This window comes from Monodon monoceros, unplaced genomic scaffold, assembly GCF_005190385.1.
Source record: "Monodon monoceros isolate NGI ecotype Baffin Bay Population unplaced genomic scaffold, NGI_Narwhal_1 Super_Scaffold_21, whole genome shotgun sequence".
In the NCBI taxonomy this organism is placed as follows: domain Eukaryota; kingdom Metazoa; phylum Chordata; class Mammalia; order Artiodactyla; family Monodontidae; genus Monodon; species Monodon monoceros.
The window spans coordinates 62,235,099-62,379,277 of record NW_021703778.1 but is presented as its reverse complement, the minus strand read 5'-3'; the positions used below and the strand labels follow the sequence as shown (position 1 = coordinate 62,379,277).

The window sequence follows — 144,179 nt, the reverse complement described above, 5'->3', positions numbered from 1 at the left end:
CTCTGGATGCAAGAGGATCCCTTTCAGACTCTCCTGTGTCTTTGGTGCATCAGAAGGAATCTCACTCTTCATATCCACTTTTAAGGTATAGAGCTTGTTATATTCAGGAGTCCATTGAGACATGGGAAACTTTAAGGAAGGCCTAGAAGACACAATAAGATATTAAAAAGATGGTTAATGCGTTTTATTATACTGTTTAAGCAGTTCTCAGATTCCACTGAAAATATCCCTGTAATAGGGCAGAATTGCCTTTTCCTCATCAGAATATAAAATGGCTGTAACGAGTCAATTTTCTCTGATACCTCTTACCCATAAACCCAATTTTTAGAAATAAAGATTACAGAACATAAGCCTACTTCAAAACTTCTATTAACCAGAAAACTGATCTTACTGTGTATCTTCCTAACTTCAGCAGCATAACATATTTGGTCAAAATCAAACAATTTCTCCAAAACCTATTATAGTAAAAATAGACAAAAAGATTAGAATTCAAAAGACTTTGATTAGTCAACACTGGTTTTCTCCTGGTATCACATTTTAAAGTGATAATTACATCAAATACTTTCTGTACATCTATATGGTTACTATGTTAGATATATTACTATAAACAACGAACTAATATAAATATAGCTTCTCTTTCATGGTTCTTTCCTTCATAGCACTCTAGTCTCTAACGAGAACCTGAACTCACCAATAGACAGTAGGCACAACTACTGCATTTCATAAAGTTTTAGATACATACAGAATGACCAGAGCCAAAACTGAACTGCTGAAGATCATTCAGTTAAAGCAACACAGCAGAGCGTAAAATCAAACTTTCTACAGCTAATCTAAGAATCTAAATCATTAAATCTCTGAAATTATGAGCAGCTGAACAAGGGGACTTGAAATTATAGCATCTACATCAACTCAATGTACATATAAGAATGGTGATAATTTAAGGTAGTAAATATAATGACTCAAAATGGAATATACTTATTTAAAAGGTGGTTAATATGACAAATGAAAACCTTTACTAGTGCTAAAAATGATTTAAACAATGTTAACAATTTTAACTTAAGTTTTTATTGGAGTATATAACAAAGACACATGTACTCTAAGTCCATAGCTCGGTGAATTCTCACACATCTATGTAACTAGCTCCAAGATCAAGAAACATAAGATAACTAGCACTCCAGAAATCCCCTTCCAGTCACTCCACCCACCAAGAATTGTAACCATTAACTTAACTTCTAACACCATAGTTTTGTACTTAACGTGCACTTTGTAAACCACTTCCGAAAAAGAGAGGAAAAAAAGATATTTAGTAGCAAGTTTTTTCTTCTCCACAAATGAAACTTACAGGAATAAACAACTTCACAGGTATATATTTTAGTATATAACTATTATCAAATAGATGAACAGATGACAGTAATTAAAAAATGAAACAACCTATTTCTATACGAAGCTATCAAAACCTCTATCTTCTTCAAGGGCAGGTGGTGGTGTATCCAAGATCAGTCATCAAGCCCTGTCTGGATCCACAGTAAAGGAGGAACAAAAAGATGGGTGAACACAAGGGTACAGCAATGAGAAACCGTAAGAGGTGGCCAGTCACACAAGGATCACCATAATTAAATGCAAGAAAAAACAGGCCACAACGATAAGGCACAGGTATATGTGATTCAAGACTTAAGTTGGTCCCACTAGGATAGCTATAATAAAAAATACAGATAACAGCAAGTGCTGGCAAGGAAGTAAAGAAAATGGAACCCTCATACATTGCTGGTGGGAATGTAAAATGGTGTATACACTTTGGGAAAGTAGTTTGGCAGTTCCTCAAAAGATTAAACACAGAGTTATCATATGATCCAGCACTTCCACTCCAAGGTATACACCCAAGAGAAATAAAAACATACATCCATACAAAAATTTATACACAAATATTCATAACACCATTAGAGCCACTAGTAAGAGCCAAAAAGTGTAAACAACATAAATGTCCATCAACTGATGAAAAAATAAATCCACAAAATGGATTAATACTCAGTAATCAAAAGAAATGAAGTACTGATTCATGTTACAACATGATACGAACCTCAAAAACACTATGCTAAGTTAAAAAAAGGTCAAAAAACCCACATATTTTAAGATTCCTTTGATGGTTGTTCAACTCAGTGAATATTATGAAAACCACTGAGTTCAGTACACTTAAAGAGAGACTTGTATGGTATGTGAATTATATCTCCATAAAGCTGTTGCCAAAAAGTCAAGATGTAAAGTATCATAATTATCTGGGCATCAGATAATTATGAACCCCTCTTTTGATTCACATCAAAAAAACATGTCATTTGAAAAAATCTGGGGTTCTTCTAGAAGTCATGTCTCCCAGGAGCTGTGCTGAGTTGGATCTCTGAGGAAACAGTCTTCATATGCTGAAGAAAAAAAGTGTCTTAGACTCCTCATCCTTAATTACTAAGTCACCCTCTGGGCCTTGGTAATGGAGATCCTGAGAGGCAATAAAAACTTGCCAAAAGAACAGATAAATTATGAGACCACGAATATATAAGTGAATGTACAAAGAAGTGATTCATAGCATAATTTACTAAACTCAATTTCTTTTCCATCAGTTTATGCCCCAAAGCCAAAATAATGAACTCTTTATGGTTAACTCTGCTCTGGTTTTTGGTAAATTCTGTCTGCCCCATTCAAGGCAGGGAGGGAATAAGGGAGAATGGTGGTGTATAATGTGGTGTGTGGTATGTGCATTTGTATACCAGTAACTGTTCTCTGCGTTGTCATGCAGTCCTTAGATGCAATATTAACATCCCTTATAACCTGAGATGTTCCCACCAGGGGAGTACAAATGTATGCTCTATTTTGAACTAAGAAAAAGAAGAGAAGCAAGGTCATGTAAAGAAATAAATACCAATACTATATTTTTTAAACTAAAAAAGCAACAAGATTAACACAAAGGATCAATAAAGAATGTTCTGAACTATTTGCTATTTGATAAAATCATGATATAGTCTTTTATTTCTTTTTTTAAAATTATTTTATTTTATTTATTTATTTTTTTGCAGTACGCGGGCCTCTCACTGCTGTGGCCTCTCCCGTTGCGGAGCACAGGCTCCAGACGCACAGGCTCTGCAGCCATGGCTCACGGGCCCAAGCTGCTCTGCTTCATGTGGGATCCTCCTGGACCTGGGCACGAACCCGTGTCCCCTGCGTTGGCAGGCAGACTCAACCACTGCGCCACCAGGGAAGCCCTAGTCTTTTATTTCTGTAAAAATTACTGGCTGACCTAATTTACAAAGGAGGCAAGTTTGCACTAGATATATCTATCTCCTTGGCCACATTATGAATGGTTTGATATTATACAGTGTTTCAATACTGAAACCATAACACTAGTCCCTCTTAGTACTGGTTTGATCCAATCATTTTATTGCTATAACAGCAGCATACCATTTACTCCTGACAGACAATAGTTTAGGATACACAACTAGTAAATCTTGCATGAAAAAAAGCACAACAGCAGGCTTCGCTGGTGGCGCAGTGGTTGAGAGTCCGCCTGCCGATGCAGGGGACACGGGTTCGTGCCCCGGTCCGGGAAGATCCCATATGCCGCGGAGCGGCTGGGCCCGTGAGCCATGGCCGCTGAGCCTGCGCGTCCGCAACGGGAGAGGCCACAACAGTGAGAGACCCGCATACCGCAAAAAAAAAAAAAAAAGCACGACAGCTAAAAAGGCTAACTTTCAGAACTAAAAATTAGGGTTAGGATTTGGCAATTTACATTATAAATTAAGCTTATATGAGGGTATAAGCTTAATAAGGGGGGTAAAAACCCATTAAGATTACCAATACAACTTTCAGGAACTGTACTTCTAAACTGTAATACAGTTTAGAAACAGTCACTATTATTAGTATGAACCTTCACTACCAAAGGTAAATATACTTTTTTATGATTAACACAATAGTTTAAATTTTGAATTTTTTAAATAATTAATTTTACATAACTCTAAAGGAACAAGATTTTAAAAGAAATGTATAAGATAATTTTGAATCTTCTACAAAAGTTTTAGAGGTTTTCAGAAAATGAACTAGAAATATGTTTGCTGTTTATCTTCTTTCATATAATTACATGGAAAAAATTAATACTTGTGCCACAGGCATGTTTTAAACCTTTTCTCTTTCACTGATATTTATTTTACTTTGTGCCAGTTTAAGAATATTAAATCAATTGCCTGACAGAATACTTTCCTATTATTTAAATACTTTATAAAAACCACTACTTATAGCTAGATAATATAGACAGTATACTTTACATATTCCGAATAATGAAAATTCCATTAGTAAGAAAGAACAGTACCAACAGAGTGAAAAGGCAATCTACAGAATAGGAGAAAATGTTTGTAAATCATACATCAGATAAGGGATTGGTATGAGAACTCCTGGAACTCAACAACAACAAAAAACAAACGACCCAATTAAAAATTAACTAAGGACTTGAATAGTCATTTTTCCAAAGAAGATATACAATAAGCACGTGAAATAAGCACATGTGCCGATAAGCACATGAAAATATGCTCAATGACTTCACTAACCATTATGGAAGTGTAAGTCAAAAATATGAGATACACTTCACACCCATTAGGAAGGCTATCATCAAAGAAACCCAAAATAGCAAGTGTCAGTAAGGATGCACAAAAACTGGAACCCTTACAATGGTGGGAACATAAAATGGTGCAGTAGCTCTGGAAAAGGGTATGGCAATTCCTAAAACAATTAACACAGAATTAGTATAGGATCTAGCAATTCCATTTCTGGTATATACCTAAAAGAAAGCAGGGACTTGAACAGATATTTCCGCACACACGTTCATAGCAGCATTATTCACAACAGCCAAAAGGTGGAAGCATCCTACGTGTCCAATGACAGATGAATGGATAAACAAAACGTGGTACACATACAACGGAATATTCAGCTTTAGAAATTTAGGAAGGAATCCACAGAAAAACCTGCACACATATGTTTACAGCAGCTTTATTCATAACTGGCAAAACTTGGAACCAAGATGTCCTTCAGGAGGTTAATAGATAAACTGTAGTTTATCCAGACAATTGAATATTATTCAGTGCTAAAAAGAAAGAAGTTATCAAGTGATGAAAAGACATGGAAGTACCTTAAATGCATTATTATTAAGTGAAAGAAGCCAACCTGAAAAGGCTACATTGTGTATGACTTCAACTATTTAACATTCTGGAAAAGGTAAAACTATGGAGAAAATCAGTGGTTGCAGATCAGTGGTTACAGGGCAGGGGCTGGGGGAGGGGGAACAATGAATAGGTAGACCACAGAGGATTTTTAGGGCAGTGAAAATACTCCGATATTATGATGATGACTATATGCCATTATACATTTGTCTAAACCCACAGAAGGTACAACACCAAGAGTGAACCCTAAGGTAAACCATGAACCTTTGAGTGATTACGATGGGTCAATTTAGGTTCGTCCTTGGTTAAAAAAAAAAGTATCTTTTGATGACATATTGATAATGGGGAAGGCTATGCATACGTGGGGGCAGAAAGTATAAGAGGAATCTCTAAACCTCCCTTTCAATTTTGTTGTAAACCTAAAACTGCTCTAAAAACAAAAAGTTTAAAAAAAAAGGGAATTCTGACACATGCTACAACATGAACGGACCTTGAGGACATTATGTTAAGTGAAATAAGCCAGTCACAAAAGGTCAAATAGTATGAGTCCGCTTATATAAGGTACATAGAGTAGTCAAATTCATAAAGACAGAAAGTAGAATGGTGGTTGCCAGGGACTAGGAGGAGGGGGAAGGGGAGTTAGTGTTACATGGGTACAGAGTTTCGGTTGGAGAGTACAAACAAGTTCTGGACATGGATGGTGATGATGGTTGTACAGCAATGTGAATGTATTTAATGCCAAACCATATACTTAAAAATGGTTAAAACAGTAAATTTTATATTATGTGTAATTTACCACCACAAAAAAAAAATCCCTACACATTTAATCCTGTTGTGCTATCTGTTTCTCAAAGGACCTGGACTAACACACACTTCATTTAAAGAACCAATCTCAGGCTTCCCTGGTGGCACAGTGGTTGAGAGTCCGCCTGCCGATGCAGGGGACACAGGTTCGTGCCCTGGTCCGGGAGGATCCCACATGCCGCAGAGCGGCTGGGCCCGTGAGCCATGGCCACTGGGCCTGTGCGTCCGGAGCCTGTGCTCTGCCATGGGAGAGGCCACAGCAGTGAGAGGCCCGCGTACCGAAAAAAAAAAAAAAAAAAAAAAATCCAAAAGAACCAATCTCTTTTCCCCACCACTCTATATCACATCCTGATTTCTGTAAAGTAATTGACTTGCCAATTAAATGAAATTATCTCATTATTTACTGTACATTGTACAAGTTCCTTGACTAGAATGGAAGTTCAAAGAAAGCAGAAACCTTGTCTGTCCTATTCACTGCCTGACTTGTACTAATTAAAACAGCTGACTGGGAAACAGCTGCATAACACAGGGAGATCAGCTCAGTGCTTTGTGACCACCTAGAGGGGTGGGATAGGGAGGGTGGGAGGGAGACGCAAGAGGGAAGAGATATGGGAACATATGTATACGTACAGCTGATTCACTTTGTTATATAGCAGAAACTAACACAACATTGTAAAGCAATTATACTCCAATAAAGATGTTAAAAAAAACCAAACAGGTGACTGGCACATAGTAGGCACTCAATGAATATTTTGAAATTGGATTAATCCGTAAAAGAATGCATGGATAAAAGTAAAAAATGACTGCTGTATTTTTTGCTTGGGTAACTAAGAATATGATGATACCAATCACTTAGATAGGAAAGAGGAGAATATGAAGAATAATAGTAATAACAAAATTATGTAATAATTATGTCTAAGACTTCTTGAACATTTACCATGGCCCAATTTTCAGTTACAGAAGCTCTAGAACGACAGAAGACATTTATCTTATATTTCGGAGTCCAATAAGCCCTTAAAGTAGAGAAACTGATCTCAAAAGGGAAGAGTAGGGAAATAAGAGATTTTTCTTCTCTATAAAATTGGCAAACCTGATCTACATTGCTGCTTCTCAATGTATAGTAAGTATTAGATAGTGTTAAACAGTATTAAATACTGGTTGCATCTTCCAGAAAGTCTGCAGAGACCACTTTTAATGTCTCTGAGGGCATCAAGGTCCAAGGTTAAAAAATAAATCTTCAGGGACTTCCCTGGCAGTCCAGTGGTTAAGACCCCGCACTCCCAACGCAGGGGGCCCAGGTTCAATCCCTGGTGAGGGAACTAGATCCCACATGCTGCAACTAAAAGATCTCACATGCTGCAACTAAAGACCCCGCATGCTGCAACTAAGGAGCCCACATGCTGCAACTAAGGCCCAGCACAGCCAAATAAATAAATAAATAATAAATTTTTAATAAATAAATAAATCTTCAAACCAGAGAATTGGCTGGATTCAGTCATACACATGTTTTATTTGCCCTGCACAACTCAGGGGGAAAAAAAAGAAAAAAGAAAAACAACTGATAGTTAATGGTGAAACACTATAGGCATTCTCACTAAAATCAAGAAGAAAAAATGGTTTTCATCATTATATAACACTGTTCTGGAAAGACTAGTCAAGTCATTCAAACAAGAGAATGGACATAAATTTTAAAAAGAAAGTGATTTTTTTTATCATTATTTGCAAATGACATTAACAGATGAGAACAGGAAAACCACTGGAAACAGTAAGACAGGACAGGTACATGTATGTTTACCAAAATAATACTCCAAAATCAATGACTTTCCTTTAAATAAACAGTAGCTAGTTAGAAAATATTACAGAATAACAAAAATATACCACTCACTATAGAGGTGAAAAGATTTGATACCTAGTATCAAATTTAACAAGAGACACACAGGACCTATAAGAAACAACTACTAGCATGTCAATTATGCAAAAATTAATAGGAAATTTTCTTCAACTATAAAACAAGGGAAACTAGCATTCCAATTCTCTTCACCTTCAAAAATTCTGTTATCTATAGTCCTCTAGCATACTGTAGTTCATAGTTTTATGTTAAGCAGCTCAGAATTTCTCCTTACTTTTCCAAGTAAAATATTGAAACCCTCTGAGTAGAGAAAGGGAAGGACAGGGAGTCTCACTGGAGGGCTCCGTGTTGATATAAAAGGGAGTATCCTATTATTTGCTAGAGTCACAGGTCAGTCTTAGGGTTGCATTTCAAAGTAAGTGGACTAAGAAGGATTTATATGGAGAGTGAAAGGATTGAGACCTAAATCCAGTGATGTTTACTCTACTCCTTAACCTAAACAGATATCCATAGAGACAATGACTTGAGAGGAAGTGGACATGGGATATCCAGCCTCCATTCCATGTTGCTCTGGACATTATTACTCATGGTATTAAAAGGAATGAAGGTACAGTACAATGGAGTTTAGAACTATCAGACTCTTGAAGTTGCCTTATGAGAGGTCTGCCCAGGATCACTATCTCTCCTGAAAGGGTAAAAAGGAACCAAGAAGCACAGAAAGCACCCAGTTTACATTTAGAGTTCCCATGGGTTGATTATTTCATCGAAGGCTTACTCTGTGAATGTAGAATTTTTGTGCCCCACCATCCCAGTACAAACTTGACCTCAAATGACTTAGGGTAGAGAACTAGCTGATTAACCAAACCACCAAGAGGAAGACTTCAAAAAAAGAAATCTTCTATCTCCAAAATATTCTAGGAAGCTAGAAAATAAAGACAGTACAATAATAATCAAAAAAGCTATAGTGAATCTAAGGACTTTGGGAAAATACTACGGAAAAAAAAACACTCAAAGGATACTGAGTGAAAGGCAAGGTGATTATCCACATTTAAGTGGGATCACTGACAAAAAGGAGTAAATAGTCAAGCAAAGGTAAGTGTTATTCATTTGTGTACTAAAAAAATCTGGGTTCAAGTCTCTACCCCTGACTATCTGTGTAACCTAGGGCATATTACTTAAACTAACACTGTTTCCCCTCTATAAAACTGGGACAATAACAGTATCTACCTCGTAAAAGTGCTTTAACAGTTAAATGAGAGTACCTATCAGAGTGCCTGGCACAATGGCTGTTACTAATTCCTTTTCTACAGTTACACATATAAGGCATACAATGTTTAAGGCCTTCCCTTATACCTAGAAATAAATGAAGTCCTCAGAGTCAAAGAAGGGCATAAACTCTACTGTTCCTGCAGAACCTTAAAGTACAGAAATAAAGGCCTAAGATTCTTTCGTACAAAACGTATGAAAGCAAATAATTCTAGACTCTCCTTTACTATGGAGGATTAGTTTGGGGAGCTGGATGTTTCAGCTGCCCCATTTCTAATACTAGACATTATACTTTTGGAAAAAGAGAAATTAAATATCTGTCTAATAATAGGTTTCTATTACTCAATGAACTTAATGATTTTCTTGTTCGTCTTGTTTAAAGTACTCTAAAATCCCTAAGTATTAGTCACCAAAGAAAAACACAGCTAGCATCTACTTAGGTCTCCTATGAGTACAAACTGGGTGGAGTTCAATATATTATAGAGAGTCTACTGCTCTAGTCATGATTGTGTTATTATCATGGCCAGTAGCAAAATGAAGGGTGTATCTATCCTGGCAAGCCTGAAGAGTATCTGGCAGTCAGTTTCAACTAGTTAGTAAGGCAGTATTACAAATTATAGGGTACAATGCACAAATATCTAACATTTCTGGCCTGGACTTTGGAATTTATATTACAACATGAAATATAAAGATATTGCTAATTATCTATTATATAAAATATATTCTATCATGAAAATATGAAAGAATCAACCAAAAAAGGCTTATATCCGAAAAACTACAAAACTGTACAACACAATCCTCGTAAGTGGAGAGACACTTCATTTCTGAATGAGCAAACACTCCAAATTGGCTCTGTTACAAATTAGAAGATACAAATTTTTAAAATATAAAACATAAATACCATCACCATAGACATCTTGGGCCTTTAAAAACATCTTATTGTTTTTAATAGTCTAAAGACATATATGTAAAGATTAATTCAAATTCATACTGTTTACATTGTTTCTCATCATTTTGTTCACTGAAAATTTCAAATAATTTTGAAACATTTCAACATTTAATTAAAAATAACAACTATACAGTTATATGTATAACTGAGGAGGGTAGAAGTGAAAGGGAAAATTTGAATTCAAACTTTTTTTTTCCTTTTTTAAAATCAAGCATTAATTTTTATAACAAAGATAAAATTAGGTACATCTTGTTATCACTTATATGTGGAATCTAAAAAATAAAACAAATGAATGAATATAATAAAACAGAAAGAGACTCACAGATATAGAGAACAAACTACTGGCTACCAGTGGGGAGAATGAAGGAGGGGGGGCAAGATAGGAGTAGGGGATTAAGAGGCACAAACTACTACATATAAAATAAACAAGCTACAAGGATATATTGTACAACACAGGGAAATATAGCCATTATTTTATAATTACTTTAAATGCAGTATAACCTATAAAAATATTGAACCACTATGAAACCAATACACCTGAAACCAATAAAATATGGTAAATAAACTATACTTCAATTAAAAATTCAGGGTGTATGCATAAAATAAGCTGCTATGCAGCCTTTAAAAATGAGGTAGGCGGGCTTCCCTGGTGGCGCAGTGGTTGATGCAGGGGACACGGGTTTGTGTCCCGGTCCGGGAAGATCCCACATGCCGTGGAGCGGCTAGGCCCGTGAGCCAGGGCCGCTGAGACTGCGCGTCCGGAGCCTGTGCTCCGCAACGGAGAGGCCACAACAGTGAGAGGCCCGCGTACCGCAAAAAAAATAAAAAAAAAAAAATAAAAAAAAAATGAGGTAGGCTCTGTACAAACTGATAATTTTTTTAAAGCAGGTTGCAAATAAGTGTTATAATGCATGGGGAAAATACAGAAAAATATATACTTAGTTTGGGACTGAAACTGTAAGGTGGAGACTTAGAGCACTGGGTTAGGAGCATTTATCTTTAGTGTTACAAATTTCTGCATGGTTTGAATTTTTTATAAAATGATCATTTGCCACTTCTGAAATCAAAGTACAAGAAGTTAAAGGAGTAAAAAAAAATAACTGAATATATTTTATTTTTCCTCTGGACTAGGACACAACTTTGTTAGTAGCAGATTACTATATAAATCAAATATATGATAGTATGATTTTTATGAGAATCTTGGCTAAGCATAAAATTCCTCCTTAGTGACCAGAAATGACCACCAGTCCTGGACAGCTTAATGAGAGAATAGGGCAGAAACTGATAGCATCTAATTGTTAGCAAATCTGAATGAAGTTGTCAAATTTGAGAGTTGATTATGCTTTTTAGTTACTGATACTAGCCTACCTAGGCACGTTGTTTCTGAACTTATCTGTATGAAGAAATTTTCATGCTTGGAAAGTAATAATCTATCATCAAATAATCTTTACCAATGAAAGTACAATAATTATTATAGTTAAGTGAAAAGTACCCATAAAAAGTCAAAAAAATGTTCAAGGAAAACAAACCTCCACAATCTTTCGTTCTTCATAGTTTTTCAAATGATCAATCTGCCAACTTTCAAAAAGCTTCAAATTCACAAATTTGAAGTGAATTGAGAGTTCTTTCTTTTTTAAAGTGATAGAGGCCAACATAAGGACAATATTTTTATTTTATATGTGGAAAGATATCTGCTTTAACTTGCCTAATTTCTTATCAAAATTTAATAATCTGCAAGAGCTAAATGTAGAATTAAACCATACTGCTAAATAAGATCTGACATCTTTACCAGAGTACATTTAACATTATGAACTAATTTTTGTTAATAATTTTAAGTGATTTGGTCTTTTACTTACGAATAAACAGTCACATATGTTGAATGATGCTAAAGTAGTAAGGAGAAATCAAATCAAAAATACAAAAATAAAAATTGTGTCTTATGCAAGACTCTTTGAAGTCACAAAGAGTCACAACCTCAACGAAGCAGTGAGCACATCCTTGTGAGAAGCAGGAAAGACTATTTGAAATAGGTAGGGTGGAACCAAATGATGGTGGGCTGAAAAAGTCAAGATGAAAATTTCTGACTGATACAGTATATGCCTAGTTATTCAATTAGTTCTGGAATAACTACAAGCCTATGTCAAAGGCAAATGCAATAACCAACTTAAAGTGGACAAACAAGAATCACTACCTATGAGGGCTTTGTGGATCTGTGGGCAGAGATATAAATAAGATATAGGGTCTTATCTTTCAAGAAGTTCATAATTTAGTACGACAAAAAGAACATAAAAGACCCAAAATACAGAATGCTATGAATAATGATATAAATAAAAGCACTCTCTATAGAACACAAAGGAGAAAGCATGTGGTGTCTCTGGTAAAGGATTCATATAGAAGGTGACATCTAAGTCAAACCATGAAGTATGCAGAAGGTGATGGCAGGCAGAGAAAATCCTTCATTTCAAACAATGCTGAGACACGGCAAAGAATGACAGTATCAAAGTACTCTGATGTTTGGGGTGTGGGGGTTTTTTTGGTTTTGTTTTTTAGTGGGAGAGACTAAGCTAGAGTCAAATCATCAAAAAGTGAGGGATAATGTTTCTACTTAACACAGTTTAGATTGAAGGTGGCGCTAACAGCAAGAGGCTGGAGAGAAAGCAGAGAGACCAGGCAGAAGGCTTTGCAGCGGTGGGGGCAAAAGGTGGTTTTAGGGTTGGAGGGTGGTGTGAAGGAAGGAGAACTTGTTTACCAAATCAAGGGCTGCATCCCCAGAATCGACCAAACTTGAGCCAAAACACCAAAATATGACCCTGAAGCTGTCTACATTTTTTCAGAGCACTGCTCAACAAGTGAGCTAGAACCACAAACTGCAGAACACTACAGAATTATGCCATTTTGGAATGAATGCTGTTTCTTCCTGGTACCACACTTGGCCTTAAACTTTATACCCCCTAAATGAAAAAAACAAGAAACAAAAAAAAACCTTCGTACTCCCACCCAAAAAAATACTCATGTTAAAATATGGTATCTTTCATAATTAAGTAACTTATAATTCCCTTGCATAAAATACTCTTCAGGTTTTATCATGTTGTTGAAATAACTCCCCTTTTCTCTTTCTGTAAGGCAGTAATAAATACTCCATTTATTTGGAAGTCAGGTTTCCAACAACTTCAACTCTTGGGAACAGAGCCTAAAGGAAGATGATTCTACGAAGGTTCAAAATAATTGTCAGAAAGGCCACATGCAATTCAATGCTCAGAGACTATTATTTTATATTTAATAGTAATAAGCTTAGTTGTCTGATTACAGGTATAACAGATGGAATACTGGAGGCAGCACCTAATAATTAAAAGATAGAAGAACTAAGCCACTTGTCCCAATGACTAAAAAGTCAGCAGTTTGCCTAGATTAAATAACATTATTTATGTAAACAGATTCTGAGGGCAACACTGTAATAAGCAAGGAATAAAAGCTGATGTTCAGAATCATGATTCTGAGCCATCCAGGGGACAGACTGTTCTCAGTAAAATAAACAAGCATACAGCATGTTTTAGACATATTTATAATAATATGGTTAAAAATTTTTAGTTGCTTACCATGGGTTAACATGGTAACACGTCAATTGTGACTAACAATATTATCTCAATTTTTATTGAGAATGTACAAATAAGATGTCGATGGTACAAAAAAACGCATATAAATTCACAAAAATGGTAAAAGAATAAAATATACAAAATACCTGCAAAACATGAAACTATATTCCTAATATGCAAAGTTTCTTCAAACTGACAAGAAGGAAAACATGTGGATTCTACCTATAATGTTTTACTTACTTTTATTCTTTTTTTTTTTGAGAAATTTATAAAGAGAAATAACCAAATAGGAAAAAAAAAAAAGGAGAGAGATTCAGATTTGTTATTTTAAAACGCTGGTCCCTAGCGGGTGTCAGATCTAAACTGCTGAATATAAGTAGGAGGACAAAGGCTGAAGTATAGAATTTTTTAAAAATTAGAAATTAAGTTCAGAAAACCTTCTGAATATCACTGGCTCTTTCTTCAACTGTTATGACAAAGATGAACTCTGCTATTCTTTGACTAAAACCTTTTCTTAGAGCTACAGTTGCTATTTCAAATCAGGTTTTCCAAGAGAATTCAACAACAAACTCTTTCCTTGATCCAGATCCATTCATTTTCTAAAATACTTAGTAAAGTTTCAAGGCAGTAATAGATTAAAAGCTCCAATTTCCATTACTTGCAACCAAACTCCAGCAAAAGCAATTGGAAAGAGGCTCCAACCTCCCTAATCTTTTACCTGCCCTGACAGTCTACAAATCATTTGTAAATGACTTGTATGTTTAAAAACAAAAAATTTCAGCATTATGGAAAAGAAAGGTAAGGCTGGAATAACAGCAGTTATGGCAAAATAATATTATTGATGATGACAGCAATAATGATGATGATAATAATGGAGAGGAACAGGCTCAAGGAAGCCTGAAATTCCTGTTAGCAGAAGTTCTCAAACACACTTCTTTGTCCATGGAAGGTTTCCTGATGACACCCTTCCTTTCTGCATCCAAAGAGAGTTCATCTTTTCTGAAATTCAGAATAAAACAGAAGAACCTAATGACTCTTCCCCATTTGCCTGCCTTAAACCAAGCATACATTCCTTAAAGCTTTCTGACTTTAACTTTTCTTTTTTTAAACACTTAGAAGTACTTTTAAAAATCTGCTTTTATGACTCCACAGCAGAAGACAAAGTCAACAAACACAGATACTATCAAGTACTATGATACAAATGTGTGATGCTATAACCACTCTACCATTCATCCAAATATTCAGACTTTCCACATTGTGCACAGGAATTGAGTCAAGAAAAGGGTACTAGGACCCAGCACCTAGATTCTGATTTTTAATATCATTCTTCAACAAAAGGAATCAGGGCTCCTTGGAGGAATGGCTGATACTAGAACTGTGGCAAGAAAAACAGATGAGCGTGGAGTATCTTACAGTACCAAAAAGTAAAGGACACAAAACACAAAAGAACAGAGGCATGTCAAAGGGACACTGGAGCCAACCTGCAAGAGCTCCTAATGGCCAAAGCTAGAACAGTTGTGGCAACAAAATAAATAACAGTACTGAATTCAAACTCAAAGTATGAAATAAATACCCATTTAGTCCACACTGATATAAACAAATGATTAAATAAATAAGTGGGAGTGAAAAGACAGAAGAATTCCAAATGATTATTGTAGATACATCCCTTCCAGAAGGTGGAACTTTGAACAATTTGTCCCCCTTTAATGACTTGCTTCCAAAAAAAAAAAAAAAAAGACTAACAGGAAAGGACAGGAACTTTACTGTGGCGAAAGCTGGCAAACCCTACCTTGACCAGGTGATCAAGGTTAATATCATCAATCATAAGTCATGATGCTAACAAGGGCACTTCACCTCTGTGGTATTCTTCCCGGAATCCACAACCCGAGTCAAACCAATGAGAAAAATATTAGACAAACCCAAACTGAGGGACATTCTACAAAACACCTGATAAGCACTCCTCAAAACTGTTAAAGTCATGACAAACAAGGAAAGAAAAACTGTGAGAGCACAGGAGACTACAATCAAGTAATGTACTAATGTTGGTTTCTTAGTTGTGATAGATGTACAATAGCTAAGATGTTAACAATAGGAGAAACGGTGACAGATTTATGGGAATTCTGTGTACTATCTTTGCAACTTTTCTGTAAATGAAAAACTGTAAAATAAAAACTTTTTTTTAAGGGGAAGGGGGGCACTAGGGTATTATTTGCAAATTTCCCCCATTCCTAGGAAAAGGAGGAGACAAATGAGAGACAATGGAGCTTACCCTGCTCTCCAATCTCACCATTACCTCACTACTGCCAACAATATCCCCCAAAATCTTACACTGAACTACTAAGGGAGGAGAGAGTGGGACTCTAAGGCTGGAACTACCAAGGGAAAAGAAAGGGCCTAATACTATCTGGTAGCTCCACTGGGATAGCAAGGCATGTATCTGTATACACTGGAAAATTATGTATAATTCATGGAATTTCTACAGAGAAATTATTGAATGATGTCACCTTTCCAAACTACCACTGGGAATTTGGCAAATAAAAATGTATTTCTTGGGCTCAACATCACTAATTATTGCAGAAATGCAAATCAAAATTATAATGAGGTAGCACCTCACACTGGCCATCATTAAAAAGTCTACAAATAACAAATGCTGGGGCTTCCCTGGTGGCGCAGTGGTTAAGAATCCGCGTGCCAATTCAGGGAACACGGGTTCAATCCCTGGTCTGGGAAGATCCCACATGCCGCGGAGCAACTAAGCCCGTGTGCCACAACTACTGAGCCTGCGCTCTAGAGCCCGTGAGCCACAACTACTGAAGCCCACCTGCCACAACTACTGAAGCCCGCCCACAAATATCTGGACAAAACTATAATTCAAAAGATATATGCACCCCTATGTTCATAGAAGCACTATTCACAATTGCCAAGACATGGAAACAACCTAAATATCCATCAATAGATGAATGGATAAAGATGATGTGGTACATATATGCAATGGAATACCACTCAGTCATAAAAAAAATGAAATCATGCCATTTGCAGCAACATGGATAGAACTAGAGATTATCATACTAAGTGAAGTAAGTCAGAAAGAGAAAGACAAGCACCATATGATATCACTTATATGTGGAATCTAAAATATGAAACAAATGAACGTATCTACGAAACAGAAACAGATTCACAGGCATAGAGAACTGACTTGTGGTAGCGAGGGGGGGGGGGGGGGGTCGGGATGCAGTGGGAGTTTGGGGTTAGCAGATGTAAGCTATTATATATAGAATGGATAAACGACAAGGTCCTACTGTATAGCATACGGAATTATATTCAATATCCTGTGACAAACCATAATGGAAAAGAATTAAAAAAAGAATGTATATATATGTACAACTGAATCACTTCACCATACAGCAGAAATTAACACAGCATTGTAAATGAACTGTACTTCAATTAAAAAAATTTATTTCTTGGGTTAAAATGTTCAGCAAAGATGCATTAACAGCCAATATGTACACAAAGCATTCACGTGCCCGAATGCATGTGTGAGTGTGTTTTATCACTTTTTTGTGATATAAACAGTGAAGGAAAGAAAACTTAATAGTAGTAGTACTTCCAAGCACTAAAGGCTACAGCGTCTTAATCATTAAATATGTACGACAACTACATTAAGACAAAACACTAGAATTAAGCCATTTGTTCTTATACAAACTAGGAAATCTTTGGCCCCAACCTTGACGACCTTGGTTTGGTGTTGGACCATAACAAATCCCCTTCAGCTGGAATGTATGCCAAATCAAAAAATTCATGTGCTATGGACTGAATTGCGTCCCCTCAAAATTCGTATGTTGAAACCTTAGCCCCCAGTACCTCAGAATGTGACTATAAATAGGGCCTTCAAAGCAATAATTAAGGTTAAATGAGGTCATATGAGTGGGCCCTAATCCAATCTGACTGGTGTCCTTTATAAAAAGAGGAAATCTGGACACTCAGAGAGACACAGAGAAAAGACCATGTGAGGATACAACAGGAAGGCGGCCATCTGCAAACCAAGGAGAGAGGCCTCAGGAGAAACCAAACCTGCCCACAACTTGTTCTTGGACTTCTTGTCTCCAGAACTGTGATGAAATAGATTTTTGTTGTTTAAGTCACCCAGCATGTGGTATTTTGTTATGGAAGCCCTAGCAAACAAATATACCATGCAATGAATACTTCCTAAGTGCTAGACTGTCCCAAATATTGCAAATACAAAGATGAATAAGACGCAGACCTGTCCTTAAGAAGTTACAGACCAGCAGGTAGAGAAACCTATCAGTAGATAGTTAAAATACAGTATCGTGAAAGAGGTATGCACTGAAACAAACCAGAGTAGGACTTAAATCAATTCTGAAGGGGAAGCTGTACCAAGGAAGGTTTTCCAGGGAGAATAAAAGGAAAAATAGTGAAATGGGAAGAAACGAGACTTGATTACCCTATTTCCATGGCAGAAGTTCTCTAAATGAACCACATATTTAATGATGAAGTACACCTACAAAATTTTAAAAACCAGTGATCTGAAAGACAACATATGATCTTTTGAGAGACAACATATAATCTTCAAATATGCCATTCCACTTCAAACAACTAATTGTCTAGAACTTACTGTTAAGAAGAAAAGGAGAAAGTAAGATGACTTCTTGGGATACTTTTCAGCATATGAAAGAATAGACTAAGGTCCACAGAATTACAAGATTTCCCCCAGAATTTGTTTTAATTTAGTATGAGATGGAGGAATCTACTTCACAAGAACTAAAGCCCTATGTTCTCCCTTCATTTCCACCCTTAACACTAAGCTCGCTCCCTACCACTCTAATCAGGCAGCACAGTCTCAACTTCACTACCTTTCAATAGGTAGAGAAGAATTGTAAGCTACAATACACTTAGAAGTTAAAACAAATAAAGAGCAATCCCAAAACTTGTCTGGAATATACAAATAATCAGCAACATAAAATGAGCTGTATAATTAAAAATTAGCCTACAACGTGCATTCCAAAATCTGTTTTTAGCCATGATTTCACATGAAGGCATAAATGGAATGTTCACCATAGTCTCAAGTGACACAAAGCTGAAAAAGGATTACATATAAACTGAATGACAAAATCAAGACCTGAAAATAAAAGCTTAGAATGAGATGAGCAAAGTCATTTAAAAACAAAAACTTTAATTAATATAAAGAACAACTAAGTTTACCTTATATTCAGATTAAAAACATAGGGAAGGAATTTTTAAAATGTTTTTCACTGAATAATTTGCCTAAAGTCAATAACTGCGTAATATTCAGAGATATTCAGTTACAAATGCTCCAAGTTCTAATTTTGGTCTAGTTCTACAAAAAGAATATATGATATAACCATCTTTTTTTTAGCCTCAAATATCTAAGTTTTCTGGTCTGAATTTATCAAATTTAAAAGACATTTTCATAAATCATCACCATCTGGTCACTTCTGTGAAAGTGGAATGGAAAAAAGTGAGTTCTACCAGCATCTTCCTCATAAAGACACTCACCTTCACAAGGATTGATCTCTAGCCACCACCCCAAAATTTGAACAAAGAAATCCTCCCCAAACTACTAACATGTAAAAGTAAAATGTATGACAATAATAACACAAAGCACAGAAGGGGAGCAAAGAATAGACTGTTGTTTCTTACATTATACATGAAATAGTCTATTATTCCTTGAAGGCAGACTGTGAAAAGTTAAATATGCATAGTGTAAACCCAAAGAGACCCTCAAAGATAAAAAATAAAACAAGTAGGTATAGCTAATAAGTCCATAGTGGAAGTAAAATGTAATGCAAAAAAACAAAACACAAAAACTAAAAAAAACTCAAGACTAAAGGGGACAAGAGAAGGGGGAAAAAAGGAACAGAGAATAAATGGGACAAATAGAAAACAAATAGCAAGATGACATTGAAGCCCAACTGTAACAAAACAGGGTGCTATTGACATACAGATAGACTGGAAAGTCCAGAAATAGCCTCACACATATCATCAAATGATTTTCAACAACAGTGCCAAGATAATAGGGAAGGAGTAAGTCTTTTCAACAAATGGTGGTGGAACAACTAGTGAGCTGTCTGGGAAAAATCTCAACCCCTACCTTACACCAGATACAAAACGTAACTCAAAACAGATCACAGACTTAAACCCAAAAGCTAAAACTTCAAAAAGAAATGAACAGAAAATTTATGTGATCACACCATGGGCAAAGATTTCATAGAAAACAAAAAGGACTAAACATTTTTTTTAACTGATAAACTAGACTTTATAAAAATAAAAGCCTTCTATTCTTCAGAGATACCATTAAGAAAACAAAAAGGCAAGATAGCAAGCACAGAACAGAGAAAATTATATACATATATATAATTTACATGTATATACAAATACACACCCAATCTGAATCCAGAATATATGTAAAACTCTCACATCTTAATAAGACAACCTCCCAAAAAACAGGCAAATAATTTTTAACATTTTTCTAAACATATACAAATGGTCAGTAAGTACATGAAAAAATGCTCAATATTTTCAGTTATCAGGGAAATGCAAACTAAAACCACAGTGAGATACAACTGTATACCCAATAAAAGACTAAAAAGACCAAAACCACCAAATGTTAAGGATGTGGCACAACTGGAACTCCACATACAACTCTTAGTAGCTGCTAGTACAGTCACACATTCATTTAACCTATGATCCAGTAATTCCACACCTAGGTTGGAAAATACAGGTATACAAAAGATTTGTATGTGAATGTTCAAAGCTTTACTCATAAGAACCCAAAACTGGGAAAAATAAATCTCCAACAAGTGAAAAGATAAACAAATTATGATATATAGGTACAATGGGATACCAAACAGTAACAAGAACAGCAAAGAAGGAACTACTGATACAAGTAACATTACAGATGACTCTCAAAAACATCCTGCTAAGGGAAGGAAATCAGATATGAAACATCTATCTATATTGATTCCATTTATATGAAGTTCTAGATCAGGCAAATTTAGTCTAAGATGAAAAAAAGTCAAAACAGTGGTTGTATTCTACAAAGGATAGGGGGAAATAATTGAACAGGAGGCACATGAGGGAACTTTTCCGAGGTGATGGTAATGTTCTACCTCTTCATAAGGATTTGGGTTACACAAATGTATACATTTGGCAAAACTTAAATGGTACACTTAAGATTTGTGCATTTCACTGTATGTAATTTTACTTCAAAAACAAAGAACTGTAAACAAGTATCCAACCCTAGTTAATGACATGGAAGCTGAATTTGCTTAGGGGTAAAATGCACTGATGTCTGCAATACAAAGCCAAACAAACAAAACACCACACACACCAATAAACTTGGCTGATGAATGGTTAGAGGAATGGATAGATGGAATGATATGTGATAAGGCAAAAAAGCAAATTGGTAACTGTAGAATCTAGGTGACAGGGAAACGGGTGCTTGCTGTACAATTCTTTCAACTTTTATATGTTTGCAAATTTTCACAATAAAATGCTAGACAGAAAATATTTGATGAGCAGAAGAAGCCAGACACAAAACAGTAATATTACATGATTTGTATGTATATGAGGTTCTACAACAAACAAAACTAATCCATGATGTCAAAAATCAGATCAGTGGTTGCCTGGGACAGGAGATACAGATGACTTATTGCAAAGGAGCAAGAAAGAACTTTCTAGGGTGATGGAATGTTTTATGTCCTGATTGGGGTGTTGGTTACATGGATGTATATATTTGCCAAAACTCACTCAACTGTACAGTAAAATGTGTGCCTTATACTTTTTATAAATTATACTTCAATTGATTTTTAAAATCTTCACTACAGAAAATCTAGAATACACAGAAAAAGCACAGAAAAATTAAGTCCCTCCTAATCACACCATCCAAATAAAATATCACCATCCTTCCCTCTCTTTTGACAAAGGCCATGCCCAGTGGAGATAAGAAAACAGCTTACTGTTTTCATTAAAGGTATTACAGAAATTCAGATTAAGCCCCTGAATTTTGGAATTCCTTTCTCATGTGACTCAAAACCTAATGAACTTAAAGCCCTTCAACTCCATCATTGCTGTGAGTCTTCATCAAGTTACTAACCATCCTGTGCCTAAATTTCCTCATCTGAAAAATGGAAATATTTACCTCAAAAGGTTGTTATAAATTTTAAGCAAAATAATGTATGCACATACTGCCTTTCATTACTGTTTTTAAAGCTAAATAGTCAACTAGCTTTTAGAAATCATCTTGGCAAAAAAGTCCACAATCTGCCCCCATGAATTTTTCCTTTTTTTTTTTTTTTTTGGCAGGCCTTCAGTTCTGTAGGTACACCCACCTCAAGTTAGTCATATTCGAGAAAACCTCAAATTCCTCTTGCAGATCAGACCAAAACCCTGAGTTGTTAAAGCCCCAAAGCAAAGGTTGGGGTAACAAAATAAAAATAAAACAGAAAACTAGATTAGAAAAGATGGCAGCTACTTTGAGAATGTAAGATCTAATATGCTGAGCACAAGTGTCCAAGGGAACAACTTCTCCCTGAAGTCCAAGTGTACTTAGATAAAAGTTGGTTTTGCTCTACGTACGTGATCTAGGTCAAAATATGTAACCTGGGGAATATTAATTAATAGTATGTTCTAAAGAATGAGAAAAAGAGTCATAAGAGAAAAACCAGGAAGAGTTACTGACACTTTAATGACTGAAGGTAAAGGCTGAAAACTGGATAGGGGAACACCTCTGGATAGAGAGCACACTAATATAAATTCAACTATATGAAGAAAAAAAAATAATTTAAACCATGTAGATTATGCCTGCTATTCTGCTCAATAAGTGAATGCCCAAAATGAACACAAAAAAGTAATATTTTACTACTTTCTAGTTGGTCTTACTTCCCATGTGCCTCTCATGATATGAGTATCTTGCTGTGCTGTCAGATTCTAACGTTTAGAGCCATTTATTTTTCCCATAACATGGACCACAAACATAGCCTACAACTTCATCTAGTGTTTAACAATGAAACGTGATTTGTTCCAACACTGAAGGAAAAATAGGATGTGTTGGACTTTCAGAGACTGTATATCTATATATTTTATGGGCAACTTTAGGGATTTCCAAGGTTATTTGGACCAAATGACATTTTTGTCTTCCTTGAACCTGTGTATCCAGACAGCAAGTGAAAATCTTTGTGGCAAAAAGCAAAAACAGCAAGCTATTAAACAATCCCAGGGTACTGGTTTGGGGAAACCAAGGATTTATTATCCAGTATACTAATGTCAGCTACTTTATTCAATAAACCTTTTTTAGTTTTTTGCTACCAGACACTGCTCAAGGTAATAATTTAAAAGATAGTTAAGATGCTACCCTGTTCCAAGAATTTCATATTCTAGATAAATATAGTAATCCTAACCTTAATGTGGATTCCTATACACGTCTAGCCTACAAACATTTACTCATATACGTTTTGGGCAATCTTCAGAATTTTGGTTTCAGTATACATAAACTGTGACTTCTTGTTGGGAAAGAAAGTGGCAACTGAAAAAGAGGCAACTGAGGGTTAGTGAAGATGATAGGAGAGAAAAGAAGAAAATCTTTTAAACTGAAACTTGTTCAAGATAAAGGAAGATGACTGAAAAGTAAGTCGAGGCATTAGAACTGCTACCCAGAACTGCCATCTATGAGGAAAAATATTCACTCACACTGGAATAAAATGGGTAAATGCAAGTGTAGGAAGAAGGTTTCAGAAAAGATCTATTCAGTTCTAGCAGGATAATTACAAGTCAGGTTATCCAAACTTTTTCTATCCCAAGCATCTGAAATCAGATCAGGATCTGGAAACAACACTCAGGTAACAGAAATGAATTTTACAGTAGTTTATTAACATTTTAGAAGATACAATATCACTGATAATACATTAGCTACCATTTATTTATGTATTGTGGTCATTCAATAAATATTTATTGAGAGCCCATTACAAGCTGGGCACCATTCTAGACACTGGGATCAGCAGTGAACAGAACACAGAAAATCTCTCATGGAAACTGCATGCAAATGAGGACAAACAAGACACGAGTAGACAAACAATCAAGATAATTTTAGAAATATGTGCTCTTAAGGAAATAAAACAAATGGTAAAGGTTAACCATCAACAGTCTCCTCACTAAGAAACTAAAGACACGAATCATGAGAAGGAACCAGCCACCAATCAACCAAGCCACGCAGTTCTGGAAGAAGAGCATTCGTAGCAGGGGGAAACAGTAAGGAAAGATCATGTAGCAGGAACAGGCCTAACATGTACAAAGAACAGAAAGAAGGGGAGTGGGAAGAAAAGGAGATGGCACACAATAAGTATTTTTTTGTTTTTGTTTTGTTTTGGTTTTTTTGCGGTACGCGGGCCTCTCACTGTTGTGGCCTCTCCCGTTGCGGAGCACAGGCTCCAGACGCGCAGGCTCAGCGGCCATGGCTCACGGTCCCAGCCGCTCCGCGGCATGTGGGATCTTCCCGGACCGGGGCACGAACCCGTGTCCCCTGCATCGGCAGGCGGACTCTCAACCACTGCGCCACCAGGGAAGCCCAGCATTTTTTAAAAAATATGTGCACGGGCACACACACACACACACACACAGAGGAACTAACAGCAAGTACAAAACAGCAACAAAATCCAATCATCTGACTTCACAAACAATTCCAAAAAGAGAACAGAGGAAAAAATGACTAAGTAGTTATCAAAGCTACAAAGAACATTTCGTAAAAATGAAGGACATAAACCCTTTCTACCTTTGTCCTAAGAGACACCTAAGAGACCACCATTTTCTCCTCCGCTCCACTCCAGCCGCAACAGCTTCTTGGCTGATTCCGGCCAAGCATACTATTGCTATTTAATCTGCTCGGAATGCTTGTCCCCAGGATATCCATAAGGCTCTCCTACCTGCTTCATTTGGGTCTGTGCTTAAATGTTTCCTTATCCTTGAGACCATCCCTGACCACCTTATACTTAAAAAGCTAACCCTACCCCCATCTTCTTTTCCCAGCCCAGTTATTTCCATAATCACCATCTGTAAAATTTACTTGTTTTCCCACTAAGGCCAAGACTTGATTTTCATCACTACTGTGTTGAACACATAGTTGGCATTCAGTAAATATATGCTGAATTGTTATTTAAAATATGCAACATACGAGACCATGGAGTTAAAGAAACCCAGAGACCTTTATCAATTAATTGACTGTGAATCTGTATAAAGAATAACAAAGCCTCTCTTAAAACATTTATATTCTTACAGTAAAAGGTTAAACTGATATTTATATAATAAAAGAGTAAATATGAAGTATGTTTTTGAAAAACAAAAGAAAATAATCTAAAATTGTGATACAACTATATTGGGAGAAACGGTAAAGAGAGAAGTGTGAACTCCTTTTCCATAAGCAGTCAAAAGGTAATGCTTAAAACTGCTTAACCCTCTGGATTAACCAGCTGTAGCATCAGTTTTTAAACTTTTTGACTTGTGAACCCCTTTTCACTCTTAAAAAATAATTGAGGAACCCAAAGGGCTTTTATTATGTGGGTTGTATGTACTGGTAATAATATTATAGAGGAAAGCTGGTAAATGCTTTAAAATTTTTTATTTAAAATCAGCAAAGGTAAATCCACTCCATGCTAATAAGTAACATTTATGAATGTATTTTTCCAAAAAAATTAGTAAGAGTGGCACTGCTGTACATTTTTGCAAATCTCTTTAATAGAGAAACCCGATTTCTTATATCTGCTCCTGTAGTCAATTTAAAATGAAAATCCAGCTTCACACCAATATTTAGTTGATAAAAGAAGGAATATTTTTAATAATCTTTTCAGATAAGTGTGAATATTATTCTTCTTTGATATTAAGCCAAAACTTAACAAGCGTAATTCTGTAAAGGTTAGTTGCAAGGTGGACTCTGAAACCGTATCAATGAAACTTTCCAGACCATTTCATTTAAAATCTATTGATCAAAAAAAAAAAATCTATTGATCTATCTCGCACTTAAGTAGGCCCTTATACCCACAGCATGATTCTGTTAATATCATGCATTGATCTTTTGAAAAAAGTTGGTCCACCGAGTTATGCACATCTTCCAAACAATGACACATTTCATTATAACACAGCAAATTAAAAAAAAAATCACATTTGTTAATATCACCAACAATTTCATCAGCAAGGTCCTGAGATGTTGCCAAGATCACAGTGGCAGATATGTTTTCCAAAATTCTAATTTCTGCTTGAAAGCCTTAATTTTATCCTGGCAATAAATTCTGTTGGTTGTTTTCCCTGAAGTGACAGGCTCACTTCATTTATTTTTGAGAAAGTATGTACAAATACCCAAGTTTAAATAACTACAATTTGTCATTCTTTCAAGTAAAATAGTGTTCCATGAAAAAAGCAACTAGTTTGCTAGTTGGGCTCGCAACTCAATCACACAAATATTTTTCTTCAAGACAAGCATCATACTTTGGTATGCAGCAGAAGTGTCGTATAACATTCTTCTCATTTTGTCACATGAAATATTAAAAAAACATGTACTCAAGGATCAAGATTAATAAAATTAACAAGCTTTACTGCTTCATGGAGGATATTCTTAAATGAAGCCAGGTTTTTTCCCCGTTAATGTATAGTGATGAAGAATATGACTATTAGTACAATTTTTGCCACTGTCTTGATATGCACTGCAGGGCCAGTAGTTTTACCCATCACTGTGTTTGCACCATCAGTGCAAATGTCAACATAGTTAAGTAACAAAGAAGAAGTTAGTATTATTATGAAATAGTTTCAAACCAACAGATAACTTGAAACATTTGAAGACCCCCCTCAAGACTCCACAGACCACAGAGAACCACTGCTCTGGAGATACATATAAACTAAGAAGAGGGAATATGTCTCCGGGGAAAAGAACTGGGTGGTAGGAAGACAGGGATGGCAAGAAGACTTATCTTTCCCTGTATGCCCTTTGTACCCTGTGAATTTAGTATCCTTTGTATTGATATGTATTTTATCTTAAAAAATTAAATAATTATTTAAAAAACAAAAAATGTAAACTGACATCTAAAGTGGCTAAGTAGATATATAAGCATATTATTTAGAAATATGAAGGTAAATACCAAAAGAAAAAAAAATTTTAAGAGCTGAAAGTGTTCCCACTTAGGAAGTGGAACTAGGAGATTAGGAGGGGTTGCAGAGGGGACTGCTGTTTTTTTCACTATAAGCCATTTGGAACTAATTTTTAAACCATGTACAGATGTTAATTGGTTCAAAAATAAAAGTCATTCAAAATACTGCCAGGAAAAATACTTAAAAGTTAAGTTTAAAAGACAAATAAAGCAAATACCGATGCAAAGGTGAGACAATGGCTGTGAAATATACCAAGATGTAACAGTAACTGCCTGGAATAATGTGCCTTTGAGTTCCCACTCTTATATGAAATATCATTCTGTATTACAATAAAAACATTTTCATTTAAAAAGCTAGTTAAAAAGCAACAATTTCCTCAAACCAAAATGTCTAATGACTCAGTTAAAAACAGTTAAGTAGGGACTTCCCTGGTGGCGCAGTGGTTAAGAATCGCCTGCCAATGCAGGGGACACGGGTTTGAGCCCTGGTCCGGGAGGACTTAGTTGCGGAGCAACTAGGCCCGTGCACCACAACTACTGAGCCTGCGCTCTAGAGCCCACAAGCCACAACTACTGAGCCTGCACTCTAGAACCTGCAAGCCACAACTACAGAGCCCAAGTGCCACAAGTACTGAAGCCCGCGCACCTAGAGCCTGTGCGCCTTGAGCCCGTGCTCTACAACAAAGAGAAGCCACCGCAAAGAGAAGCCCGCGCACCGCAACGAACAGTAGCCCCCCGTTCGCCGCAACTAGAGAAAGCCCGCGGGCAACAATGAAGACCCAATGCAGCCAAAAATAAAAAAATAAATTTAAAAAAAACAACAGTTAAGTATATAAGCCTTAAGTCATTTTTTAACAGTTAAGTGGTTAAACCCTTCCCACACACATATACATACACACACACACACACACACACACACACAAGGTAACATAAAATAAAATAACCCTTTTTCTTCTTCTATTTCATTTGATCACGATTAAGATCAAATTAGAACTTATGTATTTGAAAAAGAAAAGAATAAAATAATTGCTTTATGGTAAATATAACTGCTAAATCTTATGTAATTACTTCATAAACAAAATCTTCAGAGAAATACAAACCCACTATCAAAGTCTAATTTAAATTTAGTTTCTCAAAAGATGTCCTGATCCAGAAAAGAAGAGATTATTTCTATATATAAATAGATAACTCAAAAGCAAATTGGATTCCCCACTGTAAGGACCCAGGGCTCCTTGGAGAATGGCTGATTCCAGGACTGAGATGTGCAAAAAGAGAGGAAATACTCCAAAAAAATTATGAGAGTATGTCAAAAAGACACAGAATCCAGGGTAGAAAGGCTCCCACTGGACAAACCTGGGACAATCTGAGCATCAAAATAAATAAAGGCAGTAATGGAGTATAACCCATTGAGTAAGATAGGAAGTATGTAAGTCCATATTGATAACAGATAGATAAAAGGATGCTTCTGCCTTAAAACAGAACGCCTATTGACATAAAGAAACGAGTCAGAAAATAACCATTTTGCAACCATCAATATAAACATCAGCACAGGCAAGAATCATCAATGGATGTTAAATCCAGGAGGGAAATTTGATGAAAATACAGATCTGATTAGAAGCAGGATATATGCTCTATCTCAAAGTTATCCCCACAGACTGCTTATTAGGTGAGAGGGGAAAAATAATTATACGTTCCTGTGAAGAAACCAGACAACACCGTGACCAGGTAACTAAAAATTAACATCACCAATGAGGGGCAGACCGATAACAGGTACTTCAATATCATACCCTGAGAAAGATACAAAATCCCCCGCTGGGGATGCATAACCTGAATCTAATTACGAGGAAACATCAGACAAATCCAAATTGAGAATACTCTATGAAATATATAGCCTGTATTCTTCAAAAATGTCAATACAATGAAAGAGAAAGGCTAAGATACTGTTCCAGATGAAAGGAGACTGAAGAGATATGATAACTAAATGCAATTTGCAATCCTGGCATGGATCCTATGGGGAAAATGCTACAAAGGAACAAATGCTATTACTGGGACAAACTGACAAACCTGGAATAGGGGCTATAGATTAGATAGATTAGATAATATAGTATTATCAATGTTAGATTTCCTGAATCTGGTAACTGTATTGTGATAATGCAAAAGAATACAATACACAGTGAATATTTAGAGACTTGGGCATAATACATTCAATTTACTTTGAAGTGACTCAGAAGAGAGCATTAAAGCAAATGCAACAAAATTTTAAAAACTGGCAAATCTGACTAGAGGATATTGAAGAGTTCTCAGTACCATTTTTTAAACTTTAGGTTTGAAATTATTTCAAAATAAAAAATTTAAATAAAGGCAAACTGGGATGTCAAAAAGTGGTAAAGTAAAAAGGTGATTTATTCCGATGCCCTATAGAACATATGAATAAGGGAAATGAATACAACAGTGACTCTGACTGGCACACAGCTGCATACAGAACTTCCTAAACTCTCAATTCTCTAGAAAAAGAAAAAAACAATTTTTTTTTGGCCACACCATGCAGCATGCAGGATCTCAGGTCCCCAACCAGGGATTGAACCTGTGCCCCCTGCATTGGGAGCACAGAGTCTTAACCACTGGACCGCCAGGGATGTCCCAAGAAAAATATTTGTTTAGAAACCACATAAACACTAAGATGCTGATCCTGTGTACCCTCAGGAAAACACAGAAATCTATGATTTCATGTTAACACAGTCCACACTGAGGGTCTCTCTCTTCATCCAGCAAACCATAAGCTCCTCAAAGGCAGGCCTTAAGGTCCTGCTCTTTGTTTTAACTCAAGCACCGACAGAGTGCCTGAAATACAGTACTCATATTTGTTGAATAAATGATGAATGTTTAGAAAGAGGAACAAAAGTCTACATTTTATCAAAACTGGGAGGAAGAGAAAAAAAAGGAGAAGACATCTAAATAGGGTATAAATTATTTTAAATGCATTTTAAAGTAAGAACATTTTCAAACCTCACAAAAGGAGAACAATATTATTACTACACATATACCTATCACTCCAACACAACAATTATCAGGATTATTCCACACTTGCTTCATCTAACTCATCTCTCCCATCCTTTCTTTTCTTGGAAGTATTTTTAAACGAATACCAAACAAATTTCTCTTCCTCATTCTTCAGTCTCCATCTCTAAAAATGGGCATTTTCTTACATAAACATAATGCCATTAGCATCCCTCACAAAACTAACAATAATTCCTCTAAATCATCTAATACCTATCCACATTCAAATTTCCTCCAAAGTGCTTCAAAAATTACTTTCTACAGTTGGTTTGAGTCAGGATTTAAACAATGTCAACACATTACATTTGGTTACTACACATAAATATTTTTAACCTTCCTTTTACAATTGTCTATCAGTAATTATGAAAAAGACTAACAGACAAACCAAACAATTAATTCACAATTGTAGATTCTCCAGAATCAAACCCAATCTAATGTATTTACCGTTTGCTTTGTCTGCAGCACTCTTCCTCCAGATTGCCACTATGGCTGACTTTTTAATCACTGATCGCAAATCAAGTACTACCTCTGAAAAGAGGCCCTTTCTAACCTCTCAATGCACAGTAGAGCCCCACTTTCATTCATTCTCCATTACATGCCCCTATTTTCTTCATGGCACTTACCACTACATAAAGCTATTCTGTTTATTGTTTCCCCTAATAAAATATCCACTGCATGAAGGCACAGTGCCTTCTTCACTGAAGGCCAAGAATAATGCCAAGAACATGAGACAATCAATAAATACTTGCAGAATGATTAAATAGTAATGCAGTACTTCTATCTAAAATGTAAGCTCAGTTTAGTATTTGTTTCTGAACATTTGTAGCTCACTCACTGCTCACGCCATGGTATAAACTGAGTACCTGCAGAAACTTGGGCCAGCTGTTACCAAAACACTATGGGATGCAGCAAAGAAAGAACAGAGATATAAGGCATTCAAATGCATTTCTGGAAATTCACTGAACAATGATTATGGGTTTCTGAAAGCAAATTACTCAGAATGATTTAAAGAGCATTACCAGGAGTAAAAGTTTCATTTTTTAGTATCATATGAGAGCTAATCATGAGTAATATCTACAATGGGACAGAAGCATTATCTAGAACAACAAACATGGCTCAATCATTTGTTTTGTTTCGTTTTTTTCCCCCGTCTCTAATATATACATACCATGAAGGAATTAATACTCTCAGTATAGCATTTCTTTCTGGGGACTGGATCATGATGAATACGATTAATACCAAAAACACCTAACTAAAAATGCAAACCATTAAAATTGGGACCTAGAGAAAACTAGAGTTACCTATCCCACACTTCTCATTTAACAGTTGAGAGAGATCTGAAGCCCCGGATGGATGATCATCCACAAAGTCACAGATCTAATGAATAGCAAGCAAAGCTAGATTTAAAATCCAGATCTCCTGTCTCTAGCCCTACACTCTTTATGTATAATAATGTCACCCATAGAATGTTAATGTCAAGTTATAACATACTTTACCATCATTTTCAGTACTGTCACTTTTTTTTTTTTCCTATTGAAATCCTAGCCACCAGGGGAAATGTCAAAACAAGGGCACATATAATTACGCTCTAAGTAAAGCATGTTACAGAAACCCCTCTTTGACAAAATAATACAAGAAGCATCTAAAAAATTTAATTGGTTTGATTCAATGAGGTTTTTATTCCACATTTTAAATTTTAAAGTGAAAATAACTATTTAGGAGTATCTGCTGACTATTCCTTTGCTTTAGATGAGTAAATTGCTGACCTCTTATCTTAAAGATCAGTATAGCTATTTTTCAGTTATCTGTAGAAATAGAGTACTGAAGTGAAATTTGTCACGGTATAACCTCCACTGCAATGCATTTTTCACCAAAATGAAATTATTTTTACTATATCTTTTGTCAAAACCAACTCTAGTGAAAGAATTAATATGCAAGTGACCAAGAGACACCAAACAAAAGGGAAAAAGTGACAGAAGGATCCATACACACAAGATACAGCTTCCCTGATGTACAAGGAGAAACTCTAATCTTCCTAGTTTCCCTACAATATTGTTCAGACCAATTCATAAATACCCTCACCAGTTCTTAGAATACTACTCTGAATTGTAGAGGCAAACAAATGCACAGGAGAGAGATGTCATTTGTCCAAGGTTAAATGACAAGAAATGGACAAAAGTAAAATAATTCAAGGCTTAAAAAAAAAAACAATTTAAGATTCTTTTCAGAGTGAAAGGGTTTCTTTCTCACCCTACTTGTTTTGTCTCACCAACACGACCAAACACTACTGTTTTGTATGAAAAAATAACCTGGTTCACATTGACATGAAAATTTTTACTAAAAAACATATAGTAATGAAATATCAAAATGTAGATTTTTCACCCTAATAAAACCAAGTAAAACCAGTATTATATAACTTCTATGTAATACCTTAATCACATACTAACATTTGAAAGCAATGACACAAAAAACAAAAATGGGAAAGGAAATGGAACCTTAGCTTATCTTTTCCCCAGTCTGTTCTTTTTGGTTGAAGAGGTCCCTAAAACAAGAAAATTAAACATAAAACACCAAATGAAATAAAGTTTGGATTAAGTCACGTTCAAAAAGCTTTATGAACTATAAAATGAAGTTTATGTCAGCTGGCATCTTACCACCCCAGCGAGTTCTAAATTCATACTGCACATAAACCAAGAAACAGGAAAGCGTGCAATACAATGGAATCACCCCACACTACAAACATGAACAAATTAAATGAATACCCTGTACTTCCTGGCATTTTTTAAACGTTAAAACTTAGACGTGCGTTAAGAACTTATCTGTAAAGATCTACTATAACCTATTTAACAACTATGGTGACAAACCTCTATTTCTGCAGCATAGAACAAATATTTCCAACTACAACATTGTTACTGACTCTGATAAATTCTCTAAAAACAGTAACAAAAATATCAAGCTTCTTTTTTAATGACCAACCAGCCAACTCTATACAAAATCTGACGGGTCTGTATCTCAGCTGTTCTGCGGTCTACGTTTCCTTGATCACAGAAGAAGGCAACTCCCTAACCGTCAGGGCTGACTTAGCGCCCTCCAACACCCCGGGTGCGGGTTACCTTCATCACTCCATTGTCAAATCGCACTCCCACGCCTCAGTCCTCAGCCCCCATCCTAAGACTCTAAGGAGAGTCGAAAAAGGGAAAGAAATCCCTTCACCCACAGCCCCTTACTGAGGGGGGTGGGTGTGTCTGTAGACAAATGCTTTGCTCAAACACAATTAAATCTTCTGCGGAGACCCAGACCCTAAGTCACTACGGAGCCAGCAATAACCGGCCGGTCGCCGACCCCAGCCTTCCGCGGCCGCAGCCCTTCCTCTTTCTCCCCTCCAGCCCGGCCCCTCCCCCGTTGCGCGCACGCGCGGCCTCCAATCGATCCCCTCCCCCCCCGCCCTCCTCACCTTAATCATTAGCAACCCTCTTCCCAGGCTCCGGGAATCACTGGCCCAGGAAGGAAGACAGGAGATGTAAGGGGGGAAGAGGATGCGTCGAGAGTCAGTGATCCGCGCCTCGGATGTTGGCCTAATAGGCCCCTACAGTCAAGAGCAGCGTCTGTCACCGCCACCAAAACTGTACGAGCGGCAGCGCCTGGATCGGCCCAGCTGACCCGGCTTGGGTTCAGAATGCCTAATTTGGTCCCACGGGAACTCCTTCCCCGAAGCTGCGGGCGTTTCTATGCTGCGCAGACCGATAACCTCGCCACCGTCGCCGCCACTGCCGCTGCTCTCGGGCCGCCGCCGCCTAACCAATCCCTCCTCTACCGAGCGAGCACGACACTGGGGCCTTTACGACAGTTCGCAAAGTGAGAGCGCAGTAGCCTTCTCGCCTCCATTAACATCTGTTTGTTTCTGCGCTTGCTCAGATTCTCGTTTCTCACCGTGCCGCCCCCTCTTCCCCGAACTCGCTTGATCAGTCTGTTGGAGAAACCGAACGACGTCATAAAGCTCTTTATTTTACTTTCCTTGGTGAAATGCGGTCAGTATTTAAACAAAATGCTGAGTACGTCTTGGCTTTTTTCATAACTAAAAGTTACAACTAACCACAGAATTATTGACAGTACTTAAGGTAACAGACAAAAACATCGTGGTTTAGTGTCTCGCAGCAAATGATACTGAAATCATACTTGCCAATGACATGGAGATCATGGTACCTCACCGTTAAGGTGAATTTGCTTCCGAAATCAGATCAAAAGTGGTGATAGGTATCCTGGGAACTAACTGTACAATCACATACGCCTTCTTACTTATTTTATAAAAATCAGTAGATAGCAAATGCTTCATTACGTGCATTAGGAGGATGTAGGGGAAAAGGATGTAGGCTTTGGAATCAGTCAAACTTCCTTTCAAATCTCAGTGATGCCAGACTTAGAGAATGAATTTATGGTTAAGCGGGGGTGGGGGGTGGGAGTGGGGAATAGACTGGGAGTTTGGGATTGACATGTACACACTGCTATGTGTAAAATAGATAACCAACAAAGACCTACTGTATAGCACAGGGAACTTTGCTCAATATTCTGTAATCTAAATGGGAAAAGAATTTGAAAAAGAATTCTAAAAATTAAAAAAAAATCCCAGTGATGCCAATTAACAGCTAGCTGTCTAATTGATTAGACCTTTGTAAATCTGTTTCCAGAAAGGAAGGATGGGAGAGAAGGAGGAAGGGAGAGAGAGAGGGAGAAAAGAAAAGAAAGAAAATGTCAATTATACCTCAATTTTAAAAAATAAAATAAAAGCATATTTAAAAATAAAAGCATATTTAAAAAAATAAAATAAAAGCATATTTAAAAATAAAATAAAAGCATTTTAGTTAAAATAAAAGCATATTTAAAACCTCAGTTTCTTCCTCTATAAACTGAGGTAACATCATTTCTCTCAAAGGGTTCTTGTGAAATTAAGACAGTTCACATAACGCTTCAAGCATTACTTACCAATTAAGTGTTCAATAAACATTAATTCCCTCCCTTTGTCATCAGCTTGTCTTTCTCAATACCCTTTCCTTTGTTCGTTCATGTTCTCCATATTGTTCAGCGAAGAAAATATTTTAAAATGATAATAAACAAGAAAGGGTAGCAGATTGTGTGGGGAGACCAGAAGAGCATTGGACTAGGATTTTTCCTCAATCCTCCTATTTTCTCACCTAAATAAAAAATTCTTCCTCAACTATCTTATCTACTGCCATGGTTTTAACTGTTATCAACTTATGACTTCATAAAGCCATGTATTTCCAGACCGAACCATTTCTCTAAAGCTCTTGACCTATGCTCTTCAAAAAGGTAGACACTAGCCACATGTAGCTGTTGAGCACTTGAAATGTGGCTAGTACAAACTGAGAAGTGCTGTGAAATCTATACATCCAATTTCAAAGACACAACACAAAAAATTATTAAAATCTCAATAACTTTTAATATTGATTACATGTTGAAATAATAATTTGGCTATATTGGGTTAAATCGATGGTTCTCAGGGGCGATTTGGTACCGTCTCCTCCCCCCGAGACATTTGACAATATCTGGAGACATTTTTGGTTGTCACAACTTGTGTGAGGAGGGAGCTGTTGGCAACTACTAACAAGAGGCCAGGGATGCTCTAAACATCCTACAGTTCACAGGATAGCCCTACACAACAAAGAATTCTCTGGCACAAAATGTTAATAGTGCAGTCAACAAATCCAAGGTTAAGTAAAATATACTATTAAAATTAAATTAACCTATTTCTTTTACTTTTTAAAATATGGCTACCAGAAAATTTTAAATTACATTTGCAACTCACATTATACTTCTGTTGGACAGCATTGACTGGGATCTAGACCCACATGGCTGTTTACTGTATATGTCATTTCCACTTTAATGTGGCACAGGCATTTCTAACATATCGTGTCCAAAATAAATAAATGAATGTACATATACGGTGTTTAAACCCCATCCATCTCAGTCTTCCCTGTCTCAATCAATAGGACCAAGTTATCTAACTAGGAACATAATGGTCATCTTTGATAACTCTTCCTCATGCCTTACCTCTAATTAGTCAATAAGTCCTTCCAATTCTGCCAGTGAGATATCTCATATATTGAAAATCGACCCATTCCTCTCTGTACTCTGCACCAGTCCAGGTCTTTAGTATATTTAGAACTACTCATTTATCAAGTACTTACTATGTGCTAGACATTGTGCTGCACATTGTGAGTACTAGGTACATAACCACTGCTTTACTTGAAATATTTTACAAGACCCAGAAAGCAAACCCACAATTTACACTGTAATGTGGAAAGTAAAGGACGATACACTCATGTTCTGAGAACACGAAGATGAAACACTGTAGTCAAACCAAGAGAAGATGAAACACTGTAGTCAAACATTAAACCAAAATTTAATGTTTAAATTTTGCAACATAAATGAAGACAGTTAAATAAAGCAAATAGAGAGGGCATTGCAGGCAGAAAGATCAGCACATGCTAAGCTACAGAATCCTCTAGTTGAAACAGCATGAAACAAATTCTTTACTAGGATTGACTGAATGTGTCATGCAAGGAAACTATCAAAAGATGAGGGACGGGCTTCCCTGGTGGCGCAGTGGTTGAGAGTCCGCCTGCTGATGCAGGGGATACGGGTTCGTGCCCCGGTCCGGGAAGATCCCATGTGCCGCGGAGCGGCTGGGCCCGTGAGCCATGGCCGCTGAGCCTGCGCAAAGATGAGGGAAGCAAAGTAGATAGAAATATATTAAGTAAGGTTTTTGCTAGGATAAGGAATTTGAACTATTTTATATTTAAAACTATGAGAAGCTATTAAAGGAAATCAATCAGAGGAATAAAAATCAGATTTGACTGTTAGAGACACCATTATATAAGCAGAGTAGAGGATAGATTGGAGAAGGGCAAGAGAAGAGGGGCAAAGACCAGTTGGAATTGCAGGTAAAAAGTGATGAGGGTAGTAGAAATGGGAGTAAGAAGCAAGGGACAGATACAGAAGATAAGAAGATTGAATAACTAAGTGGTTATAGGAGGTGAAGGAGGAGAATCTCAGAGGCTTCCAGATTTATGGTAAGTGGTTGGGTGGTGGCACCATCCAGGAAAGAGACACAGGCTTGAAAAACCCAACTTTGAGGGTTTGGAACTTTCAATTGCATGGGATAAGGGAGGAGGTTGAGAGAAAGGAAAGTATTACTTCTTTTGGGGGCAAGTTGAGTTTGAGATATCTAACATTTATCCAAAGTGGAGATTCCAGTTAAGCTGTTCAACATATGTGTCTGAAGCTTAGGAGAGAGGTCTGGGCTGAAGACAGAGATTTGGACTCATTAACTTATATGTGATAGCCAAAACAATGGTTTTGATGAGGTCACACAGAGCGTAAATGAGAGGAGACAGATACCTGGGGAAGTCTGGTATTTTAATAGTTGAAGAATGAAAAGGAGTCCCAGAAGGATATGGATGGGCCAGAACAAAGGGAGAAACAGGTAACGAACAGGACCAGTGAGAAAAAAGTTTCAATAATGAAGTGAGTAATGAAGGGTATGTTTGGCAGTATGGAGATCTGTAAGTAGGAGCAGTTTCGGCAACTGGTCTACATTTTAGAACACAGGTTCTCAACTGGGGTTGATTTTGACCCCCAGGGGTTATCTGACAGTGTCTGGAGATATTTCTGGTTATTACAACTAGGTAGATGTTACTGGCATCTAGCAGTTTGAAGCAAGGGCTGTTGCTAAATATCCTACACAGGACAGCGCCCCCAGCAAAGAATTATTCGACTCAAAATGCCAATAATATTCCAACTGAGAAGTCCTGGTTTAGAAAGGACGGAACAGTGTAGTTATACAAGGATCAGTACTTTGTCATGAAATTGGTAGTAAATGGAAAAAGAAAGACACATATCAAGCAGGATATGGAATTTTTAAAAGGCAGAGACTTGAATCCTATTGGTATATTGACGGGAACAGAGCCCGCTGAGAAAGAGAGGTGAATGATCATGGGAATAAAGAAATGCTCAATGGAAGCAGAGGAAATGGGATTCAAAGGTCAGATGGAAGAATTAGCCTTAGATAGGAGAAGGGCTAGTCCTTTCACTGAAGCAGCTGGGGAGAAGGAGGAAGTGATTGTATAAATGAATTAAGTTTGTTAGCTTCAGGGGGCAAACAAACTCAGGCTTGCTCATTGAATGGCCTTGATATCTCTGTAAAATGTGAGGTAAGGCCATCTACTAAGACATCAGGTTTGGAAATGGCTTGGTGGAGAGTAATAAGAAGAGGTAGATTTTAAAAAATCAGAATAGTTACTAACATGATGGCAGGGCACACAGTAGATGGGCAACAAATCAAAGCCAGGAAGCCCAGAGCAGAAAAGGGGTGAGACTGAAAGGACAGGTGCCACGGGTTGTATTTAGGGGAATAATAGCAGATTATAGGGGTGGGAGATATCTCTCATCTGAATTACACACAATAGTTTCCTGATTTCTATGTTTCTACTCTACGAGCATCACCCTACCACTCCCAAATCCACCTTCAACCACTACCAGAGTATGGCAGAAACTGAGACACTAAGTTAAAATTCTTCAGTGATCCTCCATCACCTTCAGGATAAAATCCAAAATCCTTAGCTTGGCAAATAAAGCTCTTCAAAATCGAGATTCTCCAGAGCCATTTCATACCACCTCTTTCTACAATCCTACTCCTTGCCCCCACTTAGACTTCAGCAGACTTCTCAAACTCCTTGCATTCTCTAGAAAACGTATACTGTTCCAAAATCTTCCTGCCTTTGCACCTGCTATTCCTTCTGTGCAAATACCCTCGCCCTCCCCCCCCACCCCTGCTTCATCTGCTTAGCAAATGCTCATCCATTCCTCAAAGCCCTCCTCCTTGAAGCATTTCCATACCTCTCTCCTCCCACTCCCACAAAAGACCTAATAATTACTCTGACTTTTGTACTCTCTTCAATCTTTGTATATACTTCTATTAGAAGTATTATAATTATTTATATACATACCTGTCTGTTCCAAAAACTAAGATCAAAAAAATATATATATAATGTCCTTCTCTCTTTAGTAGAAAAATATCACTCAAAAATATTTACTGAACTTACTGAATAAGAATATTGGGGTTCTACAGACTTGTGGTTGCCAAGGGGGTGTGCGGTTGGGGGAGGGATGGATTGGGGGTTTGGGATTAGCAGATGCAAACTATTATACATGGAATGGATAAATAACAAGATCCTACTGTATAGCACAGGGAACTATAGTCAATCAATATCCTGTGACAAACCATAAAGGAAAAGAATATGAAAAAGAGTGTGTGTGTGTATGTACGTATATATATATATATATATATAACTGAATCACTTTTCTGTACAGCAGAAATTAACACACAATATTGCAAATCAACTATACTTCAACAAAAACTAATATGTAAAAAATGGATAACTAAAAACAACCTGCTATATAAAAAAATAAAATTTAAAAATTAAAAAAAAAGATTGGGGTTCTAGTCTTAATTCTGCACTAAGAAAACAGAAATTCTTAGTCTTAATCAAATCACTTGAACTCTTCCAAAAATTAATTTTACTTACTGTGAAAAGATCAGGGCTATTCAACATATAGTCCAAACCAAATTCTGCCTGCTGGAAACTGCAGCAAAGTAATGTTTACCAAATTAGTCTGCACACGTGGGCCAGTAGTGCCTAACTATCTGGGAGACAAGAATTTAAGAAGCTTGTTCTAAACATGGAAATACTGAGCTGTATTAATGGATCACCTGCAATAAATGGGAAAAAAGGAAATTTTCTACAAATTATCAAAGTCATAGGGAAAGACTTGTATGCCCACCAACCATTGCATAAATACTATAATTCTATAACGTTTGCAAGTGAGAGTATGCTTATGTGGTCAGCTTTGTGAGCTCTGGAAGAAAATGAAACAAAGATTGGGGATTTGATGCAATGAAGGGATTTGGGGAACTTGTTGAAAATATTTACTAAAATATTTCCTCAGATGAAAAGTTTGGGGAAGAATTAAAAGGATCTAAGAAGTGCACTGGTCAGAACACTTAGTGATTCACAACATTTTACTTTCTTATTGATGTACCAAGGTCTCACTGGAACTTGAAACTAAAAGGAAAATTTTATAGATTCCACAACACTGCTGATTTAGTTGAGGCAAGGCAGGTCCTCATTAAAATTTTATATATATAATTTGATTTCAGACTATAAGATTGCAAACAGAGACTGTGTTTAGCTTGAAGATTACAATCTTTATTATACGTACAGAGAGTGACAGAGAAAAACAGAAGCAGAAAGTGAGGAGTCGTTAGGCACAGCACTTATTTCCTACTGCTAAACTGCTTTGAAGTCAACGAAATCATTTCGAAAAATTGAGGAGCTCTTTGGTGGAATGATAACATCAAAAGATGGGATAATTTTCATGAATATATATCACTTTTTAAAGTTTCTCTGATTGTCTTTGGAATATAACCTTCAAGGTATATTTGAATTGTCAAGCACTAATACTATCCGTGTGGCTCAGTTTTTGAAAAACAGAAGTAACAAATTATGGACTAACAAGGAGACACACAGTATGCCTGGAATTTGGTAGACAAGCGTTTGAAACTTCCAGTATCCTGAAATATTTCTGGCTATCTGGCCAAATTCTGGGCATGCTTGAGGCCACGTGGTCCTGTGAAAGTATATTTTTCAAATAAAACTGTAGAAAAATAAAAGAGAAAGCCACCATTCACCTATGGTTATGTAAGCCTAGCATCACACTGAGGTTTCCAGATTGATTGACAACTGTTCTAAGAATAGTTTAGTCTGTTAATTACTAGTATTTTCATACATTTTGTCAAAATTGGTCACAGGCTTACCAATTAACTTTTACAATAAGTTGTTTTAACTCTTTTTAGAATGTTTTTGCAATGTTTTTTTAAAAATTTTTGTTTATTATTTATTGATTTATTTATATTTTTATTTTTGGCTGCATCGGGTCTTAGTTGCGGCACACGGGATCTTTGCTGAGGCACGCGGGATCTTTCCTTTCGGCGTGAGGGCTTCTCTCTAGTTGTGGCATGCAGTTTTCTCTTCTGCAGTTGTGGCGCACGGGCTCCAGAGCGTGTGGGGCCTGTAGTTTGCAGCACACGGGCTCTGTAGTTGAGGCACTCAGGCTCCGTAGTTGTGGTGCGCGGGCTTAGTTGCCCCGTGGCATGTGGGATCCTAGTTCCCTGACCAGAGATCAAGCCCGGGTCCCCTGCACTGGAAGGTGGATTCTTTACCACTGGACCACTAGGGAAGTCCCCTGCAATGTTTTTAAAAACCATAATTTCTAAAGGGTTCACTTCTGTAAGCAGTAAACAAAACTTTAAAAGTTTAAGATCATTAAAAAGTCTTATACTCTCCAAAGTCCCTTAAAGCTCTAACATTTCATGATTTGCTTCAGACCTAATAAGATTTATGTGAATGCTGTGAATATTACAGTTTCAAGCGTGATTTACAGACTGGTAAATTATTTGCAAATTCAGAACAGGAAGTTAAGATGTTTCTATGTACTAGCTTGTTATTTATAGATTATGTAAAGTTTTCCAAAAGCACTAAATGTTTCCCTAAACTATATTAGTATTTATTTAATTGCTTAACATGTATCTTGACGATGATTTTGGATTATAGAATTGTAAACAGAGATTGTGTTTTGTTTAGTTTATAGATTGTACAAATATATCAGTACATTTAAAATACTGATATACTCGGGGAATATTCAAAAGGAAGGATATAGAAGAAGAAAAGAGAATGAAATGAAACTCTATGTAATAAGAGGAAATTTTAAAAATATTTAACAACTTGAACCTGAATGCCATTAGTACTCAGGACTTCTGATAAGATTTTAATTATTTTTAACTTTTGATAGAGCATAAGTCACTATTAACACTACTGTTTCAGAAATCTGGAAAGATTGGAGATTTTAGTTTTAGATCTTTACTTTGAAATTTAACTCAAAAATTTTAAGTTGTGAAAATATAAATTGGTCAAAGTTGATGATAACCAAACTCTGAAAATGTATTTATTTCGATTATAAGGATAAATAAAATGTTTCTACCCTGAACCCTTCAAACACTAATTTAGGATTGAGTTAAACTAGGAAAGAGTGCCACCTACTGAATCAAAATTATTTAAACACCTCAACATTAAGTTCATTTTCAGAACATCTGAAGTTCTAGCATCAAAGCTGTACATTTTAGAGAATCTTCATACAGAAAATACCCTCTGAAAAATTATTCAACTAAATATTTCCTTCTAGTAGAAGAATAGCAGACTGGTCATATGTGTTTATCGTGCCCGACATCACCCGACAAACGACAAAGGAATCAAAATGGTACAAACCCAAAACAACAAGAGAGTGGGAGCGTGTCATAAGCAAGCAAGTTATTCCACCAAATATCTGAAATGAGATACAGAACAGGTGACTGCTGAGGCAGAGTGAAGAAGCTACACCATGAAATACTACCAGAGGGGCTGTACCAATTAGGAAGCTGATACGCTTTGCAGAACACACCAGAGGCTAAAGACTCAGGCCAAAGACAAGGAAGGCCAAGGAAAAATATTTAGAAATTAAAAAGAGATTAATTGTAAGTCTGTATGTGTCATGGTCAAACCTCTCCACGCCTCTCTTCACCACATAAAGAATGTATAGCATCTAGGATTTGAAGTTCTAGGCTAAAAACAAGGGCAGGGAGTTCTGGAAAAACAAAAAAGAGGAGGAGAAGAAAAGAAAACAAACAGATTGAACTAGTTGAGATCTAGAACGGCTGGTGTGACAGTCCACACTAAATACTTCAATTGGAATACTAATAGGTCCCACCTGCCAACACCTGCCTGGCAGTAGACATCATCCTTTTACACATTTAGTTCTTATACTACATAATTTTAAAACATTTAGTTTTTATACTACATAATTTTAAAATATTTATTGAAAACCAAGATATGCCAGGTATTTGAGGAAAACTTGTAATGTGAAAGGGACCAACCTAACATTAAAAGAAACTGCAGAGAGTAGAGACAATTTAACATAGGGAAGGGGAAAATATTTTAACCCCACTAATATCCTCAGAAATTTTTAAAAAGTGACACTGCATCCTTATAACAGAAAAAGGATACTATGAAAAAAGCAAGAAAGAATGCTTGGAAATTAAAATGATGATTTCTGAAATTAAACTTCAATAGAAAGTTTGAAAGACAAGAGCAAGAAAATCTTCCAGGATGTAAGACAAAAAAGGAAAGGAATATGAGAGAAAAGGTAAGAGTTATAGAGGACCAATCCTAGAGGTAAAATATCCAGTAGAAGTTCCAGAAAGGGAGAACAAAGAATATGGAGAGAAGAAATTATGAAAGAAGTAATAAGAAAGTTCCCAAACTGAAGAAGATTTCTGAAGTTCTAAAATTGTTTATTCATTCATCTCTCGAGGGACACTCAGGTTGTTTCTACCTTTTGGCTACTGTGAATAATGCTGTTATGAGCATTCATGTACAAGTCTCTGTCTGAGTCCCTCTTTTCTATTCTTTTTGGTGTGTATGATTTCTATGAGTGGAAATGTTGTGTCACACCGTCACACTTAGCTTTTTGAGGAACCATTTTCCTCAAACTATTTTCCATAGTGGATGCACAATGTTATATTCCTATTAGCAAAATATGAGGGTTCCAATATCTCCATATCCTGGCCAACACTTATTATTGTTTGTCTTTTTTATTATAGTCATCCTAGTGGGTGTAAAGTGGCATCTCATTGTGGTCACACTGTTTTACTCTCTTAGTGATTACTTTAGAAATTCCTTAACTAAACCATATTTACTTAATAAAACCTAATACTGTGGGACTTCCCTGGTGGTGCAGTGGTTAAGAATCCACCTGCCAATGCAGGGGACACGGGTTCAATCCCTGGTACAGGCAGATCCCACGTGCTGCAGAGCAACTAACCCCGCAAGCCACAACTACTGAGCCCACGTGCCACAACTACTGAAGCCCACGCACCTAGAGCCCATGCTCCGCAACAAGAGAAGCCACCGCAATGAGAAGCCCGCACACCACAACGAAGAGTAGCCCCCCGCTCGCCAAAACTAAAGAAAGCCTGCGTTCAGCAATGAAGACCCAATGCAGCCAAAAATAAATTAATTAATTAATTTTTAAAAAAACCTAGTATTGTTACCTTTATTATCCTCCTGGGGAAGAATCTATAAACGGTGTAACAGCATTTACCACATACACCCCCAACATGCACACACATCACTTGTGATATTTTTGTCAGGTAGTATTGTAATTCTATATCATTTAAATGCCACACTGTTATTTCTTCACACCCCCTACTTTCACAGTCAATGTGATTTAGATTTATTCTCATAATTATCATTTTCTTTGGTCTCTATCAATTTCTGCATCTGATCTTTCATGCAAGATGATTTTCTTTCTGCATGATGAACCACTTATAGAATATTCTTTAAAGCTTATCTCCTGTTGGCAATATCTCTTATTTTTCTCAAAAATGTATTAATTTTACCCTCTTTATTGAATTATATCTAGAGGGGTAGTTGTTTTCTTACAGCACCTTAGAGGTAACATTTCACTGCCTTCTGAAGCTCTTGTCATTGAGATGTCAGTGTTGGGTTTAACTGTAGCTTCTTCGAACTTAACATCTTTTTTTTGTGTGTGGCTGTTTTAAGATTTTTATCTCTTTTTTTTTGTTTGTTTGTTTCTCCTTTGGCTGCGTTGGGACTTTGTTGCTGCGCACAGGTTTTCTCTAGTTTCGGTGAGCAGGGGATACTCTTCGTTGCAGTGCATGGGCTTTCTCTAGTTGCGGTGGCTTCTCTTGTAGCAGAGCACGGGCTCTAGGCGTGTGGGCTTTAGTAGCTGGAGCACGCAGGCTCAGTAGTTGTGGCTCGCGGGCCCTAGAGCGCAGGCTCAGTAGTTGTGGTGCACGGGATTAGTGGCTCCGTGGCATGTGGGAATCTTCCCGAACCAGGGATCAAACCCGTGTCCCCTGCATTGGCAGGCGGATTCTTAACCACTGCACCACCAGGGAAGTCCTTTATCTCGTCTTGATTTGCTGAAGTTTTATTTTTATGTGTTTAGTTAAGGATTTATTTTTATTGGGCTTTGTAGGGATTCTTGAATCAGATTATTAACGATCATCTCTTCAAAATATTGCCTCAGATCCATTCTCTCTCTTTTTCTTCTGGGACTTCAGTTGAACACGTTAGGTCTCCTCACTGTATCTGATATATACCTCTCTCCCTTTATACTGTATTACCTATTTTTTAATTTCTCCTTGCTTCATTCTGCATAGTTTCTTCTGAAATTTATTTGAGTCACCTAATTTGCTCTTCATCTGTGACTAACCCACTAATCAAAATTTTTAAAATTTGGTATTAAATTTTCACTTCCAGATTTCATTCTCCCCCCTACATCTGTTATGTCACTTTTTTATAGTTTACAGTTCCCTGCTAAAATTTTCAAGTTTGATTTTATCCCTTGAATGCAATAACCATAGTTTTGTTTTATTTTGTTTTTTTTTTTAGTTTAGTTTAGTTTTGCTTTGTTTTTATCTGCACCTCATAATTCCAATTTCCAGAGTCCCTGTAAATCTTTTTCTGCTATTTGTTTTTCCTGCTGGTTCTAATTCATGGCATCTTTTGTCTCTTTGTGTGCCTCTTTATCTTTAATTATTTTCAGAATCCTGGGCTTGAAATTTTATTACAGACATCATCCTAGATCTGTTCCCATGCAAAGGGGTTTGGTATGTATCGGCCAGATGCTCAAGGTGGTCAGCAGTGCCAGACCAAGGTGTGGTTTGCTGCCTCACCACGTGATGTGAAGGGAGACAGCAATCCATATCCTCTCCCCCAGAGTATAGACGTGTCATGGCCCTAGCACAAAGTTGGTGAACTCCATCTACCAGTCCTCATTCCTTCAGCCCAGCAAGGCTTCCATAAGTGCAGCTTAGTCTTTCATCTGCCTTCTTAGGATTGGTGTACATACCTAGGACCAAAGTGCTCCTGAAACTAATGTAATGTTATGTGTCAATTATACTTCAATTTGTTTTAAACATCTTTATTGGAGTATAATTGCTTTACAATGGTGTGTTAGTTTCTGCTTTATAGCAAAGTGAATCAGCTATACATATACATATATCCCCACATCTCCTCTCTCTTGCGTCTCCTTCCCACCCTCCCTATCCCACCCCTCTAGGTGGTCACAAAGCACCGAGCTGATCTCCCTGTGCTATGCAGCTGCTTCCCACTAGCTATCTATTTTACTTTATTTTTTAACATCTTTATTGGAGTATAATTGCTTTACAATGTTGTGTTACTTTCTGCTGTATGACAAAGTGAATCAGCTATACATATACATATATCCCCATATCTCCTCCCTTTGCAGCTCCCTCCTACCCTCCCTATCCCACCCCTCTAGGTGGTCACAAAGCACTGAGCTGATCTCCCTTGTGCTATGTGGCTGCTTCCCACTAGCTATCTATTTTACATTTGGTAGTATATATAAGTCCATGCCAATCTCTCACTTCGTCCCAGCTTACCCTTCCCCCTCCCCGTGTCCTCAAGGCCATTCTCTATGTCTGCATCTCTATTCCTGTCCTGCCCCTAGATTCTAAAAAAAAAAAAAAAAAGTGCTCCTAAATGGCTTATGTCTTTGGACCCCTAACCTCTCCCATATCTTGCCTTGTAATTATTCGCTATAATATTAAATGTTTCATGATTTTTTTTTAAATTTACTTTTTAATTTGGTTGTGCTGGGTCTTAGTTGCAGCAGGCGGGCTCTTTAGTTGCGACTCGTGGACTCTTAGTTGTGGCATGTATGTTGGATCTAGTTCCCTGACCAGGGATCAAACCCAGGCCCCCTGCATTGGGAGCACAGAGTCTTAAACACTTTGCCACCAGGGAAGTTCCCTTTTTAATGATTTTTAAGAAGACTTTATAGCTTATCTATCTTTTTAAGTTACATTCAGTGGGAAGGTAGGTAAAATTTATTTAGTTTACCATAATTTAAAGCCAAGTAACCTGCCTTCAAGTTTTAGTCTCTGGGGTTTCCGTTTAGTTCTCACTGTATGTCACTCTCTCCCTAAGTAATCTTATATGCTACTTCATGTATAAGCTGATATTTCAAAATTTTATATCTTTGTCCACATATTTCTTCTGAGCATCAGATATATATGTTCAACTGCCTATTCTACATCTCCACTTGAGTGTCCCACAGGAACACCCAAACCCAACATATATAGAATTGGATCTGCATCTATATGTCAGTGATTCCAGTCCATATAAATAACATATGTATTCCAGTAATATGTATATTATTTCATTCAATTTCTAAATCTTCCAGCTAGGCATTATCACCAAAGTTTTAGTTTATATTTCCATGATCCCTAGGGAGATTGAATACTTTTCATTTGCTGTCATGCCAGATTTACGGAAAGAGAATCAGAGAGTATAAGTCATTTTCCATAATCTCTAACTCCACTGTGACCTTCTAAAGTCTAAGTCCTTTGTTTTACTCACGTTTGTATGAATGTTTGTTGAATAATTCAATTGAGTCGTAAAGGGTCTTAAGGATCATCTAGTTGAGTCATCCTATTTTCCACTAGAGAAAAATAAACCCTAGAGAGATCAAGTAGCTTTCGAATATCCCACATCAATTTAGTTAGTAGCAATAATCGATTCTGGTTTTTTCATCTAAGAGGTGCTATTGCCTTGAACTAATCATTAAGTGAAGTCAGCTTTATTCACATTTTAAATGAGACAATTATAGCTAAGACAGTTTAAATTACTTGTCCATGGCCAATATGAAGTGTGAAGCAGTACACAGAGACAAGATGTTTTCACATTAAAAATATTTTTGTTGTTGGAGGAAGCATATTTTCCACTGCTTCACCTTTGGTTTATGCAACAAAACCTGTCTTAACAATGAGATAATGAACTTAGAAATGCAATCTAAAATTTTGAAACTATGACTTTTAAAATGTGAAATACTAATGCCTTGCTATAAGTGCTACTTTAAATGAACCATATTTTATTATATTTACTTACGTGTTTAAACATTCCCAATCCTATTCTCTAATAGTATTTTCAAGAGCTTAACATGAACACAAGTAATATCAGGGTAGAAACCTAAATAGAATGAGACTTTAGATAAACAATGAAAAATAAATGAGGATAGGAAAATTTAGCCAGAGGTAATTATGCAGAAATACATAGTGGAGAATCCTGGACAAATTCTAGATAAGAGCCACAAACCTAGCTTTAGATTCCTTTCAGCCAAAGGCAATAGGAAAATGCAGTCAGTTACAAGATTCACAAGTATCAATAAGGTAATATGCCTCAGAAGAAGAAATTTTCCTTACATTGAGACCTGAAAGAAATATTATTAAAGGGACACTGTGTGACAGTAAACAGCATTCTTAGTAACATGCCTGTAATGATTATCATCGTGAGTTTCATGAAGAGAAAGGAGCTGAGGAGACCTATACCACAGTGAGATCCTCCCATAGCTCTTTAAGAAATTATTATAATAAGTCTTAAAATTAGATAGTGTAAGTCCCCAAATTTGTTCCCTTTTTGAAAATTGTTTTGCTCTTCAAGGTCCTTTACATTTCCATATAACTTTGAGAATCAGTTTTCCAATTTCTACCAAAAATGTATGGGATTTTAGTTGGAACTGTGTTAAACCTATAGATCAGTTTGGATGTAAAGGACCTTATTATTATAAGGTAACAATAATCAAGACAATGTGGCAATCCTGTAAGGATAGATACACAGCTCAATGGAACACAAAGAGAGTTCAGTAATAGTTCAAAACATATATGTTCAGTTGATTTTCCATAATGTTGCCAAGGTAATTCAATGGGGCAATTAATGTAATAAAATGAACTTTGATTGTTATCTCACACCATATACAAAAATTAACTCACAATGGATCAGAAGCTTAAGAGTTAAAACTATAGTACTTTCAGAAGAAAACATCAGGTAAAATCTTTGTGTCCTTTGGTTAGGCAACTATTTTTTAGATAAGATGTAAAAGCATTAATCATGAAAATAATGACAGACTGGACTTCCTAAAAGTTTAAAAGTCCTGTTCTTTGAAAATACTCCTAATAAAACTATGGTAGAAGCTAGAGAACAAGAGAAAATATCTGCACGTCATATATCTAAAAGAGGACTTAGGGACTTACCTGCTGGCGCAGTGGTTAAGAATCTGCCTGCCAATGCAGGGGACGTGGGTTCAACCCCTGGTCTGGGAAGATTTCACATGTCGCGGAGCAACTAAGCCCATGAGCCACAACTACTGAGCCCGCAGGCCTAGAGCCCGTGCTCCACAACAAGAGAAGCCACTGAAATGAGAAGCCTGGGCACCGCAACCAACAGTAGCCCCCGCTAGCCACAACTAGAGAAAGCCCATGCACAGCAACGAAGACCCAACGCAGCTTAAATGAATGAATGAATGAATGAATGAATGAATAAATAAAAGAAGACTTATATGGGACTTCCCTGGTAGTCCAGTGGTAAAGAATCCACCTTGCAATGCAGGACTCTGGTTCGATCCCTCATCTGGGAACTAAGATCCCACATGATGCGGGACAACTAAGCCCGCGTGCTGCAGCTAGAGAGCCCGCATGCCTCAAACTACAGAGCCCAAGCGTTGCAACTAGAGAGAAGCCCGTGCGCTGCGATGAAGAGCCTGCGTGCCACAACAAAAGATCTTGCATGCCACAACGAAGATCCCGTGTGCTGCAAGTAAGACCCGAAACGCCAAAAATAAATAATTAAAAAAAAAATAAAAGAGGACTTATATGCATACTATTAAAAAAACTTTAAACCATAATAAAAAATAAGACAATGAACCCAATTTTTATTAATTTTATTTATTTATTTTTATATTTGTTTGGCCGCTCCACACGCAGGATCTTAGTTCCCCAGCCAGGGATCAAACCCGAGCCCCTTGCATTGGAAACATGGAGTCTTAACTACTGGACCACCAGGGAAGTCCCAATGAACCCAATTTTTAAAATGAGCAAAAGATTTGAACAGACACTTCACCATATATACAGATGGCAAATAAGCACATGAAAATGTATGCAAAATTATTAGGCGTTAGAGAAATGCAAATTAAAATGACAATAAAATGACACTACATATCTACTAGAATGGTTAAAATTTAAAAAGACTGAGCATATTAAGTGCTTATAAGAATTTAGAGCAACTGAAACCCTCAGATATTGCTGGTGGGGATGGAAAATGGCATATCTGGAAAACAGTTTGGTGGTTTCTCCGGAAGTTAAATATACAATCACCATATTACCTATTTCTAGGTACCTACTCAAGGAAAATGAGAACATATGTCTATACAAATACCTGTGTGTGAATGTTTATAGCAGCAGCTTTATTCATAATATTCAAAACAACTCAAATTCCCATCAATTGGTGCATGGATAAACAAATTATGGTACAACCACATAATGGAATCCTGCTCAGCCATTAAACAGAAGGATGTAATAATACATGCAAGAACATAGATGGAGCTCAACAGCATTAAGCTATGTAAAATAAGCCAAAACTAAAAGGTTTCATAGTATATGATTCCATTCATATGACAGGTTGGAAAAGGCAAACCAATGTGACAGAAGTTAGGTCAGTGGTTGCCAGCAACTGGGAATTCACCAACACTCGCTTCCAGGACTAGTGTGATTTCATCTCATATTTAAATATCTAATCCAGGAACTTCCCTGGTGGCGCAGTGGTTAAGAACCTGCCTGCCAGTGCAGGGGACATGGGTTCGATCCCTGATCCGGGAAGATCCCACATGCCTCAGAGCAACTAAGCCCATGCGCCACAACTACTGAGCCTGTGCTCTAGACCCCGCGTGCCACAACTACCGAGCCCGTGCGCCTAGAGCCAGTGCTCCGCAACAAGAGAAACCACTGCAATGAGAAGCCCGCACACTGCAATGAAGAGTAGTCCCCACTTGCCACAATTAGAGAAAGCCCATTCACAGCAACGAAGACACAACGCATCTAAAAATAAAATAAATAAATAAATATATTTATATAAAAAATAAATATCTAATCCATTTGGAATTCATCCTGGTGTTAGAAATGGATTCACTTTGGTTATTAAAAAACCCCAATTCTGATGAGACATTACTACATACCTATTAAAACAACTAACACTTTTTAAGTGACAATACCAAATACTGGCAAGAATGTGGAAGAGCTGGTTGTCTCATAAATTGCTAGTGGGAATATAAAATGGTACAGCCACACCGGAAAAGTGTGACAGTTTATTAAAAAATGAAACATACTTACCACATACCTTTTCCTCCTCTAGTTTTCGATGCTCTTTTTAAATTAGGGATATTAACTTTTCATTTTTGACACAGCATTCACACTCCTGGGCATCTGTCCCAGGAAAATGACTGGAATCTACACACAAATCTTTACATAAGCGTAGAAAGCAGCTTATTTGTGATAGTTAAAGGCCAAAAGGTTTTTTTTTCAATAAGTGAGTGAGTAAACAAACTGTGGTACCTCCATACAATGGAATACTAAATAAAATAAATCTAAATAATATAAAAGAATAAAGGAACAAACTATTGGTATATGCAACATCTTAAATCTCAAGGGACTTATGCTGTGTAGAAAAAAAAGACCATTTCAATGATTCTATTTCTGTAACATTCTTCAAATAAATTATAGAAATGAAGAATAGATAAGTGGTTGCCAGGGATTAGGTTTGATGGGGGTGGGGGAGAGGAGTGGGTGTGCTACTAAAGTAGCAGCCCTAGGGAGATGTTTGTGGTAATAGAATAGTTCTGTATCTTGATTGTAGTGGTGGTTACATGAACCTGTGTATGATGAAATGGCATAGAATTATACACATGCATTGTACCAATATCAATTTCCTGATTCTGATATTGTGGTATAGTTACATAAGATGTAACCATCTAGAGAAACTGGATGAAGTGTATATGGGAACTCTATTATTTTTGTAACTCTCTTAACTGTATCTTCTGTTTTTTTTAAATAAATAAATATATATATTTATTTATTTATGGTTGTGTTGGGTCTTCGTTGCTGCATGTGGGCTTTCTCTAGTGTGGCGAGTGGGGTTGTTGCAGTGTGCGGGCTTCTCATCGCAGTGACTTCTCTTGTTTCAGAGCACAGGCTCTAAGCACGTGGGCTTCAGTAGTTGTCGCACGCAGGCTCAGTAGTTGTGGTTCCCGGGCTGTGGAGCATAGGCTCAGTAGTTGTGGCACATGGGCTTATTTGCCCTGTGGCATGTGGGATCTTCCCGGACCAGGGCTCGAACCCGTGTCTCCTGAATTGGCAGGTAGATTCTTAACCACTGTGTCACCAGGGAAGTCCCAATTGTATCTTCTGATGAGCAAAATTCTTAATTTTAATGTAGTCAAATATATCAATCTTTTCCTTTGCAGTTAGTGCTTTTTGTATCATTACAAATAATTTTTTTCCTAATCCAAGGTCATAATAATATTCTCCTAATATTATCTTTGAGGAGAGACAAATCTAAGGGCTAACCCTCATATCAAGCCTGCCTGTTTGAGCAGGGACATCAGTCTTCTCCTGCATGTGGACCTGGATTTACACCACTGGCTCCAGTGGTTCTCAGGTGTTTGGACTTGGACTGGAATTATGCCAATGGTTTTCCTGGGTGTAAAATCAGGAAATCTTCTTGATCTATAGATTTAAGAAGTCCAACAAAGCCCAAGTAGGATACGTTTTTTGAAAACAGACATGAAGATGCATGTCCAGATTGTAGATAGCAGATCTTGGGACTTCTCAGCCTCCATAACGATATGAGCCAAGTCTATATATGTCTATGTCTATGTCTAAGTCTATGTCTATGTCTATGTTTATCTCTGTCTCTATCTATATATATCCTATTGGTTCTATTTCTCTGGAGAACCCTGACAAACATCCAAATCTCAGAGTAATTACATTAAATGTTAATGCTTTAAATATTTCAGGTAAAAGAGATGATTGTCAGCCTTGATTAAAACAAAACCAAAACCAAAACCAATCATATGCTAGTTAGAAAAGCACATTTAAGGAACACACAAAAAAGGCTGAAGGCAAAACTTTGTAAACACTCACCAAGAGAAAGCTGGTATAGTATTAAAGGGAGAAAAACCCACTAAACATGAAAGGCTCATTTAATAATGACGAAGATATTAACAACTGTACTTCTGTATGCACCCAATAACAAAGCCTTAAAATATATAAATTAACATTTGACAGTTCTACAAAGAAAATCAACAAATCCACATTCTTGGTGGGGAATTTTTAACCCACCTCTCTCGGTAAATAATATAACAAGCAGAAAGAAAATCAGTAAGTACACAGAAGATTTGAACTATGTATTTGGTCAAGCATTCTGTTATCTTCAGAGGGAGCACGTATCTCATTTACTTCCTCTGTCATTACCAGAAGCTATACACTTTTCCATTAGGAGAAGGATACAATAATGGAACTATTGCCAACAGTAAATATGGAGGTCAAGCAAGGGTATTTCAAGATATAAAAGATTTCAAAGCCTACCTGAAAGTAAGAGTAAAGAACAAAGATGTTGGGCATGAAGATGGTAAGAAGAGACTAAGGTGTCTCCAGAAAAATGGAGTGAATGGTATAAATTGGGACCTAGCTTTAGGACAAAGGAAGAAAGCTCTTTTGGGGAATGCAAATAAACTTTGATGGAACAAGATGTTACATTTTTAAAAATGCAGTAGGTTTGGAATCCTCCTAGATCTTCCATTTACTAACTCTATGATCTTGGACTACTTATTGACATTTTTGAACCTCAGGTTTCTCTTTCCTAAAATAAGGATCATTCTATCTATCCCTATAAGGGTTAAATGTTTCTATTATTGGTTCTCAGAGCACTGTGTATTTCTCCTTCATTCCCCTAGCTACATTTGCAATTTTACATGTGCTTTTAAGATTGATTGTGTCTTAGTTTGCCTCACAAGTGCAGGCCAGTCTGTTTTCCTTCAAGCAATCAGTATTTATTGAGTTTCTACACTGTGTTAGGAGCCCACAAAATGGTGAACAATATAGATAAGGTAATCATTTTCTTCCTAGAGCTTGGCATGCCTGGCAGGTAGTAAATATTCAATAGATATTTGTTTAATGATGAGCTTTTATAAAAAACAAATTAACATAATGAGTTCCGTGTCTAAGGGAGCGACTGCAGAGGCTTGGGACCAACCGTTGTGAGTAAGAAGCTTCCTCAGCCAGCTAAGCGCTGAGCGGGGAGATTCAAGGATGTTTCTGGGGAGAAATCCCAGCACAAACTCAGAGAAAATGGAGATCCTTTGAGTGGCATGTGAATACACTAAATACTCAATATTGGGACCTTCCAGGAAAATGAGCTGGGGACCCGCTTTCCAAGTCATGTTGGAACCAGAACCCCAAAGTCTTGGTGCCCCGGCCTGGTGTCAGGCCTGAGCCTCTGAACTGGGAGAGCCGAGTTTAGGACATTGGACCAACAGAGACCTCCCAGGCCCACATAATATCAATCAGTGAGAGCTCTCCCAGAGATCGCCGTCTCACGCCGTCTCACGCTGTCTCACGCTAAGACCCAGCTCCACCCAACGGCCAGCAAGCTCCAGTGCTGGACGTCCCATGGCAAATAACTAGCAAGACAGGAACACAACCCTACCCATTAGCAGAGAGACTGCCTAAAATCATTCTGAGTTCACAGCCACCCCAAAACACACTACTGGAGGTGGCCCTGCCCACCAGAAAGACAAGATCCAGTCCCATCCACCAGAACACAGGCACCAGTCCCCTCCACCAGGAAGCCTACACAAGACACTGAACCAACCTCACCCATTGGGGTCAGACACCAAAAACAATGGGAACTATGAACCTGCAGCCTGTGAAAAGGAGACCCCAAACACAGTAAGTTAAACAAAATGAGAAGACACAGAAATATGCAGCAGATGAAGGAGCAAGGTAAAAACCCACCAGACCAAACAAATGGAGAGGAAATAGGCAGTCTACCTGAAAAAGAATTCAGAGTAATGATAGTAGAGATGATCCAAAATCTTGGAAATAGAATGGAGAAAATACAAGAAATGTTTAACAAGGACTTAGAAGAACTAAAGAGCAAACAAACAGTGATGAACAACAACAATAAATGGAATTAAAAATTCTCTAGAAGGAAACAATAGCAGAATAATTGAGGTAGAAGAACAGATAAGTGACCTGGAAAATAAAATAGTGGAAATAACTACCGCAGAGCAGAATAAAGAAAAAAGAGTGAAAAGAATAGAGGACAGTCTCCGAGACCTCTGGGACAACATTAAATGCACCAACATTCGAATTATAGGGGTTCCAGAAGAAGAAGAGAAAAAGAAAGGGTCTGAGAAAATATTTGAAGAGATTGTAGTTGAAAACTTCCCTAACATGGGAAAGGAAATAGTCAGTCAAGTCCAGGAAGCGCAGCAAGCCCCAAACAGGATAAATCCAAGGAGAAACACACCAAGACACACACTAATCAAACTATCAAAAATTAAATACAAAGAAAAAATATTAAAAGCAGCAAGGGAAAAGCAACAAATAACATACAAGAGAATCCCCATAAGGTTAACAGCTGATCTTTCAGCAGAAACTCTGCAAGCCAGAAGAGAGTGGCAGGACATAGTTAAAATGATGAAAGGGAAAAACCGACAACCAACATTACTCTACCCAACAAGGATCTCATTCAGATTCGATGGAGAAATTAAAACCTTTACAGACAAGCAGAAGCTAAGAGAATTCAGCACCACCAAACCAGATTTACAACGAACGCTAAAGGAACTTTTCTAGGCAAGAAACACAAGAGAAGGAAAAGACCTACAAAAACAAACCCAAAACAATTAAGAAAATGGTAATAGGAACATACATATTGATAATTACCTTAAATGTAAATGGATTAAATGCTCCAACCCAAAGACATAGACTGGCTGAATGGATGCAAAAATAAGACCCATATATATGCTGTCTACAAGAGACCCAATTCAGGGCTTCCCTGGTGGCACAGTGGTTGAGAGTCCGCCTGCCAATGCAGGGGACACAGGTGGGTGCCCCAGTCCAGGAAGATCGCACGTGCTGCGGAGTGGCTGGGCCCGTGAGCCATGGCTGCTGAGCCTGTGCGTCCGGAGCCTGTGCTCCACAACGAGAGAGGCCACAACAGTGAGAGGCCCGCGTACCGCAAAAAAAAAAAAAAAAAAAAAAAAAAAAAAAGAGACCCAATTCAGACCTAGGGACACATACAGACTGAAAGTGAGGGGATGGAAAAAGATATTCCATGCAAATGGCAATCAAAAGAAAGCTGGAGTAGCAATTTTCATATCAGACAAGACAGACTTTAAAATAAAGACTATTACAAGAGACAAAGAAGGACACTACATAATGATCAAGGGATCAATCCAAGAAGAAGATATAACAGTTTTAAATATTTATGCACCCAACATAGGAGCACCTCAATACATAAAGCAAATGCTAACAGCCATAAAAGGGGAAATCAACAGTAACACAGTAATTGTAGGGGACTTTAACACCCCACTTTACCAATGGACAGATCATCCAAAATGAAAATAAATAAGGAAACACAGGGGCTTCCCTGGTGGCACAGTGGTTGAGAGTCCGCCTGCTGATGCAGGGGACACGGGTTCGTGCCCCGGTCCGGGAAGATCCCACATGCCGCGGAGTGGCTGGGCCCGTGAGCCATGGCCACTGAGCCTGCGTGTCCAGAGCCTGTGCTCTGCCATGGGAGAGGCCATAGCAGTGAGAGGCCCGCGTACCACGAAAAAAAGAAAATCTTCCAACAAACAAAAGCCCAGGACCAAATGGCTTCACAGGCGAACTCTATCAAACATTTAGAGAAGAGCTAACACCTATACTTCTCAAACTCTTCCAAAATATAGGAGAGGGAGGAACACTCCCAAACTCATTCTACAAGGGCCACCATTACCCTGATACCAAAACCAGACAAAGATGTCACAAAAAGAGAAAACTATAGGCCAATATCACTGATGAACATAGATGCAAAAATCCTCAACAAATACTAGCAAACAGAATCCAACAGCACATTAAGGATCATGAACCATGATCAAGTGGGTTTATCCCAGGAATGCAAGGATTCTTCAATATACACAAATCAATCAGTGTGATACACCATATTAACAAATTCAAGGATAAAAACCATATGATCATCTCAATAGATGCAGAAAAATATTTCAACAAAATTCAACACCCATTTATGATAAAAACTTTCCAGAAAGTAAGCCTAGAGGGAACTTACTTCAACATAATAAAGGCCATATATGACAAACTCACGGCCAACATCGTTCTTAGTGGTGAAAAACTCAAGCCATTTTCTCTAAGGTCAGGAACAAGACAAGGTTGCCCACTCTCACCACTATTATTCAACATAGTTTTGGAAGTTTTAGCCACAGCCATCAGAGAAGAAAAAGAAATAAAAGGAATCCAAATCGGAAAAGAAGAAGTAAAGCTGTCACTGTTTGCAGATGACATGATACTATACATAGAAAATACTAAACGTGCTACCAGAGAACTACTAGAGGTAATTGATGAATTTGGTAAAGTAGCAGGATACAGAATTAATGCACAGAAATCTCTTGCATTCCTATATACTAATGATGAAAAATCTGAAAGAGAAATTAAGGAAACACTCCCATTTACCATTGCAACAAAAAGAATAAAATACCTAGGAATAAACCTACCTAAGGCAAAAAAAGACCTGTATGCAGAAAACTATAAGACGCTGATGAAAGAAATTAAAGACGATACAAACAGATGGAGAGATATACCATGTTCTTGGATTGGAAGAATCAACATTGTGAAAATGACTATACTACCCAAAGCAATCTACAGATTCAATGCAGTCTCTATCAAACTACCAATGGCATTTTTCACAGAGCTAGAACAAAAAATTTCATGATTTGTATGGAAACACAAAAGACCCTGAACAGCCAAATCAATCTTGAGAATGAAAAAAGGAGCTGGAGGAATCAGGCCCCCAGACTTCAGACTATATTACAAACCTACAGTAATCAAGACAGTATGGTACTGGCACAAAAACAGAAATATAGATCAATGGAACAGGATAGAAAGCCCAGAGATAAACCCATGCACATATGGTCACCTTATCTTTGATAAATGAGGCAAGAATATACAATGGAGAAAAGACAGCCTCTCCAATACGTGGTACTGGGAAAACTGGACAGCTACATGTAAAGGAATGAAGTTAGAACACACCCTAACACTATACACAAAAATAAACTCAAAATGGATTAAAGACCTAAATGTAAGGCCAGACACTATAAAATACTTAGAGGAAAAATAGGCAGAACACTCTATGCCATAAATCACAGCAAGATCCTTTTTGGCCCACATCCTAGAGAAATGGAAATAAAAACAAAAATAAACAAATGGGACCTAATGAAACTTAAAAGCTTTTGCACAGCAAGGAAACCAAAAAGACAGCCCTCAGAATGGGAGAAAATATTTGCAAATGAAGCAACTGACAAAGGGCAGCTCATGCAGCTCAATATCAAAAAAACAAACAACCCAATCCAAATATGGGCAGAAGACCTAAATAGACATTTCTCCAAAGAAGATATACAGATTGCCAACAAACACATGAAAGGATGCTCAACATCACTAATCATTAGAGAAATGCAAATCAAAACTACAATGAGGTATCACCCCACACCAGTCAGAATGGCCGTCATGAAAAAATCTACAAACAATAAATGCTGGAGAGGGTGTGGAGAAAAGGGAACCCTCTTGCACTGTTGGTGGGAATGTAAATTGATACAGCCACTATGGAGAACAGTATGGAGGTTCCTTAAAAAACTAAAGATAGAATTACCATATGACTCAGCAATCCCACCTCTGGGCATATACGCTGAGAAAACCATAATTCAAAAGGAGTCATGTACCACAATGTTCATTGCAGCTCTATTTACAATAGCCAGGACATGGAAGCAACCTAAGTGTCCATCAACAGATGAATGGATAAAGAAGATGTGGCACATATATATAATGGAATATTACTCAGCCATGAAAAGAAATTGAATTATTTGTAGTGAGGTGGATGGACCTAGAGTCTGTCATACAGAGTGAAGTAAGTCAGAAAGAAAAAAACAAATACCGTATGCTTACACATATATATGGATATATGGAATGTAAAAAAAAAAAAAGGTTCTGATGAACCTAGGGTGAGGACAGGAATAAAGATGCAGACGCACAGAATGGACTTGAGGATGTGGGGAGGGGGAAGGGTAAGCTGGGACGAAGTGAGAGAGCAGCACTGACATATATACACTACCAAATGTAAAACAGCTAGCTAGTGGGAAGCAGCTGCATAGCACAGGGAGATCAGCTCAGCGCTTTGTGACCACCTACAGGGGTGGGATAGGGAGGGTGGGAGGGAGACGCAAGAGGGAGGGTATACGGGGATACATGTATATGTATAGCTGATTCACTTCGTCATACAGCAGAAACTAAGACAACATTGTAAAGCAATTATACTCCAATACCAATAAAGATGTTAAAAAAAAAAGTTATCATATATTCACCACCTATTCAGCACCCTGGACCCCCATGGAACCCTGTCAACCCTGATCTTTTTAACATCTGTATAATTTTGTCCTTTTCAGAATGTAATATAAATCAGATCATATAATATGAAACCTTATTCAGAGTGGCTTCTTTACTCTGTGTCTTAGGTGGCTTGAAAGTTATTTTTTGTTATTAAATAGTATCTCATCATGTGGTTGTAGCACAGATTGGTTGCATACTTTCCTATTTTGAAAGTCATTTTTAACCTTTCTTGTTTTGGATGAACATGAATAAAGTTGATGTTAACATTTGAAAAAACAATAAAATAATGAGTGCAGAAGTACTCAGTAAATGGCAAGAGGCTTTATACATAAAATTTAAGTTATCAGTGGATACATGTATATGTATAACAGATTCACTTTGCTGTACACCTGAAACTAACACAACATTGTAAATCAACTATACTCCAATAAAATTTTTTTTTAAAGTCGTCAATTTTCTAGCAGTGTTCTTGATGTAGAAATAAGTGCATCATGTTTCTTCACCTAAATATATTTCACTAAAAGATGAAAACAGGAAAAAAATAGTGTACTAAAAAAGATTCATTTAAAGGTGGATTATTTAGATAATTCAAAAAAACAAGAACCATAGGTTAAATGACAAAATTAAATATCCTACACATTAAAAGTGAAAAAATATAGTGTGTCCATTTTATTTTTTCTCTATTACAAAAAATTAGATTTATGTGTGGATTTTCCCCCAACTTAATTTGAATAGCTTCAAACCTATAAAAAATTTAAACTGTATACAGTGAACAACCTTATGTCTTTCATCTAGATTTCCTAATTGTTAATTTTGCCTAATTTTGTCACATTTGTCTCCCCAATTATTAACATCTTGCCACACTTATTTTATTTTAACTTATTGCCACATCTCTTTCTCTTTCTCATGCTGGGCTCTTTGCCTTTCTTTCCCATTTGAAAGTAAATTGCAGACAGAATGACACTTCACTTCAAGAACCTCAGCAAATATCTCCTAAGAACTAGGACATTCTACATAACCATGATATAACACTCCAGATATTTAACATTGGTACCATAACACAATCTAATACAAAGCCACATTTCCCAATTGCCTCAAATTTCCCAATTGTCCATTTAAGCCGCTTTTTCATTCTTTGATCCAGGTTCCAAACAACATTCACACTTAAAGTTTAGTTATCATGTATCTGTATTGTAGAACTGCTCTACTACTTTTACTTTCATGATATAGTTGGAACCTCCATAGCCATGCATTCAACCATCCATGGATTCAACCAACTGTGGATCAAAAATATTCCCCCCAATTCCAGAAATTTCCAAAAATCAAAACTTGAATTTGCCACGTACTGGTGACTGTTTACATAGCGCTTGCATCGTGTTTACAATTATTTACACAGCATTTACATTGTATTTGGTATTATAAGTAATCTAGAGATGATTTTAAATATGCAGGAGGATGTACATAGGTAATATGCAAATGCTACACTTTTATATAAGGGACTTGAGCATCTGCAGATTTTGGTATCTGAGGGGTTGCTGGAACCAATCCTGCACTGATACCAACAGACATCTGCACTGCTTTGTTTAAGAGTCCAGAGCAGGTTTTTGTTGTTGTTGTTGTTGTTTTAGATATTACTTTTATTTATATATTTGGTGGCACCAGGTCTTAGTTGCCCCTCGCCAGCTCCTTAGTTGTGGCATGTGAACTCTTAGTTGCAGCATGCATGTGGGATCTAGTTCCCTGGCCAGGGATGGAACCCGGGCCCCCTGCATTGGGAGCACAGAGTCTTAACCACTGCACCACCAGGGAAGTCCCCAGAGCAGTTATTTTGTGCAATGTCCTACAATCAGATTTGTCTGATTGTTTTCTCCTGATGAGATTTAGGTTAAACATTCTTGGCAATTTGGCAGGTGATGTATCCTCCGGTGCATCAGATCAGAAGGTACAGGTCTCCATTGTAAGATAACTCCATTATAAGATTTTTTTTAAAGACAAAAACTCATTCATTTTACATATAACATTAGCTTTGGGTTAATATAACCCCTCTTTACAAGTGTCCACAGAAGGTGGGAGCAGGGTGGAAAAGACACTGGCATGAGAACTGAGGTTTAGTGCCAATTTGGTCAGTAATTAATTGTGGGGTCTCTAGGTAAAAATCTTAAAATCTTCATCTATTAAAGAGAGAGAGAAAGAGAGGGAGGGGGAGAGAGAGAGAGAGAGAGAGAGAGAGAGAGAGAGAGAGAGGAATGAGCCAGAAGATTTCTAAAGATCCTTTGAGTTCTAATATTCTATGACTATGAATCAACTTGTAATAGAGACAGAGGTGGGTTTGGGAGACTCTGCTCCCAATGCAGGGGGCCTGGGTTCCATCCCTGGCCAGGGAACTAGATCCCACATGCATGCTGCAACTAAGAGTTCACATGCCACAACTAAGGAGCTGGTGAGGGGCAACTAAGAGCACCAGTTCGGCCACATACCAGCTATGTGAACACGGACAAGCCATTTAATCTCTCTAAGGCTTGCAGAGATTTACCTCAGCGAATGCAGAAAGATTAAGGGATTATTGCATGTCAGAGTGCATTATAAACCATAAAAAAAACTACCTAACTGGCGGGTATTATTTTATAATATCCAGTTTTTCTCTTTTTGCTCTAATTAGTTAATGAGAAAAGCAACCTAAAGTGACACAGACCTCATCAACTTTAAAACTAGGAAATGCCAGTGTTGTGTGTCATAATCTAGTCATGGAATTTATAGAATAGTTTTATTCCATAAATGCTTATGCTTTGATGATTAATAATAGTGCCTAAAGTTACTCACTTGTACAGGCTAGTCCCACCGAAGAGGATTGTCATTGTTCTTGGAATCCTAAATTTTGAGGGGGACAAAACAGTGAACACAGTGTATGAGAACGGTAACAAGTACTTACAAACTAAATTCCTTATTTAGTAATCAGTTTTGTGTTGAGCCATCAGGACCCCCGGAGAGGATGGCAAACTGAGGCCAGTGCAGAAGGGAAGTTGTCCTGCTTTTCCAGTGAGATGGGCAGCCCTAGAATAGACTAATTCTCTTGAGCAAAGGCATGTTTTCCCGAGACAGCTAGCGGGACTTGTCACACAGCCCAGTCCTATTATATTCTTATAACCCTTTATACTCTTTATATTAACCGCCCCAGCGTTTCTTTCCGGCCTTCCAACGGAACTCGGGGAACCTAGTTAGTTCGTGCACAGTGGCCACATTTTTTCGATTATTCAGCAGAACCAATAAAGTATTTCCCTGGAAGAGGTTTAGGGCGCGCACACGCCCCTTGGTTTGCGTTGAGTGACGCGCGCACTATCTATGCCGAGAGTGCCCAGCGCACTGCTGTTGCTCAAGACTCGAGACACTTCCAGAAAATGGCTAACTAAGTGGTGGGGAACCGCGGCACGGCGGACGTTGGTGCCGTTGAACGCGCCTGACCTCCCAGTCCACGCAAGGCGGGGCGGGGGGGGGGTGGTCGCACCGCCCAGGTGGCAGCGTCCGGCTCCGCAGCGCGCGCTGGGCGCCATCCCCCGCCTCCCGCCAGTGCGCACGCGCGCCCCTCATCCGGGTGCTGGTTGAGGCTGCAGGTTGCGCCGGGGTGGCGGACAGGGGGCGGGGCTAGTGGCTCATTGTGCGCAGCGCTGTGCGGCGCCGGCGGCCGGCGAGGCCTGAGTTGAAGTTGGAGCTGCTGCCGCCGCCCTGCAGATCACTCGCTGCCTAGGCAGCGCGCTGTTCTTCTAAAATGGCTGCCGCTACCGGTGCTGTGGCAGCCTCGGCCGCCTCAGGTCAGGCGGAATGTAAAAAGATCACCGATCTGCGGGTCATCGATCTCAAGTCCGAGCTGAAACGGCGGAACCTGGACATCACCGGAGTCAAGACTGTGCTCGTTTCCCGACTCAAGCAGGTGAGGCCCGGCTAGGTCCGGGAAGGCGAGCTTAGGCCGCGCCTCGGAGCCCCCACTTCCGCCGCAGCCCCCGTCCGCTCGCAGCCGCCGGGGCCCGCGGGGCGGCGAGGTGGGGAGGTCCCGGGCGGCGCCCGCGCGCGCGGGAGGGCGAGGACCCTCTCGCGGCGCCCCCGCCCCCGCGCGCCGGGCCTGGCCTGCGAGGGGCCCGCGAGCCGCCCGGGACCGGCCGCCGCAGCCCAGCGCACCCCTGCCTCCCCCGGGACGTCTCTGCCAGGCTGCGGACGGCCGGCGCGGCCTCCCAAGGGCGATCGTGGAGACCCGGGAGGCGCTCGGTCCCCAGCCTTTAGCGATGGTGAGCGCGTGCATTTCTTGGCCTCGTAGGGACTGGTTACTTTGGTGACTTCTGCGAAGTTACCATTTAATTGTGTCCAACCGTTTCCTCCCCATATTGGGGGGTAATTGGTAGTGGGAGTTGATGGGTGGGTAAGAGAAAGGGTTTGTTTTCCGCTGGGTTTTCAGTTTTTGCATTAGCGCAATAATCTTTTTCTTCCCTGATTATCTTTCTGGTTTGAGTGAGCGTTGGAATTGTAGTAGAGGAGAAATAAGTTTGTACTATAGAAATTAGGAAATCTCCTTTTAGTTCTTTACTTTCGTAGCTAGCAACTTTGCTGCAATCGAGAATATTTAGACTTTTGTTCAGTATGATAATATGTGTTAGTTAATTTTCTCGACTGGGTAATATGTAAAACTCCATGTGATTTTGATACCTAATGATATTTCCTCCTGAAAGTTTCTCTCGTGTAGTTTAATTGCTCCTTTGTGAGGTTGGTTTATGAAATGACTGGCAATTCTAATGTCTTGAGGCTTGAGGTTTGCTAATTTTTTTTTTCATTTCGTTTTTTAAAATAAGTTTAGATAGACTGTGTAGCATATTAACTTCTCTTTCTAATGTAGGCTATTGAAGAGGAAGGAGGCGATCCAGATAATATTGAATTAACTGTTTCAACTGATACTCCAAACAAGAAACCAACCAAAGGCAAAGGTTGTTACGAGTTATAAACATATTTTAAAATATATTTTGGTTATGTAACTTGCCTCTGCTCTTGTGCCACTTGCCCTGTTTATATAGTGCTACTCTTTGCTATTTCCCTCTGGCACTCTGCCTTGTTGGGTCAAGGAAGAAAAGTTACTGTTGCCAGGCTTTGGGTGACTAGTAGCCCTTAAGATTTGGCTGAAGCTGACCTGAAAGTGAGACCAGTTCTTTCTTGCTTCTGAAAAAATTACAAAGTCAAGTTCCATAATATTTCTTCCTTCATAGTGTGAAGACCTGAAGAATAAAATACGGTTTAATACATGTCTACCTTGCCCCACAATTGGCAGAGTATTGATGGAATTCCTACCAAATCTTTCACCTTGGCTCCTTGCTGTTTTCTCTAGTATATTAAAATTTTATAACCTTTGTGTTTAGTATTTTGTTTGATTTGGTGAACTTAATTTTGCATTTATGCCATTAAACATTCTAATTTTCAGTGAAATTCAAAAAGACCTTTACCAATCATACTAACAAGGTAGGGAAAAAATCCATGACTAATTAGCTTAAAAATAAAAAGTTTTAAGTTATAGGGATATGTTAATGATTTCGATTTTATAACTTTTAAAGTAGGCCAGAATATATTTCTAGGATATGGTGATTTAATGAATAGGTAAAGGTTGTTTTAAATTAACATTTTAACAATATAAATGGGACTTAGATATATTTGAAAGGTTCTGGTAAGTGAAATACTTACTTGAATAATTACGGATTTCTCCCTCAGTCCTATAAGGACAGTGTCAGAGGGTGGGCATGATGTGGGTATCTGGATCCTGGTACCTACATACAAGTTCCATGCAGCTGCAGCATTTTAAAAACCTAACACTCTTTACTGCTTTAAGTGATCCTAAATGCTACTCTCTGCTGTAGACCAGATTGATGGAACTAGAGTAAAATGGTTGAATGGATTAACCTTGAAAAGAAGGAAATAGTCAAGCTTGATCTTAAGCAATCTGCATGAGTATTGGGACCAGGCACATCCTGATGCCATCTCACTGAGAGTTTTTGTAGGTTTGCAAGAGCGCCCTGTTTGTGCCAAAGGAAATTGAAAAGGGCAAAGAAGCATTTTCTGGATGGGATGGGAATGGCAGAGGTAGAAATGGTGTTTAGAGGAGTAACAAAGTTATCTTGAAAATCTGTGGCTTTTAATGTAATTCTTAACTCAGTGTATCACCTTGAGAGATACATTTCCCTGTGTTAGAGAAGCTTGTGTTGAGAAGCCTCTGCTGACAAACTCAGAGGCAATTTCAAAATGAGGAAGCATAAAAAATTCAGAAATAAGTACATCAGGAATTAACCATGTTTCTTATTGTGATTTCTTATAATGATTTTGATTCATGTCATTTATTTAGCATATTGTGGTAGTTTGATAGATGTTATGTATTAATCATGGTCCCAAATTTATATTTAAGCTGATTACTGATTTTAGCATGTAAAGTAAATCTCATTTGATTTATTCGTTCTCACCTACTTTTAAATTCTCTGTGTATCCCTTTCTTTTTTAGTCATTAGGAACTTCACTCATCCTACCTTTAGCAATAAATTCAGCAATATACCGTTTTAAGAAGTTTTTCAGTATACATATGTATATGTGTATGTATTATGTGTGTGTATATATATATAAAAGTATGTTAATTTTTTCCTCTTATATGGATTATAAGGATACTTGAAATTTAATTTTTCCATAACTCTGATGTTAAGGTATCTTGTAGTATTTAGTCAGGAGTCGTAACGTTAATTGTGTGTCTGCAGCACACTACAACTGAGTACTTCATGAGACTCATTCTGGGACATGTGTGACAAATAGCTCTTGTCTCCTTGAGTTCCATTTATCATTGTTCTGAAAATCCTGTGAATGAGAAAGAACATAATGTAAATCCCAAACTAAGAACCTAGTTTGAATTAATTTACAGTTAAGATGCTTATAAGTAAGATTATTTTAAATTTTAAATTAAGTTTAAAAATAATTTTTAGACATCAAATTTGAATAGGGAAACTTTTAAAAATATTAATAATTAACAGATTTTTAAAACTAAGGATTCAAGAAATTAAATAGTATTGTAATATGATGTTCTTTTTGTCACATCTTGTTTCACTTAGCAGTATCTATCTTAAAAGTAATTGCATCTCAGTCATACTACTTTTCCTTCAATGGGTATACTTCTTTTTTATAAAATTGGAAAATTTACTAGACCATCTGTAAGGGTCTCTTAATTCTGAAATTTAATAATTATATGTAGCTAGGAGCCAGAAGAAAAATTCTTTTTTTAGCTAAAATAGATGTATAAGGAAGGAACAGGAAAACTCATAGGTCCTCAGTCAGTATGGATATCTTTAGCTGGGAATACTAGAAAAGGATAAGAATAAAGAAAGGGATTACTTAGAGGCAGTCATGTAGACAACAGCAAGACACCACATTTAATAGCTTGTTAGGCAAAATAAATAATTCTTATGATGATGTGGCTTAATGTAGCAATAAAATTAAATGATGTTGAATGATAAGGCAAGAGAAGCTTCATGGGTCTTGAAAAGTTACTTAGGTGAAATATTAAGTTCGTTCTCTTATAAGTGCAGGGTCACTATTTCTCAAACAATTTTTTTGTGTTAAGATGATTATGTTTTGATAGATTAGAGGAAAAGGAATCTGCATTCTTACGTATATTGTAGAATATTTTTTAAAATGCTGTTATTACAAGCACAAACTCACAAACTTGTAACAAATGTTGATAATGTTATAGCGGGTCCTAATATTTATGGTTAACATATTTGTAAAATCTATTTGCATAGAGTTAGTGGGGTGAAATTTTAAGCTTAGATTGGTTCTCACTTCTGAGTCTTTTCACATTCTCTTTGCTATGAAATTTTTAATAAGTAACCTAGAAGAGCGCTTCACCAGTGAGAGTTACTGTCATCATTTGGGTGTGTGTTAAGAAAGCGGTTAAACAGGTAGAGCTAACTCCTCATTAGCTTCTTTTAGAGATTATAGATGTAAACTTTCTTTCGGTTCACCTGTAAACAGCATATCATTCTTTTGGATATTCAACCTTTCGAGTCACCTCTAAACTTCAGCCAAAGTTACTTTAAGTAGTTAATCAGTGCAATATTCAGAAGTATATGTAATCAGTACTTACCGAATTGAAACTCACTTACAGTACTTGCAGGTTTAAAAAAGATTCAAACTGCTATATAAAATTTGTTTTGTTCCCACTATAGAAAAAAGTATATTTTGGGGTTGCAGATTTATCCAAACATAATGCCTGATTATGTGTGGAAAGTACCACACTCAGTATAATTAATTACATGTTTACTGTGTAAAGCTTTCTAAAATTTGTATGCCAAATAAGAATATAGTAATCAACCACATAAAATGAATTTCATATAATTTAGTATCATAGTGCGCTGTAATGCTTGCTTTTTTTTTAAACTGTTGTATGTTTGGATGTTAAGGAAACTTTAATCAGAACTGTGGCATTGAGAAACATTTTGGGGACAAAATTGTCATAAATCTTTTTTGGGTACCCACTGGGCTAGAAGCTTTGTGGGGGTGAGGACATAGTCTTTTATTTACATTAATCTCTGTAATGCCTAGCATATTGCTTGGCACATAACAGGTTTGTTGAATGAATACTGAGGGCCATATGATGACTTTCTTAACAACTGCTTTTAAAAATATTTCTTTTGGTGCTTATTTTAATTGCATATTTCTTTGTAGGCAGCAGTCTATCAGAGGTTAATAGTCTTTACTATTTTCCAAACAGTTTTTCTTTTTAAGGTACTTTTCTCAACAGCACTAGTGGCTTCTCCTTAAACACTGATTGTGAAATGTACTTACTTTTAGAGTATGTGAATCATGGCACTCGCCTTTTATCCCTCACCAAGTTGTTGCTGTGTTGGAAAGCCTCATAACTTTTGCTGGAATATTGTCCAACCTCAGAAGTTGTGTATGTCATTTTCATTTCACAAAATCAGGCCCTTTTACCTCAGCCATTAAAACCTGCATTTGACTTATGCAGTTGTATATGGTGGATTATGTTTATCATCAAAGCACTTTTGTACTTTTTTCAGCTATTTTATTGTGTCAAATATGGTGTGTGTCAAGGATCCTGGTGGGGAGATAGATAAAATTTTCTTGCACTTTATGACAGTGTCTTTCTCCCATGTCATTCATCTCCTAGGCATTTTGAATTAAGGACAGAAGACTTCAGACTTTTTCTTCTCTTTCATGAACTCATGTAAAATAAAGTGAGAATTGTCCAGGAATTAGAGGAAAAAGCAGTCATTATTATCAGTTGGTGGCATCAGAAATGACTTTAATGAAGAGACTGAACAATGGCTTAGGGTTTAAGGCTGAAATTCGCTGATTTATTTAATCAACTATAAGTTAGTTCTCACACATTACAATAAAAGGGCCTCGGTGTGGTACAATTCTGGGAGTTAACCATTCACACCATAAACTCCACAGCCCGAGTTAGCCTTATGTGGCAGTTCTGGTAACCTGGAATAGTAGTTTGTATTATGGCTTTACAGAATTGTTTTCCAGATTATAAAAGTGAATTGTTTTCATTTTAAAAATTAGATAATCCAGAAAAGTACAAAAAAGTGAAAATTGCCCGTAATTCCACCACTTGGATTTTATCACAGATAACATGATCTAAGGTATATATGTACACGTGCATGTACTCATAGGAGGTTTATGTTTAAGGTTTTTTTTTTTTTTTTTTTTAACCTTGTCGAGAATTAATACCGGTTCATACCTACTCAAGGTGTTTTGTTGAAGGTAGGTAGAACTTAAGTTTTTTCTAGTCTGGAGAATCTGAAAACGGTAACCTTTTATGTTCTTCTCCAACTTCTTCAGTCATGCTCAGTCTGCTCTACATTAGAGTCATTTGAGTTTTTAAAAAGATACCAGGCTCCTGCCCCCCAGAGAGTTGGTTTTTGTTACTGTGTTGGGGGCCCAGGGATCAGTATTTTCTAAAAGTTCCCCAGGTGATTCGCATGCAGCTAGGGTTAAGAACCACTGGCTGCTCTAGATTACTGCTTAAAACTTAGCATCATTTTCATTCATCTCTTTCTGCCTGTCAGTTTGCAATTAGTTCTCTGTTACAGTTTTCAAAACACTTTCACATTGCTTTATTTGATGGTCACAATAATGCTGAGCTAAGCAGTGCTATTTTCTTTTTATTGATAGGATAGAAAAGTAATCCGTTAAGAACTCAAGTTACATTCTTGCTGCCTTTTAAAGTCTTGTGCAAATGCTCACAAGTGTGTGTGGATGTTCAGTTTGGTTGTCTTTAGATGACACAGTTAAGAGATTTTTAAAAATATACATTTGGTGTGTTCCAGATTTATTTTATTATAATGAGTATGAAATATCTTTATGGTAGATTTTTAAAAAATAATGAAATGACCTATTGGATGACTGCTATGTTTAGGACAGTGTGCAAAGCCTTTTAGAAAACTGATTTCATTAGTGAAATACCATTTTAATAGAAGAGAGACTAAAACACATATGCAAATGGTTAACACAAGGCATAGTACGCCATTATTTTAAGATTTCATACAGTTGAGGAGAGGTTGTTGCTGGAAACATCAGTGTTCAGTTTGGCCTGGTCTCTGAGTCTTCCTCCCTCTTATCCACAGAAATTTTATGACTGAACATTTTCTACGTTTCATAGCTTCTGTAAATGTTTAGGGAAAAGTTACTCAGCCACAAAATTTTTTTGGCAAAATTACTTTAAAATCTACTTGTTAAGTGGATTTTTTGTTTCATTTTGTTTCTGGAGTTATTTCTGAACTTGAAAAGGAAAATTACCAAACCTTGTAAGGACCAGTTTACCTTTGAAGAAGAAAACCAAATTGCCATCCAAAATTCTTTATTGTTAATTCTGAAATACAAACATTCTGAAAATGAAGTTTTTTCTTAAGTTTGGTGGCAAAAGTGAGGCTACTTATAGTCTTGATTTATCCTAATTGATGTTAATATTCATATATTTCATTGCACAAATGTTTCTGTGATTGATTGAGAGAAACTGTTCCAGAAGCCACTGGGAGGTTTAAATTAAAAAATGGTATAGACACTATTGTACTCTCTTAAAATCTGACAGTTCTGAAACATGTCTGACCCCAGTGGTTTCACTAAGGATTTGTAGACCCATAAAAACAATGCTGCATAATTAAGGAGGTATTCTAGTGTCGTCTTCCTTTGGTGTATACATTTTTACTGTACCATTTTACTTTTGACCCTAAAATCATTGCAGTGAAATTTCAAAATAACTATATGTTACTACTATGATATTTTGAGATGTGATAAGTAATTTTGCTTCCAGTTTTTATTTTGCTATTCAGACTATCTTTACTACTCAGTTTATTTTCTAGTTTTGTTCCTCAGAGCATTAAAGTTAGGCTTCCGACTACATTGCACTTTCAGTTAGCTTCTGCATCCTGGTGGTGCTACTTTGCTTTGGATCAATTCCCATTTCTGTGGTATATGCCAGATTCCCTGAAGGACAAAAGATTCATTTATTAGTTTGTTGTAGGAGCTTTCATAGCACAGGCTTAAATGGGATATGGGGTATAAACGATTACTGACTGTACAAAAATGTGCCTAAGCTGGTGGTGCTTGTTGAATTAAGTAGGATTTGATTTTTCTTTTAAGTTATTTCTTATCTGTGACATCATAAAAGTTAGGAATCTGTCGATGTACTTTGTAACATCGTTAAAGTTGGAGTTTACAGTCCTTACTGACAGGATGGGGTTGCACATGATGCTAGTTTGACTGGCATGTCACGTCTTACCTTTGTCCCAGTGAGGGCTGATAGAAATTCTGAATAGAAATCCAGACCTTGTTTACTGCTAGCATCCAACCTATAACCTACACCATTATCAGTCAGGATATATATAATGCTTGAGTATCTACTTATTATATAGCATTGTACTAGGTTCTGGGCTGGATGATGAACATCATAACTTTTTAAGATGTGAATTATTTTTGTATGGTGGAGGGGTGATACTTTTTTTCATAAAGGAAGAAATTACAGTATAGTTTCTAATTCATCATGTGTAAACAAGTGCAGAGTTACAGATCATGAGAGGAGTCAAAAACTAGTGTGTGAAATGTCAGTTTTCTTAAATATTATGTACCTATCAGGTTATTATTAAAGTTTCATCACTGTATGTTTGAAAATCTCCTCCTTGTGGTTTTTATGCTTACAAGCTTATGACACATTGTGTCCAGTGCTTTCATGTGATACATCTGTTAAAAACAATAAGGGATAGCAAACTTGGACCTTTTTGTGTACCTCTGCCTCTTGTTGCCTGTTTGTCATGGGGCAAGTTACATAATTTCTGTGACTCTCACATTTTAAAATTTTATGGATGTGGCTTGTGGAGCCTGTGTTCATGCTAAAAGAGATAACATTTTTAACAACTGGCACATTGTAGCTACTTGAACATCAATGGTTTTGTGGTTTTTGAGGAGTGGGAATAAGCCTGGGATTAAACTGAAGCGCTACCTTTACTAACTTTGTAATCTGATTAACTTTTCAGCATTAGTTTCCTGTTTTGTAAAATGGGGCTAGTTAAGAGGATAAAATAAATGCATTAATGCACATGAAGCATTTATCCTAGTGTCTGCACTGTGGAAGCTGCTTAAGCAGTGGTAGTGACTGCTGTTGTTTTGGTTGATGTAGTGTAATTTGGTTTTCCTTTAAGTAAACTAAGGCAAGTGAAACTCACCATGGAATGTGCATAGTATATGTAGCTTGTCATTATGATGAGGGCTGCCATTTCAAAGATGGTATCTGTAAATTGAGTTAATTAACCACTGCTTACTAGAATAATGTCTTTTAAGTAGGTCATAGTAAGATGAAGTGGAAAGAATTTAAGACTGGAAAAGAGAAGCCTTGGCTTCCAGTTCTGACAATGCCATTTACTAGCTTTGGGCAAGCTGTATAACCTTGGGTTCATTTTCTCTTTTGTAAAATTGTGATTACCGGCTCTATGTACCATGGGGTGCTAGGAAAAATCAGTTGACCTTTTTTTTCTAAGCGCTTTGCGGGACTTCCCTGGTGGCGCAGTGGTTAAGAATCCACCTGCCAGTGCAGGGGACATGTGTTTGAGCCCTGGTCTGGGAAGATTCCCCCATACTGCAGAGCGGTTAGGCACGTGAGCCACAACTGCTGAGCCTGCGCTCTAGAGCATGCGAGCCACAACTACTGAAGCCTGCACACCTAGAGCCCGTGCTCCGCAACAAGAGAAGCCACTGCAGTGAGAAGCCCGCACACTGCAACGAAGAGTAGCCCTCACTCGCCACAACTAGAGAAAGCCCGTGCACAGCAATGAAGACCCAATGCAGCCAAAAATAAAATATAATAAAATAAATTAAAAAAAATAAAGCGCTTTGCAAATTGTAAAGCATTTTATATTTGTAAAGAGTAAATAATATTTGCAAATGATCTGAAGGAGTTCACCCAAAAACTCTACTCTATAGGTTATTTGGTGGTGTGTGTGTTGGGGGGTGGAATCCTATAGTTTTATTTTATTTATCTATTTAATTTATTTTTGGCTGCATTGGGTCTTAGTTGCGACACGCGGGATCTTCGTTGAGCCCTGTGTCTCTTCGTTGTGGTGCATGGGCTTCAGGGCCATGGGGTCTGTAGTTGTGGTGCATGGGCTCTGTAGTTTGTGACACGCAGGCTCTAGTTGAGGTGCGCCAGCTCAGTAGCTGTGGCGCGCCAGCTCAGTAGTTGTGGCATGTGGGCTTAGTTGCCCCGTGGCGTGTGGGGTCTTACTTCCCTGACCAGGGATCAAACCCTCGTCCCTTGCATTAGAAGGCAGATTCTTTACCACTGGACCACTAGGAAGTCCCAATCCTATAGTTTTAAAAAGCTTATTTCTTCTCAAAGGTAGCATCTTTAAAGTTTTTATATTATGGAACTTTCTCTAAACGTGATAAAACAATTTAGTGAGCTCTTTCTCACCTGATACTGTTTTCTTTTGTAAGGAAGGAACAGCTCTCTTGTTGCCCTTATAGTAACTTCTAATTTGTATTTTCTCTAAAATAAAAATACCACTAAGCTCAACATTTTGTTTCTCTTTTGATTCACACAAGCCCTCAGGGACATGAAGACCTCTTTTACCTCAGTGGATAAAAGAAAACTCTTTACTCTTAATCTTTTCACATATTTGGAAAGGACCAGTATCTTGTTTCACTTTTTTTTTTTTTTTTTTTTTGCGGTACGCGGGCCTCTCACTGCTGTGGCTTCTCCCGTCGCGGAGCACAGGCTCCGGACGCGCAGGCTCAGCGGCCATGGCTCACGGGCCCAGCCGCTCCGCGGCATGTGGGATCTTCCCGGACCGGGGCACGAACCCGTGTCCCCTGCATTGGCAGGCGGACTCTCAATCACTGTACCACCAGGGAAGCCCTTGTTTCACTTTTTATCTCTCATTCATGGAAAGGATTTCAAATTGGGAGTAGGTGGAAGATAGGAGCTGGTGAGGAGACATGGGAAAGGGAGGCATCCTAACTTTTTTCTTACAGTTACCTCACAACTAAACCCTCTACTCTGGGGGTCATGGAAGCTTGAGACATGGCAACTCGTTTTACGCAAAGGAAAGGTTGATTAGTTAGCCTCAGGAAAGAATCATTAACATCTCAAAATCAATAAAAATTTTAAAATTTAATAGTAAAATTTTAGCAGCTGTGATTTTTTTTTTTTTTTACAGCATTTCTGATACATTATGGGTTATTTAATTAGTAGATTTTTGTGGGCTAGCTTGAAAACACAAACTTTTAGCTTTGGCTCTGTGGAAAACTTTTTTTTTCTGATGTGGTTTTAAAACATTTTTAAAATTCCAACCACCAATTTGCAAAGTTTTGAAGATGAGGGTTGGGTCAGGGAGGCCTGTAGTCTATCTAGAAGCTCTTAACAGTTTTTGGTCTGAAGTAATTTCTACTTGCCTTAAATCAGTTAAATCAGTCATTATGTTAAGCGCCCAGCGCTATTTATATTTAGGCCTTTGGAGAGACACAAAATAAGCATAAAAGCAGTCACTGTACTTAAGGTATTTTTTTAAGTGGTGAAGCAAGATGTACTTGAGAGTACAAGGCAATATCTAATCAGCTGATGGATTGTGAGGTGTCAAGTGTGAGAATTTTATTTTAGAGAAAGCTTGTTGACAAGGAGAACTTAGGGAATCAGATGTCTGGTTATGTATACAAATAGGAGAGAACTGTTGAAAGGTGCTGCTACTTCCGGGAGAATTGGAGGTAGAGAATTTGAGTGGTGTAAAAAATGTACCTCATATGTCAAGTCGGTTAAGATGATGGGTTCATATGTAGGATTAATTGTACAGTTTATTTTAGTGAAATGAAACAGCATGACATTGTTAATAAAGCTTTTTTTTTGTTTGGGACAGCTGTGGCCAGGTGGTTTATAAGCAGTTGGCATTAGCTTTGTCAGATGATTTGGGAGTGGAGAGTGGTACCTCGGGGTAAACTTCTCTGAATGTTCTTTGCTTTTAAAGTAATAAAATATTGGTTGTTAGCCCATTTTCCTTCTTTCGCAGGTAAAAAACAGGAAGCAGATGAGTTGAGTGGAGATGCTTCTGTGGAAGATGATGCTTTTGTCAAGGTAAAGTGTTAATTACACAGGTTAAGATGTTTATTTTGAGCCTAGCATTTTGCATGGTGAATTCATGCATTTTACTTGAACAATAGACACTGAAATATGTAGGTAAAATAATGATAGAGACTTATGTAATATTGTCAATCTTATTAATTCTCATAGTTGAGAAATATAATAAATAACTTTATCTTTAGTTAAATGAGACAAAGCAAAAAATGTTTGTCCGAGCCTTTAAGTAGAAATCTGAGACATAGGGGCCAGAGGAACAGCTACAGGACAATTGTTATCTTAGTTCCTGGACAAGGTACTGCCCATCGCATTAGCTTTCGTATATAACAAACAGAACTTAGAAAAATGTAGTCCCTAAAATGGAGAGAGTTGCTGATGTGTTGCTACTTGGTGAAGATCAGATTAAGAAATTTGTTTTGCCCTTTAAAGATAAGCCAGGTCTTTATTGGCTAAAAAAGAATGTACTTTAAAACTGACCACCCAGAAATATGAAGTATTTTAATTTTAATTGAGGTTGTGGCAGTTCTATATTACTGTTATTTTTAATCATAGTTAGATTTTTTTTTGTTTGTTTTCATTTTAATGAAGTGTGATCTGCTATTTACTGATCATTAGATCTTAGGTAGTGTGGCATTTGCAGGAGTTATTTAATGAGCATAGTTCCTCTTAAATTATGTACATTTACACCCCATGTATTTCCATTTTCTGTGTACAGTTAGGCCATATTGCCATAACATCTTGAGATGTCTGTGTGCTCCACCATGAAGCCAGCTCATGTCCATTCACCCACCCATCTCTCCTATGGTCTAGCTCTCTACCCTCCCTACGTTATACACACACAAGCCACACAGCACCATGCGTCTCAACGCTTTGTATCTTGCACTTTGAAGGCAGGCACAGAGAGAAAGAGATGTTTGGTTGAGGAGTTAGCCCTGCAGTCAGATAGTTTAGGAAATGTTTGCTCAGGGATCCATTAAAATTGATGATTGCATGTCTGTAACCAGCTTTCGTTTGAGCATTTAAGAACTCTTCAGTCTTTGTGTTCTTTTATCCTTGTGGTATATCTTCCATTAGGTTTGTTCCTTTGCTCTTATTTTCTCTAGTTATCTTCACTAGTGAGTGCATGATTAAGCCAAAATTACCCATAAGCTGGAAAAGCATTGTGACTTAGTAAAAACCCTTTTAGTTTTCACATTTCTAACTTCCTTTCAGCTCTTCAGTTCATAAAAATGTTTCAGTCGTTTGAAACATTACGAGATGTAATATTGCTGTCTCTTATATGTACTGCAGAGGATGCCTTTGTGTAATTATTAAATGAACCTGGTCTCATAATGTCTAGAAGAACAAAAGAGCTTTTAAAAAATACTATTTAAATATATCTTCACTCTCTTTATATTTCTTTTTCCCTTTGGAAGTATCCGCGTATGTGATGAATTTGATAGAAATTAAGTGAATATGCTTTCCCTGTTTCTCAGAGTTGGCAATTTTGGAATTTATACAGTAGTGGTGGGTAAATATCACCTATTGCTTAGATATATGAATACTATAGGAATTACTTCTACTTATAGGTGAGGAGAATGGTCAAAGTTGGCACTTCAGAGTAGATGAAGTTCCCTCAGTGACTTCCCTTGTGATTTTCTTTTGTTTTACACTTATTCTTCCACCATCATATAACCAACCACCTACTCCATTTTCAATCCCCTACGTTCCTCCACCCATAGGTAGTGAAGCTGGTTAAACCTCTGTCCCAGAGACGCCCTGCTCCCCAAGCACTCAGTATTCCAAAACAATCGTATTTCTTCTTGGTGCCCACCAGAAATTTCTATTCACTCATTGCAGTTCAGCTATGAATGATTAACAGTTATACCCCTGCACTTTTCCCCTTTTAACTCAGAAACTTTTTGTTAAATCTGCTAGATGTACCATGAGAATAGGAAAGGAGGAAGGGATGTTCATTGCTTTCAACCCTTTCTCTGCAGTTAATCAAAGAGGGAACTAGGCATATTGCTGCTTTTCTTGGTTTCTACTGAGGTATCCTTGTATCCTTAAACTTTGAAGGGCAAACAGATATTCTTTCACAGAGGCAATCCCAACCTATGTTCCCCTGCTTAATCGGCTTTGTGGCATAGTGGTAGATTTCAAAGCTAATACAGTTAGATTAATTATTTGCATATTTTCTAAGAACAGACATTGGTGTAACAGTTGGGATTCCTTATTATTAATTGGAAATAAACTTTATATTATCGTATGTAAGATTTCCGTGGTCTTTGAAGTTAAATCAAACTGTGACATGTGGAGAAAAGAAGTCATTTCTTTGAAGCCGTGTCTTGAAGGATGGCTCATACAAGTATGTGATTTGGTAAATATTAAACAACTGGAACTTGAGAGCAATCCAGTTAGTGTGTATGTATTTCAGTGTAAGAGATTTGGGAACTCAGATGTGTAGTTTAATGACCTTGGTTTTAGACCCCCTCTATTTTTAAAGACACAGTTAGTGTGTCCTATAAAATGATTGAACTTTGACTTTGGGAATAATGTCAAAATATGATAAAAGTGAAAACATTTAGAGATGTAAATTACCAAAAAGGTTTGGTGGATAGCCTATAGTACTTTGCCTCGAGTTGTACCAAATTTTCTTACCATTAAAAGGACTGTGAATTGGAGCATCAAGAGGCACATGAACAAGATGGAAATGACGAACTAAAGGACTCTGAAGAATTTGGTGAAAATGAAGAAGAAAATGTGCATTCCAAGGAGTTACTTTCTGCAGAAGAGAACAAGAGAGCTCATGAATTAATAGAGGCAGAAGCAATAGAAGATATAGAAAAAGAGGACATCGAAAGTCAGGTCTTTAGCCAGTTTTTTTTAAAATGTGACACAGTTAAATTAAGTACTAAATAATAAAAACGTATTTTTCTAGTTCAATGTGAAAGTCCCAGAACTTTAAAAAAATATATTTTTAAAGTTATTTATAAATCACTCAGACTCCTACCATCTAAGATGACCCTTTTATTTTTGCTTATTATCTTCCACATATGTATATATTTTTACCTAGTAGTTATCATGCTATAAGTTGCTATTCTATATAATATTTTCACATAACATATCATAATGACTTCATAATTCTAGTGTTACACCACAGTTTATTAGACTGTTTTCTATGTGTCTAATAGCTACTCCTTTAATTTGGGATATTTAAGTTGTTTACTACCCTGCTATGAATGAGTGTACCAATCTAACTCTGACCTTGCTAACATTATAAGATGGTAGTTTTGGTTTGTTTTGTTTTTACTACTTTAGAAGATACAAAAGACTAGTTTGCATTTATTTGGTTGTTATCAAGGGTGGGGAAATTACTTATGAAGTTTTAACTTAAAAGCATATAATTTTTAAATCTTTTCTTTGAATGAAATAGATCATTTGTCCTGCTTTGAAGTGTGTTAGTACATCTTAAGAAAATCAAGGGATTAGGGGGTCAGTATTCATGCTTAGAACACTTCGTTCTACCTAGCCTAATAAATGAAGGGCTCATGAAGGACATTTTTCTAATTCTTTTATCAATGTGACTAAGCATTTCTGTTGGCATAAAAAATATAGCCTGAATTATTAAGCATTGACTTAGGACCCATGGTATCCATAGACCCTGCACAGAACATGAGGCAAATGATAATCGGGTATAGCATAAAAGCATTCTCATGTTACCCAGATATTTTGTAAAGCAAAGCTATTGTATACCCTTTTACTTAGGAAATTGAAGCTCAAGAAGGTGAAGATGATACCTTTCTAACAGCCCAAGTAAGTTTACATTTAGTCCTATGAATTTGATATTGTGGGTGGAAGGGCTTGGAAAAGGCATCTTATTTTGACTTCATAATTCTTTAATTCATAAAATTGCCTTAAATTTAATACTGAGTTACTTATGTGGTATATACAAAATACTTTAAAGTGGCAGCTGAAATTTCTGTTGCCATAGAGGTAATTGGAAGTTATTACAACAAGGTTCCTACCATTTTCAAAATAAAAATAAAAACAGTCTATCCTTTGTATAAAACATGACTCTAGTTACCAGTCTTTTGGGAAGCCTTCACACTCCTTGATTTTTTTTGGTCACTCTGGTATAAAATAAATCATTTAAAAGTACTAATATCCTTTTCAAAGCTTTAGAATTTTGTTAATTTAACACTCCTAGGATGGGCATAGTATAAAAATGATAAAAATCTCTGTTCAATTAATTTACTTGGGGTATGTATATATGTATGTGTATGTGTGTGTAGAAAATGACAACTCTTCTATTCTGTATTAGATTTTGTTTTTGGTATATGTGATACGCATAGTGTACATTTTAAAGTATGACGTACAGATGCTATAAACACATTTGTAGCTCAGTTTCTCTACTAAAAAATTATCCTTTGTCTTTTTCTCATATCTGTACTCAAGAATGCCTTGTTCATGTACCCTCTTTAAATAGTATACTTTCAAATAGAGATAGGGATTCCCTCTGTTTACGAGATTTAGAAAAAATAGTGATCCAGCTGTGTTTTTTCCTCATTCTAATATTTACTGGAAGAGTGTATAATGGGGCGTATATTCACAGACTGCTTAGCTGATTGCCTCTGGTCATGCCTTCTTTCCTGCACCTCTCTTGCCTTTGAAATGCTGGTGAGGCTATATATTGGCTCTCTGTGTTTATTGCAATGGGGAGAAATTGCATTTCTGGGAGAAATGTTTTTGGTAATTTGGAATATTCAGGAAGGAAATATTAGGACTCTGAAAGTCTGTAGACTTGTCCCCCATACTATCCTCAGGTACATTCATTTCTGAATGATGGAAAGTAGATGAGGAAGATCAACTCCCAGATGGGAGGAGTACCTTTTATAGATTACTAATTTGCAAAAAGGTAAAGTTGAACTCTTCATATTCTCTGGCAACGAGTTTTTTAATTTTCATCAAGGGCCTCTCTTACAGTTGCACAGGTTGTGAGTGTGTGAAAGCATCACATCTAAGGGTCCCCATTCTCATAATAGATTATATGTTTATTGTAGAAATTTAACAGATAGAAGTATCTTAAGGAATGAGTGCCTTTTTCTAATTTTTGCAGATTTTTATGGGCTAGATTTGGCCTTGCTCCCATTCCATCCTGAGAATGAAATAACACATATACTTCTCATCAAGGGGCAAGTTTTGCTTTATCATATCAAAAGGGAGGTTACATCTTCAGAGAAGTTTTAAGTAAAATGACCTTTTTCCTCTTCCTAAATGATGTATAGTGGAATATCTAGAAATATATATGAATGTATCTGAGTTCCATCATGATCTGATGCTTCTAAACATGACTAATGAATGTATTGTCTTACTACGTGTGTTAAGGAATACTGCATAGAGTGTACCCATCACACAGCTTCTGCTGTTATCAATTCACGGGCAGTATTATTTCATCTATACCTCTGTTCACTTCCGCTTTTCTGGATTATTTTGAAACAAATTCCAGACATCGTATTTCACTTTAAAAATTTCAGTATGTAAAAATTTCAGAACTCTTTTATTTTTTACATTATTACTGCTAAAACACGATTTTTAATATCTTCAATTACTCAGTTGTCCAAAATTTTTTTTAAAAAAAGGTTTTATTTGAATCCAGATACAGATAAGATCGAGACATTGTGATTGATTGAAATGTCTTTTAGGCCTCTTTTAATCTCTAGGTTTTCTCTCCATCTTTTTTCCCCTACTATCTTATTTGTTAAAGAAATTGAGTTGTTTATCCTATAGAACAAGAGTTGGCAAAGTTTTTCTTAAAAGGCCAGGTAGAAAAGGCCATTAGCCGTTGTGGGCCATATGGTCTGTCACAGCTATCCAACTCTGCCATTGTAGTGTGAAAGCAGCCACAGACATTAGGTAAATGAATGGAGATGGCTGGTTCAATAAAAATATTTACAAAAAGAGCATCTAGCATAGTTTGACAAGTCATAGAGCTTCCAAAGTCTGTATTTTGCTGATTACATTCCTATGGATTCGTTCAACTCTGTTTACTGTATTTCCTGTAAATTGGTAAGTTGGTTATAGGATCCAGAGGTTTACTATCTGATTCCTGCACCCCTATCTCCATCCCTGCAAGACATACAGCTAATTTCCAGGTAGTGTTGTATTCTTCTATTTGGATACACATAATGTTTGACTGTATCTTCTTGGTGATGGTACCAATCATTGATGATCCATACTGCACTGGTTATTTAGGGAGATCAAAGTGGTGATATTCTAATTCTGTCATTTTTTTCTTTATTTGTTAGCTGGAATGTTCCTTGGAAAGAGAAACTTCTCACCTGCTATTTGGTTACCCCGTGGTACCATTTACAAAGAAAGGCGGGATATATGTTTGATTATTTTTCTTTTATTTACCAATTTTCAAAATAATGAGCTGGTTCATGAGCATCTCCAATAGTGACTAATGAGGTTCTTTTTTTTTTTCCTTTTTCTCCCATAGTTTCATTTTGAACTCATGGACTTAAATATTTTTAATGTATTTCAGTCCATTGTAGTTATTATCCTTATTAATGCTCAAATTGTCCCATCTGTAGCCAGTGAGAACCCTTCAAGTTGGCTTTTGAGTCCTTTCAACATGATCCTAGTAGTCTTTGCTTCTGTGCTTTCTGGTAAAGATGTTCCATTTCCTGCTCCAGACCTGTAATTAGCCATTTTTTCCTTTTAGTGGTAAATGGTATTTCAAGACAATAATCTCCATGGTAGGGGTATTCATTGCCACTGGGTTATTCATGTTTTCTAGGCCTTTTCAATGTACAGTGCTAGAGAATGTGTTTTTTGTTTGCTTGTTTTTGTTGGTTTTTACTTCTAAGATAAAATAGATTTTGAGTTCATAAGGATACTTCTAAGTTAATTATTTTCTTTATCTCACAGTGTATATACAATAGTCCTAGAATGATAATACCAACACCGCCACCAGTGTGATTTCTGAAAATAATTTAAGGTTTTTCTCCCTATTTGTATCTCTCCTAAGGATGTACCCCTCTAGGAACAAACAAATCACTGTTTTAGACTAGTCTTCTGTATGATCACCAACTAATACATATTTAGGTTGACTTGTTTCATTTTATTTTCAATGTTTAAGTATTGTTTTTAAAAAAATTTAATCTGTAACTTCTTGTGAGTCAATAGTTATTTCAAAATAAAAAGTTATAATTCTAAATTTAATTTTATAATTATTTAAAATATTTACATGGTTCCAAAGTCAAATCTAAGAGACAGGATATATTCAAAAAAGTCCCCTTCACCCGTCCCCTTATTGGTGAACTTTCTAAAATTCAGGATTTATCCTTTTATTACTTGTTTTTAAAAATATAAGTAAATAGGCAGTGCCTTTGTATAGCGATATATTTATTTAAAGCCAGTCTTCAGGCTTTGACTTGAAGCTTAAATCTTTAGCTCTCGGGTGTTAGCCTCTAAGCAGTTTGTCATACCAGGTAGAATTTGGTTTGCATTCTGTTAGTTACTTATAATATTGTGAGTTTGGGCATGTTTTCTTAGTCAATTTCTATGTCTGTAAAATGAACATTGTAAGTCCTACCTGCTAGAGTGATGTGAAGATCAATCATATACCCTGGCACATAGTACATGTGTAGTTAGTGGTTACTTGTAGTATTGTTTTACTTGCTTGAAGGTATCAGTTACTTGAGAATTGTTTGGAAAATTTTCTCCAAAATGTTTGTATTTGGCAATGCTTTAATTCTTAAAAATTTCCTCTAGTGTCAATCTTGTCAATCTTCTATGATTGCATCATGTATATTCCTTTTTCCATTTGCCTTTGCCCCTAATGTTTCATTAACTTGAAGGGCCTTCCCTTTTTTTGTCATACGAAGTCTACATACCTCTCAAAGCCAGACTTATCTCTGTCTCTTCCATAAAGCTCTCTCTCATGTAGTGCTTTACTGTTGACAGAGAACTTTTTACAGCCCTTATCTTATTTAATTCTATATATCCTATTTAGGTCATATGTTATCTCTGTTTTATAGGTAAAATTCACCTAGGTAGATGACACTACCACAGAGTAAAACTGTTTTAGTGGTAAAGACAGAATAAATAACTACGTCTCATGGTGCCTAGTCTGGTATTCTTTTCACTAAATGACTCCACACTCGTAATTGTTGTTTTCTGAATTCCATTGTACTTACACAGTGCTGCAGTTAGTTCAGTCCCTCCACCTAAAAACAGTAGCGTCTTACACTGCATTTATTCAGTAAATTCATTCAACAAATATTTGTTAAGTGCTTATTATGTGCCAGGTATTTTGTATTTCCCACAGTCTTTAGCGTATTGCCAGATAGATAGCAGGTAGTTAGTGGTTTAGGGTTATCTTGAAGGTTTATTGTAAATTAGTCAGACTGAATACAGTGTTTATATACAAGTCAGGGGAAAGGAGGCCTTCCAGAAGAGGTCTTCTTACTTGGTTCATATATGTACATGTATCACAAGATTAACCTAGGGGAAGGTAATAGAATGGGTATATAGTAAACACTTTGTTAACTGAAAAACAAGTCCTAGGCTTGTCTTTATCTCTCACGAGTCATTGCTGCTCCTAGAATGAAATAAAAATAGAGAAGCTTTCTGTATTGATTTTCACATTTGACTTAAGGGTTGTAGATCCCATTACAAAGATAAACAACATGAACATTATAGACATTTGTTTTCATTTTCATATGTGAAATACATTTTTTCAAGATTAGCACAAAAAGTAGTTAATTTAAAAGGATGCTTTTCATTGTGGTTACTTATTTACCATATTCCTTATTCTGAAAAAACATCTGTTTTCAGTGGAGGAAAATTATTTTCAAATAAGGTACATGTCATGTCTGCGCCTATATATCATTTACAGGGAAAAATTTCCACTGTCTTTCTTGTATTTCTTGGTTTGTTTCTTTATTGTAAGGAATGGTTTAACCTTAGTAGTGAGTGCTATGTTTACTGCACATACTGAACAATAACGCAAATATGCACTAGTATGTGGCTCATCTTTTCTACTAACCCTAGTTGTTTTTGTGCTTCACCCCCATTGTAATCAGTTTGTTTTCTGGAAGTTGGCTCAGACTCCTTTCCTAGGAACATTTAAGTATATGTAGTAAGGCTAGTGTTACTACTATTTTGAGAAACTAAAGTTGTGAAACCCTTCAGAAGACCTGTTGAGTAATTAGGATAGATACCTAAAAACTCTTGAGCAAAGTAAGGCAAACCTTACCAATTATTTTAGCAGCTAGAAATAATATTTCTAATTGGCAGAAAGATTTTGTTTTTTACCTCACAGTATTTTTTAAAATTTTACTTTTTTTAAAATGGCAAATACTTTGGCCATTTTTTTTTCTTGAACATATCAATATTGCATCTCTAAAACAATATCTTGGAAGTGGTGTGCTGTTGTATCACAGGTAGATAAAGGAGAGGCAAGTTGCATTCTTTAAGTTACTTTATTCTGCTTTTAAGTAAAAGTTGAGATATTCCAGTTTATTTATCCCTCTGAGATAAATGACTAAAAGAGTTTGGGAGAAAAAGACTTATCAGTAATTCCAGCATAACTCATCTTTCCTTTGCTGCCACTGCCTACCACTCCACCCAAGCTAAAGCATTTTTCTTTCCTTTCCAAATGTTGCACATTAGAAATGTAATGATTAAAACTAAATTCCAGCATAACAATTAGGAGCTTATTAGAGCACAGTATAATGGACTTATATAATAATAGGATTCATATTGCTGTCAGTCAGTAATCTACTTGTTCTGGACTATTTTACTTCCTAAGCTTATGGCTTAATTGTTTTAGTGTTTTCAGTTTCCTTCATGTTACTTTAGTTTGCAGTACAATTGGTCATTCCCTAATTGGGGCACTTATGTGTTAACTTAAAGTTGAAAAATTATTTTAAAAATGACTTCTCAGAAATATGTGTGTTACCCAAATGTTAATTTTGAGCATATGGTAAAATATTTGACATTTTTAAGGAATGCATGCTTTTATATGAATCTAAAATTGTGTTATAAGATTAATGCGGCATTTAAAATTTTGTTTACAGTTCAGTTTTGCCTTCAGTCTAATTTCCCTGCTAGGCTGTCGCTCTAAGGCACCGTTCTTAAAGTGTAGTCCCTGGACCAGCATCAGCGTCACTGAAACTTGTTAGAGATGCAGATTCCCAGGCCCTACTCCAGACTTGAATCAGAAACTCTAGGGTTGGTGCTCAGCAATCTCAATCTCAATCCCAAGTCCTCAGGGGATTCTGATACAGACTCAGAGTTTGAGAACCACTACTCTAAGGCTTCGTGTACGGTAGCTTCACACCACCTTGACTAAAAACAATCTACTTCTACTCAGCTTTTATTTTAAAAGTTATAAGTTAAAACATTCCTTAATTTTTTTCCATTACTGAGATTATAATGCATATTACTAGCTTATTTGTTATGATCTTTAATTTTGGGAAATGTTGTTTCTATTTTGCTATAATTCAGTTATTTTTGTAGTATTAGCTTGGTGTAGAGTAAATAAAGATTTTCCCCTCTGTGCTATTCTTGTTTTCAAGCCAGCACATGCTTAATTTTAGATTACGTGATGTCACAAATTTTAAAATTGAAATATCACATATTTTAAAATTAAAGCCAATCATTTAAAAAATTGTGTTACTTGTTTTGATTACCTTAGCACAAATACCATTTTTAAAGTGGCTGACCACCATTGTATATGAGACAGCTTATGAATTCATTTTAACAGATTAAAAAGGAATGAAGAACTTGAAACTACTCTTGTAGTCATTCTTACTTCTGAGATGCCTAAGAAGGGAGTGTTTTTTGTTTATTAATATGCATTCCATCCCTTGAAAAGTATATGTTTTCATGTTAGATTTTCTGGTACATTTTGAGTAGTATGCCCTAAGAGTGCCTTTGAGCCGAGTCATGTAAAATAATCAGGGCAGGCTTTTTATTGGCGTCTTTTTGCATCCTCTTTTTTTGGGGCGGTGGGGGGCCCGCGCCTCACGGCTTGCAGGATCTTAGTTCCCAGACCGAGGGTCGGACCCAAGGCCCAGCAGTGAAAGCGCCGAGTCCTAACCACTAGACGGCCAGGGAATTCCTAGTGGCTTTTTGATATGAGTAAGAGTCTGGTTATTTAAACTAGTTTTGAGTAGTGAAACTAAGTAATCCAGTTCATTGTTGATATAATCATTGACAGATTTGCCTGTTTCCTTGTGTAAAATCATGTATACCAGACATATGCTACATTTCTGTAAATGTGTTTTGGTTCAGTTCTGATTGGAATATCCTGTATTTGTTAGTGATAGGTGTCTCTAATATTATTAAATCATTCAGCAATCAAACTTGATAGATCTTGTACTATTACTGAAATCCAGTTTTAAATGAATTCATTTTACATTTGATTATTCTTTGAATTTCAGGATGGTGAGGAAGAAGAAAATGAGAAAGGTATGTTTGATGCTAAGTAGAGTTTAAAAATTGGTGACATTTAGAAAAACAGTAAATTATGTGAAAATAAAACATTCCTTATTTGAAATCTTATTTTTGAAATGAGTTTATTTTCAAATTTATCAACTTAGTGAATTAAGGTAGCACCTTGATTTTATTTTTCAATTGGTTTTAATTTTTTTTAACACTTTAAAGATATGTTCTAACTTAATGGTACATATCAGTTACTGTAGTGGACAATGCCATTTTTTACTTAACCCAATTTAAATTTTATTTTTAAAAATAACTCCTAGCATACGGTAAGTTGATTACATTCTTAAGACTGGCACTGCAGTAACTCATACGTGCTTATTGGGAGTCCTGGTATGTAATGGATAATTAATTTTACAATTAGCCCTAAAAATGTTGGGTGACCAGGAGACTGACTTTTTGTTTGCTGCTTAGAGAAATTTCGTACAGTCTTCTGACAGTTTCAGTAGTTTAGGAGAGCTATCTCATCCAATACAATTGCAGGGACACCAGTAGCAAAATACGTGGTCAGTATGAGGTTTATGGAAGAGTTCTTGGAAAGACGTCAAAGGATCCTCCTACTTTGGACTCGAAAGGACATGGAACAGGGTTCTAAGCAAGAAAGAATAAAAAACCTAGAAGAAATGATGAAGTAAAGCTACCAGCTGAAAATCTCAGATGCCCGAAGCCTTTCTATTTTGGGGGAATGCAAGACATCTTTGAAGATGGTAATTGCAGGACTGACTGGACAGGATGAAGCCTGGAAATAACCACTTTCCTAAACGTTAATGGAGCAGGCCATCTTTGGAGCCTCCTGTAGCAGTTTTCCATGTGATTCTGGACTACACAAGAACTGAATAAGAAGAGCGAAAAAGATGAGGCCCTGAATACTTTGAAGACCGATTGGTATCCTCAGACTGTGACCTTTCAAGACGTCACCATTGGAGTTATGAAGGTCACAAGAGTTAAATCCCAAGATAATTTGAACATTGAATACCAAATCTGCACATTTGTCACTCTCTCATGGAGGAAAAAAATCTTCCATATGCCATTAACTTATAACCAGAAATGAAGAGCTGGTATCCTCAGGATGGAACCACTTCTTCACTTTTGTTATTTGGTATTTGTATTTAGAGATCATTTTTTTCCATGAAGAATAAGTGATCCTGGGTAAAGGATTGTTTATGTTAGTTAATACCCTTGTGTTTTTCTTCCTAACCTTCCATCAGTGCTAATAACTGGCTTTATATTTTCTAGGTCCTATTCTAGCTTATGAATATGAAATTGTTTAAACTTCTTGTTTTGCCGTATTTATTCCTGTTAAATCCTCTTAGATATAGCAGGTTCTGGTGATGGTACACAAGAAGTATCTAAACCTCTTCCTTCAGAAGGGAACCTAGCTGAGGCTGATCACACAGCTCATGAAGAGATGGAAGCTAATACGACTGTGAAAGAAGCTGAGGATGACAACATCTCGGTCACAATCCAGGCTGAAGATGCCATCACTCTGGATTTTGATGGTGATGACCTCCTAGAAACAGGTAAAAATGTGAAAATTACAGATTCTGAAGCAAGTAAGCCAAAAGATGGGCAGGACGTCATTGCACAGAGCCCGGAGAAGGAAAGCAAGGATTATGAGATGAATGCGAACCATAAAGATGGTAAGAAGGAAGACTGCGTGAAGGGTGATCCTGTCGAGAAGGAAGCCAGAGAAAGTTCTAAGAAAGCAGAATCTGGAGACAAAGAAAAGGATACTTTGAAGAAAGGGCCCTCGTCTACTGGGGCCTCTGGTCAAGCAAAGAGGTTTGTTTTTCTATGTCAGTTCTTTACGATACTGAATTCCAGCATTCAATAAGATCACTCTACATTAAGGGGGTGGCTTCAAGACCATGTACAGTAATTAGTACTTATGATCCTGCCTATAATATTTTTGATCGTCATAAGTTACTTTAAAAAAAAATTCAAGATCTTCGTAATATGCAGTGTGTCCTACTGATTGCATTGTCGAATTGTCAGCATATATTTGGTTTTTTTGTTGTTGTTTTTTTTTTCAAATTGACAATTTTTTTGTGTTTTATTTTTAAAAATCCTTGTGATGATGGTTAATGAACAACTATCAGTCCTAAGAACACAAAATGAAGTCAAGTCCCAGTCCTGAAATCTGGAGAAGATGGCCATATATCCACTGAATAGAATTGTCAGAAAATCTAGATCTTCAGGCATCTTGGGGAAAATCAGTCCAAGAATCCTAAGGGAATCATTTGATCAAATAACCTAATCTAGGCCTTTGGAATTATTAATTTGTATGAATAGCACTATTTGAAATATAGTCAATATCAAGCTGTTCGATTTTTGTTCTTTTGTTTTTTTCTGTTGTGTTTTTTTTTTTTTTTTTTAATTTTCTTCTGGTGATTTGCTTCTTTAGCTCTTCAAAGGAATCTAAAGACAGCAAGACATCATCCAAAGATGACAAAGGTAATGGATTTCTTTCCCTGTTTATTTCAGTGGTAAATTGCATATTTTCATTAAAAAGTAATAATTGCCTGGGGTTTGTTTCCTTTGACATTATTTAGTCCTCAAAAACTGACATACTAAAATTTTTCGATGGCCTTTATGTAAACAATGGAGTTAGATAACAGCAAATTCTCAGTGTGATTAAAGCATTACTTTCTTAATTACTTAATTTGTAAACTGGTATGAATTTGCTTAAAATATATTTGGTCTGTGTTTTTTACGTTGTGTTCTAAGCATCTGTATGGAATATTCATATAACAGATATTTTGTTTTCTTACAATTTCAAGTATTTTATCTTTGATTGCAGTCACTTTTAACCCCTGTACACCACCACAGTCTTTTCCCTTTCTGTCTAGTAGGAAATATGGTATAAACAGTATTTGTGTATATTTGTGGAGCTGAAAGAAAGTCAGTCTCCTAACATTTGGTTTTACTTTCTTGATTCTTTAAATCAGGGCACACTTCTGTTAATAGCCAGTTATACAGTATTTTAATTCTTCGGAATTTACTTCCTATTTGACTTATTTTGCATTGATGAGAGTTTTATGTAGAAAAGTAGTTTTATTTTAATTTTTGTGAGCTTAAAGGTGCATTATTTGATTACTTTTTGTTACTGGGAAGTCTCAGTCTCAGTTTGTCTCCTGGTCATGTGCTTTAGTGTCATCTTGTATATGCTGTATACTTGAAAAATATTTCTTGTGTTCTAAAAAAGCATTTTAAGGGAAAATGACACCATTTAGGTACTACAGATTCTGAAAATGCCTCGAGTGCCTGAAAAAGTAATGTGTTCCTTATACTTTTTTTTAGTATATTTTGTTGGTATATTTTAATAATTAGAAATTTTAGTGATAGGTTTAGTAATTGACAATTAATTAATTGTATTACCCACATTCCTTACAGTTTGGTTAATGGATAAGATATAATAAATGTATTAACTGTTATCCTTTAAATTTAGAAGACTAGTGTAGTCTTAATTAAATGTTAACTTTTTCCTGTCATTAAATTGTTTTTTCTGTAGTTAGAGAAGTACGTGGGCCTAAATGTTACTGGTAAAATAAAAAAGATACATAAACTTCCAGTTAACACTTCATAGCAGATCGCTTGATAACTACATTTCTTAAGAACACAGACGCAGCAACCATTAATATTTAAAATATTTGAGTCAGGCATATGTTGTCTCATAAGTACGCTGACAATAGTTCTTCAACTAAAACTTGTGGCTTGTAATTTTTAAAGCATTAAACATTTTACTCCAATAATGCAAAGTTATAAAAATTGTTACTTTTGTTTGCTTAGATACTGTTTCCCTTAGAGTGGGTAAGAGTTGTTTTCCAAGTAAAGTCAAATGAATGAAAATTCCTTTTTTATAATAGCACATTTGAAGTAAAGCACTGAAGGATGACTGACCAGGCCTGTATTTTAAGAAATGGCATTTATCTGTATGAAACCATAATTTGTGTATGGAAATAGTGCAGAAATAATACATATAACCATTTACCTATTCTAAAGGATTTTGAGGTCTCTGATCTTATTTTTGTAAGTGATTTTAGAAGATTTTTTTTTTTTTAAATACAGAGTTATCCAGCTGCATGTAATTCCCACTGTCTCTTACCCTTTCTCTGATAGAGAATGAAGGTGAACTGTGGTTGGCTAGTCTTTGTTATTAAACATTCAGATTCTTGAAAACAGTTTATCCCTTTGTTTGACTTTTCCCTTTGCGCTCCCAAGTTTCTCAGGAGCTAAAGCCCACCACAGATGTAGGTAATTAAGCAGTCTGTACATTCCCAGATGACTACTTCCTGGTTCCCTGTATTCAGTGCAGTGGTTGAGTATAAGTTATTGAGCTTAACAGCAAAAGTCCAAGACATGTAATTTATTTTTTTGCCTACTTTGTCTTAAAATTCGTGCAGTAGGAAATGTACAAATGTTCAGACATGTTTGTATTATCTCTTATTGTGTTTGATTTTAATAATAGATGTGTAGGATTTTGATGTAGTAAAGTTGTACTATCAACATTAGAGGGTATTATAATTTTGGAAGAATATGGCCCTAATAATTGTGTTAAAAAAATTCCAATTGAGATACTTAAACTTCTGATATTAAATCTATTCTAGGAAGTACAAGTAGTACTAGTGGTAGCAGTGGAAGCTCAACTAAAAATATCTGGGTTAGTGGACTTTCTTCTAATACCAAAGCTGCTGATTTGAAGAACCTCTTTGGCAAATATGGAAAGGTACATTCTTTTTACCTTTTTATCCATCTTTCTGGTATCTCCATTTTAAATAGAGGTTATATTCAAAACAGTATATATAAAATCTAGTTTCTTGTCTCTCTGAGGACTGTTACAGGCATAATTATTGAGTTCTGTAGTAATGGTGAGTTTCATCATATAATCTCACTCTGAGCCCTGGGAATCTTCTATTAAGAGCTCATATTTTGAGCCCATTTAAGCTAAGGATTTTGATTCATCACATTCATCATGATATTTCTTGGACCTAGAATTGCTGAGGCTGATCTGGTCATCTGGAAAATATAGGTAGATTAATATTAGGCAATGGGATATAGAATATGAGGGAAAAACCCCCAAAACTGATGTGGTCCTTCTCATTATACAAATTCCAGTACAGTGGTGGTGAAAAATGTAAAACTGGTGAAACGTAATCAGAAGTTTTGATATGTGCTGTGAAGGAAGAGTGCAGGGTGTTAGCAAAGGGAGGCTTTACTGTGGTTGGTTCATCAGGAGAACTTTTTCTGGCATATGAGGGGAGCCCTAACAAGAGAAAAATAGTCAATGATTAAATGAATTGAATATTCAAATAATGTCTGTTGAATTAAGTTGCAGTTGATCTGCATCCCTTAGGGCACTCACTATTTTCTACTTTACATTTTAGTGTACAATATATTGATACATCGTATATAACCTACTCTGCTGTAAACTCTTTGATAGCAGGGATCTTTATCTACTATACTATGTGTGCACATGGTAGGCTTTCAAATATTTATTAAATTAATGACCATTAACAGTAAATAGCCATTAATGAGTGTTACAAAAATCTATCTTATTGATTTTAGGAGTTTTTTTTTCTTCTTCTAATTAGAGAGTTACCTGCACATTAAGGAGGTTCTTGTAGATGTCAGATACAGAACACTGAGAATTGTGGTCCCATGATCAGCTGTGGTGTATTTTTGGTTCTATTTTCAACAATTTATTGTTAGAGCTGTAAAAACGGTATTTTGATGTTGGCATTTGTTAGGATTAAAACTATATTAGGAAACCATGTACTTATAACAAGGACCTCGGGCTTAAGAATTAAGCTGTTGTTGGGGCAAGTCAGTGTTTCCCAGAGTTGAGATAAAAGCTGATAGCTACCAGCTACCTACACCATACAGCCTCCTAAATTCCTTACGTTCCTCTTCCTGACACTGCGTCCCTGTTCCTATTTATTCAGCACTACATTGTTCTCTCTCGCTTTTCTTCTCACTCATCCACCCCTGCCTTGTCTCTCTTATTCATTTTATAGAATTGAAATTATTTGTCACTTTTATATTGGTATACATTTTAAAAGTACATAGATGGGAAGTGTGTCTTTTTAGGGTGTGTTTTTAGGGTGTTTTTTAAAAAAAATTTATTTGTTTTTATTTTTGGCTGTATTGGGTCTTCGTTGCTGTGCGCGGGCTTTCTCTAGTTGCAGCGAGCGGGGGCTACTCTTTGTTGCAGTGCACGGGCTTCTTGTTGTCGTGGCTTCTCTTGTTGCGGAGCATGGGCTCTAGGTGCGCGGGCTCAGTAGTTGTGGCGCACGGGCTTAGTTGCTCCACGGCATGTGGGATCTTCCCAGACCAGGGCTCGAACCCGTGTCCCCTGCATTGGCAGGCAGATTCTTAACCACTGCGCCACCAGGGAAGCCCTAGGGTGTATTTTTAAGGTTGCTTTTTTACATGTGGCAGATTCTTTATTTTTGAAAGACCCATTATAGAAAAGTGTTAACACTTATCTAGACACTTTCTAGGAACTTAACCCTTTTTGTTTAAATATCTTTAAGAGATTCAGGGTGAGCCTTTGATAGGGAATTTTTGACCCAAATCTAATTGAAAATATTATTTCTTTGCTTCCGTTAATTGTGCCATTACTTCACTGATGTGACTGTGTTTTGGCAATGTATTTGAAAGGAAAAAAAAGGAAATAACTAAAAGCAGGTTAAATTGCTTTTTGACATTTTAAATTGTTCCCCTGAATATTTACTGAGTACTTACAGGCAAGGTAGATGGTGATCATAGAATAATATATGTCCTAAATTTATCCTTTATCCTGAATTTATACATCCTGAACATATCCTTTAATTTGAATAGTCTTCATTCTGAAGTTTGATCTATTTAGAAATGTATGTGGTTATAAAGTTGTGAAACTTTCTAAAGTATAATCTCATTTTACAGGTTCTGAGTGCAAAGGTAGTCACAAATGCTCGAAGTCCTGGGGCCAAGTGCTATGGCATTGTAACTATGTCTTCAAGCACAGAGGTGTCCAGATGTATTGCACATCTTCATCGCACTGAGCTGCATGGACAGCTAATTTCTGTTGAAAAAGTAAGCTTGCTTAAGTGTTTATAAAAGGGAGGTTACTTTGAGGGCTAGTAATTTTCAATTTAAAGATGTTACACTGGTAGGGAGTAGAATTAGGAATGATTTTTAATTTTATATATTCATTTCTGTTTTCCAAATTTTCTACCATCAACATACTTTTTATAAACATAAAAGTGTAACGTTAAAACACATATTTTTTTCTGTTTAAACCTTTCAGGTTAAAGGTGATCCTTCTAAGAAAGAATTGAAGAAAGAAAATGATGAAAAGAGTAGTTCAAGAAGTTCTGGAGACAAAAAAAATATGAGTGATAGAAGTAGCAAGTAAGGATTTACTTTGTTGATAAGCATATAGACTTTCTTGGTACACTGATGAAGTAGTCCTCATTTTGTTGTTTTCTTGCGTGTTGTGGTATGGTCAGGACACAAGCCTCAGTCAAAAAAGAAGAGAAGAGGTCATCTGAGAAACCTGAAAAAAAAGAAAGCAAGGATACTAAGAAAATAGAAGGTAAAGATGAGAAGAGTGATAATGGATCAAGTGGCCAAACTTCAGAATCGATTAAAAAAAGTGAAGAAAAGAAACGAATAAGTATGCTATGCATCTTTCTTCTCAATCCCTTTCTAATGCATCCTACAATTTAATTTTTACAGTGGAAGGGGAAACTTGAGATTACAATCCAGATAAATATTTAAACTTTGTTATTAGATGTCACTGTGGTAGAAAAGGAGGTCTAATAGACTGATTGTCTTCTCCTTTTCCACTCTTAGGAAACAGATGTCTTCTTCCACCTAAGCCCATTTACTGTTAAATCTGGGCTGGCTGAAAACGGTCAATGAGTAATAGATATGTAATTGATCTTTTGGTATCTCTGAAAGTATTTATGTTAGCGGATCAAGCTTTAAAAGCTCTTTACCTTTAAGTTCTCATAGAATACGTTTTTTATTTCATGTATTCGTTTATGAATATTTGGTTGTCTAAGAATTCAGCATTTTTACATTATATTTTCTTTTTTACTGAAATATTTTTAGACATTTGCTTATCTAATTTTTTTTCTTTTTCCTCTTAGGTTCAAAGAGTCCAGGACATATGGTAGTACTAGACCAAACTAAAGGAGATCATTGTAGGCCATCAAGAAGGGGAAGATATGAGAAAGTAAGTCTCTGAGATGGATGTTGTATACTATTCCACCTGTTCACAAAAGAAGCTAAGTCAGTATCTCTAACCATTTTGCATACTTCCATGCCAGAAAACCTAAGAAAAGGGGAATGTCATTACTCATTTAGGCTTTTTAAATGACCAGCTCAACTTGAAAAAACAAAATTATTTTAACTTGTAGTCCTGTTATAATTTTTTTTCCTACAGATTCATGGAAGAAGCAAGGAAAAGGAGAGAGCTAGCTTAGATAAAAAAAGGGACAAAGACTACAGGAGGAAAGACATCTTGCCTTTTGAAAAGATGAAGGAACAAAGATTGAGAGAACATTTAGTTCGTTTTGAAAGATTGCGACGAGCAATGGAACTTCGAAGGTAGGAAAAAGAGTCTGTTTATACCTGTCTTTAACTATAGGTACATCTTTAACACTAGTTATAAACCAGATTTCTGGAAATGATATTCCTACAGAAAGATATTTGTCACTTTTAAGAAGTGCAGTAAAACCTACTGATTTCTTAAGTTTGCATAGTATTTTACGATTTACAAAATACCTTTCCGTCTATTATCTCTGTCTTGACAGTTCTGTAAGGTTAGTTATGTCCATTATATAAGTGAAAAAAATGGAGGCCCAGAGAGGCTAAATGACTCTTCCAATGCCACATGGCTAATGAGTGGCAGAGTCGGGACTCAGACCCAAGTCTTCTGACTCCAAGTCCAATGCTCTTTCCTCTACTCCAAAGCTGCCGCCATAAAAAACATGACTTTAAAGGAAAAATTGATTTTTGAGATAGGATAGTCTCAATGTAAGCTATAGTGGTCAAATAATATGTTGACATTTTAGGGAAAACTTATTGTACTTTGAATTAGAGACCAAGTGAAGGCAGATTTAACCCTGTGAACCTTATTGTATTCAAGCTCTGTCCCAAAGCAGGCATTCTTTTTAAAACAAAATGAGAACAAAACATTTCTGTTTTTAGTGGCAATATCTCAACAGTTCATCATGAGTGCCAGTTTGCTTTCATATATCAATTTTTGGATGCCACTTAAAATATTCTTGTGAAAGTGTTTCATAATATAAATTTCCAAATATTAACCTATACTGTCGAATGGTCACTTACCATGAAATTTCATCTATTCATTCACAAGAGTGCTCGGAACTACCAGAGATACTTTTAGCAACTTAAATAATACTGTGATGGCCACACAGTTTACCTAAAGGAAATAACCCTTGCATTACTCAGAACCTTTGTTGGAAGAGGTCTCAGCACGCTTAGCCTCCTGTTTAGAGGACCACAAGTTGAGAGGAGGGTGGGAGTGGGAGTTATTAGGCAGCACTCCTCAAACCCATTAGACCAGCACCCCTTTCATAGTAAACAAAAGAGTCGCAGCACCTTCTTTACTAATCTGAAACGAAATTGGTATATAATATACCTACCTATACAAATATACGAAAAATATCAATATAAAGCCTTAACTGTGATACGAAGGAAAAATGAAAGTAATTTATAATGAAGCATATATTCCAGATATGAATGTTTAGGCATGACTCTCTAGAAGATCTAATGAAGTAGTCAGATGTTTGCACCCTTCTTAAGACTCAGTGAGAATGTGACAGCTACAAACACAGATTGATACCGGTTTGTCATATTGGTGAGTCAAATACCAGGAGTGTTGTTGACGTTATGACATGATATCTGAAATGGTGAACAACTCTTGGTGAAGTTCTCAAGAAAGTATAATTTTCCCTCTTACTTATATGGAGTTGCATTCCTGGAAACTTTAGTGTACATAAAGCCACGCCAAAGCAAATGAACCTAGCATTTATTAAAAATTAGTTAAGTTCTAGAGCTAGATTTTTTTCTCTAGAGGTGATTTTGTTTTGATGACATGAATGTCCATTATGGTATTTGAAAGGTATATTAGGAGTGTTGGACAGTTTTTTGTTATGCAGAACTATCTTGACTATTCCACACATCGGAAGATATTTAGAATCCTTGGTCCCCTTCACTGATTGCTGGTAACCGCCCCATGGTCATTGTGATAATTAAAAATGCTCCTCAGATTTCCATGGGGGCAGTACTGAACCGTTGAGAACCACTGGGTTACTAGGGGAAGACATGGTGATAGACAAAATACACTGGGTGCCTTAAAGTAAGGAAATGATTTTTTAAAAAAACCAAAAGCTGTTAAAAGTCTTAATATAATAACTTAATTTAGTTGAGCAAACATTTGAACTACCTCCTGAATCAAAGAAGCATGTTACCTGGAGCCATCTATTATGGGCTGTGAACACTCCAAAAGAGGCTTTGAGGCAACCGTTTATTATATACAGCATTTGCTGTAATTCATGCTGGTGGTTATGATCCCAAGTTATCAAAAATAAGGCCTACCTGATTTTAAGGAGATAGACTATATCCTATTTTTCTATCAAAAACAGTAGAAGTTGTAGTTTTGCAAACTCATGTATGTAGAATATCTCCTTTTAAAAATGTTGATTAATTAATGGGCTGTTATAGTGGGATTTTTATTTAAACAGGAATCATGTAAGAGGCAACTACTCTATAAAATTCAGCTGTTCAGTTGACAGTCTTAATAAATAAGTGACAGTATTGAAATCTGTTTAAAGTTTTATTTTGAGTTCTCTTTCCAATTACATTAAAACTACTTAGAATGAGTTGAAGTTTAAAATTGCCAACCTCAAGGAAAAATACAAATTCAAAAGCTATTCTCTTTCACACAGTGCTAGCATAATTTAAGTATTTCTAAATACTGATTTTTGTTAGACGAAGAGAGATTGCAGAAAGAGAGCGTCGAGAGCGAGAACGCATTAGAATAATTCGTGAACGGGAAGAACGGGAACGCTTACAGAGAGAGAGAGAGCGCCTAGAAATTGAAAGGCAAAAACTAGAGAGAGAGAGAATGGAACGCGAACGCTTGGAAAGGGAACGCATTCGTATTGAACAGGTGCAGTCAGAAAATCTTTTCATCTTAAATAACTGACCTTTTTCAAACCCTGTGATTTTTGCCCTAAAATTTGCTTTACATGTTGTAAAGCTTCTATAGAATAAGTTTAGCTAATGAGCATTTATTAAGTGTCCCTGAAAGGTAACAGTGAATTAGGTGCTAGTTAAAAATACATTTAGTCATGACTTTGTTCTAGCCAATTGGTAATACCTCGAGCTCTGCAATATCATGGCAGCCTAATAGTCTGAGCATAGGACTATGAGTCCAGAGTAGTTGTAATCCAGGCTCTGTCACTATCCCATTCTTAGAAAATAACTATTTCCTTACATATTATAGTGGGAGTGATTTCCCAAGGCTGGAAGGAAATAACGCCTCTCTTTGCAGAATTGCATCCAAGGTTTTAAGGCACTTAATCTTCATGCGTATTAAGAACTCTATTTCTAATTCCCTTTAGGTGCTTTTGTTTAAAATTATTAAACTAAATTTGACCTTCCAAATTTAAAAAATTGCCAGCTTTTAACACCCAGTCTCTGTCAATTTTAATGTTGCAGAACAATAGTCATAGCTTAGATTGCTAATTACTGAAGTCAGAATTTTTTATTTGTCCCAGGTATGTGTTTTGCCTGGTGCTTGCCTATGATGGTTTCTTAATGACAGGATTAAAACAAAGTTGCATATATACTTACCTTATGTTTTCATTTTGCATTGGTTGGTTCTTCCTTCTATGTTGTCTGAAGGAACGACGTAAGGAAGCTGAACGTATTGCTCGAGAACGAGAGGAACTGAGAAGGCAACAGCAGCAGCTTCGTTATGAACAAGAAAAACGGAATTCTTTGAAACGCCCACGTGATGTAGATCATAGGTAGTTGCTTACTTTCTTCAACAGTAGCTTACTATCTTATTCCTTAGTCCAAGCTAAGACTAACTCTAGAATTGGAGAGTACAGGCACCCATCACTGGAGTAAAGGGTCATGATCAACAGGGATGGGAATGATTGCAGTATTGAATTGGACCCAGTGCATTGTCAAGTAGAAGAGTCTGCTCTTCTTTCTGTTTCCCTTCCTAATGCAAATGTTTTTCCACTATGACTGGAAATACATAGTAGACTTCAGCAATGGCTCTCAAACTCAGACCCATTTTGAAAATTCTTACAGGGTAGTGCAGATGGTACAGAAATCAAAGTCATAAATTTGGGAAGACTAAAATATAGATTCTGTATGTGTTTGCATTCATGGTTCTTAATAGATTTCAAAATACAATATAGTCATTTAATTTTCTCATTATACATTCTGTGAGATTTAGTTGATAGTGTTGAGAAATAAGTGGAGTGAATGAATTGTGCTTGGGACTGACCCCTCTAACCTTTCCAAAGTTACGTATAACCAAAAAGGTTGTATACACCTAGTTAGAATTTTGTCATAAAATGGTATCAAGTGTTTATCTTATTTGTCTTTTCCATTTAGTAATTTGAAAACAATTTTTCAACTATTTTCTTTCCTGTGAAATTCCTCTAATAACTATATGACTTTGTATAACAACAATTTTTTGCTAGCTTGTTCTTGTAACAATGTTTTGTCTTGAGTTTATTAGCCCTCTGTATCCACAGTTCCTAGCATGTGGTATGTATGACTCCAAGTAAGTGTTATTTGATTGTTGTAAAACTAATTTATATAAACAAGCAAATATTTTTCTTCAAGGCGAGATGATCCTTACTGGAGCGAGAATAAAAAGTTGTCTCTAGATACAGATGCACGATTCGGCCACGGATCTGACTACTCTCGACAACAGAATAGATTTAATGACTTTGATCACCGAGAGAGGGGCAGGTTTCCTGAGAGTTCATCAATACAGTCTTCATCTTTTGAAAGGTAAACAAATTATGTTGAAAAATGCTGTATTTGGTATATGAGCCTTGTGAGTGATAGTTTGGTTCTCAGTTAAAATCTTAAGTACAGGTCATACCTGAGTGTTCAGAACAAATCATATGTTTGGTTTTTGTATTTGTTAATGAGACTGTGATTCAGTATTCAACATTAGTTTTATAGGCCACCATATAACACAGTTAAGTAGGTTGGTTTTATCTAAGTGGGAGTACTGTTAACTTTGGATGGGCCTCAACTGTGAAGAACAGTAAAATATCCCTCAGGTTGGTAGTGACTTGAGTGACTTGATGTAATTTCCCTTGGATGGCAAAAAACCAACCTTCATGCCAGACATTTAGCTCAATTTAAAAGAATATAGGTTATTATCAATAATTGTGGCTATTTTTGGTCGCCTTACCTTAATTCTTATTTATTTAGTATTTTTTTTTACATCTTTATTGGAGTATAATTGCTTTACAATGGTGTGTTGGTTTCTGCTTTATAACAAAGTGAATCAGTTATACATATACATATGTTCCCATATCTCTTCCATCTTAAGTTAATTTTTAAAGAAGGTGTTATTACTGTAGGTTATGCAAATAAAGTTAAGAAGAATAAGGCCAAGTAAGTACTTCTCAGGACCTGTGTTCTTTGTTTTGGATAACAGGCGAGAACGTTTTGTTGGTCACAGTGAAGGGAAAAAAACACGTCCTTCTGCACGAAGAGAAGATCCAGGTTTTGAAAGGTATCCCAAAAATTTCAGTGATTCCAGAAGAAATGAGCCTCTACCACCAAGAAACGAACTTAGAGAAACAGACAGGCGAGAAGTACGAGGGGAACGAGATGAGAGGAGGACAGTGATCATTCATGACAGGCCTGATATCACTCACCCTAGACATCCTCGAGAAGGAGGGCCCAATCCATCTAGACCAACCTCCTGGAAGAGTGAAGGAGGCATGTCCACCGACAAACGAGAAGCAAGGTATTTGTGTAGTTTCTATGACTAGCTAGTGGTGGTTTATAATGCATTTGGGTTTTTCAAAAAAAGGTATAATAGAGTTTGATTGTGTATGTTTTTGGATTTTGTTTAACAGAGTTGAAAGGCCAGAAAGATCTGGGAGAGAAGTATCAGGGCACAGTGTGAGAGGGGCTCCCCCTGGGAATCGCAGTAATGCTTCAGGCTATGGAAACAGAGAGGGAGACAGAGGAGTAATCACAGACCGAGGAAGTGGAGCACAGGTAAATGCTTATGCAGGTTTATTGTCAACTCTCCAGAAATAAATTTAAAGGACTTATGAGACACATTGTATCTATAGTATCATTTGAGTGTGGACTAGACTAGTTAGATTAGAATGATTGAGAGTTTCTTGTGAAAGATCTTAATGCCTCTTGTATTTTCAAGTCAGTAGCTGAACATAGTAGTCCAGAGAAGCAGGATACTAGCCCTGAAATTTTTTTTTCCTTCCAGTTTTATTGAGATATAATTGACATACAGAAAGAACTGTGTAAGTTTAAGGTGTACAGTGTAATGATTTGACTTACATACATGATGAAATGATTGTAGCCCTGAAATTTTTGTTAAACTTCCTGCGAAAATATGAGAATTGTTATATTTGGTAGATGAGCCTTCCTAATGATGGCTGGCTTTATTTCTTTTTTAAGAAATTGAGGCTTTCAAACTCGATGGGAAATCTTGGGCCCCTACTTGTGTTTCTCTTTCACCTTTTCCTTTTTTTTGTTGTTTTTTTGGTTTATAATACTCTCTCTTTTCTCCCACTTTATTAAGTAGCTTAAAGTATAGAACTGAAATAAAACAGTTGTCTCTTTTTTGCTCTTTTATTTTTAAAGGTAGGTAAGTGGAATATTTTGTATTTGCCTTTTTGACTCTTGTGACACTTTATTGACTTGAATATTTTCTATTAAGAAGTTAATGAATCTCGACAGAGGACATATCTTAGCAATTCAAATGAGCAAAAACCTTTTACCTGATTTGAAAGCATTCTGTCAATGAAATACTGGCATAATATGGGTTGACAGTAGCAGAGATAGAATATTCTCTTAAATTACATACAGAAAAGAATTCTGAAGTGTGTGTGTATGTGCATGTGTGTCTTCATCCTTCAGCCTGTAGTATACTCTGGTGCTCTGTTTTGTATTTGAATACATATTAGGTTTTGTAGCAACATTTTTTACCAGAAAACTTTTTAATCTCTTGGCATTCTAGTTAATACAACTATGCACTTTCCATTTCATACAAAGCATTTTTGAAATGGATTTGGGCCTGCTGGGATTTATTAAGTTTTAATGTTTCTAGTAAGTAGAAATGTTCAATAGATGAATTCATTGAGCTATTTATCCTGAATAGAACATTTAAGATTTGTTACATAATCCAGATATTCTGCCTTAGTTACAGTAAAATTTAAGTCTCGTAGACTAGTGCCCTTGCATTCACATACCCTTTTTGCAAAAGGTATCCTGAGGGAAGAGATCCTGTTCCTCCCTTGGAAATTTGGTTTTCATGGTGTTGGTCTATAAGCTGTTCTGACTGTAGTATTGGGTTGGCAAAAAAGTTCCTTCGGTTTTTAAGTACAAATAAAAGACACATTTTTCATTTTCACCAAGAACTTTATTGAACAACGTATTCACCGTTTTGTTCCACTACCTTCTGCCATTTTTCAGGCAACTTCATAATTCCGTCTTCCCAAAACTTTTTATCTTTTTGAGCAAAGAACTGTTCCATGTGCCTTTTACAGTCTTCCAGGGACTTGAAATTTTTCCCATTAAGAGAATTTTGTAAAGACCAAAATAAGTGGAAAGCCGAAGGTGCAATGTCTGGTGAATATGGCGGAAGAATCAGAACTTCCCAGCCAAGCTGTAACAGTTTTTGCCTGGTCATCAAAGAAACATGCGGTCTTGCATTATCCTGATGGAAGATTCTGCGTTTTCTATTGACTGATCTGGACGCTTTTCGTCGAGTGCCACTTTCAGTTGGTCTAATTGGGAGCAGTACTTGTCGGAGTTAATTGTTTGGTTTTCTGGAAGGACTCCCTTCTAATCCCACTATATACACATCACCTTCTTTGGATGAAGACCGACCTTTGGCGTGGTTGGTGGTGGTTCATTTTGCTTGCCCTACAATCTCTTCCGATCCACATTGTAGTACGGTATCCACTTTTCATCGCCCGTCACAATTTGTTTTAAAAATGGAACATTTTCGTTACGTTTCAGTAGAGAAATGCACGTGGAAATACGGTCAAGAAGGGTTTTTTTCACTTAACTTACGTGGAACCCAAACGTCAAAGCGATTCACATAACCAAGCTGGTGCAAATGATTTTCAACACTTGATTTGGATATTTTGAGTATGTCGGCTATCTCCCACATGGTATAATGTTGATTATTCTTAATGTCTCGATTTGATTGCTATCAACTTCAGCTGGTCTACCCAACCGTGGAACATCATCCAGCGAGAAATCTTCAGCACAGTACTTCCCAAACCAACCTTTGACACGTTTGATCAGTCACAGCATCTTCTCCATACACCGCGCAAATCGTTTTTTGGAATTTTACCTTTCTTGAAATAATAAAGCATAATATGCCAAAAATGTGGCTTTTTTTCTTCCATCTTCAGTATTAAAATGGCTACACAAAAATTCACCAATTTGGGGGTTTTTTAAAATGCACGCTGATATGACAGCTGTCACAATACAATCTAACAAAATTGTTTTGAATGAACTTAAAGACAACTAAGCGCCACTAGAGCCATCCTACGGGAAAACCGAACGAACCTTTTGGCCAACCCAACATATCTCTGTAGGGCGCCTTCAGATTTCTGCAGGCTAACTATCATAACTTTTGACTCTTTTTTTCTGCAGATCCTTAGTTCTCTGCTTTTGTTTCTTTATGTTCACTATTCTTTTTCTTCATAGTCATGGATGTAAGACCTTGTAAGAGCCATAGCACTAACTAGTACTGTGTACAGTAAGATGACAGCTCCTGTTTCTATGTGGTATTTTCATGTTGATCATATACCCCACCTTGATTTGTCTTAAGGTTTTGACCTCTCAGTATGCCTTCTTACATATGTATAGAAGATCCAGGCATTACATATAGACCCAGAAATACTCAAGGGTCAAAAAGTACATGGGTGCTAGAAGGTATAGAAATAACAGTGCTGAATCATATTCTGTCCTACCTTTTCTACCCTGAAGCCTGAGAAGCTTCTTAGTTCAAAGTAGATAGAAACCTTTTTTCATATTATTCATTCTTTCATCTTCTCACACATCTTACTAATTTCCTTCTGACATTAAAAGTATACCATAAGGGGCTTCCCTGGTGGCACAGTGGTTAAGAATCCACCTGCCAACGCAGGGGACATGGGTTTGAGCCCTGGTCCGGGAAGATCCCACATGCAGCGGAACAGCTAAGCCCGTGGGCCACAACTACTGAGCCTGCACTCTAGAGCCTGTGCTCCGCAACAAGAGAAGCCACTGCAATGAGAAGCCCACGCACCGCAATGAAGAGTAGCCCCCGCTTGCCGCAACTAGAGAAAGCCTGCGTGCAGCAGCAAAGACCCAACACAGCCAAAAATAAATAAAAATAAAATAAATTTATCAAAAAAAAAAAAGTACACCTTAAGGTGTGGAGTCTGAGGTGGAGTCTGTCCTGATTTTTCTTTTAATATGTTATTCTTTAGCACTATCCTGAAGAACGACATGTGGTTGACCGCCATGGACGGGACACAAGTGGACCGAGGAAAGAATGGCATGGTCCACCTTCTCAAGGGCCTAGCTATCATGATGCAAGGCGAATGGGTGATGGCCGGACAGGAGCAGGCATGATAACGCAGCATACAAGGTAAGTAGTTAATCAGTTAAGACTTTTCTGCCAGCATGCAACCAAACCTTCTTCCTTTTCCTTAAAGGTCATTATAGTTTCTGAGAGATTGAATTGTAACTAGTAACAACCCTAGGTCTGCCCAGATATTTCCTCATATTAACCCAAAATCTCCAGGGCAGCTGATGTTAATTTGTGAGTTAACATTCCTCATTGTAAGTTGATTGATTGACATTCTGGCATATCAGTCTCGATACAGGTAGGTATTTATGTCAGAATCCAGTAGATAATGAAGCTTTTTAATTTCATGTTGGAACCATCTTCTTGTTCACTATCATTCTGAAAATTCCTAGAAAGGAAGAAGAAACTGAAAGTATGTTCTGCTTCCTCCTTTTTCAAATAGGTCTAGCAAAATTTTTGGACATTTATCCCAAAGCCTGTTCAAATGCTAGGAGACGAGCTTTCTTTTCTCTTCATACCAACATCCATTGTGGCCCTTCAGCTGGCAAGTGTTTGGCCTCTCTCTCCCATGCCCTTTTTTCTTTCCCATTCATCTGTCTTAGAAGAGAACAGTGGCTTGGCTCAGTGATCCAAGTTACTACTCTTCTATTGGTTGCTTCTAGCCTCAAACTTAAGTGACTGTTTACTATACTTGTGCCCTGCACAGCCTTGTCACTCATTCTGTCCTTGGTTATTAAAGGTCACCAATACCTTTTTTCTTGACAAATATAGATTCCTTTATTTTCTTAGTTCTTGGGCTCCTTGGTGGTTAAGCACTGTTGCTTTTCCTTTTTCAAAACATTCCTCTGTTTTCTAATGTACCATAATTTTCTTTTCTACCTTTTAAATTTACTTATTGGCTCCTTCACACGGTTGGATTTTAGATACTGTTTTTTATTTTTAGCTTTATATCATGATCTCCATGTAAATGCTTGGAGGTCTCCAGAAATTCAGGGTCACAAGCAAACTCATTCCTCTGCTGCTTAAAACCTTTATGTTTCAGTTGTTGTCTCCAGCTTCTTTTGATTTGCCATTGCCAGACTGGGCCTCATCTTTATCTTTCTCCACTCCTAGCATAAATTTCTAAGTATGGTTCAGTTAAAAAAATATATTTGTGGTAGCTTTGTCTTCTTGCTCATTTCAGCTCCTATCAGATCTTCCCAAATGAGTGTTTTCTCTCCTCCATTTTTCACGTTATTTCTAAATTTAACCGTTGGGACTTTTCTTACACTGTTTACTTGCTCCAAAACTACAAACAGCTTCTTTAGGTTACAGGATCTAATCCAGATTCCTCAGCCTGGCATCCAAACCTTTCTGTAATTTGGTTTTATCCTACTTAAACCATTTCACCATGGGTTTTTCCCTCCCAAATTTGTTGTAGGATTTTGGGGTGGGTCTTTATTCCTGTATTATCTGTTCGTACCTACTGTGTTGCATTATACATATAAAAGAAATTCCAAAAATATTTCTTGAATGATGTCCTGTAGTTCAGAGGTTCAAGTTCCTAGTTGATACTGCAGATCTGGGGGCCACACTTTGAGAAACACTGCTCCGGTCCATTCATTCACAGACCATTAAATGGCTTACTAAGAGGCAGAGGCTTTGACGTGAGGTTGCCTGAGTTGAAATCCTCACACCACCATTTATTATCAGATAGATCACCATTGTGATCCTGGGCAAGTTACTTAGCTTCTAGATCTGTCTTTCTTCATCAGGAAAGTGGGGTTAGTAATGGTACATACCTCACAGGACTGTTAAAAAGAGTAAATTATTTAATACGTGTAAAGTACAAAGAACAGTGTCTGTTAAATGATAATCACTTTTTAGGTATTAGCTGTAATTATTTGTTCTTTTGTTCTCTGACATTTTTTTCTTTTAAACCCTTTTCAGTAATGCATCCCCAATTAATAGAATTGTACAAATCAGTGGCAATTCCATGCCAAGAGGAAGTGGCTCTGGATTTAAGCCATTTAAGGGTGGACCTCCACGACGATTCTGAAAATTAGCTCTCTGCCACGGTTTCAAGATAATTTATTGAAATCTCCTGTAAACTTTACTTGACTACTTATGAAGAGGACCTCTGACTTGCTTGAGATTTCTGTCAGACTTTTTCTTTTTTCTCTTTTTTTAAAATTTAACATGATTGCTTTTCTCAATTTTGGAGAAGATGTTTAAATAGTTCTGTTGTAACTTTTAATAGTTTTGTGTATCATTCAACTTTTTTTCTTGCAGCACCAAGACACATTTGAAAAGATAGGAATCAAAACCATTTTAATGCTGTGTGAATATAAAGCGTAGTTTGCAGGTGTGTGGTCATAGTTTAATTTCCGGCATTAGCTCTGTGGTGTCAGGCTCTAGAGTTACTTCTTGTCACCAAGCATTTTCAGCCTCCATTTTGAAGGCTGTTTAAGCTTAAAAAGTCTGCTGTTTAATTTTTAGAGAATAAGATTGTTCCTTGCATTTCTGAGTATTATGTAACCTATTTTTGCAGAAGGTACTGTTACATTAAGTGCATCTGTGTATCCTGGTTTTAAAAAATGTACTCTTTTTTGAAATAAACCTTCATATTCTGTATAGTTGCTAAAGCGTTGAGAACCTTTTTAATTGTAAAATGAGAACCGATTTTCAGTTTAGTGTAGCAGCACACTTGTTCAGGTTTGCATGGTATGAAACAAAATAGATTACTGAAACCTTGGCCATGAGGTTTGTATCACTGAGGTTCTTAGACTGAGTTGTGCAGGTAAGTGCACTTTTAGGTAATCTGCACTGTTTGATGGATAAATTCCATCTCTGGGAATTGTGTGGGTATTAATGTTTCCATATTCCCAACTATGTTGAGAAGTGGAAAAAAAAAACCCAGGTTCTAGATTGGTGAATCAGTTGGGTTTTGTAAATACTTGTATGTGGGAAGGCATTGTTGTCTCTTTGTGAAAATAAAAATCCACACCTGGAAGTGTATGTGTCTTTGTTTCCAGCTTTTTAGGTGTTAGTCCTCCAGCCCTTTTCCTTACTCCAAGTAATTGACTAGGTTTAGAGCTTTAACGACAGACTTTTGGTTTTTGTTCCTAGGAAATAAGTCTAACTTTGACTCTTCACCTCAGTAGCTGGGCAGCACACTTTGTTGAAGTGTTGGAACCTTAAGCACTAACCTTACTGGTTTTTTTCTTTAAGGCATCTTTTCCAGGAAAGTCCTTCAAGGTAAATTCAGAATAGCGCCTCTTAAAGCCTCGCATATTTCTTCATATAAATCAGTGATGAGTAATTCAGATGGTCTAGATTCTTGGAAAACTCAGCAGTCTGTATGCTCGTACAGAGTAAAAGATGGGTGCCAAGGGATTGCTCTGAGGCCACCTTTTGATTTGAGAAGGAGTCTTTATAGAAGTTCTTGTAAGTGTCCCTGAGTGGTTATGGCTGTGCCCATGAGGTGGCTCAGACTTCTGAGTGCTGTGGGCAGCCAGGGTACCCTTGTCTTTGACTCTGGGGGAACTGGCACTTTTTGTATTGTTCTGGATTTCATACCCTTTTCTTCCCTTCCTGACTCTACACTCTACAGTTGTGGGAGCAGGTGATTGTGTGTGTGTGTGTGTGTCTGTCTGTCTAGGGGTCTACTTCTTCATTTCCTGATCCCCTCTGCGCTTTGTAGAACAGCACAATGGAAGCCTCAGTGTGTATTGGAGTGAACTAACTTCTGCTCTGCCTCTTTGTGACTTTGGGTCTCTGTGTCACTTCTGATCTTTTTTCCTCATTTGTAGAGTGGCGCTGTGCTTACCACCAGGGATTGCACAGTTGCTAACATTCGTAAGCACTTTACGTGCTGGGCAGTGTACTCAGCATCTGAGGCGCGTTGCTTGCCTAATACTCAAAAGGATCCCACTGACCGTAAGTAACAATTACTGTCCTACCCAGTTTCCAGATGGGGATCTGAGAAGTAGTCTCTTAAAGTAGTAGATCTCTGATTTGTTATAATCTCTTCTACACTTACACCGAATGGTACAACAGTCTACAGACTGGTAGGTAGTTATTTTTTCCTCAGTTTGCCATAGTATAGCATTTTCAAGTTGAAAAAAACCAACAAAACCACCTTCTGAAATTTTGGCACTGAGTTTGGGAGTAGCCCTTAGGGTTCAGGGGCACCTGTTAGAGATCTGGTTGGCTAAGGATCAGTAGTGAAAACCAATTTTAGAGATTTTATAAAGGAAGATGGGTTCCTCAAAACCAAGGAAAAGGAGAAAATTTTGTTACTCTGCATATACTTGTTGAGCAATCCAAAAATGTTTCAGCAATCCAATAATATAGAAGGTTTCAGTGATTTAGGAGTAACAGCTTACAGTGGTTCAAGAAAAAGCCCGTCTTAGCAAGCTTGGGCAGCACACTGAAGTCAGAAACTACACATGCCCAAAATAATTGTAAAAGAAAAAAAAAAACTTCAGCGTTGCATAGAAAAATTTAGAAACCCTTCTGCCTATCTTTGTATCCCTTGCTAGATTGTCACTTAACCCAGTTCCTCCATACTTCAGCCTGTTCCAACAGTTAAACATTTACTGAATCCTTAACTGTAAAAATGTCAAATTACTTTTGCATTTTTTCCAACTTCGTCTAATCCAGCTCCTTACCTAAAGATGAATCTTTTCCAGTACCTCCAGTGCTTAATTAGCTTTCCTCTCAGTGCCTCTGATCTAACATGTTCACTTCCCCCCCCCCACAAACTAGCTAATCCTCACAAACATTTAGTCACTATCTTCAAAGTCCGTAAGGCTGCCATACATAAAATTCTCTTTCCTACATCACTTAAACTGCATCAGTCAACAAATACTGCCTATTTTTACCTGCAACGAATTGTTTTCTGAAATCCTTAAGTGCTTCCTGCAAAATAAGCTATCTTTCCTTTCTCTGTTATACATAGCCCTTCTAACCAGGCTTAACGGTTAGGTTCCAAACAATTAATTTTCACCTATGTATTCTGTGCTAATTGCCTTTGTCTTATGTCCACACCACCAAACGGCATGTATTTTTCTCTTCTGTTTTAAACCTTCAAATTATCACCTCATCTCCCTTGGAATAAATCTAAAGTCTTTGGAGTTGCACTACTTCTCTCACCTCATTTCCTGCTACTCTCCTTGCTCACTTTGTTTCCATCACATTGGCCTCTTCTTGTTTCTTGAATACAGCATCCCGTCTCTGGCCTTTTGCATTGATTCCTTGATCTGGAATGCACTTCCCCCACATATCCACATATCTCACTTTAAGTCTTCATGAAAATATGATGTTCTCAGTGATGCCTTCCCTGGTGTTATATTTAAAACTGCCACACTCTTAGCCCACCCTCAGTATTCTCCCTCCCCCTTCCCATCTGACATTTATCATTTGTTTCTTCCAACTGGGATGTAAGCTCCAGGAGGGCAGCAATTTTTGTTGGCTTTTTGTTTTGTTTTCACCGCCATATCGTGAGCACCTGGCACTTGGTAGCTACTCAATATAATTGTCGAATAAATATATGGAGAATTCAGAATTTGTATAGAAGGGGCTTAGGGGCTGCAGTCTGGTAGGAATGGGGGTTGGGGTGGGGGTCTGGGCTTTATCTTGAAATTGCATTGGTGTAACCAACACACTTTTCTAAGAAACCTTGAGAGCATCTGGTGAAAATTGAGGTAAGGGCTTGAGGACGGCCAAAAGCCTTTCCAAGCTACCCTTCGGAGAAGCCACCAGTAAGAAATGGGACCATTTAGAGACAGGCTGCCCAGAGCATCAGATGTAAGCCACAGAGGAGATGCCTGCCTTAGGCATGAATATTAGCCATTAGATCATCTTTGCTCCAGCTCCAGGCTCACCAAATCATATATTTGCTTCCCACTTGGATTTGCCAGTGGGGTTAGGAAGCAAGAATATGAAATCTGCACAGTAGTTACATTTTTATCGGTTTAGTAGAGACTGCCTAAGTACATCAAAAGCTCAAGCAATAAGCAGTCATTTGGATAAAGACAGTTTTCCTTCTCTAAAATTTCTAATGACATCCATCAACATATATTAATTCATTAATTTACTCACCATATGCTGCCAGGCATCTGGGAGATGGAGTGGAGCGGAGACAGATCAGTCGCGTGACAAGTAAGGTATGTGGTGCATTCCTTAAGTATAGGATAAGACGACTAAAAATTCTAAAATATTCTGTAGGATAAGGAACAATTGAGGTTGAGAATCACTATGGAGATATAGCTCAGAGTAAGAAGGACCAAACACTCTTTGAAGAGCAGCTGACAATTTTATGAGTAGTAGAGTTTTCTTCATCACTGCTCCAACACGTCATTTTAGTTTCAGAAACGCCGTCTTTTGCCAGTGGGATGAGATGCTCTGATTAATGTAATTTTCTAGTTAACTGATTATTAATAACTTCATATAGTTGAATCACTTGGGGTAGGAGAAGGGGAACTTCGGCATCAGCTTTAGGAACTGGTGTCCAGGGCTTTTAGAACTGTCTTGGTTGAGCTCTGAAATATTAATATTATGTATTATTTAGATAAGAAGTACTTTGTTTTTATTCTGTTAACTGGGGAGTCGCCTTTAAAAAGGATTATAGATAGATACCAAGATTAAGAGACTAGATCCAGAGTTAGAAGTCTTGGAGGCTGGTTCTGATCCTACTAACTGGAGCATATAATCTAACCTTTATGGTCCCCAATTTCTTTATCCACAGATTTATGGCTTTTATGATTCCTGTCTAACTTATAATAAAAATTCAAATATAGGCAACTCTGGTCATTCTAACTAATCACAGGAGCCTAAAGGGGAAAAAAGTCTTGTCACATAATAAGGTAACTAATACTTCGAGCTTAATGTTTGTCAGGCATGGTAAATATATTATGAGCTTGACCGTCATCACAGAAGTTAGTATTCATAGAGCACTTACCATGTGCTAGGCATTGTACTAGGTAATTTACATGCATTAACTCATTTAATTCCCACAACAGGATTATGATTTAGGTATACGTACTGCTATTATTCCCATTTTAATTTGTGGAAATGAAGGAACAATTTGCTCAAGATCATAAAGATAGCAAGTGGTGGAACCAAGATTCAAACATAGGCATGTACTTAGAAGAAGATCACTTCAAGTCATTTCATCCAGTGTAGGGGAGATACGACCAGTGATGTATATGTGATATATTTGATACCCCAAAGCAAATAATTTCTAAACATCTCCTCCTCTATATGACAAAATTATTTTCCATAATAAGCATTTCCTGTATTTAGTTTTAAATTAGTGATTAAAAAAGAATTTTCAGTTTAAAAGATATTACTACAGTTCAATAAAGTATTTTTTGCATTAACTAAAATTTGTACTTACGAAGCAAAAATATTACACTTTATAATTCTCACTCTATTTAACTACTTTAAAAAATTTAAACATACAATCTCAAGGTGGGGGGCTTCCCTGGTGGCACACTGGTTGAGAGTCCGCCTGCCGATGCAGGGGACACGGGTTCGTGCCCTGTCCGGGAAGATCCCACGTGCCGCGGAGCGGCTGGGCCCGTGAGCCATGGCCGCTGAGCCTGCGCGTCCGGAGCCTGTGCTTCTCAACTGGAGAGGCCACAACAGTGAGAAGCCCGCGTACTGCAAAAAAAAAAAAATCTCAAGGTGGAAATGGTGAATGACAAATGAGGTAACTTGAGGTCTAGTTTTCAGTGTATAGGTCTTGCACATATTTTGATAAATTTATATTTAGTATGTTTGATGCTATTATAAATAGAATTTTAAATTTCAGTTTTCCATCATTTGTTGCTAGTATATAGAAATAGTTTTTAAATTTTTGAAGTAAAATTTACAAAAAATATTATGCATACATTTCAAGTGTACAGTTTAATGAGTTTTGACAAGTGTATACACCCAAGTAACCACTACCATGTTCAAGATGCAGAATACTTTCATCACTAAAGGTTTTCCTCGTGCCCTTTCCTGGTTATTACAATTCACATGTTCAGCCCTAGGCAACAACTTATCTGCTTTCTATCACTAGAGATTCTGTTTCCTAGAGTTTCATATAAACAATCATAAAATAATCTCTACTTTTGTATCTGGCTCCTTTTGTTCAGTGTAACATTTTTGCAATTCATCCATGTTGCTTTGTATATCAGTAGTTCCTTTTTGTTGCTGTATAGTATTGCACTGTATGGGTGTACTACAATTTTTTATGCATTCACCTATTGATTAAAATTTGAGTTGACAGTTTTTGGCTATTATGAATAAAACTGGTATGAATATTTGTGTACAATTCTGTGCACGTTTTCATTTCTCTTGAGTAAATATGTAGGAGTGGAATTGCTGGGAATATGTGTGTCTGTATATATATATGTATATATATATAATATTTTTATTATGTAAGGCATACCTCATTTTATCATGCTTCACAGATACTGCTTTTTTACAAATTGAAGGTTTGTGGCAACCCTGCATTGAGCAAGGCTCTTGGCACCATTTTTCCAACAATATTTGCTCACTTCATGTCTCTGTGTCACATTTTGATAATTCAATATTTCAAACATTTTCATTATTACTATATTTCTTATGGTGGTCTGTGATGAGTGATCCTTGATGTTACTACTACAACTTGCTGAAGACTCAGATGGTGGTTAGGACTTTTTAACTGTAAAATATTTTTATATTTATTTATTTTATTATTTATTTTAAAAAAGATCAATAGGGATTTAATCATTAAGGAAAAGTTGATATTTAACATGATACAAGGCTTTGAAAAATATGGACTTTGTTTTTTTAGTACATAAGAGGATAAACAAAGTAACATTTGTTTTTTTAAAATTTATCATTTTAACTTTTTATTTTATATTGGAGTATAGTTGATTAACAAAGTTATGATAGTTTCAGGTGTATGGCGAAGTGATTCAGTTACACATATACATATATCTGTTCTTTTTCAAATTCTTTTCCCATTTAGCTTGTAACGTAATATTGAGCAGAGTTCCCTGTGTTACAAAGTAGGTCCTTGTTGGTTATCCATTTAAAATATAACAGTGTATACATGTCAGTCCCACACTCCCTAACTGTCCCCTTCCCCCCGGTAACCATTAGTTTGTTCTATAAGTCTGTGAGTCTGTTTCTGTTTTGTAAATAAGTTCATTTGTTTCATTTTAGATTCCACATATTCGCAGTATCGTATATTTCTCTTCCTCTGACTTAACTTCACTCAATATGACAATCTCTAGGTCCAACCATGATGCTGCAAACGGCATTAATTCATTTTTAATGGCTGAGTAATATTCCTTTGTATATAGGTACCACATCTTCTTTATCCATTCCTCTTTTGATGGACACATAGGTTGCTTCCATGTCTTGGCTACTGTAAACATTGCTGCAATGAACATTGGGGGGGGGGTGGTGCATGTATCCTTTTGGACCATGTTTTTCTCTGGATATATGCCCAGGAGTGGAACTGCAGGATCATATGGTAGCTCTTTTTCCAGTTTTTTAAGGAACCTCCATACTCTTCTCCATCGTGGCTGTACCAATTTAAATTCCTACCAACGGTGTAGGAGGGTTCCCTTCTCTCCACATCCTCTCCAGCATTTGTTGCTTGTGGATTTTTTGATGATAGCCATTTTGACTGGTGTGAGGTGATACCTCATGATAGTTTTGATTTGCATTTCTCTAATTGGTGATGTTGAGCATCTTTTCATGTGTTTGTGGGCCATCTGTATGTCTTTCTTTGGAGAAATGTCTGTTTAGGCCTTCTGCCCATTTTTTGTTTGGGTTGTTTGTTTTGATGATATTAAGCCACATGAGCTGTTTGTAAATTTTGGAGACTAATCCCTTGTCGGTTACATCATTTGTAAATATTTTCTCCCATTCTGTGTGTTGTCTCTTGGTCTTGTTTATGGTTTCCTTTGCTGTGCAAAAAGCTTTTAAGTTTAATTAGGTCCCATTTGTTTATTTTTGTTTTTATTTTCATTACTCTAGGAGGTGAGTCAAAAAAGATCTTGCTGCGATGAAGAATAGTTTTTAATTTTGATGAAGTTCAATTTATCAATTTTTGTTAAAGGTTCATGCATACGTTTTGTCCTATCTTAGAAATCTTTGCCTACCCCAAGATCACATATGCCTTTCTCCTATGTGTTTTTGTCCAGAACTTGTATAGTTTTAGTTTTTGATTTAGATAAAATCTATTTCAAGTTGATTTATGTTGATATATGTATGGCATACATTAAAGGGGTGAGGTACAATGTTTTTTTTTCCTGTATGGATATCTAGTTTTTCCAGTATAATTTGCTGAAAACACTATCTTTTCCCTATTTATTATCTTAGCACCCTTGTTTAAAAAAAATCAACTTACCCTATATATGTAAGTCTATTCTGCTCCATTGATCTGTATGTCTATATTTTCACTAATACCATAGTCTTTATTTCACCCCTTTGCATTTCCATGTAAGTTTTTAAATCAGCCTACCAATATCTACCAAAAAATGCTGCTGGAATTTTGAATGATTTATGTTGAATATATAGATAAATTTGGGGAGAACTGACATTAACAAACAATATCAAATCTTCCAAACTATAATTCGAGTATCTCTTCATTTAGTAGGCCTTCTTTAAAACCTCTCAGCAATGTGTTTTAATTTTCAGTGTATAAGTGTTAAACAATTTTTGTTAAATTTATCCCTAAGTATTTAATATTTTTGATGCTATTGTAAATGGTATTTAAAATGTTTAATTTTTGATTGTTCACTGCTGCTACATAGAAACATAATTGATTTTTGTATGGAGCCCTTATATCTTGTGACATTGCTAAATATACTTATTAATTCTACTAGCTTTTTTGGAGATGCCGCAAGGTTTTTGATGTACACTACCATGTCTTCTGGAAACAAAGGCAGCATTATATCTTCCTTACCAACCTAAATGCCTCCCCTCCCCCATTGCCTTATTGCATTGGCTAGTATCTCCAACCGAATGTTGAATAGGAGTTGTGAGGGCAGACATTCTTGCATAGTACCCAATTTTAGGGGAAAAGCATTCAGTCTTTCACCATGAAGTGTGATGTCAGCTGTGAGTTTTTCATTTATACCCTTTATGAGGCTGAGGAAGTTCCCTGCTCTTCCTAATATGCTAAGAGTTTTTATTGCAAATGGGTGTTGAATTTTGTCAAATGCTTTTTCTGTATATAGATTTTCCCCTTCATTCTGCTAATATGCTGAATTACATTGACTGATATTAAAATGTTAAATCAACTTTGCATACCAGGGAAAACTCATACTTGGTTATGGAGTTTGTGTGTGTATGTGTGTGTGGCTGGATTTCATTTACTGCAATTTTGTTAAGGATTTTTGTTTGTTTCAAAACTGCTTTGTTGAAAGATAATTCATATACCACACAGTTTTCACCCAGTTATTTGGTTTGGATTGACATGTACACACTACTATATTTAAAATGAATAACCAACAAGGACCTACTATTTTAAAAAAAAGGAGAGGGGACAAGAGAATGATATAGATGATATGAGATTGGCCATGTGTTGATAATTCTTGAAGCTAATTGATGGATTCATGGGGCTTTATTACACTATTTCTTCTACTTTTATGTATGTTTGAAATTTTCTATAATAAAAAAGTTTTTAAAAGTAATAAAATCTAAAAAAAAGTGTACAACTCAATGATATTAATACATTTACAGATATGTACAGTGATCACTACAATTTTCACCTCAGAAAGAAACCCTGGGGCTTCCCTGGTGGCACAATGGTTAAGAATCCACCTGCCAATGCAGGGGACACGGGTTCGAGCCCTGGACTGAGAAGATCCCACATGCTGTGGAGCAACTAAGCCCATGTGCAACAACTACTGAGCCTGCGCTCTAGAGCCCGCAAGCCACAACTACTGAAGACCGTGCGCCTAGAGCCTATGCTCTACAACAAGAGAAGCCACTGCAATGAGAAGCATGCACACCGCAACAAAGAGTAGCCCCCACTCACCACAACCAGAGAAAGCCTGCATGCAGCAAAGAAAACCCAACGCAGCCAAAAATAAATAAATTTATATTAAAAAAAAAAAGAAACTCTGTACTTTTTTTTTTTTAATTATTTTTATTTTTGGCCGTGTCAGGTCTCCGTTGCTGCACACAGGATTTCTTTACTTGCGGCGAGCAGGCTTCTCATTGCAGTCATTTCTCTTGTTGCAGAGAACAAGAGAAACGGGCTCTAGGTGCGCAGACTTTAGTAGTTGTGGCATGCAGGCTCGGTAGTTGTGGCTCTATAGTTTTGGCAATTCTGGACATTTTATGTAAATGAAATCATATATTATCTTTTGTGACTGGCTTTTTTCACTTAGCATAATGTTTTAAGGTTCATCCCTGTTGTGGCGTGTATCAATACTTCATTTTTATGCCTGAAAAATGTTACCTGTATGGTTATTTCACACATTGTTCATTCATTCAGAGTTGGCTGATGGACATTTGTTTTCTCTCTTTTTTTTAACTTTTTATTTGGTATTGGAGTATAGTTGATTAACAATGTTGTGACAGTTTCAGGTGTACAGCAATGTGATTCACTTATACATGTATCTGATGCACATTTGGTTTGTTTTCATCTTTTAGCTATTGTGAATAATGCTATTATGAACATTCCTGAACATGTTTTACGTGGGCATATGTTTCCATTTCTCTTGGGTATACAGCTAGTAGTGGAATTGCTGAGCCATATGGTAACTCTGTTGAGGAACTGTCGTGCTGTTTTCCAAATTGGCTGCACAATTTTATATTCCCATGAACAGTATATGCAAGTTCTGATTTTTCCTTTTTCTTACAATATTTACTCTCTTTTTATTCTAGCCAATCTAGTGGGTGTGAAATGGTATCTCGTTGTGGTTTTGGTTTGTATTCCTCTGACGAGTTATAAAGCCGAGCGTCTTTTCCAGTGCTTATAGGCTATTTGTACATCTTCCTTGGAGAAATGTCTCTTCAGACCTTTTGTTCATTTTTTATTGTTATTTGCCTTTTTTTAATGAGTTGTAAGAATTCTTTATATATTCTAGGTAGAAGTCCTTTATCAGATATATGATTTGTAAATATTTCCTCCCGTGCTGTGGTGGTTGTTTCGGTTTATTAGGGTATCCTTTGATAAACAAAAGTGTTAAATTTTGATGAAGTACAATCTACATTTTCTTGATGCTTGTGCTTTTGGTGTCATTTCTATGGATTCATTGCCAAACCAGAAGTCATGAAGACTTACCAGTATGTTTTCTCCTAAGAGTTTTACAGTTTTAGCTCTTACATTTAGGTGTATGATCAATTTGGCGTTAATGTTTTGTTTTTTTTTTTTTAACGGTACGCGGGCCTGTCACTGTTGTGGCCTCTCCCATTGCGAAGCACAGGCTCCGGACGCACAGGCTCAGCGGCCATGGCTCACGGGCCTAGCCGCTCCGCGGCACGTGGGATCTTCCCAGACCGGGGCACGAACCCGTGTCCCCTGCATCGGCAGGCGGACTCCCAACCACTGCGCCACCAGGGAAGCCCTGGGGTTACTTTTTTTATATGGTATGAGGTAAGGGTCAAATTTCATTTTTTTGCATGTGTATCAGTTGTTTCAGCATCATTTTTCGAAAAGATAATCCTTTCCCCGTTGAATAGTCTTGGCATCTTGTCAAATTCAGCTGACCATAGACATATGGTTCTATTTCTGAACTCTGAATTCTATTTCATTGATCAATATGTCTATCCTTATGACAGTAACATATTTATTTTTGTTGCTTTGTAGCAAGGTTTGAAATCAGAAAGTTTGAGTCTTCATTCTTTGTTCATTTGTTGTTGTTATTGTTGCTGTTAAAGATTTTTGTATTGTTTCCATGAGGAATATTAGGCTGTAGTTCTCTTTTCTTATAATGCTTATGAAGGTATTACTGGCCTCATAAATGTAATAGAGAAATGTTCCCTCCTTTGCCTTTTTCTGAAGGAGTTTGTGTAAGATTGGTGTTATTTTGTTCTTAAATGTTTGATAGAATTTACCAGTGATGACATTTGGGCATGGACTTTTCTTTTGAGGAGGTATTAAACGTATAGACTCAATTTTCTAAATAGACATAAGGCTACTAAGATTTTCTATTTCATCTTGAAACTGATTTTGGTAACTTGTGTCTTTCAAGGAATTTATCCATTTTATGTAAGTGATCACACTTATTGGCAGAAAATTATTAATACATTCCCTATTGTCCTTTTAATGGCTGTAGGATTTCTAGTGATGTCTCCTCTTTCATTCTTGGCATTTGTGTCTTTTCTCTTTTTCTCTAGGTCAGCCTGGCTAAAGTAATTTACAATTTTTTCTACCCTCAAAGAACCAGCTTTTTGTTTCATTATTTTCTTTATCATTTGTCTATTTTCTATCCATTTTTTCCTTCTCTTATCATTCATTATTTCTGTCTGCTTACTTGGGTTCCATTTGCTCTTTCTCTCCTCTTAATGTAGAAGCTTAGATCATTTTTTATAGCCCGTTTTCTAATTGTTTATAACATTTAAAGATTCTTTTGATGGTGGGATACAATGGTACTTGGATAGATGAAAGGCAGAACTCTGTTACTTACAGCGCTGAACAAGAAAAAGCTACCATGCAGTACCACAAGATTGCACCCAGGGACAGGGTAACAACAAATTAGAGCTGTAGGGGGCATCCTATATATGGTAAATGAGGTGTGGTCAGTTAGGTTTCATGACTCTTCTGTGGATTGGCTAACTTGAATGATTTAACTAGGGGCATAGGGACTGTCTTACTTGTCTGGTACCTTGTCCCACGGCAGTTAGGTTGGGTGCATAGTGGCCTGGAGTGTGAGAGCCCAGTAAGGGAAGTGGTTGGGTGTGGATTTAGCCACTCAAGAAGGGAAACTGACTTGCCACTAGCCAGGGGCTTAAAATTGATCAAGATAGTGTTTTTAACTTCTCGATATATATTTTAAAGAAATGAAGTCTGAATCTTGAGGAGATATCTGCACTCCTATGTTTATTGTAGCCTGGAAACAACCTAAATGTTCACTGATGGGTGAATGGATAAAGAAGATATGTGTGTGTGTGTGTGTGTGTATACACATATATACAATAAAATATTATTCAGCCTTATAAAAGGATATCCTGCCATTTGGTACAACATGGATGAGCCTGACAGACATTATGCTAAGTGAAATAAGCCAGACACTTAAAGACAAATACTGCATGATCTTACTTATATATGGAATCTAAAATTGTCAATTTCATAGAAGCAGAGAATATGATGGTTGCCAGGGACAGAAGGAAGGGGAAAATAGGGAAATGTTGGTCAAAGGGGACAAAGTTTCAGTTATACACGACGAATGAGTTCTGAAGGTCTCATGTACAGCCTGGTGACTATAGTTAACAATACTGTATTGTGTACTTGAAATTTCCTGAGAGAGATGTTAAGTGTTTTCACTACAAAGGAAGGAAAAGAAAAATGGTAGCTATGTGAGGTGACGGATATGTTAATTAGTTGGTTGTGGTGATCATTTCACAATGTCAGAACATCAAGCTGTACACCTTAAGTATGTACAGTTCCTATCTGTCAATTATACCTCAATAAAAAATATCTTAAGATAGCATTTTAAAAAATATTACAATTGACCCCTAATGTCTTATCATCAGTTTCAAGTTCAGTTATTTGGGGCATTTGAGTGGCCTGAATAGTAGAGGAGAATTTTAGAGAGTAGAGCATAAGTTGCCCTGAATGGCATAGAAAATATTTTATTATGAGAGTGAAAAGGAAGAAAACAGAAGTACAAGGAGTCCTAACGGGCTGGCCATAACTAAGTTCCCCATTTACATGGCATTAGCCGTGAAAACATCTGAAATTTCTGAGGTCTCTAACAGTATCTTGGAGTTGTCAGGTATGTTAAAAGTCTAAGTTATATTTTTCATGACAATATCTTAGTGTATTTCTTGGGTCATGGTGGTAGGTTCTGCAGTTATATTGTTGGAGAGAATGAACTGAGAGTTCAATAAGGTATATATAAGTGTCAGTGGTATTTGTAACCAAGGGGCAAGGGTAGTGTGGTAGCCATGGTCAGACATGCAAGGTGAGAAGTGGCAAGCCAGAGAGGGGAGTAGGAGAATGCAGTGGGGAGTGGGCTCATATGAGGTAGTTGCCTCCTGGGGAAAGCAATCATTAATTTTTAGAATGACACAGATCGTAGTGCTATTTGGGAAACAGGGTTTCCCATTAGACATGGGAGTATAAAGGTATATATTTTGGCAGAGAGCAAGGAGTATACTAGGGTCATGGGCCACATAAACAGCAAGCATAATAGGACCCCTCATAGCAAAAGAGGAGAAGCAATAAGTGACCTGTGTCTAATTTGTCAGTGGCTTAGGAGAGGCCACCCATGGGCGTAGCTTGGGCAGTGGTCTCAGCGTTTGATGCGCAGATCTTGGACAGGAGAGATGGTGTCTGAGGCGATGTCATCTAGTGGTGAACTCCTGGACCACAGCAATGGCATCTGGGATGTGGGACTGGTGCGTCCTTCGTAAGTGGATACCCACTCAGATTGATAGGGCTCACGTTTTTCTGACTTTATGTTATAAGAAGAATAATCCGCTTGTGGAATTTGAAGGCAATGTTGGGCCTGGGAGCTTTACTTGCAAGCTTAAGTCAAGAAGCTTTGTGGGTACACAGCTAGCAAAAGAGATGCTGGCATCCATGATACTGCCATAATTGGGCCAAAGTACCAGAACCCAGTTGGCACATTTAAACCCCCATATAGGGCTGGCCAAATCTAAAAACTCCCAACAGTCCAAGATTTTCCCCAGGTGGGGGATGAAGGGAATTCTGCAACAAATAGGTTTTAAATCTTACGGCCTGATTTAGGTGCATGTTATTAACAGTCAGGTTGTTTGTTATTTAAATATCCATGGCTGAGGTAGTTAGAAATCTAGAATTAAACTGCAGGCAGGTCCTCCAACTAAGCCAATTATTATGGGCCTTTTGCTTTATGAGTTGGTTTGATTGTTGGCAGGCAAGCTGGCAGGACCTTTGGGCTGCAGAGCTTGCATTAGTCACACTTGATGGTATGCAGGCCTCAACATTTGCTGTGTTTGGTTGAAACAGTGACTTACGTGGAGGGTTTGGGCCTCCAGACTGCAAACCAACAAAAGCACACAGACCAAAAGTAACAAAACAAATAGCCAATGGAATGGTGCACAGCTGCACTTGGCAGGCTTTTGTTGCCTGATACTGATTTTGATTTCATCATTATGGGATATGGTGTTGATTTTATTATTATCTCTGAATGTAATTTTCATTCACTACGTGGGATTTTCTATTTCCCTTCTTGGTAGTCCACACTGTCTATGGAAATGACCCTGGACAACTCATTTTTATTTCCTTGAGGGGATTGGAGTGAGAGCTCAGAAGAATTACCCACCCCTTTATTATCTGGATATTGAAGAAGATTTCAGGTAGTGGAAGTTCGAGCTCAAAAGGGTCCCCTATCCGATGGGCAGGTGCCTAGCCTGACAGGTAATCCACAGTTAATGGGTCCAAAAGGACTATGCATCCTTGATCTAGCTTCCTACCCTTACGCGGTGGGGGGCAGGATTGAAAATCCATAAAGATACAGGGAGACATTATTAAAAGGGCCTCATATATAATGAGTCTTCATATACATAGAGGAAAGACATAGCCTCTAAAGATAGGAACAAGCATTGGAAAGTTGTTTTAAGTTGCTATAAGGTGTAAATTATCCAAGGAGACTTAAGAGAGATTAAGGCCTGGGGCAAGATAGAGACCCATTTAGGCATCTACTTGCAGACTAGAGTAAAATTACGTTATTTGAAGAGACCATTATGTCTCTCATTAAACTGGCTGTCCCTCCCTTTTCCCCTCCCTTCTTCCCTCCTTCTCTCCTTTCCTTCCTTCCTTTGACACTGGATATACTGGGGGGAGGTCCTTTATTCTGCTCATATTGTTTTCCTCCAGAGAGCCTTAAATCAGTATTGTTAGGGTTAGGGACCTCTCTCGTGGCAATGGTTGTCTGGTTTAAGGACGCTTGGCTTAAGTTAGGTTTAAACTAATCCCTTTGCTGTGCTGCAGAAATACCATGGTATTTTTGAAAGATGGAAACTACTGTGCTACAGACCTGCCTTTTGCTTCATGGGGGAAGCCACAGCTTTCACTTTGTATCTCTGCCTGATGACTCATAGTGCCAACCGTTTAGGTGGTTATGGGAAAAGGAAGGGAAGGGGCATGGTCTACTCCTAGGTGGCTGTCTTTCCAAAGGATCTGGGTTGGGACTTAGCACCAAAGAAATCTCTCTCCTTGGTACAACGCAGTGAGCCCTTTGTCCAAAGTTATCAGTCCCTTGGCATGTGTTATTTGGTGACAGCTACTAAGGCGCCAGCCAATGTCTAGAGGTCTTGCATTATTGGATAACTTTAACAAGTATTCTGGGTGGGAAGGTGCAAAGATGAGATATTCCTCCCCCTCTCCTCTCCTGATTGCTTTAAGATTTTCTGTTTATCACTGGTTTTTAGCAATTTGATTATGATGTGTGTTGGTGTGTGTATTTCCTATTTGTGATTTTTGAGCTTTGTGGCTCTGTAACTTTTTTAAAAAATCAAGTAAGAAAATTTTGGCCATCATTTTTGTTTTTTCTACACTCCATACTGTTATTCTAAGACTTCATTTACATGTATTTTCTAAGATGATGTTGCTTCAAGGGTCACTGAACTTCTGTTTATTTTTTTATTCATTTAATCTTCTTGCGTTTGTTTACCAGTCTTTTCATCTGCAATGTCTAATCCACTGTTAATCTTATCCTGTGAAAATTTTATTTCACATATTTTTTAAAATCTCTAAATGCTTTATTTGGTTTTTTAAAAATATTTTTGATTTCTCTCTTCATTATGTTCATGTTTGCCTTTAAATACATAAATATACAATAGTATTTAAGGTCCTTGTCTGCTAATTTAACATCTCTTACAATCCCTTTCATTTGAGGTTTCTTCCTGGTTAGGGATCACATTTTCTTGGTTTCTGGCAAGTCTAATAATTTTTGACTGGATGCTGAATATTATGAATGCTGTATTGTTGAATGTATGGATTTTGTTGTCTTCCTTCAAGGAATATAAGGCATTTAAGTTATTTGTTGATCAGTTTGATAAATATGAGCTTTGTTTTCAGGATCTGTTCATTCAAGGGGTAGTTTAATCATAATACTGTGGGGTGCTTTCTTTGTGATCAACAATGTATGCCCTAGTTGATCACTCAGAACTCTCTGCTTTGGCTGGTTGAAGCTTGAACTTATTGCCCTGCATACCTCTGGGAACTGTTCAGTTTAAAACTATCTTTTTTTTTTTTTTTTTTAACCCAACCTAATGAGTTTCAGTTTTTTACTCAGCCTAATGTCTATTTAGGTCTTCTGCCCATTTTTTGATTGGGTTGTTTGTTTTTTTGATATTGAGCTTGCATGAGCTGCTTGTATATTTTGGAGATTAATCCTTTGTCAGTTGCTTCATTTGCAAGTATTTCCTCCCATTCTGAGGGTTGTCTTTTCAATCTTGTTTGTGGTTTCTTTTGCTGTGAAAAAGCGTTTAAGTTTAATTAGGGCCCAATTGTTTATTTTTGTTAATATATCATTAGTGTATAGAAACACAACAGATTACTGTATATTAATCTTGTATCCTGCTACCTTGCTGAAATTATTTATTCTAATAGTTTTTGTGTGGAGACTTCAGGGTTTTCTATATAAAGTATCATGTCATCTGCAAATAGTAATGGTTTTACTTCTTTCCTTCCAATTTGGATACTTTTTATTTCTTTTTATTGTCTGATTTTTGTAGCTAGGACTTCCAATACTATGTTGAATAGAAGTGGTGACAGTGGGCATCCTTGTCTTGTTCCTGAAGTTAGTAGGAAGGCTTTCAGCTTTTCACTGTTGAGTATTATGTTGGCTGTGGGTTTGTTGTAAGTGGCCTTTATTATGTTGAGATATGTTCACTCTATACACACTTTGGTGAGAGTTTTTGATCATAAATGGATGTTGAATTTTGTCAAATGCTTTTTCTGCATCTATTGAGACGATCATGCAGATTTGTCTTTTTGTTAATGTGGTGTTAACATTAATGTCAATGAACATATGTTGATTGATTTACGTATCTTGAACCATTCCTGCGACCCTGGAATGAATCCAACTTGATCATGGTGTATTATACTTTTTATGTATTGTTGGATTTGGTTTGCTAATATTTCATTGAGAATTTTTGCAACTATATTCATGGCAGATATTGGCCTGTAATTTCTCTTGTGGTGTCTTTGTCTGGTTTTGTTATCAGAGTAATGGTGGCCTTGCAGAATGAATTTGGTAGTGTTTCCTCCTCTTCAGTTTTTTGGAATTGTCTGAGAACGACAGGTGTAAGTTCTTCTTCATATATTTGGTAGAATTCCCCAGGAAAGCCATCTGGTCCTAGACTTTTGTTTGCAGGGAGTTTTCAAATTACAGATTCTATTTTTTTTTAACTATTATTTTTTTTTGGCTGCATGCGGGCTTTCTCTAGTTGCAGCGAGAGGGGGCTACTCTGTTGCAGTGCACAGGCTTCTTATCGTGGTGGCTTCTCTTGTTGCGGAGCACGGGCTCTAGGCATGCGGGCTTCAGTAGCTGTGGCATGCGGGCTCAGTAGTTGTGGTGCACGGGCTTAGTTGCTCTGCGGCATGTGGGATCTTCCCGGACCAGGGCTCAAACCTGTGTCCCCCTGCACTGGCAGGTCGATTCTTAACCACTGTACCACCAGGGAAGTCCTCGTTTCAGCTTTATAGACACACATAGGGTCAAACTGAAAGGATGGATGATGATATTTCAAGCAAATTGAAATGAAAAGACGCGGGTTTAGTCATAGTTATATCAGACAAAAGAAGACTGCAAGTCATAAAGGGTAAGAAAAGACAAAGAAAGTAATTAAATAATGATAAAGGGGTCAATACACTAAGGAGATACAACAACTGTAAATATATACACTCCCAACACCCTAGCACCGAACTATATTAAGCAATTAATAATAGATTTAAGGGAGAAACAGACAACAATACAATAATTGTTAGGGACTTCAAAACCCCACTATCAGCAAGGGATACATTTTCCAGACAGAAAACCCACAAGGAAACATTGGAATTGAACCACATGTTAGAACAAATGAGCTTAATAGACAGAACATTCCACCAAACAGGAGCAGAATACATTCTTCTCAAGTGCACGTGAAACATTCTCCAGGAGAGGTCACAATGATTAGCCACAAATCTTAGTAAATTTAAGGAGACTGAAATCATACCAACTATCTTCTCTGAACACAATGGTAAAAAAAATAGAAATCAACAATAAGAGGAAAGTGAGAAGATGTACAAATATGTAGAAACTAAACAACACACTTCATTTGATCAAAGAAGAAAAAGGGAAGTTAAAATTTATCTCAAAACAAATGAAAATGAAAACACAACATATCAAATATTGTGGAATGCAGCAAAAGCAGTTCTGAGAGGAAAGTATAGCAATAAACACATTTGTTAAGAAATTAGAAAGATCTCAAATAATATAACTTTACACCTCAAGGAACTAGAAAAAGAACAAATTAAGCTCAAAGTCAGCAGAAGGAAGGAAATAGTAAGTCAGAGGAGACATAAATGAAATAGAGACCATAAAAACAATAGAAAAATCGACAAAACTAAGAGCTGGGTCTTTGAAAAGGTAAACAAGATTGATGAACATTTAGTTAGGCTAAGAAGAAAAGAGATGACTCAAATAAAATTAGAAATGAAATGGTGAGAAATTGAAAATGTTTCTCTTAAGGTCAGGAATAAGGCAAGGATGCCCAGTCTCACCACACCTATTAAATATAGCTCTGGAAGTCCTAGCTAGAGCAATTAGTCAAGATAAAGAAATAAAAGGCATCCAAATCAGAAAGAAAGAAGTGAAACTGTCATTATTTGCTGATGATATGATCCTATATATAGAAAGTCCCAAAGAATTGGTCAAAAAACTTGGAATTAGTCAACAATTTCAGTAAAGTGGCAGGATACAAAATCAACAGACAGTGTAGCGTTGGTGGTATAGTGGTGAGCATAGCTGCCTTCCAAAATCAACATACGAAACCACTGAAGTATCTGAAAAAGAAATGAAACCATCCCATTCACATAGCATCAAAAATAATAAAATACTGAGGAATAAATTTAAGTAAATGAAAGATCTGTATAATGAAAACTACAAAACTTTACTGAAAGAAATTGAAGAATACACAAATGGAATGATATCCCCTACTTATGGATTGGAAGAATTAATATTGTTAAAATGGACATACTACCCAAAGCCATTCAGAGATTCAATGCATTACCTATCAATATGCTAAAGACATTCTTCACAGAAATAGACGAAACAATCCTAAATTTGTGTTGAACCATAAAAGACCCTGAATAGTCAAAGCAATCCAGAGACAAAAGAACAAAGCTGGACGTATTACACTTCCAGATTTCAAACTATACTACAAAGCCATAGTAATCAAAACAGTATGGTACTGGCACAAAAATAGACACGTCGACCAATGGAACAGAATAGAGAGTCCAGAATTAATCCCCAACATATACAATCAACTAATATTCAACAAGGGAGCCAAGAATACTCGAAGGGAAAGGACATTCTCTTCCACAAATGGTGCTGGGAAAACTGGAAAAATGCATGCAGAAAAATGAAACTGGACCCCTATATTTCAGGCCACTCAGAAAAATTCACTCAACATGAATTTTTTGAATTTTTAAAACCTGATACCATAAAACTCCTAGAAGAAAACATGTGGAAGAATCTCATCGATATTGATCTTGGCAATAATTTTGGGGGTATGATGCCAAAGCACAAACAAAAAGAGAAAAAAAATCAACAAATGGGACTACATCAAATTCAAAAGCTTCTGCACAGCAAAAGAAACAACAAAATGAAAAGACAATGTAAAGAATGGGAGAAAATTTTTGCAAACCATGTATTGGATAAGGGGTTAATATCCAATATATACAAATAACTTGGTCACTCAGTAACAAAAAGCCCAAACAATCCAAATAAAAAATGGGCTGAACTAGACATTTATCAAAGAGGACATCAAAATGGCCAACAGACACATGAAGAGGTGTTCAACATCACTAATCATCAGGGAAGTGCAAATCAAAACCACAATGAGATATCATCACACACCTGTTAGAATGGCTATCACCAACAAGATAAGCGACAACAGGTGCTTGTAAGGATGTGATGTAAAGGGTACCCTTATACATGGGAATGTAAACTGGTCCAACCAATATGGAGGTTTCTAAAAAATTAAGAATAGATCTACCATAGGATCCAGCAATTCTATTTTTGGGTATATACCCCCCCAAAAATGAAAACAGGATTCAGATGAAATATATGTACTCCCATGTTTATCGTGGCTTTATTCACAATAGCCAAGATATGGAAATGGCCCAAATACCCATCAACCGATAAATGGATAAAAAAGGTATGTACACATTAACGACAGAATATAACTCAGCCATGAGAAAGGAAGATATTCTCTCATTTGCAATAACATGGATGGACCTTGAGCAAATTATGCAGAGATAAGTCAGACAGAGAAAGATAAGAACTGTACAATATCACTTACATGTGGAATCTAAAAAAATTGAAACTGTAAAAAACAGTAAAATGGTGGTTACTAGGGGACGGTGATGGGTGGGGAATAAGAGTGATGGTGCTTAATGGTATAGACTTGTAACAAGTAGTAAATAAGCCATAGAGATCTAATGCACAGTGTAATAAATATAGGCAATAATATTGCACTATAATTATGTAATATAAGCATATTATGAGCAATCAGCAATCATATTAAATATATAAATGTATCAAAGTAACATGCTGTGTACCTTAAACTTACACAGTGTTACACATCAAATTTATTCAATTAAAAAGAAAAAGAAAAATTAACTTGAAATGGATCATAGACCTAACTGTAAGGACTAAAACAATGATACATCTAGAAGAGGAGCAAATCTTTAGTGATCCCAGGCTTTAAAATTTTGATTGGATACCAGAAATGTAGATGAAAAATATCAGAAATATAAGAAGTGGTTTAAAAAGGAAGGAGGTCATTGGAACATATTAGGTATGCAAATTTGTGAATGCTTCCATAATTGTGAAGAGAATGGACTATAGAGTATTAGACAGGTTCAGTTTTAAATTTCAAGTTGCCACTAGCACTGACTTTTTGTAAGTTGCTTAATCTTTCAAGTTTCTGTTTCCTTAACTGTGATAGTATCAATCTCTTAAAATTTTTGTGAGGATTAAGTAAGGATAAGAATATAAAGAGCTCAATGTCTGATACATGATAATATTCCAATAAATAGGGAGTACTGCTGATATAATACTTATTAGTAACCAGTTAGTTCCATATTTTAGGGACTAGGACATTCAGTGGAATGCCAGGGTTCAGAGGCTACTATATTTTATTTAAAGCATCACCACTTCTTTATAGTGATTTATTTAGTAAAGTTGGCAGCCCAAAGAAAAGTCCTCAAAAGGATGAAGAATCCTTTAAATGCTATCACCTTTTGCCTGAGTTGATTGACGGGTAGCAGAATATGCCACCCCAAAATATGCCTCTTTGCAATAAGAATTATTTGGAGAAATAGCAGATACAGAAGCTCTGAAAACAAAGTTGCTTTTTTGTAATGGAAATTTATACTTATAAAGGAAATCTTCCTTTACCAGAAAGAGGAGGACTAAATCACAAGAGAATCTAATCAATGGAGAAGGCACCAATTTAAAGACTTTAATCTGCATAACAAACCTTACTCTCCACACACTTTCTTTTGTCTTTAACTGAAATGGTATTTAAGCCAGAATTCTAAGCTACCTCTGTGAGTTACTGATTTTTCCCTATCTCCCATGTAAACATATTATAAATTTGTTTTTCTCTTATTAATCTGTCTTCTGTACAAGGCCCCAGCCAAGAACTTAGAAGGGTAGTAGAAGGAAAATCCCCTACATGACCCTGACATCGTTGAAGGTGCTGACTTCAGCCTGGCTGACTTTCTTGATCCTATGCTCTTCACTTCTACTGCACTTAATTTTAAAATTTAATGCCATAGCTTTAAAGATAGATCATTGACTGTCCAAATATGGTCCTTCCTATTAAGTCTAACTTCCTGAATCTTCCTTGATAAATGAGTAAACTAATGAATCTCCAGGAAGAACATGTCACAATTTCCAAAGTCTTATCTGGAATTTATGATTATATTATTTTATGTATTCTGAAGTTTTGTTTGTTCCATGTTTTTCACTCTGGGCCATTCAGAATCCAGGTTGATCTCAGTTCTTATGGTAGGATCAGCATTATAATTGGGAGAGAATCAAAAAATGTTTACTTTTATAAGGATTAAGGGGCCTTCCTAATTTAAAGAGGTGTTTTTTCACGTTTAAAGTTCTTGGCTGGCAAGAAAAAAGTTATCCCTAGTCTGTTATCCACAATCTGTTATAATTTATTGGGTGTTTATTATGTATTTGACAATTTAAGTACATTAATCTTTATAACAATTTTAAGAGAGAGAAATTATTCTGTTTTACAGTTGAGAAAAGAGGCTGTGCAGAATTAACTGGCTTTAACTAGTGAGTACAAAGGAGGCTAATAGGCCTGATTTTGAAGATTTCTGCAGGGTTTGAAACAGATGTGTCTTAAAAAGTCAAGAGTTAGAATTTGAACACAGACCTGACCTAGATTTATCTGTCCCCTTCCAGATATATTTGTGAGCACAGTCTCTGGAGTCAGATTGCTTGGCTTCAAATCTCAGCTCCAACAAATTAATAGGTATGTACTTCATAGGATAATATAAAGTGAGGAAAGAGACCCTGTAAAAAGGGTATGAGATGGGGAAAGAACAAGGCTGCTTACTTTAGTTCTGTTGAGGCTGCTGTTCCCCAAGCAGCCTAGGAGGATACAGGATGATACCCACGGAAAATCAGGGGAGTCAGGGGGTAGGGGGAAACAGATTAAGGATTTTGGTTCCTTCTACCTATATAACTTTTATGCTAAAGGGGAAAACTGATTAAATAACTCAACTTACTTATTTAAAGGACAGGCAAGCAATATAACTTACCACATAATATAGGTATTTTAAAAAATTCCTCTAAGTAGATATTAGGTTCATTTAAAGTGCCAATGATCATGTAATATTGCCAAGAAAATCAAGATGAATAAAACATGATCCCTGTTCTTAAAAGGCTCATAGTCTAGCTTAAGTGCTATAAATGAGGAGAAGTCGTCAAAACACTGCGTGGAATGATTAATTCTGCCTAGAAGGCTGGGGAGTCTAAGAAAGCTTTCACAGGGACTTCCCTGGTGGTCCAGTGGGTAGGACTCTGCACTCCCAGTGCAGGGGGTCCAGGTTCGATCCCTGGTCGTGGAACTAGATCCTACATGCACGCCGCAACTAAGAAGTCCGCATGCTGCAACTAAGACCTGGTGCAGCCTAAATAAGTATCAGATATAACAAATCTACCACTGGGATCAGGTAGTTAACTATTATATAATTTAGAGTTAATTGTTTCTTTGTTCACTGTCTCTTGAGGGAAAAGCACTGTCTTTATCAAGAGTTGGTCCAAGTATGATAAGAGTTAATCCTAAGTAAATGTGAATTAATGTCAATTCCCCATTTCCCCACTCTTAACATTTGTAAGAAGTAGCTTAATGAGATTAATATATATAGCAGAAAGACTTTTTGGTCTAAATATCAAAGTTTATTGAAATAAAATATAATCTATTAAAAAAAATACTAAGGGTGTTACCACTGGTTACAGATTTAAGTATATTAACAAAAATCCAACATTTTAATCCAAGAATGACGCTATCCTTGTGGTACAATAACAAACATGAAATTAAACGTTGAATAATACTGAATAATTCTTTCAGAAATATTTTATATTTTCCCATCTGTGTTCAATATGCCTTTTTTAGGAGTATCCTCCAAAAGTGAAACTTCTGAAACTTAAGACTTACTTTTTAAAATCAAGTGGTTTTAGCATAATTAGCATATAAAACAATAACTTTCTTTCATAGAAATTCAGTTCAACCCTAAGCTGGGTAGATGCTTTTAAGTGTCTTTATTCAAAAAATGTATTTCAATGCTCTTTTCTATCAACCTCTAGGGTTGCTATCATTCTACAACTAGAATTAAAGCTGGTCATAAAGCAAAACAGATGAATTATTTCAGAAGTAGAAAGGGCATTAAGATAGTAAAGAAAAGGAGGAGAAAAAAAAAAAAAGGCACTCATACACAATCTATGTATTTAAACTCTTTGAGAACTCTATTTCAATTGGCCATTCTTGGCCTGGCATAGAGATCTATCATAGCAACCTCCTGACCCAAACAGATGGGCAATAAAGTGGAAGAAGAAAATTTGTTTTTTCTTGTTGTATTTCAAGATCACTTTCTCTGCAGTCATTATACCATTTCACTTGCTACTCCTCCAAATATGTGCCACAAGCCAATTATTCTGCACAATTCAAGGAAAAAAGACTCACATGCACTAACTTTAGGAAATGACTTTCAGGGTACCTCTGAAGTTTCACAAGTGAAGATTATCCCTTTTGCTGATTGTTGGGTAGCAATCATACATCAATCTCCGATCATATTGTCCTACTTGTGATATGTGGATGTGTGAAAACAACAGTTGTTATTTTACTGAGAAGATAGCATTTTAACAAAAACTACTGAAAGCTTTTCAAATCCTCATCTTTAAAAATCTGTAAAGCTTTAGGATATCCTATATACCCTGGAAAAAAATGGTTATTTCATACAACCACGATGTAAAAAAACAACAAAAACTGACAAAATTGAGAGACATACAGGACAGATTAAATGCCAGTCTTAGTCTTAAAACACATTTCATTAGTTAGAACTGCTCTTCAGGGTATTTCAGTTATAATGCTCATTTGGACAGGTCACTGATTTGGGAACTTAAATGGGTATTTCAGTTTACTGAATTCCTATTAAAGTTGGGACTACTAGAGCCAAATAAGCCAGGATCACCTTCAGAAGAATTTTGCTTTGTCCACCCTCTAATCTAGAAGGCACCCCTGCCTCTCAAGATAGGATATTACAGTGAGGATAGATATAAGGTTTGTAAAGTTAATGGTGACAAATTATTAAGTGATTTGAAGGAATTCTTAGAATTAATATCAGATGAAGTAGAGACATTATAGAATAATACTACAACTTTTTGTTCTTTAAATCTACTGTGGTTTAAAGCTTAGATTTTATATGTTTCTGCCATGGTATTTCAACACCTTATCTGGGATAGTACCATGCCCTAAAAAATATCTATTATAAGCAGACAAATCTAAATCTCATCCTTTTTCAGCTCAACAGGATAAAGCTAAACTTGAGGCAATATCTGAAGACTTTTACCCTGTTTTTTGAGTTGAATTTTTTTGAGATCAGAAAAGTGAAATTAGAAACTAGAATCCTTCATGTAAAAATATATATGTGTATCGCAATTTATTAAACTCTAATTTCTAATGGCAGAAACAACGGGATTAAGTAAGACATGCATGAGTTAAAATTTAGACAGATCTTCAAAATCAGTTAAACTTATCAGGGTCCTGCAATTTGTTCCTTAGACTGCATTATCTCTATATTGCAGTGTATTTTGTTCAAGAAGCCTTCAATTATAATTTTAGTTTTAAAGTGTCACTAGAGAAGAGTAACCACAATTTTTTTATGTTTTCCCAAGAGCTTTAGAAGTTTTGGACATCAGTCAAAAAGGACACTCAATTACTAGAGGACCTAAGAACTCTGGTTCTGGTTAGTTATTTTACTTTGTTTTTTTTTTTTTTTGCAGTACGCGGGCCTCTCACTGTTGTGGCCTCTCCCGTTGTGGAGCACAGGCTCCGGACGCGCAGGCTCAGCAGCCATGGCTTACGGGCCCAGCTGCTCCGCGGCATGTGGGATCTTCCCGGACCGGGGCACGAACCCGTGTCCCCTGCATCGGCAGGCGGACTCTCAACCACTGTGCCACCAGGGAAGCCCATTATTTTACTATTTTCGGTCACTTTCTAAAAGAAATTTAATTGTATATTATCAAATAACATTTTACACTTAAAAAAACAGAAATAATTTAAATAGCCCTAAAAAGGACAGTACTTAAGAGATCTAAATGAATTCCATCCATGCAAAAATGTTTACATATATGTATTAGTAACCTGATCCCATTGTACTTTGTTCCATGAAGAGGCAAAGAGAATCTAAATATTTAGAAATATGAAAGATATCAGAAAAAATAGATTTTTAATGCTTTTATACTCCCAAAATACTCTTGGTTTTGATCCTATAGCCCACAGAACACAAAAGCAACTGTAAAATACTACATTTGGGGAAGAGGGAATTCCCTGGCAGGGGGCACGGGTTTGATCCCTGGAGAGGGAACTAAGATCCCACATGCTATGCAGCGTAGCAAAAAAAAAAAAAAAAAAAAAAAATTGGGGGAAGAGATGATGCCATGCTCAAAGACAAGATAATTCTACAAACTTTGACAGCATTAAAAAAAACAAAAAACTGGCTTTAGAAATATTGTCGTTGGGGGAAAAAATCTACACATTCAAGAACAAAAGATGTGTGTAATATTTATGATTATTTCAATAATACCCTGTGCTTATACTATGCCCTTTATTCCAAGGTGCAAAGCACTAAAAATGAGCATCCTTTAGATATTTAGAGTAAATTGAGGCATGGTAAATTTGCCGAAGGCAAGATAAAAGGCAGGTTTTTAGACAAAATGATTCAGAATTTCACATTTCCCATACCTTAAAATACAAACTATATGCCATCTTTAATGCCTCCATCTTATTTTATCAAACATTAGTAAATTTATTATTATAGTTTAAGTTGTATGCCTAAGTATTCTGTGATAGGTAAAAGCCATAACTTTCCATCATGTTTTACAATAACTCCATTGAAATAGGAAAGTTAAGTGAAATACAATCAATTTGCTTTTTGCTTTTTTTAAAAAAAAATTTAAATAAATGAGATTGTTTTAGGACAGTTCTAGAAATTCTTGCCTTGATTTTTCTTCAGCAGAATTTTACAAATAACTGCTTTATATGCCAACATTAATAATGATAGTTCTTTCCTTAAATATATATTTTACTTCTAGTCCTCTTTCCTCTCAAGATCTTCTGTCTCTTTGTGAACTGAGTTGGTGATTCATTAAAAACAAAATGTTAAGGTTTGTGAAAGTACAAAATGGTTAATGTTGGGTTCAGTCAACTAATCTCTGATAGTAACTTGCTTAATTAAGCTAAGATCAAGAAGTATGAGGAAGAATTCAAAACATAAGTAGTCAAATACTAGAAATTTTAGACAAAAAATATATACATATATTCCAAAGACTAATCTTAACCTTAAATCTATGTCTCATTCAACTACTAACTTGACATCTTGAAACATGAAATAAGTTACTTTAACTATGCACATTGAAACAGCATATTATAGGAAGCAGCCAATTCCAATTTTAGCTGCCTTAAACAGCTTGGTGATGCTGATTCTTAAATCTGAGACTCCTTTGAGAATCTATTAGAAGTCATGGATCCTTGCTTCAGAAACACACACACACACACACACACACACACACACGATGTATTTTTTAGTGTTGATAACATATTATAAATCACAGCGTTGTTGATTCAATGGGATTAACATGAAGAAAATTTTCATACTGTTAACAAAGACTGGTCACTAACCTTAAGGAAAAGTCTTTGAAGTATGAGACAGTTCAATGACCATATCCATTCATTCATCTGCTTCTTTTGCTAGCTCTGGTTGCAGAAGAGGTGACTGGTTGATGCAAATGTGTCTCTAATCTAGCCTATAAATCTTAAAAACAAAAATGTTTAAGTTCTAATTTCTACTAGCAGTGCACATGTAACAGTTTTCAAGCATTATAAAATACTGTGAAGGAAAGACTTTAATATACCACTATCAAATTCCAGTGTACCTAAACCAACAATGAAATGTCTGAATATGTAATTTGTTGACTTGAGCAAAATAAAGACATAATAGCTCTAAATTCTTTATAACTTTCAAGGATGGGAAACCAGTATCTCTCAGAAGTTTTTTTTTTTTTAAATAGAATTGAACATTTAATTTTCCCCCACAGTATTCAAAGTAAACATTTTATCATTATTACTCTTGGTATATCAAACTGAATTCCAGGAATGTAAGAAAGCCTGACTGGGAAATATTACATAGAAAAAGGTTGAATTAACAGACACATTACATTTCTTAGTTATTTCTTATAAATATACGTTGACATTTACTTATCTGATAGCAGCACTGCTGGTTTTGAGTGAATTTTTTTTTCTTCTAATGGGACTGCAGAATGGCAGTGTTATCTTTGGAACAAATTAAGACAGTTAACAATTAACAGAAGAATACCTTCTACACATATATGTTGCAAGGGCAATAAATAGTTAAGTATATAATTATGGAAAAATATGCCTCAAATATGTTTTTTAAAATTTCTAAGGATTTATTGTTTTGCTTTAATAAAATATAATGCACTGTCACTACTATCTGTTCTGGGAAAAACAAACACTGAGGTTTGAGTTTCCTCCTTTAACCAACAGAGTGATATCAAGAATAAACTTGGCCTAAAAATCAACTTGTTTGAGCCAATAGAGAATTCTGTAGTACGTTTGATTACTTTAGCAATATACACATATTCTGGGTTATTATTAAGAGACTAACCAAATATTTTATATGAAAGTTTTATACCCCAAACAGGTTCTCTGATGACTTATCATGCTAGCATATGAAATTTGAAGGAATAACAAATGGTATAACATAAACAGACATGCAATATAGAAGGATGTAAAAGATACAGCTTGACCCTGGATATTTCCCTTAGAATAATTTCTTCCATAAATAAGACTTTACTTTTTACATATAGATTTATCTTATATCTGGTCCTGGATCACGGAGAATGTTAAGGACATAGCTTAAGAAATCAAGACCACATTTTTTTTGTAGTCTTTTGTCACCCCAGACCACAAAAAGCATTCTCCAAGTGGATGCTCAGGTTAGATTAAGATGCTCTTGAACAAACAAATTTACTGAGGCTTAGAGTGTAAATCACGTAACTACTTGCAGCAGCAACAGTCTTTTCAAAAATGACTAAAACAAACTTTTAAATATAAAGCATATAAAAAGGACTCTTAAGGATAGTTTTCCAAACTATAGAAATACAGGAAAATATGTGTTGCCTCATAATAAAGTTCAATAAATATTCTTTCTGAATCCTAGAAACACTAAAAGATGTTATAGGTTTATTTGGTTCTCATAAGTTAGAATAATCTGATTGCTTCTACATAAATTCCTCCAGATTCTTATCCTCTAACAGATTTTTACTAATGTTTTTCCACTAGACTGAGAGAGTATCTAACATCCTTTCAAAAATGTGCTTTTTTGTTGGTTTTAATAAGTATACTTAATTTTCTAGAAAATAAACATTTAAAATTTAAGGTTCAAGGTAATTTTAGAAAAAGGTAGACACTGAACTATCTCCTTTTCTATTTCTACATCTCCATATTTACAAGGCCTAGCATCCACGTGGTTTCCTCTTTATACTCACTTATCACACTATCAATAAATAGTAACTGTGGTCCAAGTAACCTTTATTAAAGATTTCAAAATTCCTCAAATTTTATAACACTACAAAGTTATTAAGATTTGATTTTGATGAGTATTGGTGTTATGTAATTTTTTTTTATTGGAAAAGAAATACAAATCTTTTTTTTTTCTATCTAAATTAAATCCAAGCTCCATTATCAGTTCTCAAGATATATCTAAAATGTACATTCCTAAAGAAAGGTAAAGCTGTTCAAGGGCTGAACTAGTCCAATATACAATTGAGGGTTATTTATTCTTGTTATTTGTGTCTTTTCTTTTCTTTTTAAATCTATATTAAACCCCTGGTTTCTCATGGATTAGATCATAATTTAGCATTGTAAAAATTAATTTTCAGAAATTATTGTGCTAATATTTAGATCTGAGGAAGGAAACAATGAATACTATTCACTGTTAGAATAGAAGATGAAATAGCTTACTAACTGATATGAGTTATGAATGTCACTATGACACAAATTTGCTGTGATTTGCTTATTTGGCTACAAGTGCATTATTTTTCATGAATGACAACACACAGCATTTTCAACTTGTAACATGAAACTCCAGCTCATAAAGAGTGTACTGTGTGACTTGAAAAAGTCTGATTGTAACTAAGTAACAACCTTTCCCCTGAAAAACATGAACAAAATCCATTGGGAAATCAGGCACAGACGGTATTTATCGGTTTTTCTTCCTTTCCTCCTATGGTTTTGTTTCTGAAGACATACAGATGGTTCCAACATGACCCACACTTGTTACAAAATGACACAGCTATTTTTTTCCTTTTCTTTTTCTTTATCTTTTTCTCGAGGTTCCTTTCGTTTACGTTCACTATTCCCAGATTGTCTGCCACTCGATGGAGAGGCTTGTGCTGGCTGGCTTTGCTTTAAGAAAAATAAACAGGAAAAAATTACCACAATTTTTCCAAGATGCTTAAGCATAGTTATCTAGAAAGAAAAACTACAGGAGTGAAATGAATTATTAATGGAAAAAGGCTATTGGTGTATAGACTTGTTATGTGATATGGTATCTGAATAACTGCCTCTATCATTCAGAATAGATATAATTAATGTATCCATTATTCTAAGTAAATGGAACTTCAAACAATAAATAACATATAGCATTATATTGCCTGAAGACTCAAATTCAAGATAACTTATGTTAAAGTTTAGGAAATGTTAAAGAAAGTGACACCTTTTGGCAAGCTACAATAGTTTTCCAAGATCTCATTAAATACTATAATAAACAGATTTTAAAAGGAGGGCAAAAAACCCCTGAGGACTCAGAGTGTGAAATGTGTATTCTGTGCAATGAGAGAACTTTTTTAGTGAAAAGCTAATCATAACATGGTAGGTTTTAAATTTTAAGCTTGGAGTAGTCAATATTTCTAGAAATAGAAATGTTATACCTATTTTAATAGAGACCTCTATATTTAAAGTTTCATCAGATCTTAAAGGGCATCAAGCTTTCTTGAATACCCAAATCAAAGGAATAGTTCTAGCATGGTACAAACATAAAAGAAGGGGAATATTTTTTTCATTTAATGAAATGAGATTTAAGAAATAGAAACCCCCTTAGTTACATTTTCAGTGTTTAAAACATTTAGCTGGGGAAAGTGGAAAGGTGCTAACCTTTGTTGAATACTTAGCACATGTCAAACATTGGATTAAATGCTAACATTATTTATTCTTAACCACAAACCTAAGGGTTAAGTATTAATCTTCTTTTTTCCAGACAGGGAAAATGAAACTAAGAGACGTAGAGGACTTTGTCCATGTTGCACCTAGTAAGGGGAGACAGAAGCAGAAAATGCAAATCCACATTTATCTGGCTCCAAAGTCTACATTCTTTCCAGCAGTACCTCATACTGCCTTCTAATTGATAGGAAAGATTTGTTCAAATTGGTTTATATTGTTTGAAGCTATTAAGAACTTAATAAATTTGGAAAATCTTCCCATCAGAACCTCAGAAAAAGTAAAATTAACTAAATTAGAAATATATTAAGATAATCACAAACTTAGGACAATGTCATAAAATCCATGGATGCTAAAAATGCTAACAGAGTCAATACCTAACTTAAAAGTTTTTATCTCAGCACAAATTTCTTTATTGCTAAAGTGATCATTATATTTAAGAATCAGAACACTAGTTTTTACCTGGGCCTGTGTAGAAGCAGAAGCAGCAGCTGCTGCTGCTTGTTCCTGTTCCTGGTAATATTGAGAAGCTCGTCTATCCTCCTCTTCTTGGAGTTTCTTTGCTAGTTCCAAATCACTGATTCCTTCAGGTATTTGTTCCCAGTTGATCTCTTGGCTCTGCTGTTCTTGTTGTAGAGATAATGCCATAAGATAGTCCTAAGAAATTAAATGATAACTGTTGTTAGCTATTAGATTTTATCCAAGAACTAACGTGTGTGAATATAGGGGTTATATCTACAAACCTATCAGAGTGGCTTTTAAAAAACATACCAGAGGGTAAATGTAAAAATAGAAGTTTTCTATATATTTGTTTGGGAGGTATGAAATTATTTCAGTGATGTTGCCATTGTTATAAATATTTAAAATATTCATTTGAAATTCTTTCTAGAAGCAGTATATAAGGCATTCGGAAAAGCTTAAAGAAAAAACCACATGTCTGTAGAAAATTGTTACAAAGTAAAAAAGCATAAATAAGAAAGTTAAGATTACCATAATATCATTACACAGAGCCAACTACTGTTAACAATATATAATTGTTATATATTAATCATTTTTTTCTATATTCACATACAAACACAAACACATCTCCCAACCCCTGAAACTATCATAATCTGCTTTCTTTTCCATCTAATGTTATAAAAGTCTTCTGTTTAAAAAAAGGTTGTAAGAACTTCCCAAGATTATTTATTAAATATTCTTCCAAAAGATGATTTTTAAAGCCAACATAGCTGTCCATCATACAATCATATTCAGTTACTTAACTATGCCTTTCTCCTCCCACACACACACCCAGATTATTTCCTATGAGAGAAAGTGATGCATCTTTGGTCAAAAGTTATATTATCTAACAAAACATCCACTTTTATTAAGAATTAGTGCTGAATGAAACTTGACTACTCTTGTGCACCTCCCCCAGTCTACCCTCAAAATAAGAGAATTTTAAATAACCACAGAGGATATGTAAAAGGTTGTTGCCTGTGAAGACCTTGTACTACCTAGCATGATTATCTTACTGACATCAAGAATTTGTCCTTCAAAGTTTTCTCCTCAATTCTTCAAACTCTGCTCTTTGCTAAGTCCCTTCATTGTTACTTTTAAAGACAATATCATACATGTATTCTCAACACCTTACAACTAGGTTACTGTGGCAATCTATTGCTTTACTTCATTCCTGTGCCAATATTTTTTACACACAGTAGTTAGAAAAATCCTGTATATTTCTCTTAAGTAACACTTAAAAAACCATGCTCCTGTATATCTTCTGAAGGAAAATGAGTATGTTGATTATTATGGCTTTTGTCAAAGGAGGGCCAAGAGTCTTAGAAAGATCAGTATTTGTTTGAATCAAGTATTCTTTCGTCCATTCATAGCTTGCTATTCAAATTACCATTATAGAACTTAACATATAACATTAGTTGGTCAAATACCTGCCTCCCCAACTAGACTGCAGAATCTTTGAGGACAGGACTGAATGATTTATCTTTGTGTCCCCAGGATGCAGTTATAGTGCTCAATACAACTGCTCAATGAATAATGGTTAAATGAACACAGTCTCTATGCACTTAAATTGTTATCAGCGAAACATGTGCCAAATGTTTAACATAAACATATTTCTGCCTCAGTTGAGGAAAATGTCACATCACTGTTATACTTCTAGTAATAAACACACTTGTGGCTTTAAGCCTACCAACCAATAGCAGGCAAAAATCTCATCTGTCTCAGTTCCAAATAAGAATTCTGCTCAGTAGTGCAGCTCCTGCTGTAAGTGTCTGTTCCTCCTTACCTTGGACTCTAAGGCTCAGAACACCCCCCTACTCTTTATCCAGTGTATGCTATCTTCAAGATTCCCTCTTTTCTACTTTTTCTGACTAACCAAAATAGATCTCAAATATGTACTTGTCTCTTCATCTCTACCACCAAGGCTAAGCCATCATCACCTCTTGCTTGGACTGCTAGTCTGCTTACAACTGTGTCCTTCCTATGCATTTGCCACATAGCAGGTTTTTAAAAAGGTAAAGTAGTGCTCGCTTCAGCAGCATTAATACTAAAATTGGAACGATACAGAGAAGATTAGCATGGCTCCTATGCAAGGATGACACTCAAATTTGTGAAGCATTCCATATTTTTTTACAGAAGTAGAAACGTACTGTTATACACATGAAACATATAATGTTATAAACTAATGTTACCTCAATTTAAAAAAAAGGTAAAGTAGATCATGTCACTTCCATGTTTAATACTTCGCATACCTTCCCTACTACAATTAGAGTAAAATTTAAACTCTTTACCATGACCTTCACAGTTCAATATAATCTGGCCTTCTGAACCAAAGTGTACAATTAATGTACATGTAGAATAATCACTTACCTATTTAGGAAGTGTCGGGAAAATTTCACAAGTATATTAATGAACAAATCTTTAGTTCAAAAATTTGGATAACTAAATTCACATTTGAAAGGAATGAGCACTTTAAACAATATGAAGAAGATACAACAACAAATTTACCTGATCTATCTGATCTTGTTGTCCTCTGTATACAGTTTCAGGATCAGAAGGAGGCCGCAGATGAAATTCTGAGTCACAGAAATTTCCATCACCATCGACATTGTGTAGGCTTTCCCAAACAACTTTTTCTTCAGTGAGAAACCCCTGGTCTGTTACCAACAAATACAGCAGACCCTTAATAAGAAATAAGAAAAAGGACTGTTAAGTTGATCAAAGCTAGTTAATATTTAAGAGAAACTGTACAATCTTTTTAAAACATATAATTATTCCTACTAGTTAGATCTGCACAACATACTAAATAGTTGACCAAGTAGATATCTTATTTGCTCACTGAATTATATCCACTTGGCTTTGAATATAGTTTATAAAAGGTACACTACAGTATGATGAGAAATAGGAGTTCTTGGCATGTTCAACTAATTCATAACTTATAAATAGCCCTTGGGGTTTTTTAAGCTCATTTCACAAAATAGAAAAATACTATACAAGTTCCTAAAAAATACATCAGATAACAAATAAGATATAGTCACAATAAAATTATATATTGCCTGTTTTTTAAAAAAATTAAGCACATATGACTAATCCATTTCATACCAATTTTTCCTTCTCTGCACCATTAGCTGCTCTTAATTTATACACCAACAGTACTTTGTACTTTTTCTATAGTAGCATTAAATCACACTGTACAATGATTATGTTTTCTTCCTCGTTCCCCAGACTGTATTTTTTAATCTATCTCTGGGCCTAGTGTAGGCTGTATCATAAAGTTGAAGCCTAATATTTATTGAATTAATCAATGAAGTCATAATGTATTTACAGTCATTACCATAGAATTTAGCATTGATCTCTAATTGCTCATATGCATTAGTTTTAACTCCAATCATATGTAAAGTGTCCCTAGTATACCATATAACATTTGTAAGCCATTTTTATTTCAGATTTGCCAAGGACAAGACTTTCATTTACTTGTTCAGAGTTCCCACTGGTTAATATAGTGTTTATTATTGCACAAGAATCATACTTTTCAAGTTCTCACTTATACACAATCTTAATAATTAACAATAAGAAATTCCTTTAAAGAATTTGGTGGTGAGGATAGAGAATTACTGAATAAATTCTGAAGCTTTAAAAAAAACTAAGTAGTTGTTATTTTCGAACATTTACTATGTGTCCAGCACTATGGGACACAGTTGTCTAGTAGCAGTTACATTCAAGAATCAGCTGTAGGTACTGGTTAATTTACAAGGTCACTGAAATTACTATTGCAACATGAAAAGGATTCATAAAAAACACATTTTGGTATAAAGTTTAAAGACATTGTTTTAAGAAAAAATTAAGTCCAGGCTCATGTTTTGTTTTGTTTTCTAAATCAGGTATGTTCCAATTTATCAAATATTGAATGCCTACCATATGCTTAGCACTATGCTAAGTGCTTAAGGATTCATATCATGGGTAGTAATGATCCCACCTTACTCTGGTATTAGTGCCCCTTTTATGTGACTTCATAGAATCCTGGACTTAACAGTATTATAGCACTTTATACATTGAATTGCAGTTGTCTGTTTACTTAATCATCTCTCTTAATACATTTTAAGCTCCTTGAGGACCAGAGTCATGTTTTATTCACCCATGCAGTGTCATTACCTAACATTTTTTTTTTTTTTTTTTTTTTGCAGTACGCAGGCCTCTCACCATTGTGGCCTCTCCCGTTGTGGAGCACAGGCTCCGGACGCGCAGGCTCAGCGGCCATGGCTCACGGGCCCAGCTGCTGTGTGGCATGTGGGATCCTCCCGGACTGGGGCACGAACCCGTGTCCCCTGCAACGGCAGGCGGACTCTCAACCACTGCACCACCATGGAGGCCCCTTAACGTATTTTTAATACCCAGTTAGGGTCTACCTTGTTCTGGGATAATTTAAGAGAAAAACTAATTTTCCACTGAATAGATCTGACCCTTCTCTTTATACTTATCACAATGCATTTCAACATATTATATAAGTTTTACAGTTTATTTTGTATAGATCATATATTAGATTGGTTGTTTGTTGGGAAGGAACTATAATCTTATATCAATAATTTTCCTCCAAATGACACTTTAGGATAGGTAAATTCTGGGAGCGTTTCTATTGAAAGCTACTATCATCCATAGCACATGAATATTTAA

The 144,179-nt window shown here is 36.5% G+C and overlaps 3 protein-coding genes, 1 long non-coding RNA gene and 1 other non-coding gene across 16 annotated transcripts in view; 2 read left to right on the top strand and 3 right to left on the bottom strand.

The window, feature by feature from the left end:
• The window catches only part of RNF111 (ring finger protein 111), an 80,798-nt gene extending 47,091 nt beyond the window's left edge, over positions 1 to 33,707 (bottom strand). For 4 of the 7 annotated variants that reach the window (XM_029238683.1, XM_029238684.1, XM_029238681.1 and 1 more), the window contains exons 1-3: positions 33,331 to 33,664; positions 32,372 to 32,418; positions 1 to 142 (exon numbers count right to left, since the gene is read on the bottom strand). The exon at positions 1 to 142 is cut by the window's left edge and continues 757 nt beyond it. In XM_029238683.1, the coding sequence (XP_029094516.1) occupies positions 1 to 142; positions 32,372 to 32,418; positions 33,331 to 33,339 (198 nt within the window). In that variant the 5' untranslated portion in view covers positions 33,340 to 33,664. Of the gene's footprint in view, positions 143 to 32,371; positions 32,419 to 33,330 lie in introns of all 7 variants that reach the window. The other 3 variants (XM_029238688.1, XM_029238687.1, XM_029238685.1) reach the window with 3 other exon arrangements.
• Positions 33,708 to 63,229: 29,522 nt separating this feature from the next.
• SLTM (SAFB like transcription modulator) lies at positions 63,230 to 107,561 on the top strand. 5 transcript variants are annotated; one of them, XM_029236383.1, is made up of 21 exons: positions 63,230 to 63,505; positions 64,460 to 64,547; positions 75,162 to 75,226; positions 77,879 to 78,076; positions 78,977 to 79,024; positions 86,665 to 86,692; positions 88,036 to 88,504; positions 89,127 to 89,176; positions 91,330 to 91,448; positions 93,647 to 93,796; positions 94,011 to 94,114; positions 94,213 to 94,379; positions 94,858 to 94,943; positions 95,154 to 95,317; positions 97,727 to 97,907; positions 98,645 to 98,769; positions 99,605 to 99,775; positions 100,437 to 100,751; positions 100,864 to 101,008; positions 104,464 to 104,624; positions 106,494 to 107,177. In XM_029236383.1, exons 1-21 carry the CDS (start codon positions 63,344 to 63,346, stop codon positions 106,600 to 106,602), a joined length of 3,105 nt encoding a protein of 1,034 aa, XP_029092216.1. In that variant the 5' UTR covers positions 63,230 to 63,343; the 3' UTR covers positions 106,603 to 107,177. The 5 variants fall into 5 exon arrangements, with proteins under 5 accessions (XP_029092216.1, XP_029092217.1, XP_029092218.1 ...); XM_029236384.1 differs by having other exon boundaries at positions 63,231 to 63,505; positions 88,090 to 88,504; positions 106,494 to 107,561; XM_029236385.1 differs by having other exon boundaries at positions 63,231 to 63,505; positions 94,213 to 94,298; positions 106,494 to 107,188.
• Positions 83,738 to 112,069, bottom strand: LOC114903526. Its single transcript, XR_003795744.1, has 4 exons — positions 112,011 to 112,069; positions 110,649 to 111,088; positions 98,594 to 98,710; positions 83,738 to 83,816 (listed from the first exon to the last, which is right to left on the bottom strand). It is a non-coding gene; the product is annotated as an uncharacterized LOC114903526 (long non-coding RNA).
• Positions 112,070 to 135,687: 23,618 nt separating this feature from the next.
• The window catches only part of MINDY2 (MINDY lysine 48 deubiquitinase 2), a 71,887-nt gene continuing 63,395 nt past the window's right edge, over positions 135,688 to 144,179 (bottom strand). Inside the window, exons 7-9 of one of the 2 annotated variants that reach the window (XM_029236390.1) lie at positions 142,017 to 142,190; positions 139,473 to 139,667; positions 135,688 to 138,200 (exon numbers count right to left, since the gene is read on the bottom strand). In XM_029236390.1, the coding sequence (XP_029092223.1) occupies positions 138,072 to 138,200; positions 139,473 to 139,667; positions 142,017 to 142,190 (498 nt within the window). In that variant the 3' untranslated portion in view covers positions 135,688 to 138,071. Of the gene's footprint in view, positions 138,201 to 139,325; positions 139,668 to 142,016; positions 142,191 to 144,179 lie in introns of those variants that run through there. The other variant, XM_029236388.1, reaches the window with a different exon arrangement.
• Positions 141,532 to 141,638, top strand: LOC114905472. The gene has a single exon (XR_003796295.1). It is a non-coding gene; the product is annotated as a U6 spliceosomal RNA (small nuclear RNA).

Bases quoted from the DNA above. Each gene is read 5' to 3' on its own strand.
- SLTM (XM_029236383.1), top strand. From the start codon at position 63,344: ATGGCTGCCGCTACCGGTGCTGTGGCAGCCTCGGCCGCCTCAGGTCAG. The intron at 94,380-94,857 runs GTATGCTATGCA...TTTTCCTCTTAG, and splicing joins TGAAGAAAAGAAACGAATAA to GTTCAAAGAGTCCAGGACAT. The intron at 101,009-104,463 runs GTAAATGCTTAT...GTTATTCTTTAG, and splicing joins ACCGAGGAAGTGGAGCACAG to CACTATCCTGAAGAACGACA.